A 102641-nucleotide genomic window follows, 5' to 3' on the forward strand; every position below is an offset into this window, starting at 1 on the left:
AAAATAACTGCTTTCTAATTCATAAGCTATTCTTGTTCATTTTACCAACTATCTATTACTATGATTACGGTACACAGCCCAGTTCTAAACATCGTAAACCATGGAAACTAAAGTTGAAGCCTATATTAATGCAAATTATTTGGTTTAATATACAAATTCTAAGTTTCATGGACTGTATAGATCTCGTATTATCGAAATAATTATTTCTTTAAGAAAATATATAGTTTTGTAATTACTCGATGATATCTTTATATTACGATAGGTGATATCGTTATAACATGGTGATCAGAATTATAATAGAACTAAAATCGAGAATAAATTTTGTGTATGTTTATTTTAAAACATCACATAAAAATATATCGTTAAATATTATAAAAATCATGTCAACCTATATTCGTTTGAATATCGATTGAAAATAATTCATTATAGTTATTGAAAAGCCTTCATTTGACACTTGTACAGTACTGTAAGCTCTTTTACAAGTAAAACATTGTAAGAAGTTAGTGACGAAAAATCCCCATGGAATCAGTTTGAAAATAATTGATCTGTTCTTTTAGGTTTTTTATTGACATATTTTTATTGCTGATATATCTAAGAAGATCCAAGGGGACCAAAATATGTGCTATTCTTTGAAATTAAAACTTCTCACTTCCAGAACGTAAACAAAATTAATTGCTTATAATTCTAAAAAGAACAGATAATTCACAGAGGATCAACACGTAAAATTGCAAGCAATAAATATTAAATGCAAGTATACAACTACGATCAAATACTAGTTTTAATTTTCATAGCACTAGCTTTTATGTCTTTACTAAATCAAATAATTCTTCAAACAAAAGCAATTCTCTCAAGTTTCAGACTCTCATGATATCGATAAAAATGCACTGAATCTGTCTAAGATGTCGCATAGACAATACAAACATCATTATCGAAATTTCAAAATAAAAAACTGGGGATACCTTTTTTAAAAATTTTACAAAAGGTATTTTATGTAAGCTAAAACATTTTAAAGCTATCTTAAGTCATTGTTGGCGAACGGCAGTCATAAACATATTAACCCTCACGAACGAGACATCTTTTTATACGGTGCAAAATCACTTGGTAGCTTCCTTTTCGCTTAACTTTCAAAAGCAATAAGATTAACTACTTCAACTTGCCTATGAGTTTACCAAACATGTAGCATCATTTTGAACGTGTGGGGTGGGGGGCAGACTCATAAAACGTTCTTGAAGAGAAAAAAAAAGAGGCACAGGGGCCACATAGCTCATCCGTGCAACAATAGCCATAACTGTGATTAGATGAGCATATTAGAATCAAATTCAAAATATCTTGACAATTAAGTGCAGTAGATCTTACACAAAAGTTACAAAAATTTGCCGATTTTCATCCAAACAATACCAATCCCCTTTCGTTGTTAAGATTTTTCTCTATTCCTATTTACCCCCACCCTCTTTGATCCCACCTTTCTCGAGAGAATCATGATCAAACTTCAGTCAGCACAATCTGTGTTTTTACAGAAATTTCAGCTTTTTTTTTGACAGAATGCTTTTCCAAAACATTTTAAAGGTTTTTATCCGTATCTTCCCATTTTAAAAATTCACAATCAACCTCCATTATGACCCCACCTTACACCGGGGTCATGATTTTTACAAGCTTCAACATACACTCCCTGAGGATGCTTAGACAGAAAATTGAGCTTTTCTTGCCTTATAGTTGTTGAAAAGAAGATTTTTTTTTAGATTTTTTCTATATATTCCTTTGTGAAAATTGTTCCACCATTGTGGCCTGATCATACCCCGCTGATCATGATTTAAACAATCTTCAATCTACACTACCCGAGGATGCTACAGAAATATGAGTTTCTAGGGACTTCCGTTTCCTCGGGACCATGATTTGAACAAACTTTAATCTACACCACCTGAGGATACTTCCACTTAAATTTGAATTTTTCCAGCCAAATTTTTTTTAAGAGGAAGATTTTTGAAGAATACCACACATTTTCAATAATTGCTACCTGTCTGTATACATAAACAATAGTACATGTATAACAATATTTTGACAGCGTTTATAAAACTGATATACAATTTTACCAAGCAGCTTAAAAAATTTGAACTTTACAAATATTTTATGTGTACTTTAAGAGTCGAACATCATAGAACACCATAGGGTATTATACACTTAAAAGGTGTCATAATTCTGGTTCCTAATCAAGACACATTCATATTGTGATATACTTTTTATCGAAATAAACAAAAAAATCAAGTTCAATTGTATATGTTCTTTCCCATAATAGTTACCTAGTAGTTGCGCAATTGGTTCGGGCGTTTACTACGAATCTGTAAGTCATGAGTTCAAATCCTGCTGGGGCATTTCTAATATTTGCCTTTTCAAAAATCTTATTTCGTAAAATTTGAAATTCTTAACCTGTGAAAGTAATTTGATTAAAATGTAATTTAAAACACATAGATATTGCCAGGTGTCTCATACCACCCTAATGCTACCGCCTCCTATAATTCTACTTCCGCCAAAACCACCAGGGAATCCTCCAGGGAAACCACATGCGCATGTTTAAAGCTGCTTGGTCCGATTCTTTTGTAATTACAGTATCAAATTTTTTTCCATACAAATCATTCATCTTAGAAAGTTATGGACTTTCTCCTATTTACACCAGCAGAATCAGTCTCCTTTCAAAGTTAGAAATATTCAAAGTAAATAAAAATAATTTCTCTTTGGGCAAACGAAAAAACAAACCAAAATGCATCACGGGAATGTTTAGAAAAGGAAACCGCATGGTTTCGTCCCCCGAATGATTGGGGTTATTCAACCCGCATGCTATGCATCGATTGTAAAGAAAGCAGACTTTGGAAATATTAGCGAACAAAACTTACACATGTTTATTTTTAATTGTCTGATCATTTCGACCTTTATTTAAAGCGATGTCAAAGTCGTAATACAACCATACCCGTCTCATCGTCAGGGGTGAAATTTAACATGAGGCGAAATAACGCGGTACCTTTTAATGTCGTTTGTTTTGTTAGCAAATTTTGAACGTATTTTTCTTCATTGAAATTTGGCATAATTGACGGGTAAAACTACTGCAATGTCTATTATTATACATATACTAAGCATAGCCATCGTTTAAAAGCGTGCATAAAATTTGATATAAAATCGAGCAGCTTTAATTTTTATGAGGTTTTAACACAGTAAATAATTTATATCAGCTTGCAGAACATAAATCTATCTTTAAACGAATGTTTTAACCGAATTTTTGATGTTGTTTTTTTTTTAATGATTATTCCGTATCCAGATCTTCATTTTGATTATTTCCATTAAAGAGTCATTATTTTCCATAAAAGAGTTATTATTTTAAGAGCAACATCTCAAATGTTTCTTTCTACTGTAAATATTCAGAAAGGAAAACCAAAAGTGATTAACCATGTCCTTTTCCGAGGAACCCGTGACGGTTTTAAATATATATCAAGCTATAAAAGGAATTTCATTGTTGACTGGATGCAAAAACTATTTTCAAATAAAACAGTTGGAAAATGAATAGACCATCACCTTCAAACTTTAATTAATTAGATGTACTCGTTTATTCAAATAGACAATCCTGGCGAAATGAAGGATGTCTACATATACCTTAAAAATGTAACAGACGAGAAAAGGGTGTCATATTTTATTTACACATTCTAACGGTAAATGCATTCAGAATAGAGTCAAGTACCCATCAGCTTCCAGTCTTTAACAGCTAGGATAAGGTTTAGTAGTAACCTAAAAAACGGGAAAAAAGTCAATCAATATTTGTTTATACATTTTAGCCGCAGAACTGCGAAACTACGGGAAAATAATTGAGATATCCCGATGTATTTAGCAGAGCTACAGTTTTGATTGTTTTATTTTTAGATTGCAAAAGATATCTTTAAGATTAAACAATATTCCAAAACAAACATGTACCGAGTTTAGGTTTTCCAACCAGACCACCTCCAGATCCACTTCCTATTCCACCAATTCCGCCTCCCAAACCGCCACCAAAACCGTCACCGAAACCATCGCTACTCAAAATGGAGTCGCCGCTGGAAAAGCTGGTGGATGATACTCCACCACTTGGGAAACCACCGCTTGGGAAACCACCACTGGGGAATCCACCGCTTGGAAATCCTGATGAGAAACCAGAACTTCCGCTAGAGATACTCAATGAACTTCCAGATGGAAAACCTCCGCTAGGGAACCCGGCCCCTGGGAAACCACCGCTTGGGAAACCGCCGCTTGGGAATCCGGACGAGAAACCAGTGCTACCGCCTGAGATACTCAATGAACTTCCTGTTGGAAATCCTCCTCCGATTCCACCAATACCAGGTCCATATGGAGATCCGCCACTAGGAATGTAACCGCTTCCAAGTGGGATAATACCACTACCGCCTCCTATAATTCTACTTCCGCCAATTCCACCAGGGAATCCTCCAGGGAAACCACCAGATCCGAAATTGAATCCTACAGGGATGATGTGCAGTCTGACCAGGTATTGGTAGTACTGGGTGTATTGGACAGAGTTGGGTCCGTAGGTGATGTACAGGTAGTACAGGTATTGAACGTAAATGACGTATCTGTATCCACCAGAGGGATAGGTCGGGACAGGGGGAAAGTTTGGAAAGTTAGTGTTGAAGGGCATCGAGGGGAAACCTACAACCGAGCAGCAAAGAAAAGGCTACTGAACTGAGACTTAAACTATAATCATTCAAATGTAGCCGATCACAAAGAAAAAATTACCTGTTTTGTATGTTGCCGCCACATAAGTGACCATCAACAAAAAGCAAAATTCTTTCAACATGGTGATCTGAAAAGATATTTTAAAAATGGAGTATATATAAAAGAAAATTCTTAAGTATTATTATGGCACTTATTTCGTTTTTAAAACTGTTTCAAGTACCTGTTAGTTGCTTCTTGTTGGAGGGTGGTACCGCTGTTGACTTCTGGTAGAGAAGGACCCCCTTATATACTTTACCAAGAATGGATGATATAGCACCTTTCTGTGATAAACTGAACACGGAAGTCTGGTTTCAATAAAATACATGCGTAAACGTATGTTTTGAGGAATAAACACGCAAAATTAAATTTCCTTGTCTCTTTGTTATGCAATAATCTTGCGTAATCAATATCAATTAATTTTCAAGAAATAATTTAGAACATTCATTTCTCAGGAACCCTTTGTGAAAGGAACATTTGTTTATTTGTGTGAGTTTTTTATGCCGCACAGATTTACCATCTTTTCTTCCCGTAATTTTCATTACTGGACACTGTAAGAGCGAACTAGGAATGTATATTTTTGTGAATTAATTTTCTGATAGTTAAGGATTGTTTATTTTCTCAATATTTCTTTCAATGTTCAAATATATTCATTGTTTTAAATATTAACAGGTTTTGGCGATAAGAATAATAATAATTTTTAAACCGATAAAAGATGCAAAAAAGAATACAAATGAATAGTTGACGATAAGGATATGTGAAAGAAAGAACGTTACAAAATTTGAGTGTGTCCTATTCAGTCCTTAAGGGGGCTCAATGGTCGTGGTCATTTTTAGACTGTATTGATCTCCTTTAAAATGAGAGTTCTATATAAGATTATAGAAAAATGCCCAAAAAGTAAAATATATAAACTGTATCTTTACAAAGTAATAGTTTATAGCTAAAGGCATATTATCTAAAAATTTAATGAATATATATGATGGCTAATTTTGTTCGCCATCCAGTTTCATTGAATTCAATTACGTATTAATGAATACCAGTATATGTATTATAACATGTGTATATTAATTGTATATGTCTATGAGCTGTACAGCTGTTGACTAATAAACAATACAATACAATACGAATGTTTTTGATTAAATGAGAGTGTGTTATTTGCACTTCAATCCTTAACCAATTACATATTAATTGTGAATTACCATTGATTTCAATTGAAATGGTAACAAAATGAAACAAATTATAAATATGTACATAATGTATGAAAGATGAATTGTACATGTATGTTATTTTCATTACTTGTAATTAAATATGAATTAATGTTATACAGGAGTACACTTGATAATCGAAGAATATACAAGTACATTAATAATTCTGTATTTCATTATTTTGACAGACGAAGAATATACATGTACATTATAATTCTGTATTTCATTATTTTGACATACGAAGCGTCCACGTGGCAGGATACTGCAGATGTTGCTAGTCCATAAACTTATAATCGTTAAAACTTTTCTTTTTAACATTTTATTTTCCAAAGTTTATAAAGCTAGTTTTTTTAAAATATAGATAATCGATTTCTTAACTGTAAACCTCTAGATTGTTCATAACTGGCTTTTCTTAAAAACCCTTGTAGGTATCCATTTTTTAAATAAATGAGAAATAAACATTTTTCTATATCTTCATCTCAAAATTAATAACATTGATGTGGATATCTTTATTTATTACTCATGTTTGAAATAAAAATTTGTCCCATTTTTTTAAAATCTGCATAACATATTTTGTTCGTTGTATTATAGCATTGAATCATGATTTTTTGAAGTATACAGTCTCATAACTGCAGCGGTGTGTTTTCATAACGCGCTTTTAAAGCGTTACTCAATTTGTATGCAAGCATCGCTGCAGTTATGAGACTGTATACTTCAAAAAATCATGATTTAATGCTTATATTTAGATTATTTTAACTTCATGCCTTGTCTGAAAATGTGATTTATACCTTAAAATTCCTATCTTATCCTAAGGGTAAGTTCATATTAACATAAGGAAACCCATATATATTATGAAAGGTCAGATACCAAGGGTGCATACTATGTTGTGTGTCACAACCTTATGGTAACCATGGCAACACAATATGGTCACGAACACAACATTTGATGTATTTTGAGTGTTTTTGACATGATTAAACATGCGTTAATGTTAAATACTTTATAAAAGAAACTTTATCAATTATTTATGCAATTATCCATGTTGGGTGCTAAAAAAATTTAGTTATAGTATTTTTAGCCTTTGAATCTACCCATTTAGCATCTAAATGCTTTCCTTTTTTACCGTTGGCGCCGTTAAAAATGATAACAGAAATATGTATTCTAAATGGTTATAGTAAAATATATCTAACTGACCATCTGATATCTTGCAAGTCTATTGATAATTATAAAACTTCGATTATAAGTTGATACCCCTGCTCTCTCCAAATATCATTAATTTTAAAAGGTCAAAGGTTAATTTCTATGTATTATTACATTATTACATATAGTTCTGTCCATATCAAATAACGAACAATATTTCAAGAACACACTGTTTGCCAGCCATCAAACTTTACACAAAGGGTGGTAATAGCAAGAAGATGGCAACATTTTATTGAAAACCAGTTTACATGTCATAAAACATCAAAGGTAACCCCTGAAATATCTTAGCTTGGACAAGAATAGACAATGGTTTCACGTGGGGAGTAAGCTCATACAGTCAAAGTAAGCGTATCTAACAAAGCAGGAATTAACATTGGGAAACCTATAGAAACTGTTAGTTCATTGTATACACTAGTCTAATCAATTCTATATTAGGTGTGATCACTTTATATGCAAAAATTACTTCTTAACTACATGTTAATGGAATAAATTACACACACATTAAATACCAGCACTTATTCAAATTTATGTCAATGTATGAGCCTTAACGCATATAGTGATATACCAGTGTAATTCTTTAGTAGACAGACAAATAATTATCAAGTAATAAAGGAAACCTCTGAAATACATTCATGATTATAATGCTGTATTTCATGGACAATTTGCAGACATTGATACATTCAAAAAATGTGATATGGTATAATGATAGTAAACAAAAAATAAACAAATACATCGATGTGTTTGAAATTCACAGCGACTCCAAATCTAAAGTATTCAAATGTTTATATACATGTGTACATGTAATATTTAATAAAATGTAACCCTAACATGAATGTACTAAATCTTGAAATGTTTATGATAATTCGATTTTATAAAATCCATTCAAAGACAGCAATTACCCTCAAAATACATTCTTGTTTATTTGCGAATCAACTACCGTATATCCCATATAATACATGTGCTTTATATGGTATCACTAAATTATGTTCTAACATTTCAGATTAGAAGTTATAATCAAAAATCTCTCGCTCTTTTTTTCTCTCTTTCTGTCTCTCTTTTAATTTCTAATAAGTAAATTGCTTCTAAAGGAGAGCCACAGTAACAACCGCAAACGTGAACATTGACTTTCGCTTGTGACGTTGCAGTTAACAGCGTTCAACGTTTGTGACGTCGTAATAAAACTCGTCATTTTTACCTTTGAATACCCTGTGTGCATTACAGTCATTGATATAACTGCCGTAGCTTTCAACACACTTTACAAGCAAAAAATATGTGGAACGTAAATATATGGAAATGAATGATCGTTTGTAGAGACGATAAAATTCTGCAACTTAAAAAAATTGAAGTTCACTGGTAGAAAATAGTTTTATAATATATGGTTCAACAATTTGAACAAGATATGTGCGAAATAAGAATAAAAGTTTACGTACAGTATAATCTGTATACAAAGGACTATATATGATATGGGCCTAAAAAGGCCCCCTAATATGAACATCATCATTTAACTGTAATTCTTTGTTTTCTTTGAACATATATATATATGTGATGTTTTTACGTAATGTTCATTTTGATTCAACTGCCCACAATTTAGAAATATGTCATCGTAAAGACAGCATTTTCCCGCCATTTTGCATTTTTAGCATAAAACAGCTTGTTTTCAAGCAGTTTTTCTTTCAGAAAACACAGGGCGCATGCTTGAACAAACAAAATATTTTAATCAGAGATGTATCTAGCCAAGGCTAATAAGTGACAAAAGCATTTTTCTTGTTCAAGCACGCGCTCTATATTTCCCATTCATAAAACGATAAGAAAATGTCCATTTTGACTGATTTTGATTGAATTATAGAAATAGCGTCACTTCTGACGTCACTACTGCAAGTGAGTGCAAATAAATCAAATCAATAGGTGAAAAATATATTTTACATCAACTCTTCTTCAACATTTTATTGTACCAGAAACACTTTAAAAAATGGCGAATTATGGGGGCCAATTTTAACCCATATCATATACAGTTCTTTGTGTTTCAGATATCTACTGTCATATTAAATACAATATTCTAGTCTTAAATAAATGTACTTGTTGTGTTTACATAATACAGAATTTGTGAGTTTTGCATTTCAGAAGTTTTTCAAATACTAATATTGTTTGTTTTGTATTTTTTCCCATACATTTTGATTGCCATACACTTGTCACTTATTAATATTTTTAATAAATCCTCTATTCCTCAGATTATAGTCTTTCTTCTTCAATTCGAGTTTTGCATTTTACGCATCCAGCAACAGTAATGCTTTTTCCCGTTTACGACAAAGAGCACACGACGGGTGTGACCCGTCGGCAGAGAAGCCTCACCCCTCCATGACACCTAATCCTACCTCTAATGTTTTTAGAGGTACGTGTTAGCTCTGCTGCTCCTGTTTTGTATTTTTCCTGTGGACTTTTGATTTTGAAAATTGTTTTTTTTTTCTTTTTTTCTTTTTTATTAAAATCATTATTCATCACAAAACATACATAATTTGATACTCGTATCGTATAAATATAATTATCTTCTGTGTAATAAGCATAGTTTTACATACATGAAAAAAAATCTATTATACAATGATTATAATAATAAGTATTCATCATAAACATACATTGTATTATTTTGAACATTGTTTGTTATCACTAAATGTCACCTATTGAAATATATTTTACATAGTTTACCTATTAGAACAAAAAAACTTCGTGGTTCTCGTGATGAACAATGTGTTCACACAGATTGACATTAAATGCTCTATTTGTAATCAATAAAAATGAAAATTAAACTTTTTGTCCTTTTGAAAATCGCTTAAATTCTTTAAAAAATTAATAGGAAATAATACAACATTTAAGAACAAGAATTCAATATTTGTAATTGCTTTCAGCTGTTTAATTGGTGAATATTGCCAAGGAAAGTATGACGTTACATTAAACAGGATATCTGTAGGATTATTTCAGTGAATTGACAATGCATAAGAAGCATAAACAAAATATTGCCTTTGAAATTCTACACAAAATAAGTAGTAATCAGATTTATGTTTCTAGTTTTCATATAATCCTTAGTTCCTCACTACCTTTATTATGCTCCAAAAAGATGAGTATTTTTATCTTTTGAGACGATCTATCTAAAAATATTGAAAAGTTCAATTGTATTTATTTCGCATATTTTCAGTGCAAAAAGGGGTAAACTTTTAATCCTATAGTGCATATTGCTGTATTTTGAGAGGGTCTTTTAATATGTATTAAAATACCCGGACGATATCATTCTATAAAATTACGCAGGAATGCTAAAACTTCTTCATCTAATACATGTAGTAAAATGAGAATATTGTTTAATTGTAATTTTGCCCTTTTAACAAACCTACTTGAACCCCATTAACATTAATTATTTTTACATTCCATATCAATATACAATACTATACACATTATTTAAACAATTGTTTCCGGAGGTAACTGAAAATGAAGTTTTTGATTTTGATAATTCTTACTATTGGAATTTCATCCTATAACCAACTTAATTAAATGAAAACTAAATACTTTCGCTTTCATTAGAAAGAAAACCATTTTTAAATTCTACATAGGAGGGTTTTTTGATATGTAATGTACATTTTTCATAGTATCTCCTCGCTTTGAAATACATAATATCAACATCTGGATCCATTTATGAAATGCGGTAGGCTGATTTTTGTAACTTTTGCGGCACTGACTGAAGCTTGCCGACACTAGCACCGACGACAACATATGAACTTTTTAAGTTTTGAAAAAAGGAAAAAGTATAGTGGTTGAGGCAAGATGGTAACCTTCTCCGACTTCAAAATTTTTTTTTTTATTTTTCACATATTTATTTTAGACTGACAGACAGAGCACTACTTTCTCACAGACTCTCACACACAGCAAGTTGGTATCAGCTTCTTAGTATAAAATATAGGTCATACCAACCTGTAGCACTGTTACTCTTGAAACCGGAATTTGTTCGACTTTACCATCACAGGAGAAAAATATGCAATAAAGAACCTTCTATTTGCCAATGGTTCTTTCGGCAACTACAGGCCTTCTACCGTGTTTTAGTAAGAGATTTTCGTTTCAATTTGACCTATTGATTCGAAATAGTGAGCGCATGTTTCGTCATCAGTAACAATACTTGCAAATAGTTTTTGATTGAATTTGAGACACATTTTTAACGCTTGCTTGGCGTGGTTGTATTCGTACCTGGTTTTGGTCATACATGTATGTCAATAACAGGAAACAATAGAGATTTCAAACGCTGCCAGAGAATAGATAAAGAATTCGTTCCAGGAGTATGCAAATTCTTATAAAAGCTTTGATATCTGTTTAGCAAACCGGAAGTGATTAATTGTTCTCACAAACTAGTTTCGTGACCGGAGGACTTCGTTTTCGTTAAAAATGTTCATAAAAAGATTTTTTTTTAAAATATTCTATTCATTCTACAGCATTTGTTTAAAAAAAATTGGAATGAAAGATTCTCTATTTTATTTATTTTTTAATTAACTTTGTTATAAGTATATATCTCAAGTATATATGAGTAAAGAAAACAAATATAACTTGGGCGTCATCTCTTTATTCCACAACCTTATAATAAGTAAACATTAGAAATGAGAGTCCAGTTCATATCAGTCGTCATCAGTGAGGTGGTAGTTTAGTAGTAACCTGAAAAAAGCAAGTAAGTCATTCAAAGTACGTCAAGAAAAAAAGTATTATTAAATTGGGTTTTAAACACTAGTTAGGATTAATAGACTTACCACTTTTCTTCCCACCAAAACCACCACCGAGTCCGCCTCCTCCTAATCCTCCGCCAAGTCCACCTCCTAAACCACCTCCTAATCCACCGCCGATTCCTCCTAATCCACCGCCGAGTCCGCCTCCTAAACCACCTCCTAATCCACCGCCGAGTCCGCCTCCTAAACCACCTCCTAATCCACCGCCGATTCCTCCTAATCCACCGCCGAATCCACCGCCAATTCCTCCTAATCCACCGCCGATTCCGCCTAATCCACCGCCGATTCCGCCTAATCCACCGCCAAGTCCACCTCCAATTCCGCCGAGTCCACCTCCAATTCCGCCTCCAATTCCGCCAAGTCCACCTCCAATTCCGCCTCCTAGTCCTCCAAGACCGCTACCACCGCTACTCAAAAAGGAGCCACCACTTGAGAAGCTGGTGGATCCGCCACTTGGGAATCCACCGCTTGGGAAACCGCCGCTTGGAAATCCACCGCTTGGGAATCCACCGCTTGGGAATCCAGATGAGAAACCAGTGCTTCCACTTGAGATACTAAGAGAACTTCCTGATGGAAATCCTCCTCCGATTCCACCAATACCAGGTCCATATGGAGATCCACCACTAGGAATGTAACCGCTTCCAAGTGGGATAGTTCCACTACCGCCTCCTATAATTCTACTTCCGCCAATACCACCAGGGAATCCTCCAGGGAAACCACCAGATCCGAAATTGAATCCTACAGGGATGATGTGCAGTCTGACCAGGTATTGGTAGTACTGGGTGTATTGGACAGAGTTGGGTCCGTAGGTGATGTACAGGTAGTACAGGTATTGAACGTAAATGACGTATCTGTATCCACCAGAGGGATAGGTCGGGACAGGGGGATAAGATGGGTAGCTAGGGTAGCTTGGATAGGTGGGATAACCTAAAACAAATAGAAATCAAAATATTAAAGTAAAATTAGTCATGAATGGTTATGAATAAGAACTAAACTAGAAGAGCCTATAGTTAATCTTACCTGTGCTGTAAGTTGCTGTCACATAAGTGACCATCAACAAAAAGCAAATTTCTTTCAGCATGGTGATCTACAAAACAAAGATGCAAAATTATAAGAAAATTTAACTAAACACTGTCCGAAATCTTATCAAGAATCTTTAAAATGTAGATAGCTAAACAAAGACTCAAGTTCAATTCGTCAGTTACTATTTAATGTACCTTTTTGGAGCAGTTTCTTTGGAAGGTTAGCCCAAACTGTGCTGGTCTGTTGGAAAGTTCTGCTTAAATACTTGATCCGGACAAAGCATTAACCCAGTGCGGTACACGAGAGATCGATTCAATGACAAGCGCTATGATGAACGCGGAAGAAAAAATTAAAAACATCAAAGAAAGTTGTGTTCTTACTCCTGTTTTCGTTGAATTTACAAGCATTAAATAAAATTCCGTTTTTCCTTTGTTACGCAATGATAATAAAATATTGATAATTGATGGAGTTTGGAGATTTGTAAATCATTTGAACCTGTATTTCTTGAACAAGAATAGGAATTATCGCACCTTACAGGGAGGGCTAGGAACAAGTAAAATAATGTAAGCTTCACCAATGTTGGAAATCTTGTGGTTTATTAGGAGTATTAGTTAAAATGGGCGACCTATTGCTCATTGTTTGGAAACAATGATATTACTGTTAAAACGAGTTCATTGCCCGAGCAAAGGCATTACACGTCTAGACTAACACCAGATCTGTACAGTTGTTAATTTACACCTTGGGAGGGGTGGGTTGGGGTAATCAGGCAGTGGCGGATAAAGAGGATAAGGGCTAACTATGGTAGGAAAAACTTCTACTGATTTTTTCCCCAATGGGTGGCACTAATGTTAGCTTCCCGTTGCGTGAAGCGCAGAGGACTACAATAGATTAAATTGTTAAAAGATTTAACTAAAATATAGATATATATTTGGCGCTAATATAAATCATTTCATTATCAAATTACTTTTAAAAAAAACAAAAAAATGACATGTATTTATCTTGAAAATTCAAACAAATGTTAATTATGAACGATTATCAGTCAACATTTGAAATTAAACAATTTCTTAATTTGGCATCAACTTTGTAAGGTTTTAAAAATCTGCTAAATGCTTAATGATGAATAGAATAATTTTCGGGTGTTTTTACTTATTTTTTTTCTTGGGGGGGGGGGGGTGTCTTTCATTTGTAATTCATACGAAATCTAATTATCGGTATATATTCTGAAAATCAAAATGGAAAAAAGAAATGTTACTGATGGAGACCGTTTCTTCATTATTATATATATGAAAGGTGCCATTCTTTGAGATATTGTAGTTGATGAAACATAGTAAAAAAGTCTCTTATTCTTAAATTCTTAATCTCCAGTCACTTTCAAAACACATTTGAAATATATCAGTTTAACAAAAGGTATTCGTATATTTTAGTATCGAGAAGTTTTAATACTTTTGTACGGGTTTCCAACCATTCGTTGAATCGTTTCAATATCATGATTTAGAAAATCGACATTTTCATCTGAATTGAAATTTTTAATTTTCTTTCAATTCGTGACATTTGATTGATGTTTTTCTGATTACTGAAATCTGGTTTTTCTTCAACCTAGAAAAAATTGCTGAAAGCTAGATTTTCTCTTACCTAGAAAATTGCTATCTTTCTAATATACATGTATTAAAGTATACGAAGCTTTTATAGTCAGATGTAGTTATTTGTCATAATACACATTTCAAAAACAGTTTCAGTTTTAAGTTTTGTGTGTGAAAACCTGATTTGCCTTGTAAATGCATTTTAATGTCCACAGACAAACAGGATTTGGTACACAAACTTTCAATCTGTAAATGCTGACTTTTACCTAAAACAGTACAGGTAAATAACACAATTTTAAAAAGCCATTCATAAACGGAACCAAACAGAAAATGAAAAGTATTGAACAAATCAAAGGAGATCATATCGGTGTCCTGAGGAAACCATTGAGATGGCGATAAATCATTATGAAAAATAATCGTGGACAAGACAAAAAATGATTTAGATATTCTTACACAGGCATAATTTAAAGAGTTTTCATTAAGTTTAACATTTTTAAAGTAGAAGACAACAAATCGATTGAAATTTTAAGTCTTAAAATATGGTATTTTATATTTATCTAAATCTATGTAAAACATTTGACACTTAATAAGACTATCTCCTCAATCAAAGTGAACAAATTTACATGTAGAGAAAGTAGTGTATATTTGCTTATCAATTTTCTTAAGTTTTATTTTTGGCTAACAGCTTACAACTTTAAATTCAGACTAGAAAAAGGAATGTCTTTTTTATTTATTTTTAGACAATAGGTGATATGTTTTTACATCGAATGATTGTTTGATATAACAATTTACTGTGTTGTTAAATTCATTAACACACCAAATTCAAATGTTTGAATTGATGGCTCCTTTTTTAATCCCAAATGAAAAAAAAATCTATTGTCTTTCTAAACAATTTTTTTTTAATTTAACTCCAACCCTGATTGTCGTGCCATGTGTTTGCTTACATTGGTTCAATATACCGGGTAAAACTACTATAAAAGCTGATTTTTCCATCTACATATTCGTTTTGAACATAAATATACAGTTCCTAGCATTAAATATTTGTCACATTCATTTGAGGTAAAAACGTGAAATGTTTTTTTAAAATCTAACCAAAAGCATGACCTGAGCTCTGTTTGCATAACAAAGAATTTTGAGCTCTGTGTATCGGTTTTAACTTGACAACTGAAACTCAAATTTTGGTTGACTATAAGAAATGCCTTACTTATTGGAAATATTAAAATCAGAAAAATAAGTTTTGACAAAAATCATGACCATGCTCATTGAAGTAGATTTTCAATAACTAATATATCATCGCATTAGGAAACATCCTATTTTTATTTCTCTAGACTGGGAAAGTCATGTCCAGAAATGTCATTAATAATGCGGACAAGGTTGGTGAAAGGTGATAGCATGGTTTTATACCTAACAGTTCATTGAAACCATTTAGTGTGAAGTTCTCCTATTCCTTCACACGATTCTATTTTTCTATGTGTTTAGTTTCACACACCACTACGAAAGACGAAAAGGGCCACATTAAAAAATTTATCTCAAAAATACCGAGAAAAGATCTTGTAATTGCGAGGAAAGATCTCGTTATTACGAGTTAATTATTTCGTTATTACGAGAAAAGATCTCGTAATAACGAGAAAATATCTCCTTTTTACGAAATCTATAAAAATAGTGTGTTTTATTGTTCTACTCTCTCTTCTCTCTCTCTCTCTCTCTCTCTCTCTCTCTCTCTCTCTCTCTCTCTCTTCGTACATAAGAAATTCAATATGACTCTCTCTCTCTCTCTCTCTCTCTCTCTCTCTCTCTCTCTCTCTCTCTCTCTCTCTCTCTCTCTCTCTCTCTCTCTTCGTGTAAAAAAGATGTACATAAGAAATTCAATATAAGTTGTGCATGAATATATAAAACACAATCCGGGGTAAATCCCGTAGGCCTATATCCATGAATGAAACTATTTTTTTTTATGACGAGAATTACCTATTATTTACTTCGGAATAGGATTGTAATATACGTTAAAAAGAAAAATAACATGAAGTTTCCACTTATTCATACAAGATAATTTATAAAATTCGATCATTTTATGTAGAAATTAATGAATAACGATCGTTATTATTTAAGAATTAAACAAAATTTAATTAACGTTTTCTAAAGAATAAAATAGATTGAAAAGGTGAACCAATCGACTTGAAGATCTTTCCAGAAACGTACCATTTTCTATAGATCTTATCTCGTAATAATAAGATCTTGTCTCGAAACTCCGAGATCGTTTTTGTAGAAACGAGTTAATTAGCTCGTTATAACGAAATCTTTTTCTTGAAATAACGAGTACTTTTCTCGTAATAACGAGAAAATTAACTGGTAATAACGATATCTTTTCTCGTAATTACGAAATAAAAATATTTTGTTATTGGTCCCTATTCATCTTTCGTACACCGAAGAAAAGTTAGATGGTTTGCTTTAAATAAACATTAATAACTGTCTGAAGACAACCGGGTTCTCAATATTAGTTCAGAAATATAAATGTAGTCCTTCAGAAAACAGTAAAAACAAACAATTTATCAGGGTACTACTCGACGTCCAGTGAATAGTAATCCATATTGCTATTTTCAATCTTAGTTATTCGGAAACTTCAGTTTTCAAACGTCGGTTTATCCGACTAATCGTCAACTTCTTGACTATTCAGGTTTTCCCACACAAATATGAATTGCAAACATATTTTGTTTCTGTCATTCCGCCAGGAGATACAGCAAATTTTGTAGGGTCATTCGGTACAAATGTTAGCGAGATCAAAATGTAACTATTGTTCATCATTGTTTATTGAAAGTTTGAAGGACAGCTCAAGAACAATCAAAGTACTGAAGTACTGAAAGCCGGGCTCTTTTGGTGTGTCTTTATGCATATTGTGTAGTAAAGACTGAAAATCTCTCTCTCTCTCTCTCTCTCTCTCTCTCTCTCTCTCTCTCTCTCTCTCTCATGCTTATAATGTCGGCAAAGCATCAGAGAGCGATCAATTTTTGTAAGCGGCTAAAAACAAAAATATGTCTGTCTAGTAGAAAAAAGTTCAACAATTGCTGTCTTGAATTTTGCAACAAGCGTTATATATGCAATCCCCATTTCTTCAACGCGCAGCAAAGTAGTTCATGGAAATTTATGCGCATTGTATGTGTCCACAATGCATAGTCTTTTTTTTTAAAGCACATTATTATTAAGAAAACTAAAAAAGATAGACAATTCTCTCGAAATTATAAAAAAGAAACAAAATGCAAACACTTTTGACAAAACGTGGCTCTTTGTGTAACTATTTGGTAAAGCGGAAGCTTTGACGCTGTTTAGTTTTTTGTTTACTTTTGAAGTTGTGCTATTTAGAGTAATATTGGTGATTTGCCTGCCTACAGCCAGGACTCTGCTTTCAGCAGAGCCCGGCTAAAAAATGAAATCAAAAGTATCACACCATTACAGGATAACAGCCTATTTTTACGAAAACTAATAAATCTCTGTTGCATAAATAAACATATCAGATATTATATATTTTAATTATCGTGTTAACAAATACTATTCATGACCTACAAACAATTGCTCTCCTTGAACGGTAATCAACGGTAAGATATCTCACATAACAAGAAGCAGGTAAATTTTCTTTGACTGTTTAAACTAGGTAAAATCAAAGTACTGAAGGCACTGAAAAGCGCTAATCCTGGAAGAAAAGTGTTAAAATATTTACTGAAGGTTATTAAAATTTACTTGAAGAAATATATTTGAATCTGGATTTATTTAGCATAAGTTTTAAATTGTTTGTTTTGAAGTGAGAACCTAGTAATTTGTCAGAACTTGTGTAAAAACCAACTGTATTTTATATATATATGCAATAAAATATGTTCAAACTAACTTGCCAGATATACATTTTGGAATAATTGGGTTTAGATAATAATCAATCTATGAATCCAAAACCTGTAGATAGAAAATGTTTTTTAAAAAATATTTCAAACAGAAAACGATGCCTAAAAATAAAATTGATAAACACAAGCGCCAATTTTTGCAGAAAAAGTGTATATCTAAATAATTTTTTAAACAATAACTGCATTTCTAATACAATATATATATATATATATATATATATATATATATATATATATATATATATATATATATATATATATATATATATATATATATATATATATTGTTGCTAAAGAAATCATTTAATCTCAACACAGTATACGGGTAAACGAGGGTCTCGTGTCCTATATCGGTGTTTACCGATAGTTATTCTAACATACGTATAACCGGATCACCAGCACCAAACAGATGATATCTCTGTTTGAAAGGCAAAATGCTTTTACAACAATTAAACCTTTTGCTAAGCAATATTAAGCAGTTTAGTATCTACTGACCGTAACGTTTTACAATCCGGATAAATGAAACAATATCTATAGTTATAGATTTGATAATGTTAGTGACGCCGGGCCAGTAATTTCAAAAAATTATACCGTTTAAACTACTTAAAACATAATTATAGCGTAGAAATATTCCAGTTTATCGTTCACGCCTAAATTCCAACTTAATGCATAAAATCACAATAAATTTTTAAAATCATATTTGAAAGAAATCCCGTATTCTTGAGCAACCATATCAATTTATCGGATAATTTAATGTTTAAGGAAGCTAGTTAGTCTGCGAAGTACTTATCAGATCTTCATTAAACTTGGCATAAACTCTCAGTTAGTAAAGAAAACTTCCAAATATTTTAGGCTTGAAATGGAAACATATTCCTATATCATTTTAAGAACTCCTCATCTAAAGGAGATTAGTATCGCTAGACCATCCAACATTTTAAAATTCATTATCTTTTAAATATGTTTTGAATATTTAACTTTGTTAAACTATTAGGCATTGAATGCTCATTTTTGGATATCGTAAATCTTATAACACTATTTCATTCAGACAAATTATCATACTGTGCGTAAGCTATTTTATACGTTCTTTGCCATGGATATCAATATTACATTGTAGATAGTACGCCATAAAACATGCCATTTGGTGCTCTTCTGCGGTATGCCGGAAAAACTCCTTTTTATAATTTGGAATACTATTAGGTATGATTAGATGATTTATTTCGTAAATGCACATCAAAAAAGTTAGGAAAGTCCACACGATTCATTAAATCTAACAATGATTTATCTGTTTAAAACGCGGGATGACGTTTACTTGTAAGCGTACACCTTGATCAGGTTTGTCTTGTGTAATTAAACTTTGAATGTCATTGATATCGAATGCACACATATGTAGAAATATACAATGTATGTAAATATTGTTTTTAAACTACGTTTAAGTGCAGCATCTAAAAAGGCCATATTGAAAAATACCTTGTATCTAAATATACCCTACATTGAACAGAAACTTGTAAATAAAATAGCTTAAATTACGATTTTTCAGATGCTTATTCTTTTTTTCCCCAGTTAAATATAAGGTACAGATGAAATTTTTATCTACATTCATTGTTTCACAGACATTGTACAGTACTACTAACTTACTGTAACTAGATGGCTACTAATACCTGTTACTAGATTGAAAAACGCAACCACGAAACAAATATTTGCTCTTAATGTTTTAAAACAAAAGAAGTTTTTGGGGCGTCTGCTATTTATTCCGTAACCATCACACATAATTATTTACATATCAAAATTCAAACATTCATTTGTTGTGTCCACGTTCAGTAATAAAAGTCCACTTCTTAGTAAACTCCACCTGAAAAATACAACATTAAGTGAATTAAAAGAAATATCAATCGTTCAATCAAAAAAGTTAAGAATCGACAGTATATGTCATTTCATGTACCTTTTTGTTTGTATCCGCCATGACCTCTGCTTGGGCCAAAACTTCCTGGGAATCCATTGTTTAAACCACCTAATCCACTTAGTCCAGATGTTAGGCCAGAAAGTCCGCTAGGGAATTCACTCAGACCGGATGATCCTGGGAATCCACCGGAAATTGGGGATCCTCCACTTGGGAATCCAGAGCTACCAGACTGAAAGCTAGAACCGCTGCTAGAGAAGCTTAAAGAACCACCGTTTGATGGAAATCCGCCAAGACCCCCTCCTAAACTACTTCCTCCTAATGGAAAGCCAGATCCTCCAATAGGAAGACCACTTATTCCACCACCGATTGGAAAACTGCTTCCTGGACTACCGCCTCCAATTGGGAAACTTGATCCTCCAATGGGTAAACCACTCCCAAGACTGCCGCCTCCAATTGGAAGTCCGCCTCCCAAACCACTTCCGCCTAATGGAAAGCCAGATCCTCCAATAGGAAGACCACTTATTCCACCACCGATTGGAAAACTGCTTCCTGGACTACCGCCTATTGGGAAACTTGATCCTCCAATAGGTAAACCACTACCAAGACTACCGCCTCCAATTGGGAATCCGCCTCCCAATCCACTTCCTCCCAATGGAGAGCCAGATCCTCCTAGTGGAAGTCCTCCAATACCACCGCCGATTGGGAATCCTCCAGTGGAACCTCCTAATGGAAACCCACCAGGAGAGCCCCCAAAGTTGAATCCTGAAGGAATGACGTGGATTCGGATCAGGTAGTAGTAGAGCTGACGGTACTGGACAGAGGTTGGTCCATAGGTTACGTACAGGTAGTACAAATATTGGAGATAAACTACGTATCTAGATCCTCCAGAAGAGGGATAGGGCTGGTATGGATTGGTGGGATAGGAGGGGTAACCTTTTGAAATAAAAAGAAATTGTCTAATTTTATGGTTATTGAATTAAATTGTGTTTTGTCAGCGATGGCCAGAATAAGAAAATGTTACCTGTGCTGAAGGTTGCAGCCACGTAAGTGGCGCAAAGTAGCAGACAAAGTTCCTTCAGCATGATATCTGTATAACAAAGGGAAAATATACATTTTCAATCAAAATGGAGAAATGAAATATTTCTGTTTCAGTTTGAAAATATTTAAAAAAAGCAGTGCAAGATGCAAGCTGTTTTATCTACAGTACGGTTTTTGGTTTAAAAAATCAATTTATCTCCTAATTCTAATGAAGGAGAACTTAACTTTATTTGAAAAAAAATATCTAAATAAATAGTTGAATATCTCTGCAAAGAAATCACCTTTTATTGTGTCTATCTTCTAGAAATTAAACCAAGTGCCCATGTCTTGTCTTGAAGAGCCTTATATACATTTACTTTATAAAAGAAATCAAATAGAAAATAACTGATCTATTTAGATGATTAGTGCAGATTAAAACTGAATCAGGAAGTTAATGTTAACATTTGAAATATGCATTCCTACATTTGTTGCTGGTATCATTTACATAAAAAGCCAACTTATTAAACTTTAATTATTCTGTTCCTTAAATGGTAATGCATGTTAAACAATATACGACCCTGTTCAAAAGTTCGAACGTTTTCTCAAAATAATCAGACACTCATAGAACAAAGATTTGCCAATCTTGTTGCATTGTTTTAAAGAGAACACGTTGCAGAGACCTGTATTGCATAGATGACACGTTTATCTTGGCCGTTCTTTCTAGTTTTTATTCGAAAAATAACACTTCTTTATCAATTTTAAAATACAGTCCTCATTCTTATTATGGGACAGGATGACTAGCGTACATGTTGGGCGTACACTGCAGGCCAAGGAAAATCCCAGATTAGTACCATGCCAAGAGAATTGTTAACGTAATCAGCAATTGTCAAACTTTACAGCAAATCTTATTAAAATGATATAAACTATAGAGATGAAATATTTATCCGAATTATAAACACGTGTAAAAATAATGACAAGTAATACATGTGTATAGTATGAGTATCATTCAAAAGTAAGCTGAGATTGTTATAATTATTTATGCTGATATTTGGTTTGTATACATTAGCATTGGATTTTTTAATGACATGTATTTGTAAACGTTTTCAAACTCACTGAGTCCTTACTCTGTACAATTTACAACTGTCATTAGAGTTGCGTTAACATTTGGTTATAGATAGATAACATCTGTAGGTTTTGTCAGATATTGTAAAATCATTATGTATGATTACTTGTTAAACAAGTGTAAATAGTTAATATAACTTACAAACATTTGTTTTTAGAATAAATTGTTGACAAGTCGTTGTGCAATAAAAATAAACAGCATTTTTTTTAAAACGAAGCTTGTGTTAATAATTAAGTCATTTTTTATTCCACTCTAGCGTCAAAATATTGACATATACATTTTGACGATCTAATAAGATCTTTCATTAACGCTTATAGTTGTTGCTTTAGTTAATCGAGAAAAAAATGCCAATATAAGATTGACCGTGTTACCTTTCTATTAAGCTTTTATTAAACAGCAGAAACCAAATTAACAAAGTTATTATCATCGGCTATATACATCTGCTTGTGATATGTAATGAACAAAAAAATCCTCAATTTAAAAATCTCCCAACTTCTTGAAATCTAAAACCTCGCAGACCAAACGAAAATGATGCAAACGTGTTGGACTATTTTTTTAAAACTGTCATTGTTATAGGACGTGATACCTGATTTAAAAATATAAGAAAACATATGTTTATACCAACGTTATTATTAAAGGTTACGACCGTATAGTTACTTATAGTTTATCTTTTTGAAGAAGTTTTATATACATTTTATGATAGAATATTATCAATATTAAAAATGATACAGTTACTTTATTTAATCAAATATGATATACTCTATTTTCACTGAAATTCCAAATGTTCCATGTAACTTCTCGATCATTTGCGACTTAATAATTTAATCCATTAAAGTGTATGTAAGAAGAATAACTTATGCATACAATAAATAGACATAAAAATACTGTCCTTTTGCAATCATAACTCTGTAGTTTTACATTAGGTTTTCTATAATAAGTATTTAAACATGTCTCCCATTGTTGATCACCAAACTTCTTGATACGTTCTGTTTTCTATTCTTAATAAAGAAGTCTAAGGGTTATCCATTCCATTAGAAAGCAAATGTGTAACATATATACATATATTTACATTTTCCAGACTGAGTGTCTTTGCCTGTGATAACACTACGTATCGATTTTATACTATATAACCCATAATACAAATGACGCCAAATTGAGGCGCCAGCGGGGTTTGCTTATTTATATTTAAATATTTAATCGTACGATGGCTTATAATTATATAAATATAAGTAATAAGGAATCATTTTTTGAATATTATGAGGTGATAATTTCGGTCGAAGTGTTTGATGGAAATCCGCCAAGACCCCCTCCTAAACCATCCTTTAGTTTATAAAGGATAAAAATGAAAAAAGGTTTGCTGTAAAGTTGGACAATTGCTGATTACGTTAACAATTCTCTTGGCATGGTACTAATCTGGGATTTTCCTTGGCCTGCAGTGTACGCCCAACATGTACGCTAGTCATCCTGTCCCATAATAAGAATGAGGATTGTATTTTTATTTTTCATTACTTCTTTTATTACTTTTTGAAAGGAAAACAAATTGTAAAAAAAACGTGCTTCCTGTTCTGTTTATCTAAACTAAAAAGGGTGACAGTAGCCTCTCTGATTATTTCTAGCAAATATATGCTTCTGAGAGCTTAACATTCAGAAAGAGAAATATTTACTTCACTGCATTGTTTTTCTCCCTATTAAAGTATGTTTGTCATCGTAAATTTTGTTTGCTTTAAACTTATTATGAAATTGTCGAGAGTCAACTTCATCCATATTATATAACAGGGATATTTTTTTTTAAAGAAACCACACACACAAATTAGGTTATTTGAGTGGACAATGTCATCGGTTATGGTGACTTACCTCGCATAGAATTATTTGATATTCGGAATGCTTCGATGCTTTCAATATATAAATTTGTTGCCGATCGTGATTTTCTTTATACCTATTTTAACTATTTATTTTGTATATACCTTTTTAACTTTTGAGTGACCGGTAAACCAATTTTGGTGTAGGACTTCTTGCAACTGACTACTGATTTCCGTTTACAATATATTTATGTGTGCTTAGATATACATTGAATATAACACACAAAGAATGCTTTTTTGTTATTCTGTAACAACTGCACACATGTATATGCATAATAAATATAAGAAGATTCGTGTTTGACAATCAAAGTTCCATTCCACAGCTTAGAAAATGTCACTTGAAAAAAAGAATTAAATTCGGCTTAAACCATGTATGTGTATATATATATATATATATATATATATATATATATATATATATATATATATATATATATATATATATATATATATATATATATATATATATATATATATATATATGTGTGTGTGTGTGTGTGTGTGTGTATCTGTCTCTAATGAAATATCAAAATCAGTTCGGTTTACAAAAAAGAGAATGGATGTATTTACTTTATGCCGTTGGGTTGCTCTCTACCTGTTCCATAGCCTCCTGGAAGCCACATAACTCACACAAACTAGAGGTTATGCCAGAAAGTCCGCTGAGGAATTCGCCCATACCTGATTATTGGAATCAAGACAACAAGTCACGAGTTCATAACCGATTGGTAATTTCTCCTTTTACCACTGTTTACAAAAGGAATAATAAAATTGCAATAATGTAGCAATAAATAACTTAGGGTCTACATAATCGTTATATTCATCAAGTTTACAAAAAGTAATAGAGTCCCGGGGAATGGAATTCACTTCGATGTAAACATCAATTTATTATAAGCGTGTTTGCTATAACCGGGTTTTACTATATACATTACAAAATCGTTTCGTACTTTTATCTCAGAGAAAATGTAAATGTATCATTTTTTTTGGGGGGGGGGGGGGTGATTTCATACAAAAAGGCGATGGGTTTACCATTGGTTAATGGTTATCAAAAGTGATAGACATATTGCCAATTTAGAGGAACCTTTACAGCTGCAAACATGTTCATTGTAGAATAATTCTTGATTCATCAAAAGTGACTTTGGCACTTAAATTTGATTATTTTAGTCTGTGGCATGTGGGCACGACTTCATTATATTTTTCTTTTAAAAGTATCAAATACAGTTATGTAAGTAACTTTCCTTGCATTTTACAAATTTTTTTTCTGCAAACAGTTATATGTGAACATTGTTGATTTAATTTAATTTTCTGATTTTGTTTAAGAAATTTCAATTCAAATGAAATAAACATGACTGGATACAGTTTAATATGTTTACAAAGTAACCTTTAAGTATTTGATTTTTCTAAAATAAACCCTACTGTGTATACTTTGTCTTGGAGTGCTTCCTATATATTAATCTAGTTAGATGATCCGTACGGATCAAAAATCGACGAGGAATTGATTTGTAGCATCGATGGTGTATGCCTCCTTTTATTGCCTTTATTTTGACATACAAAGCCATCTTGTGAACTTATTTTGATGTAATTGTTTAATTTCTTAAGTTGTAATCCACGTCAAATCACATGCGTCACAATTGTCAAAATCTTGCATTAAACGTTTAGGCCTGAATTTCATAGATGTCACGTAAATCGTAAATCTGGGCCAACCTTTTCATTTTCCTTTTAAGAAATAACATTTCTTTATATATGATTGGTATGCAGTCCTTATATTTATTTGCCTACCAAATCGTAATTTCTGTTAAGCCTTTCATCAAAACAATGAAATGAAATGAAATCTACCAATCTACGTTTGTTGTAGGGTGGTTTTTAAAAAAAAACCTCTATGACTTAAAACATTAAGACATTAACTTGTTACGTCAAAAGAATTGGATATCATAATGAGAATGTAGAGGTATCGGTGTAGCTTTTTATTTAATAATTCATAAATACATGTATAAAAAGTACATGCAGAAAAAACATGTATAACCAGTTATTACTGTTTGTGGTTTCAGCAATGTAGTGTGTGACGGGAAAACGATTTAGACTGGATGTCAAGTGTTCTAAGATTATAGCTGTCCAAATTATAAACATTGTTTAGAGATGATATGTGGTGATCACGAACAGTGTTCAAAATCAAATGTCCAAAGGAAATATACAAAACAGGAGCTGGGCAAACACGGGCCTATAAAAATTAGAGGTAGGACCAGGTGCCATGTAAGAGTGAGCATCCTCTGCTAACCGGTCACATCCACCGTGAGCTCTTTGTCGTAATATATTTATAATGAATAGCTGTCCAAATTCAAATGCACTAGACACTTGTAAACATTTCCGAGATTTTTAAGACACATTTTCAACCATATGAAATGTATCTAATAAGTAAAAATTAGTAAGTTCGAATGTTGTCTGGTAGGCAAGTCATTCATGAGGACGACGAGGAGAAGATATGAGCAGCTACATGTATATATTAAAATAAAAAAAAATGTGGGTCACATTCTTATATATATTAAAATTATTTACGGTAGGGCAACATATCCTATCATATCACTCTAGTTTTCGCCGTGCGCTACGAAACCTAATCTTTCACATTAAAGATACTCAATAAACTCTTGTTCAAAATGGCATTGAACTAAACATTTATGATATACACAAAAAATAATTTATTGAAACAAGGTAACGATTTAAAGCTAGTATAATTTAATAGCAGATTTAAGCTTCTAAAAAAACCTGTCAAGAACTTAGATGAAGCCATCGTTATTAAGTGGTTAATGTAAAAAATAATTATCATTTTGAGTAATGGTGTATGACATCTTTATACTTTGTCCTTCGATATCAATAAAATGATATTTTTTTCTGACACAATCTTGTTTTAAAAAACAGTACAACTGAAAAGTGTGTGTTTGACTTCAGATTTACCCAATGTATCGTTAGAAATAAAAAATAACGTTCATTATGACAGTTGAAGTACATAAAAGTCCCTTTTAAGTGCCTATTTATTGTAATTATGAGCCTCCGGAGTTTAAGGGGTTAATCTTATACCGTTTTTTGTACCACGAGGATTTTGATTCTGATTATTTTTAATAATGAACAATTGTTACCTAGGAGAAGTAGAGAAGACATAATTTAATCAACAAACATGTCCAGGAGAATCTTTGCGGGACCTGCATGTGCTTTGTTTATAATTAATATGCATGCATAATAATATAGAAGACGGAACCCTGTAACATGTAATGTTGTACATATTTATGGGTTATAAGTAATAATCAATTTTTATTGAAATAATTAGATTGATTGCATGGAGAAATTTTCTGAAAGTTTATACATTTATGAGTTGTACAAAAATAGCGAACCCGATCGGAAATTTTTTTCAAGTCGGTTTTCTAATAAGATGTTCATACGTAATAGAGTCACAGGGAATGAAATTAATTTCGATGAAAGCGTCAATATATTATAAGCGTGTTTGCTATAACCGGGTTTTACTGTATACATTACAAAATCGTTTCGTACTTTTATCTCAGAGAAAATGTAAATGTATCATTTTTTTTTGGAGGGGGGGGGGGGGGGGTGATTTCATACAAAAAAGGCGATGGGTTTTACCATTGGTTAATGGTTATCAAAAGTGATAGACATATTGCCAATTTAAAGGAACCTTTACAGCTGCAAACATGTTAATTGTAGAATAATTCTCGATTCATCAAAAGTGACTTTGGTCCTTGAATTTGATTATTTTAGTCTGAGATTTAGTTTATAAAGGATAAAAATGAAAAAAACCTTAAATGATGTCACTTTTTGCTCTCTTTCTAAGATTATGTCATGTCTAACTTATATATTTTTTTCAATACAGATATAGAAAGAGGCAATATGTACTTCAACAAGAGGTTTGGTGTTTAGTTAATGTGAATTACGAGACGGTCCATCAAAAACAATCGTAAAATGGGATTCATCAAAATCATTAAAAGACGTGTAGCACTATAAAGAATTTTTTATAATCATACATGCTTTGATGACAATACATAAATTCTTTTTAATGAATCGCATTGATGAATTAATTATGCCCACGGCTACAAAAACATTTGAAATATCAGTACATGTTAACCACGCTATATAACTCTCAGTAGAAACTTTAAAAAACATAATGATTCAATTCGTTTCTTTCTCCCTAACACAAAAAAATGTAATGAAAAAAAAAACTAGATGTGATGATCATTTAGGGCTTATAGAAAAAAACTACTGCGAAATATTGTTAATTTTGAACCTATAAGATCTAGAGCATTGGCGAATTGGAAAAAAACAAATTTTATTGTTTTTTAATACTGAATTCTGATTTTCAAAAAATTAGGTTTAGTGGTATTACACAATTATTATTTTTCAATATGAAATAATTATATTTTATAATAACTCAAACAAGGGTTGGTTATTGGTTTCTACTGTTTATTAATAACCATAACACATACATATTTACACATCAAATGTTGGCAAATTCAGTTTCTGAATCCATGTCAGATAATCAAAGTTCAAATCCACAGCTTAGTAAATGCCTCCTGAATAACAAAATAGTATTTCCATTAAAACCATGTTGATATTTTTATCAAATGAAGTGAACAATTCAATTAAGAGTGAATTTTTAAAGAGACATATACCTTTGGGTTTGTATCCGCCATGACCTCTGCTTGGACCAAAACTTCCTGGGAATCCATTGTTTAAACCACTTAAACCACTAAGTCCAGATGTTAGGCCAGAAAGTCCGCTAGGAAATCCACTCAGACCAGATGATCCTGGGAATCCACCGGAAATTGGGGATCCTCCACTTGGGAATCCAGAGCTACCAGACTGGAAGCTAGAACCGCTGCTAGAGAAGCTTAGCGAACCACCATTTGATGGAAATCCGCCAAGACTTGGGCTTCCTCCTCCAATTGGGAAATTTGATCCTCCAATTTGGAAACTAGATCCTCCAACTGGTAAACCCCTTCCTAGACTTCCGCCTCCGATAGGGATACTTCCTCCTAAACTGCTTCCTGGAAAGCCAGATCCTCCAAGAGGAAATCCACTTATTCCACCACCGATTGGAAAACTGCTTCCTGGACTACCGCCTCCAATTGGGAAACTTGATCCTCCAATAGGTAAACCACTACCAAGACTACCGCCTCCAATTGGGAATCCGCCTCCCAATCCACTTCCTCCCAATGGAGAGCCAGATCCTCCTAGTGGAAGTCCTCCAATACCACCGCCGATTGGGAATCCTCCAGTGGAACCTCCTAATGGAAACCCACCAGGAGAGCCCCCAAAGTTGAATCCTGAAGGAATGACGTGGATTCGGATCAGGTAGTAGTAGAGCTGACGGTACTGGACAGAGGTTGGTCCATAGGTTACGTACAGGTAGTACAGATATTGGAGGTAAACTACGTATCTAGATCCTCCAGAAGAGGGATAGGGCTGGTATGGATTGGTGGGATAGGAGGGGTAACCTAAAAATGAATCGAAAGAATGTTATTGAAGGAATATATGTATTGCATTAAATTCTCATATTGGCCAGCGATCGTCTAATCATCTACTCACGAAACATTTTAACTATGGTATCTTATATTTCTTTCAATGAATAACAGCTATTGTCTCACTCTTTTATTTTATTTTGTGGATTCATTAATTTACTAAGTGCACTGATACATACCACGAAAGATACTATAAGGAGAATATGGGATTAACAAGAATAGAAAAAAGGAATATGATAGGAAGAAAATTTTAGTTTCATAGTCATTCAGTTATAAATTGTAAAGTTAACCCTGATGTTTAGAGAAAGTTTACCTGTGCTGAAGGTTGCAGCAACATATGTGGCGCAAAGTAGCAGACAAAGTTCCTTCAGCATGATATCTGGAATACAAAGTGAAGCAATAAAATATATCAACATTTGATTTTTAAATGAGTTTTCTTTTTTTTAATTCATAAATGCAGAGTAATTCTTTTCATTTGAAATCAGATATACTTCTATGTGCTTTAAGCTTCTAGATATAAAACCAAGTGCTTTTTCCTTATCTTCAAAGATCTTTTATACTCTTATTTTATAAAAGAAACAGAAAATAGCGAGATATTGATCTAATTAGAATGATCGGTGCAGATCAAATCGACCAGGAAGAGAATGTTAATATCCCGATCAGCATGTTTAACCTGTGTTGTCTGTATCACTGACATTCCATGCTATCTAAATAACTTTTACTTTTCTGTTCCGTAAATGGTAATGCATGTTAAACAATGCACAGGACCATGTTAAAGAGTTCGAACACTTTCTTCTACGTAATAAAAATATACAAGATAAAGTGTGCTTTATACTGAGTAATATGTTTTATTACAGGACACATTGCATGACGATCTAAACTTGATTTCGTCAACGTCAATTGGAGTTTTCAATTTTACTTAAATATATTTGATTGCGTTCCTTGCTTAGAACTAGCATTGTGTGGAGACGCTTTTATCTATTTAACGTTATTTGATGTCCAGTCAGTTACTGCGATTTTATCAGCTGTGCAACTGCACATTCTGGAAATATTAATTAACTTTTTACTTACCTTTTACTTCCTTCTTTTTGGTTTGTTTGTTGGGTTTTTTTGTTATTCTGATACTTTGCACTACTTCTTTTATATTTTGGACCTGTTTATTTTCTTTTTCTGGAGATAAGAAAGGACTTTTAATAAATAGTGCATTTTTCCTCTTTTGAAATGGAATCATGCTCGAAACTGTGTATTTTTCTGATTTATTGGAGCTAATATACAATGGAGCCTTAAACTGTTCAATTTTTATTTTCTTTGTGAGAGGTAATACAGCTTTAAACTGTGGAGTAATTTTTATCTTTGTTAAAGTACAACTTTGAATTGTTCTTCTTCCTTTTTTCTTTGTGAGGGTAAATATTATAATATTTCTTTGGTTTTAATTTTTCTTAATTTTTCTTAATTACAGATGCACCGCAATTGCAAGTGTATTTTCTGGTAAATACTTGTACTATTATGCCAAAATATATTACCAGTCCCAATGATAGAAGTGAGTATCATTATTTAACATATTCTAATTTATCAATATAGCGAATATTTAGAGTTATAGTAAATTGTAATTTTTAAATATGCGTTTGATATCACCATTGAGATTTAATTGTCTGATATTATTTCTTGATGACGTAATCTTATTTCCGTAACATTGTCGTAATGCTACAAACACAGCAAAAATTGTATTTATATAGTCAAATCACATCGAGAAAAATGTATTTTAATTCAAGATATATCTCTTCTCAAGATCAAATAATTACATTGTGAACATGTCCAGAAAAATGATTATTTTTTATTACTGTGATTTATTTAAATATATTTACGTTAACTGGGTATGAATTCTCATGAAAATCGATTGTAAAACATGGCTCTATAGAAACTCTGTCTGAAATCTGCAATAATTTAATTAAATCAATTTACAATGCTACAAATACCGGTATTGGCGGAATTTCTTAGATTTTAGTGAATATATATATCGATCAAATAATTTTTTCACTAGTCTAAGAAACCACCTTCATCAGTCCAAATAATTAAAATATAATATGTAAAATTAAATATAACTGTGACACGTTTTAATACTTGAAACAATAAACAAATTCTCCAGACACCAGAAGATGCACGCCATGTAGACAGACGGCATGTCTACACAGAGGCGTCATGTGTGGGATCCTCACTTTCCTTGCCCTATTCTGTGCTAACACATGTCCTGTTTCGATGCTGACACCTGTCCTTTTATTTATTGCTAAATCTGTCTAAAGCGGTTACATTTCTGCATGGGTTTACATCTTTCATACTACACGGTGACTCAAAATAAGTTTAAAATGGCTGGTATGCTTGTGTATTTATTCTGTAAATAAACATTATTTACAATCTTTTTGAAAGGTGACCCAGTTTTAGACAATATGACGAGTTACACGAAAAAGAGAGTTGTGACAAATATGACAAATCATTGAGTACTGTTAATTGAGCACCAGTCTGTTTAACGTCACGACAAAGGCCATGTTTTAGTTGTGGTGTTTTTAGAAGATCTACGCATCATGTGCATTAGCCCACCACCAACAAGCAATGAAATAAGCTAGATACATCACGTGGCGATAAATATAATTCAAAAGGGGCTATACTTATAAGTGATTGCAGCATTTGTAATAAGCTATTTCTAGGTACATGTAGTTCAAAGTACTGACAAGGTTTTGTCCTTGTTTCAAACATTGCAAACATGTCGTTAAATAGAGCATAAATTCGCTTTACAATTTGTCAGCGAGTTGCTGACGTGTATCGACAAAAGTTACTTTTATAAAAAGGGATTAACTTTTTAGTTACTTGTTGTGCTATCCATATTGCGGCTATTTATAATGTTATGCATCGAAAATTATATAAAATACTTTTTAATTATAAGTAACTTTTATCGTTTTGAAATGATTTTCGATAAAAAATAAAATCGCAGATAGTAATTAAAGTAAAGATGTAGTTGTACATTTTTGAAATTTATCAAATATTTAAATTATTTTCTTGATTTTGTTAAAAGATTACTTAATTCAGGTAAAATAAGCCCGACTGAAAATTGTTCATTACGTTGACAAAGAAGTAATCATTAATATACGTGTTTCCACCTCGAATTTGTTGCTCACTCATTGATCCACATGCCAACCATGTCATTGTTAAATATGTTTATACTGAATAAAAGTGCTATGGATTATCTATTGACAACTCGATATGCATTTAAACTAATTAATGCATTCAACTTTAAAAACTTTCAATAATTTATATAATATATATTTAATATGATGAATATAATTTATTTGGGTTTATTCTCACTTAAATTCAAACATTTTTACTTTATTCATTGTACATGTATTTTATTATGCCCTTTCCCTAGACGATAACATCATTACAATATTGAATTATTTAAGAAAATGTTTATGCTCCGTCTACACTTTTCCAAACTTATCATCGCCACGTTTACGCACATCAAACCAGATGAATGTTAAATCTTTTTCTAATGATATTTCTATATTTTTTCAGGATAACGCTTTTTTGTCAACCTTTGACTATTTCTATCATAGCGTCTCTCATCACCTCCATTACCTGTTGCAATCAAAATGCATATGGGCAGCTAGATATTGAAACTTAAAAAAAAATATAGATCATTTTTATATACATTTATTGAAAGCAATTGGTATTATTATAACAAGCCAGTTTTCGTCGTGATTTATCGAACAAAATTTTTAACATTAAAGATAATCAGAAAGCAAGCTCTTGGTTTTATAAAGATACTTATCAAACATTTTCACAAAGCACACAAAACAAATTCAAATTCATTAAAACAATCTCAAATATTTAAGCTTGTGCAATTTATAGAAAAATGTACCTTAAAAACGAGACATTTATCTAGAACTAATATGAATGCCCTCGTGTATAAAGGGTTTATGTAATGGTGTATGACATCTTTATGCTTTGTCCTTCGATATCAATAAAATGATATTTTTTCCGGACACAATCTTGTTTTAAAAAAGCAGTAGAGCTGAAAAAATGTGTGATTGACTTCAGATTTACTCAATGTATCGTTAGAAATAAGAAATAGCGTCCATTGTGACAGTTGGAGTTCATAAAAGTCCCTTTCAAGTGCCTATTTATTGTAATTATGAGCCTCCGGAGTTTAAGGGTCGTACAAAAGGGATTAATCTTATATCGTTTTTTTGTACCACGAGGATTTTGATTCTGATTATTTTAAAAATATGAACAATTGTTACCTAGAAGAAGTAGGGAGTACATAATTTAATCAACAAACATGTCCAGGAGAATCTTTGCGGGACCTGCATGTGCTTTGTTTATAATTAATATGCATGCATAATAATATAGAAGACGGAACCCTGTAACATGTAATGTTGTACATATTTATGGGTTATAAGTAATAATTAATTTTTATTGAAAAAATTAAACTGATTGCATGATTGCATGGAGTAATTTTCTGAAAGTTTATACATTTATGAGTTGTACAAAAATAGCAAAAACATTTTTCAGGTCGGTTTTCTAATAAGATGTTCCGTTCTGTCTATTTTAACAGCGTAGCACTAGTATCTATTTTTCTTTTCAAAAAAGTCACGAGTTCATAACCGATTGGTAATTACTCTTTTTACCACTGTTTACAAAAGGAATAATAAAATTGCAATAATGTAGCAATAAATAACTTAGGGTCTACATAATTGTTATTTTCATCAAGTTAACAAAAAGTAATAGAGTCCCGGGGAATGGAATTCACTTCTAAGTAAACATCAATTTATTAAAAGCGTGTTTGCTATAACCGGGTTTTACTGTATACATTACAATCAAAAGTGATAGACATGTTGCCAATTTAGAGGAACCTTTACAGCTGCAAACATGTTAATTGTTGAATAATTCTCGATTCATCAAAAGTGACTTTGGCACTTGAATTTGATTATTTTAGTCTGAGATTTAGTTTATAAAGGATAAAAATGAAAAAACCTTAAACGATGTCACTTTTTGCTCCCTTTCTAAGATTATGTCATGTCTAACTTATATAATTTTTTCAATACGGATATAGAAAGAGGCAATATGTACTTCAACAAGAGGTTTGGTGTTTGGTAAAATTACGAGACGGTCCATAAAAAACAATCGTAAAATGGGATTCATCAAAATCATTAAAAGACGTGTAGCACTATAAAGAATGTTTATCAAATCATACGTGCGTTGATGACAATACATAAATTCTTTTTAATTAATCGCATTGATGAATTAATTATGTCCACGGCTACAACAACATTTGAAATATCAGTACATTTTAACAACGCTATATAACTCTCAGTAGAAACTTTAAAAACATAATGATTCATTGCTTTTCTTTCTCCCTAACACAAAAAAATGTAATGAAAAAAAACTAGATGTGATGATCATTTAGGGCTTATAGAAAAGAACTACTGCGAAAAATTGTAAATTTTAAACCTATAAGATCTAGAGCATTGGCGAATTGGAAAAAAAGCAAATCTTTTTGTTATTTTAATACTGCATTCTGATTTTCAAAAAAAAGGTTTAGTGGTATTAGGCAATTATTTTTTTCAATTATGAAATAATTATATTTTATAATAACTCAAACAATGGATGGTTATTGGTTTCTACTGTTTATTAATAACCATAACACATACATATTTACACATCAAATGTTGGCAAATTCAGTTTCTGACTCCATGTTCGATAATCAAAGTTCAAATCCACAGCTTAGTAAAGGCCTCCTGAATAACAAAATAGTATTTCAATTAAAACCATGTTGATATTTTTATCAATATTTAGAGGAAAAGTAAAAAATTGAACAATACAATTAAGAGTGAATTTTTAAAGAGTGAATATTCTTTAATTTATTATTATTATTATTGACATTATTCAAATTAATATAAGGTACCTTTGGGTTTGTATCCGCCATGACCTCTGCTTGGAACAAAACTTCCTGGGAATCCATTGTTTAAACCACTTAAACCACTTAGTCCAGATGTTAGGCCAGAAAGTCCGCTAGGAAATCCAGTCAGACCAGATGATCCTGGGAATCCACCGGAAATTGGGGATCCTCCCCTGGGGAATCCAGAGCTACCAGACTGGAAGCTAGAACCGCTGCTAGAGAAGCTTAGCGAACCACCATTTGATGGAAATCCGCCAAGACTTGGACTTCCTCCTCCAATTGGGAAATTTGATCCTCCAATTGGGAAACTAGATCCTCCAACTGGTAAACCACTTCCTAGACTTCCGCCTCCGATAGGGATACTTCCCCCTAAACCGCTTCCTGGAAAGCCAGATCCTCCAACAGGAAATCCACTTATTCCACCACCGATTGGAAAACTGCTTCCTGGACTACCGCTTCCAATTGGGAAACTTGATCCTCCAATAGGTAAACCACTCCCTAGACTACCGCCTCCAATTGGAAGTCCGCCTCCCAAACCACTTCCGCCTAATGGAAAGCCAGATCCTCCAATAGGAAGACCACTTATTCCACCACCGATTGGAAAACTGCTTCCTGGACTACCGCCTCCAATTGGGAAACTTGATCCTCCAATGGGTAAACCACTCCCTAGACTACCGCCTCCAATTGGGAATCCGCCTCCCAAACCACTTCCGCCTAATGGAGAGCCAGATCCTCCTAGTGGAAGTCCTCCAATACCACCGCCGATTGGGAATCCTCCGGTGGAACCTCCTAATGGAAACCCACCAGGAGAGCCCCCAAAGTTGAATCCTGAAGGAATGACGTGGATTCGGATCAGGTAGTAGTAGAGCTGACGGTACTGGACAGAGGTTGGTCCATAGGTTACGTACAGGTAGTACAGATATTGGAGGTAAACTACGTATCTAGATCCTCCAGAAGAGGGATAGGGCAGGTATGGATTGGTGGGATAGGAGGGGTAACCTAAAAATGAATCGAAAGAATGTTATTGAAGAAATATATGTATTGCATTAAATTCTCATATTGGCCAGTGATCGTCTAATCATCTACTCACGAAACATTTTAACTATGGTATTTTATATTTCTTTCAATGAATAACAGCTATTGTCTCACTCTTTTATTTTATTTTGTGGATTCATTGATTTACTAAGTGCACTGATACATACCACGAAAGATAATATAAGGAGAATATATATTAACACGAATAGAAAAAAGGAATATGATAGGAAGAAAATTTTAGTTTCATAGTCATTCAGTTATAAATTGTAAAGTTAACCCTGATGTTAAGAGAAAGTTTACCTGTGTTGAAGGTTGCAGCAACATATGTGGCGCAAAGTAGCAGACAAAGTTCCTTCAGCATGATATCTGGAATACAAAGTGAAGCAAATATATTTTTTAATAAGTTTTCTTTTTTTTAATTTATAAATGCAGAGTAATTCTTTTCATTTCAAATCAGATATACTTCTATGTGCTTTAAGCTTCTAGATATAAAACCAAGTGCTTTTTCCTTATCTTCAAAGATCTTTTATACTCTTATTTTATAAAAGAAACAGAAAATAGCGAGATATTGATCTAATTAGAATGATCGGTGCAAATCAAATCGACCAGGAAGAGAAAGTAAATATCCCGATCAGCATGTTTAACCTGTGTTGTCTGTATCACAGACATTCCATGCTATCTAAATAACTTTTACTTTTCTGTTCCGTAAATGGTAATGCATGTTAAACAATGCACAGGGCCATGTTAAAGAGTTCGAACACTTTCTTCTACGTAATAAAAATATACAAGATAAAATGTGCTTCATACTGAGTAATATGTTTTATTACAGGACACATTGCATGACGATCTAAACTTGATTTCGTCAACGTCAATGGGAGTTTTCAATTTTACTTAAATTATATTTGATTGCGTTCCTTGCTTAGAACTAGCATTGTGTGAAGACGCTTTTATCTATTTAACGTTATTTGATGTCCAGTCAGTTACTGCGATTTTATCAGCTGTGCAACTGCACATTCTGGAAATATTAATTAACTTTTTACTTACCTTTTACTTACTTTTTTTTGGTATGTTTTTTTATTCTGATACTTTGCAGTACTTCTTTCATACTTCGGACCAGTTTATTTTCTTTTTCTGGAGATAAGAAAGGGCTTTTAATAAGTTGTGCATTTTTCCTCTTTTGAAATGGAATAATGCTCAAAAATGTGTATTTTTCTAATTTATTGGAGTTAATACACAATGGAGCCTTAAACTGTTCAATTTTTATTTTCTTTGTGAGAGGTAATACAGCTTTAAACTGTGGAGTAATTTTTATCTCTGTTAAAGTACAGCTTTGACTTGTTCTTCTTCCTTTTTTCTTTGTGAGGGTAAATATTATAATATTTCCTGGGTTTAAATTTTTCTTAATTACAGATGCACCGCAATTGCAAGTGTTTTATAAGTATTTTCTGGTAAATAATTGTACTATTATGCCAAAATATATAACCCGTCCCAATGATAGAAGTGAGTATCATAATTTATTTTCATTTATCAAAATAGCAAATAGTTAGAGTTATAGTAAATTGTAATTTTTAAATATGCGTTTGATATCACCAATGAGATTTCATTGTCTGATATTATTTCTTGATGACGTAATCTAATTTCCGTTACATTGTCGTAATGCTACAAACACAACAAAAATTGTATTTATATAGACAAATCACGTCGAGAAAAATGTATTTTTATTCAAGATATATCTCTTCTCAAAATCAAATAATATCATTGTGAACATGTCAAGAAAAATGATTATTTTTTATTTCTGTGATTTATTTGAATATATTTACGTTAACCGGGTATGAATTCTTATGAAAATCGATTGTAAATCATGGCTCTATAGTAACTCTATCTGAAATCTACAATAATTTAACTAAATCAATTTACAATGCTATAAATACCGGTATTGGCGAAATTTCTCATATTTTAGTGAATATTTATATCTATCTAATAATTTATTTCACTAGTCTAAGAAACCACCTTCACCAGTCCAAATAAATAATATAATATGTAAAATTATATGCAACTGTGACACGTTTTAATACTATAAACAAATTGCCTTGACAAATTGGCTAGAGGAGAAGGACGCCATGTAGATGGACGGCATGTGTACACAGAACCGTGTTTAACGCGTCATGTTTGGGATCCTCACTTTCCTTGCCCTATTCTGTGCTAACACATGTCCTGTTTCGATGTTGACACCTGTCCTCTTGTTTATTGCTAAACCTGTCTAAAGCAGTTACATTTCTGCATGTGTTAACATCTCTTTTATACTACACGGTGACTAAGTTTATAATGGTTGGTATGCTCGTGTATTTATTCTGTAAATAAACATTATTTACATGATTTTTGAAAGGTGACCCAATTTTAGACAATATGATGAGTTAAAAGAAGAAGAGAGTTGTGACAAATATAACAAATCATTGAGTACTGTTCATTACTCCACCACCAACAAGCAATAAGCTAGATACATGTACATCACGTGGCGATAAATATATTCAAAGGGGGCATAATTTGTTGCCCAATACTTATAAGTGATTGCAGCATTTGTAAGGTTTTTCTAGGTAGTTCAAAGTACTGACAAGGTTTTGTCGTAGTTTCAAACATTGCAAACATATCGTTAAATGGAGCATTTATTTGCTTGACATTATGTCAGCGAGTTGCTGACGTGTGTCGACAAAAGTTACCTTTATAAAAAGGGTTTAACTTTTTATTTACTTGTTGTGCTATTCAAATTTCGGCTATTTATAATTTTATGCATGGAAAATTATATAAAACACTTTTTAATTATAAGTAACTTTTATCATTTTGAAATAATTTTCGATAAAAAATAAAATCGCAAATAGTATTTAAAGTAAAGATGTAGTTGTACATTTTTGAAAATTATTCAATATTTAAATGATTTTCTTGATTTTGTTAAAAGGTTATTTAATTCAGGTAAAATAAGCTCGACTGAAAAATGTTCATTACGTTGACAAAGAAGTAATCATTAAGTGTTTCCACGTCGAATTTTTAGCTCACTCATTAATCATGACAACCATTGTTTCGTTGATACTGAATACCGAATTAGAAAAACGTCTTTTTATCCATTTGAAGATTTGTTTTCTAAAATACTAAATATATTTAATAAGTTAAAGTTTCAGTTAAAAAGTGATATGGATTAACTATTGACAACTCGATATGCATTTAAACTGATTAATGCATTCTACTTTAAAAACTTTTAATAATCAACAAATTTATTCGGGTTTATTCTCACTTAAATTCAAACAATTTTGTTTTATTCATTTACATGTATTTTGTTTTACCCTTTCCCTAGTCGATAACATCATTTAACGTAGCTCGCGGGTTTGCTGACGTCATAATAGGAATCGACGTAAAGAGTTGACCGTCATAGTAAACTCATAATTCTTTTTTAAAATGACAAATGAGATATTTAGAAGCATAAAAGAAAAATATTTTAAAAAGCTTATATGCGGTTTATGACTGTTTATACAAAGATTTATAATATCAAGTGCTGAAAATTTAAAGATGTCACATACATTGTCACATTTTGTTCTATAAAGATAAAGAATGAGTGTGCGTTAGAACTCTTCCATTTAAAGTCATGTTTTAAAATAGAATGTATACATGCATTAACTTCACTTTTTTATTTTTTTTACAATTATAACTTCCGTAATCTGTACTACCGATTAAATTCTTAAATTTCTTTTGGTTTGAGATAACTGTTTTATTCGATTACTTACTTATAATGTCAGTAGTTGCCTGGCATTTTATTTTTGCATTGGTTGACTCAGAGTTTCATAAAAACAAAAATAGCAATTTTCTGTATCTTTACAGCCTTACATTAATTGCATTTGATAACATTCACAATAATGTCTAATAAGCATTTACATGTTCTTGTCAATAAATGCATTTCAATTTTGGTGTTCTAAGAAGTAAGGAAATGATGACGTCAGGCTAACGTCGTAATGAAAATATAAGGTTTTGAGAAATCTTTTAAATCTTTAAAGTTTTTTTTGCCAAAAATTGGCCGAGAACACATACTGATATTTTTTTATGAATTGATTCATAATCATCTCCTCTGTTTTTGTGTTGAGTATGATTAATTTCGTCTGAATCGTTTAAAAGTTTGGAGCATAGTTTTGTAATGCGTTTCTCGGTTAAAATGTGCATTTTACTACATATTTCATTGAAATGGCGTTGCTTAATTTTATTAATGACACTGTATTTGAAACACGATAACATTATTACCGCGCAGACGAATCTTAAATGAATTTTAGAAATAAAACTATAAAACCTATGGATCACGTGGACAAATTTTCAAGGTAGGTTTTCTCACAAGCAGGTAAACCCGCGAGCTACCTTAAATATCAAATAATTCAAGAAAATGTTTATGCTCCGTCTACACTTTCCCAAACTAATCTTCGCCACGTTTGACGCTCATCAAACCAGATGAATGTTAAATCTTTTTCTAATGATATTTCTATATTTTTTCAGGATAATTTTTTTTTTTGCTAACCTTTGACTATTTCTATCATAGCGTCTCTCATCATGCAGATCACCTCCATTACCTGTTGCGATCATTTACGATAACGGTTAGGAAAATGTATATGGGCAGCTATATATTGAAATTTAAAAAAAAAAAGATCATTTTTATATACATTTATTTAAAGCAATTCGTATTATTATAACAAGCCATTCGTTAATCGAACAAAATTATTAACATTAAAGAGATAAAGCTCTTTGATTTATAAAGTTCCAAACATTTTCACAAAGCACACAAAAAAAAAATTCAAATTCATTAAAACAATTTTGAGCTTGTGCAATTTATAGTGAAATTTACCTTAAAAACGAAGCATTTATCTAGAACTAATATTAATGCCCTCGTGTATAAAGTGATTTATACTAAAATAATCATCATCTTAATGCCTAGAATGTATCGAACGTCTTCATTTTTGTGACATTTTGTCTTTCAAAATAAATATTAAAATGACATATTTTTCTAAAAACAATCTTGTTTTCAACAGCTATAATGTCAAGGGTTCATAACCGATGCTACTTTTATCACTGTTTTCTGTGATTTTAGTTAATGAAAATGATGAGTTTTAACACCGGTCATCATCTTCGATTCACATATAATCCCATATGACTCCATATGATTGCAAAACATATAAATTGTAGAAAAAAACTTTATAATTCGTATAAATCATATGATAGATAAACTATAAAGGATTAGAAAAAGCATGAATTATACTTGTTAATTTCTATATACGATTGTATCTCGTGTAGCTTATAGGTTCAAAATTCATATGAAAAAGTAAATAGAAATAAAAATCCACCGGCAAAACCTGCTTCAATATACTAGTATTCGAAAATTAGCAAGACTAACAAGCGAACCAGACAAACAATGTCTTATTAGTTCGGATCCCCTAAGGAACTTATGTTGCAATATCATTGTAAAGACTTTTTATTAAATTATAAAAAGGGATATATATATATATATATATATATATATATATATATATATATATATATATATATATATATATATATATATATATATATATACTACTATATTAGAATAATAGACTCGAATTTTTGGGCTTCAATACCGAGAAATTGGAAAAGTACTGCCTTTTGATTTATATATTTGAATTGAAGATTACCATGGGAGGCAACTATGGTGAAGGCATGTCCCGAGACAGAGTTAGATTATTCTAACTAAGCAGAGTGTGGTGGAATTAAAAGCATTATTGTAGGCTCAAAGCTTGGTTATGTAAATGTCAACAATACGGTGTATTGATGTGTCTATTTCGTAAATGTCCGACATCATGCGGGTCAAAGTCTAATATATATATATATATATATATATATATATATATATATATATATATATATATATATATATATATATATATATATATATATAGTTTTTGTTTTATTTGCGCTGTTAATTTTTTTAAAGACAACAAATAAAAATATACTAGTGCATTTTAATCAGGGTATGACTTTCAGTAGAAGCATAAAAGAAACATAATGATTTAATGTTAGTTGTTTTGTCCCTAAAATAAAAAAAAATGTTTAAAAAAAATGACATGTAACAGAGATGTTCATGTAGGGTTGATAGAAAAAAGTATGCGAAATTATGTTTTTAACCCAACAGATAAAGTACAATATATAAAAACTTGTAATTCGAGGCATATTCTAACAATCCCTCCATGGAGACAGTACAGAACAAAAGTATAACTGGTTGGATTTTTATGTTTAAAAAGGATTTTATATTTTTATGCAGTTTTGCTATTTTTAAAATTTTGGTCTAATAAAATAATAACATTTACCAATTGTGTTTACTGACTTTACGATTTCCCGACCTGTGCTATGTTAAAATTTTCTATAATACTCGGGAATTATTAGTTCCTATTATCAAATAAAGTTTGAGTTTGTCTTGTTACTTTTGTATTGCATTCTGATTTTCAAAATAGTCTTTCAATAGCTTCAGTGGTATCAGGGGGAAATTATTTTGCTATAAATGTAGACGATGGTTATTGCTACAATAACAATTTTTAATTTGCTAGATATTATTCCATTATATCTAGCAGAGCGCTTTGACTTTAGTCTAATGTTTTGTTTTAACTTAAATTCACATTTAATTGTCATTACACTGCTCTATTCAATCATAATTAATTTTATTAATTTATTTTTGGGAGTTGATTTTAATCAACTCTCCTATGCAGTTACTCAGACAAACCGAAAGTGAAACAGTGTTTGGACCTCATCACAAATCATCGCTGCTGACAAGACTTAGTTCTTGAACATAATTGATAAATTCGATGTAATGTATGCTAAAGCATTGTTTTTCAAGGAAACTTATTTAATAATACCTTGAAAATAGTCAGATTTTAAATGGTACGAACAATTTAGATATTTTTTGTAGTCGTATGTATTCCTACGCCAGAGTTCAATATAGTCTCGTTCAACTCGACGCTCGGCTGTCTCCGTAAATCTCCGACAAGCAGAGAGTTTCCCTTGCTTGTCGGAGATTTACGGTGTCAGCCGAGCGTTTTGTTGAACGAGACTATAGAGTTCAATATTGCTTGGATCCATACAATTTTCGAGAAATATTCTATTACTGATACATAGTTTGATTGAATTAATTTTATCTTTAAATATTATTTAAGATGATTCATATGGGGGTTTCTCGACATTCTTGTCGAAAAAGTCCAAAAATTCATATTATAAAAATGTGCGTAATTCAAATACAAATTAGAAACTACATGTACTTGTCATGCAAAATAACATATCAAATAAACATCGACAAAATCAACTCCCGTCAGTTCTTCAGTACTTTGATTTATATTTATAAATAAAACAAACAATGGTTGATTATTAGTGTCTGCTGTTTATTCCGTAACCATTACACTCAATTTTCAGAAAATCTAAATTTTAAATCCATCTTCGATAGTCAGAGTTCAATTCCACAACTTAGTAGATGCCACCTAAATAATAGAATAGTATTTTGAATAATATCATGTGGATATCAATATCTCGATGAAAAGTGAAATAAAATAAGTGAATATTCTTTAATTTATTATTATTATTGACATTATTCAAATTAATATAATGTACCTTTGGGTTTGTATCCGCCATGACCTCTGCTTGGACCAAAACTTCCTGGGAATCCGTTGGTTAAACCACTTAAACCACTCAATCCAGAAGTTAGGCCAGAAAGTCCGCTAGGGAATCCACTAAGACCAGATGATCCTGGGAATCCACCGGAACTTGGGGATCCTCCCCTTGGGAATCCAGAGCTACCAGACTGGAGGCTAGATCCACTGCTAGAAAAGCTTAGTGAACCACTGTTTGATGGAAATCCGCCAAGACTTGGATTTCCCCCTCCAATTGGGAAGTTAGATCCTCCAGTTGGAAAGCCACTTCCTGGCCCACCAACACCGATTGGGAAACTTGATCCTCCAATCGGAATAATAGATCCTCCAACTGGTAAACCCCTTCCTAGACTTCCACCACCGATAGGAAAACCTCCTCCTAAACCACTTCCTCCTAATGGAAAGCCAGATCCTCCAATAGGAAGACCACTTATTCCACCACCGATTGGAAAACTGCTTCCTGGACTACCGCCTCCAATTGGGAAACTTGATCCTCCAATAGGTAAACCAATACCAAGACTACCGCCTCCAGTTGGGAATCCGCCTCCCAATCCACTTCCTCCCAATGGGGAGCCAGATCCTCCTAGTGGAAGTCCTCCAATACCACCGCCGATTGGGAATCCTCCAGTGGAACCTCCTAATGGAAACCCACCAGGAGAGCCCCAAAAGTTGAATCCTGAAGGAATGACGTGGATTCGGATCAGGTAGTAGTAGAGCTGACGGTACTGGACAGAGGTTGGTCCATAGGTTACGTACAGGTAGTACAGATATTGGAGATAAACTACGTATCTTGATCCTCCAGAAGAGGGATAGGGCTGGTATGGATTGGTGGGATAGGAGGGGTAACCTTTTTTAATAAAAAGAAATTGTTTGATTTTATTGTTATTGAATTAAATTGTGTAAAGGAGGGGTAACCTATAATGAATCAAATGAACGAATGTAATTAAGGGAGTGCATTATTGCTTTCATTACTTTTTCCAAAGTTTGTTTTAAGGTTTTCCTATCCTCAGCCTCAAAGTATTTGTCTCATTCTAAAAATGATATTTATCCTTCAAACTTTATAAATGAAATGAAATAAAAAGAAACTTTTTGATGGTATCCATGCATTATAATATGCCTATTCACTGGCTATGAGGACAGTAGCAAGTTTATTGTCCCCCATGACAGCATCTATTTCACGAGGAGAAGCTTCGAGGGGAACAATAGGTATTTTATTACACCAAAATTACTTTATTTGTATGCGATGCAGAATTTCTTGACGATAAACAAATTAGAGTTATCTGACTTTGAATTAAATGTAACAGTTGTATTACGTCAGAGGTGTTCCGAGTTTAAAAAGGAGGGAAATCAAATGCTGTCGGTGAATAGGGTCGATGACTATTTACAATGGGCAGATGGCACGAAGACTATTTCACGGTTAGATAGAATAGCACGTTTATCCGTTGTTATTTTACATAGAAAATATTCATAGAGGTATAATAAACAAAATTATTGCATTTTGGCCACGATGAATATAACAGAATAAATAATGTATACAAGTTGAGATCAAATTAGAAAAAAAAGTTGCACCGTTGGCTCGAACCCCTCTACCTTTAGGTAGTATTGCTCTGTGGGGCCACTAAGCCAAGCAGTTCGTTGAATGGCTTAGCGTAATATTAACTTCAAGAATAATTAAATTTGTCTTAATAATCCGGATGGATCGGAGATCGTTTAAAGTTTCCAAGTGTGTATGAGCCCTGATATTTGAGCTATGGAATTCTATAGTTCGTTCAGGAAATAGCAGTTAGAATTGTCTCACTTTTCAGTTTACTTTATCGATCTATCAATTTACCAAGTGCGTTTGGCTAAACCTCGTAAGATACTATCAGGGTAATAGGGGGTTAAAAAAATTGAAAAAGAATTATTATAAGAAGAAAATCTTAGTTTCATAGTCGTTCGGGTTTGTTTTGTACAGACAGTCCTTATATTTAGAAATGTTACCTGTGCTGAAGGTTGCAGCCACATATGTGGCGCAAAGAAGCAGACAAAGTTCCTTCAGCATGATATCTGTATAACAAAGGGAAACAATCAATCATATTAACATTTAAGTTAAAATCAATCTTCTTTTTAACGATTAGTGCAAATAATTCATTATTTCATTTTTTTTCAAATCAAATATACCTCAATGTGTTTTCAGCTTCTAGACATAAAACAAAGTGCCTTTTACGTATCTTGGGAGACCTTTTATACTCTTCTTTTATGAAAGAAATCGAATATAGCCATATATTTATGTAATTAGAATGATTGGTGCAGATCAAATTAACCAATAAGAGAATGTTAACATCTTGATTATGCATGTCCTACCTGTGTTGTCTATATTACTGACATTCCACACCATCTTTGTTAACTTTGATTGTTCTGTTTCTATAATTGTAATGCTTGTAAAATTACCCATGCCCATGTTGAAGAGTTCGAACACTTTTTTTTCTACGTAATCAAAATTATCTATAAGAGAGAGTTCGCTTTAAACCTGGTACAGTGTTTAATAATAGAACACGTTGCATGAGCATTTATATTTGGTTTGTCAACGTCAAGGGGAGGTATCACTTCAGTTCTATTTGATTGTAGTCCTCACTTGCAATTGGTACTGATATTGTTTGGAAACGCATTTATAATACGTCCAGGTAAAAACTTGCTATGCATTTGACGTTCAAACTTATTGCAATTTTTTTCCAGTTGTGTAACAAAAAGTTTCGGAATGTGCATTTACTTTTTTCTAACTTTTGAATATTCACTATATTTTGATACACTGCTTTCATTTTTTTAGAGAGAGAGAGAGAAGAGGGAAAGAGAGAGAGAGAAAGAGAGATGAGGAGAGAGAGAAAGAGAGAATGTGTTTATGTATGGATTATGCATTTTCCCGTTTTTCCTTTTTCTAGAATGAATATTGTTCGTAATTGTGTAAAATACTGGTTAGAACTGTTTTCTTCTTTGTATGTGATCGTTAGCATTATGATAGCTTAGAACACTTTAGAACACTTATAACAACTAGCTTGTTGATAAGTTAATATGTTTTGTTTGGTGAATATTTGTAGGTTCCTATATACCAAATATATTACCAGTCAACACAGGCACGTGGCAACGTTTTTGAATGTGGAGACCAGACTTGTGTAAAAAAAAATCTGGACAAGGGGAGTGAGGGGATTAGCGATGTGTTTCTCTTATTTCTATTTCAATGTTTCAATTTCCTTACTTTCAAAATGGGGCGGGGCGGGAAAAAATCCAAGTTAATTGAAAATATTATATGTAAATTTAAGAAAAATGTCCTGATATTACGTGCCTGCAACAAGGTATATACTAGTTTAGAGAAGACATAATATATCTATATTGATCATAAGAGCAACTAGTTTGAGTTCTTTTCAAAAGTAATTTGTTTATCAATATATGTTGGGTATCACCAATGTGATTTCATCGTTTGAATTTTTTTGGTAAAGACGTCTAAATTATTTTGTTCGATATTGTGTCTTTTCCACTGTAAAAACTCTCAGAAAAATGCACATTTGTACCATTGTGATTTATTATAACGTATCGCGGCATTTCTGATACACTATACTGCTATTTGTTTAATGTAATTTAATGATCTATATAATATATTATAATAATTAGGCTCTTGAAACATAAAGAAGTTATTTATTGAATATATAATTTTTTTATTTTTTTACCTAACCCTTTTGAAATGTTTTAGATGCCAGTATTTTTTAAAGATTTTTCAAATTTTAGTAAATAGATATAATTATCAGGACTTTATTTCACGGATTTATTATTACGAGAAATTATCATCACTGAGTCCAAATAATTAACACATTTTGTATAACGAATTGCCCAGACACGAGGAGAAGGACGCCATGTAGATGGACGTACACAGAACTGGGTTTAACACGTCATGTGTGGGATCCTCACTGCCCTTGTCATATTCTGTGTTAACACCTGTCTTGTATCGATGCTTACAATTGTTCTTTGTTTATTACGTGACACTTGACCTGTGTGCAGTGTTTACACTTGTACCTGTGTTAATTAACATCAATGTACGTATACAGACGTATACCAATTTTTAAAATGTCATGCATGTTTATAAGTTTAAATAAAGCTGTATTAAAATGTTTATAATCAAAGATAAGTTACGTGAATTGAAACCAGACCAAAATTTTGTTAACACCATAAGTTATATAAAAGGAATAACTTTTTGAAAAAAATTAAATTTGCCCATTCAAAAAAGTGTTCCTTTTCTTAATGTTTCACATTCATCCAACAAACGACATAGCTCATTGGATATATCAAGGGGGTGTGGTCACGACTTTGAATGACACTTATCTAAAATTGTTGATCATTTTTGAGATACAATTGATTGAATATTTTAGGGGCTAGCCCTCTAGATCCTTAATGGGGACATAGTTACATTGGTGTTTTGATTAGTGGAATCGTTTAGAATTATCAATAAAGACATTTTCTCTTCTACAGTTCTAATAATCAATCAAAAATTGAGTGTTAGTAGTCAAATTACAAATGTAAGCAAGATACAGAGCACACAAATCTTTGTTTTGTAAACAAAGCTCAGTTTATGTTTATGTTCATATTTTGAATGTTGAAAAACTAATTCCAGGTTAAGACCTACAACGAATGTGACAAACACTAGAAATTGTCCAAAACGAAATAGCAGATAGAAACAAATAAGTTTTTAAAAAAACAACTTTTACCGGTATATTGTTCTTATGCAAACAAAAACATGGGACAAGTTGTATTTACATAGCAAATATTTGTAAGATCTGGATCATTGCCCATTACTCAAAAGTTGACACTGAAATTTTGGTTGAACATTAGAAATGCATTAATAAAGCAGTGTAATGAAAAAAGTACAACATTTGATTTGGCAGAAATCCTGGTCATGCTCCTTTAAAGATATACCAGTATTCTCAATCCTTCACAAATATTCTGTTGAAAAATATCAAAATTCTGATTTGGAAACTGGTATCTTTACGTAGAGTACTGCATGGAATTAATCATAAAGTCGGAAATCATCCTTTCCGAACGCCAACAATCAATGTTCAGCTGAACACTTCATGATTCGGACTTTACACCATTTAGTTTCTACAAAATGGAATTATGGATAAAGAATCTGAAAATTTACGTAGTAAGCACAGCAAAGTAATATGACCAAAGTTTTGACAAAACTCTGGACAATTGAACTTGATTTGCAGGTCGTATTTTACATTTTATTTATAATATCCACAACTGCACGTTTGTTTATATATAGACTTTTGTACATAATTATTTTTATTTCATGTTTGTTGAATAATATAAATGTTTTGATATTGTTATATACTACACCTTTCATGTACTCTGAAAAGAGATATATTGAATAAAAATGTATTTTCTAATCCATCCATTTGTCTTCAACAGAAATATACTCGTAACAATTTAATATAGTTTTGTTGATTTCTTTGATTTAAAGAATCAGTTTCCCCATTGTTTTTTTATTCACCTGTATTAAGTAATTATTATATATATCATTATATAATTGATATTATAAATACATATTTTGAAGAAAGGAAAATTTACTAATCAAATAATTATGATATAATATCAGAATCTAAATGTAAATTTTGTTTGTCAAGAAAGGGTAGGGGAGGGTAACTTTGTTGAATGAAAGCGTTGGAAAACGTGTGCTCCAGTCTTAAAAGTACTCAGTAGTTCTCTTGAGTTCTCTAACAAACATTAAATATCAATGCTATCACTAACGCTGGGTTTATTTCTATGGACATTCTCTTTTCAATACTTTAATGAATTAAAATTGCCTATAGTTAAAGTGTTAGCAAGCGCAGCAATATCAATATTACACATCTATATTACTATATTGAAATAATAGACTCGAATTTTTGGGCTTTAATACCGAGAAGTCGGAAGAGTACTGTCTTTTGTTTTATATATTTTAAACATCATTGGTACTTGAAGATTACCAATTTGTTTTTATTTTTTCTCAATCAAGCTTCGCTAATTATATAACAATCAACGAAAAATCCTTTAAAAAATCCGGAAATCATCTGGTTATTTTGGATTTTACATTCATGTGCATGCGCATTGCATTCACACTAAATCACGGGAGGATCTTTAGTTCATGTTTCCACAATTTCACATTTGCATAGATAAACTCAGAAACGATAATACAAATACGTGTAAATTTTCATTGAAAATTTGCTATATGTTCTGTTCGTCAAAGGAAATACGGGAGATAACTCTAACTCAGTGCATTTAATATAAAAAAAATCCCAAGAGTTCCGAATGTCTACATGTTGCGTAAATTTGAACCAAGGAAAAAACGTTGGTGAAAAAGTGTTATATTCTTCATTAATATGAATTAAATTTTTAGGTGAAAGGTATTTATTTAACAGCCTCAAAATGGTTTGTTTTGAATAATTTGACTGTTGTTTTCAATGCAGCTTCATTAATTTTCTCCAAAATCGTTTCGGAGCGATTCTGCGACTTTCTGCTACATTACCGGTATATGGGAGGCATTTAAACTGTGGCAAGGGCCTTTCCCGAGACACAGTAACTTTATTCTAACTAAGCAGAGTGTAGTGAAATTAATAGCTTGTTGTAGGCTTAAAGCTTGGTTATATTTAACTGTCAACAATACGGTGTGTCAGGGACTTATATACTGTCTCTGGGTGTGTCGATGTATCTATTTCGTAAATGTCCGATATCATATGCAATGTCAACCCGTGCACGCACGGGTCAAAGTCAAGTTATGTTTATTATTCCGGTCTTTAAGAGGCATGGTCACGATTTTGGTCAAAAATCAATTTTCCTATTATAATGTTTACATTGCTTTAGTAAGGCATTTTTGACCAACAACCAAAATCTGAGTGTCATTTGTTGAGTATTAAGCGAGTTACAGAGCTTACAATTCTTTGTTATGTAAACAAAACCTTTGTTTAGATTTTGAAAGTAAAATTTTCAGTTTTAGACCTTAAGTGATTGTGTTAAACGTTAGAATCTGTTTATCTTTGCTTAAGATAAATAAGAAGATTGAAAAAAAATCAGCAGGAAAAAGATCTTTTTTACTGGTAAATTGAACCTATGTCAGCAAAAACAGGGCTCGAACTTTGTTAACATGACAAAGAGTTATGAGAAATGTGTCTTGCTTATAACTCTACGTCTGACTCTCAAATTTCATTTGATTATTAGAAATGCAATCTTAAAGCATTGTAAATAATAAAATTAGAATTTGACCAAATGGTGACCTTGCCCCTTTAAATATTGAATTTACAAAACCTAACAATTTGGTTGCTGTTTGTTTTTTTTTTTTACATTTTATAATGATTTTTTTTATTTCTAAATTATAAAGCAATCAAGTTTTTATTCTGTTGATCCTTCACGTAGTTGCATACTGTGCTAAAATACCTGTAAAATCTCGTGGGACTTTTTCTTTTATAAAACAACAAATATGTTTGAAACTTGCAGAATTTTATGACTACATATACACAAACCAAACTAAGATGAAATAATGATGGGCGTCGTTAACTAGCGGGCGTCGAATTCAGTAACAGAGCTCAGTAGTACTTTTTTCCTGCAAAATAATAAAAAAATGTTTAAAAGCGTTACTCTATTATTCTTCATTTACCTATTTATTTTTAATGCAGTACGTATGGTTTGATTTTGGATTTTAAAAAAAATTTAAGTTTGGCAAATCTAAATGAACAGATGTAACAGAAAAAATCCATAAAATAAAGATATGATGTATTAATGGTTACTCCTCAAAATTATTGTTTGCAAACAAAACAAACTTTCGGTTAAAAGAGCATTTGTTCTCAACTTATTTCTACTACATAGAGTTCAGTATATCTTCTTCTTACAAACGCTTTGAATTGCTCTCAAGCAAAACATAATCAGATAAAGGACACCTGAATAATGTTTAAATTCTTTGTTCTTATTGAGGATTAACCAAAAATAAATTTTCTTTTTATTAGCTTAACGCCATACCCTATCTGAAAACTTTAACGTCAAAAATTAACATACCTTTTCCAAAACCACCTCCTAGTCCGCCTCCTAATCCACCTCCTAATCCACCTCCTAATCCGCCTCCTAATCCACCGCCGATTCCTCCTAATCCACCTCCGATTCCTCCTAATCCGGTTCCTAGTCCACTACCTAGTCCACCAGTGCTGATGATGCCACTACCAAGACCTCCACTGCCGATACCACCTATTCCACTACCAATACCACCAATACCACCCAATCCACCGAAGTCGTAACCAACGTCAGCAATTCCACTTCCAATCTTGCTAATTCCACTCCCAATTCCACTTCCAATGCCACCAATACCACTGCCTATTCCACCGATGCCACCGATGCCGCTGCCTATTCCGCCGATACCGCTGCCTATTCCGCTGCCTATTCCACCGATGCCGCCGCCTATTCCACCGATGCCACCGATGCCGCTGCCTATTCCACCGATGCCACCGATGCCGCTGCCTATACCACCGATGCCGCTGCCTATTCCGCCTCCGTATGGTATACCTCCGGTCATTGGAAAACCTCCTCCAAAGTATGGGCCTAAAGTACTCATCAGGTAATAGAAATAACTTGAGGAAATTCCACCTGGGTAGTAACCTCCTAAGCCACCGCCGATTCCCCCTAATCCACTTCCAATTCCTCCTAAACCGCCTCCGATTCCTCCGATTCCTCCAATTCCCCCTAATCCACCTCCAATTCCTCCTAATCCGCCTCCGATTCCACCCAAACCGCCTCCGATTCCTCCAATTCCTCCTAGACCTCCTAATCCTCCGATTCCCCCTAATCCGCCTCCGATTCCCCCTAATCCGCTTCCAATACGACCTAATCCGCCTCCGTGGATGAGTCCGCCAGAACCTATTCCTCCAAGTCCACTACCTAATCCACCGTCAAATCCAAGACCTCCGGATGCGATATCAAGGCCACCGGTGAGGGCGCCACCTGTCAGTCCTCCCCCAATTCCACCCCCACCCAAGCTGGTTCCACCGAAGCCACCTTTGACTATAATAAAGTCAATCTCTTTCCAATAATGTACAATGATAATTACCGATGAAATATTTTTTTTTACTTTAAAATTATTGAGATTTAGAGTTTTTAGATTTGGAGTCTTTCTTTTCAGAGCAATTAGACGTGATCTTTTTTTCGTAATATTTCCCAAAACATTTTTATTCCGTAAATATTCCTGAAATAATTAAGTAGTTAAAAAAAACCAACTTACATTTGGCCTGTGCGTATGACACAAAAACTAGTAAAACTGCAAGCTTCAACATTGTTCTACAAATAAAAGATTTAAATTTAATTTACTGTTAAGATATGATAACATTACATTAAGAAAAACCAGGCACTACAGCAATTACCTATCCTAACTGTGAGGGTGACGTGTGTCCTGAGAGAGTCGACGCCTTTATATACATTTACTCCCGGACCCTCCCCTTAAGACAGACTCCCTTGGCCAGGGACTCTTTTCCGGGGTCAATAACGTCGATGAATAATCATAAACATTAAAGTATAACATATTTACACAAAAACGAGTGTTGACAAGTTGTGTTTCAATTAAACCTATCAATAAAAATCTTGTCACATTTCTAACCGATCATTGTCCGTTCCTTCTAAACATTGAATTTCTCCTGATGTCCTTAGAACTCCGTCCGTTTCCTGATTACCGGCGACGATATAACACGGCGTTTCTTTTGTTTTTGTTTGTCAAATTTATAACCAAAATAAACATAACACCTAAAAAACATGCCCAGGAATGCTAAACACGATTGTGATTTCGGAAGAACATTTTTTATACAGCCAGGAAAACGTACTGGCCAATTGGTGAGTAGAATTTGTTCCATCATTTCCCGTTTAAACTGTTTAAAATCAATCAGCGTACTAAAATATCTGTACAGACTTCCCCTTTGGCCGGACCGGTCCATTCGATGTCCGCATATTACATTGGTTTTACATAACAAAACGTTTTGGACTTCAAATATCATTTTGTATTTTTTCTACTTTATCAATATTATTTCAGCAAATGTTTAGACACCAACCCCCCCCCCCCCCCAAAAAAAAACCCAGCACACTGTATATTCCTATTTAAATACGAGAAATTAATATTCGCATAAAATCGCGAGAAACACATCTCGCGAATTTTGGAGTTCTACAAGAATTTTCGCTAGATCGTGTTGTTTTTAAAGTATTTAATAAGGTCCTCTTTACATCTATATACATCCCGTGCTGCAAAAAAGATCACTGAGCACATACGTACAGTTTCAAGAACTTTTGAAGGTTTTCAAGAAACGCCATTTTTTAAACCAAAAAACATATTACTTTCAAATATTACTCTGTAATTGGTGTTGACATTGTTCAATGTTTTAGACACCTAGCTTATATCAATAGGAAACCATAACAACTTCCAAAGATTTATTCTGTATATGTCCACTATGAACCTAGCAAACCTCCCCTACCCCAGTCTTAGTCGGGGGAGGGAGTTCGCAGATTTAGTAATATCCTATTTTATTTGTCGGGGAGCACATTTGAAATAAAATGGCGTTCTATAATCGTATAGTTTGAATTACTTATATCAGGTGTCGCACTTTTGTCGTTACATACAGTTCGGAAATTGATATTTTAGATGATTGTTTAGTAATTTCCCGAAATGAAGTATTGCGAAAACAAAAATATTGGTCTTGGGGTCGCGGTTTAAATAATGATAAAATATGAAATGATGCTTCCATTATAATTTTACAAATCATTTTGTTGTAGGTCTATGAATTAAAAGATTTCGTGCTTTTAAAGAAATATTGTTGAGCTTTGAAAACCGTGCTTTGCGTCCATCATTGAATAATTTAGAATCTTTGAAATAAAAAAAACTATGGTGTGAACATTAGCAATAGGTATAGTTTTATAGACACACGCTCTATCGTTAAAGTGTTTGCTATCGCTCTTTTATGAAAATAGATAAGTCAATTTTAACGATGTAGATTCATTTTAAAATAACGATGCTTCAAACCAAGTTCGATTGACTTTAATTTCAAGGTTTTAGCAAGAAGTGAAAAAAAAAACTGACAAATGTAGAACAAAAAAGCTGTTTGAACCTTCGGTTCGGGTTAGCTAGAGTAAAAAAAAAAACACCACTTCAAGAAAAATAACAAAAACTTTGTTTTTCATTAAAAATAATCACCTAAATAAAATGTGTTTATTAAATAAATCAAATTTACTAGAGGTGTTTTTACATGTATTTAGGGATCTCAATTATAGAACCTAAAAATTATCAATTTGCAATATATTTTCTTCAACACTCATATCAAAGTAATTACTTACCCAAGCATAAATTCAAAATAATTGCCAGATATTATTTTGTGATCTTTTAAAAATGTTTGACTTCGTGGAAATAAACAAGACTTATTATTAAACACTGCACAGATGCATTCCTGTGGGCCAATGAATTCTGCATATAGATTGTTTTAGAAAATAACCCTTTAAAGGTACTAGTACGAGGGTTAATCCAAAAGTAATGCCACAAATGTCACGTGGATATAGAGCATGAAATGAAGACAGTATCTGCAAACCTATTTTGGAGTTCTACAAGAATTTTCGCTAGATCGTGTTGTTTTTAAAGTATTTAATAAGGTCCTCTTTACATCTATATACATCCCGTGCTGCAAAAAAGATCACTGAGCACATACGTACAGTTTCAAGAACTTTTGAAGGTTTTCAAGAAACGCCATTTTTTAAACCAAAAAACATATTACTTTCAAATATTACTCTGTAATTGGTGTTGACATTGTTCAATGTTTTAGACACCTAGCTTATATCAATAGGAAACCATAACAACTTCCAAAGATTTATTCTGTATATGTCCACTATGAACCTAGCAAACCTCCCCTACCCCAGTCTTAGTCGGGGGAGGGAGTTCGCAGATTTAGTAATATCCTATTTTATTTGTCGGGGAGCACATTTGAAATAAAATGGCGTTCTATAATCGTGTATTTGAATTACTTATATCAGGTGTCGCACTTTTGTCGTTACATACAGTTCGGAAATTGATATTTTAGATGATTGTTTAGTAATTTCCCGAAATGAAGTATTGCGAAAACAAAAATATTGGTCTTGGGGTCGCGGTTTAAATAATGATAAAATATGAAATGATGCTTCCATTATAATTTTACAAATCATTTTGTTGTAGGTCTATGAATTAAAAGATTTCGTGCTTTTAAAGAAATATTGTTGAGCTTTGAAAACCGTGCTTTGCGTCCATCATTGAATAATTTAGAATCTTTGAAATAAAAAAAACTATGGTGTGAACATTAGCAATAGGTGCAAAAGCTTTGGTATAGTTTTATAGACATACGCTATATCGTCAAAGTGTTTGCTATCGCTCTTTTATGAAAATAGATAAGTCAATTTTAACGATGTAGATTCATTTTAAAATAACGATGCTTCAAACCAAGTTCGATTGAGACTTTGATTTCAAGGTTTTAGCAAGAAGTGAAAAAAAAGTGACAAATGTAGAACAAAAAAGCTGTTTGAACCTTCGGTACGGGTTAGCTAGGGTAAAAAAAAACCACCACTTCAAGAAAATTGACAGAAACTTTGTTTTTCATTAAAAAATAATCACCTAAATAAGATGTGTTTATTAAATAAATCAAATACCTTTCATTTACTAGAGGTGTTTTTTTACATGTATTTAGGGATCTCAATTATAGAACCTAAAAATTATCAATTTGCATTACATTTTCTTCAACACTCATATCAAAGTAATTACTTACCCAAGCATAAATTCAAAATAATTGCCAGATATCATTTTGTGATCTTAAAATGTTTGACTTCGTGGAAATAAACAAGACTTATTATTAAACACTGCACAGGGTCAATCCAAAAGTAATGCCACAAATGTCACGTGTTTATAGAGCATGAAATGAGGACAGTAGCGGCTCACATGCATCGTTTATTCTAAAATTAAAGCTTGGCGTTCATATTAATTTTGTTCTTTACAAAGAATTGGTCGTAGTGCTTTCTGCATGCTTTATTATTAATTTACAAAAACATATGTAAATCATAACTCTTCTTGTGGATAAAAATGCAATCTATTTTATCATATTTCGTTTGCGATCATTAGAATCAAGGGTTCTACACAGGATCAGTATAGTTGCCTTATAATATTGTTGATGAAGTATGGCGCGAGCTTTAACATTTATTGTGACCGTCTGTCTTTCGCCTATTTATGTTATCATAAACAATAATATGCTTTAACAAACCAATGGAACCACTTTTAAAGACCAATGTTCATCCTTTTTTACTTCTAGATTAATACATTTTCTGCTGTTCGAGTTCAATGCAAAAATGCATTGCATCTTTTTTCGCATTTACGTTCGAACTTGTAGTTTGGTGGGTTTTTTTCTCAAATTTTAGATGAATTTACTCTGAACTATTAATGGTGAATCTGATTTTAATTCATGATGCAGCAGTATCACCAACGAATAACCTGTTGAGCATTTTCAAAGTATGTCATTTAAATTCGAATTCAAATCAGGGGTTTGCATATTTGGTACGTCATTTTCTAATTACATGTACGAAGTTCATTAAGATCGCTTTTCATGGTGTGTCATTTTCCCACAAACATGCATACTCATGTACGGCGTCGCTTTAAAGGGGCATGGTAACGATTTTGGTCAGAAATTATTTTTCCAATTTTATTATTTACAATGCTTCAGAAAGGCATGTTTAACAGGCAACCGAAATTTGAGTGTCATTTGTTGAGTTATAATCGAGTTACAGAGCTTGAAATTCTTCGCTATGTAAACAAAGCGTTTGTTTACATTTTGAACGTTGAAGTAAAAATTTCAGGTTTAAACCTAAAATGAATGTGCTAAACGGTAGGAACTGTTTATGTATGCTTAAAATAAATAAAAAGATAAGACAAATAAGCCGGAAAAAGATTTTAACTGGTATATTGAACCTATGTAAACAAAAACAGGGCACGAGCCTTGTTTACATGACAAAGAATTGTGAGCCATGTATCTTGCTTATAACTCTACGAATGACTCTCAAAATTTATTTGATCATTAGAAATGCATTTCTAAAGCATTGTAAAAAATAAAAACCTAAAAATAGAATTTGACCAAAATTGTGACCATGCCCCTTTAATGACCAAAGTTTAATTTTTGGGCAAATTGAAAAAAAAAATTTTGACCAATATTTAATGCTCTGTTTCAAAATATTCATGCAGCACATTTTCTAAAATTGTTTGATATTTCTAAATACACTAGAGTTTAAACGAAGTGTTCTCAGTACTATGAAACAGGATTTTGCACTGCAATCAAAATGAATGTATCCCGAAAGATAGCTTTTAAAAATTTTGGCACGTGTCCTGAGTACCAAAATGTCAATATGTTTCACACAACAAATCTCCGTATGAATTTTTTTTTATTTCTGTGTAAAATCTGATGACGGGTCGACGGAAAATTTTTATATTTTTCCATTTCATCGGTTTTTATTAAACGTAATTGACAGGTCTATTCATTTTTTGTTAAAAATCGTCATAAATGGACGGGATAAATAGCTATTGGCAGAAATAAACAATCTTTAACTCCTCTAACATGAGTGTGCCTTGAATTAAAAATAAATTTGAAAAGACAAGCAGTCAACAATTGTGAAATAGAAAAAAATTAATTGAACCGTCAGTCCAGTTCAGTTATAGAATAATTATTGTCGAGTGTAATTTTGTTATCTCACAACGGAAGAAACCAAACACGGCACGCAAGCAAAATTTTGTATCAGACGTTGTATTCTGCAAATAGGTTTGAAAGAAAAACCCGAGGGTTGATCCAAAAGTAATGTCACAGATGCGATAAAATTAAAAAACCTGATATAACATTGGAATCATCTTTAAGGCACAGTCCATTCTATTTCACTTATCAATTTCAGTGCCTTTTCTGGTGTTCGGTAGTAGTCAAAGTAAATATGAACAACCTTTCTGTAAATGCAAAGCGTATCAATGCGACAATATAAGTATTGTCAATAATGTTCTCAACATTTTTACAACAGTTAAAAATCATGCCAAATCTGATTATAGATTTTAACTACAGGTGAATTGTATTCCTTTCAAATTTTCAGCTGTGAAATTTACCCTGAAAAAAAAAGACTAGATTTTATCAGAGACATAATGACGATGGGGCATCAAATATTCATGAATAACCTTTTGGGCATTCAATTCATTTCAATAATTTCTATATGATACCTATGAGAAGCGCAATGCATAGTGAAATGTAACTTTCAAATCAACCCTTGTATAAGACGTATTTCTATGAACAATACCCTTGTATAAGACGTATTCGTTGTATGATGTTGACATTCGTGCAGCTACTCGTACAATACTTTTAGGACACCCACCTTATATCTATTCTACGTTTTTGTTATCGATCTCATCTGGAAAAAAATTGGTTCATAGTGTCAGCAATCTAAATTCCCTTTTACATATAAGAATGCTTAAGTTTGAACCGAATTAGTTTGAAATTAATTCCAATCGGCATGCTTCTAGGCGGACTACGGAAGCTCATAGAGACCAGCTTACTAGTAAAAAAAGATAATTTCTTTTGTGTTTAAACGCAATAACTACATGTATTTCGTTTAATCGCAATCTTTTGTGTTAAATCGCAATAAGTTTTGCGTTTAAGCGCAAAAGATTGCGATCAAATGCAATAGTTATTGCGTTTAAACGAAGTTAAAAAGAAATTATATTGTCTGCTAAGGTGGCGTCAATAAGCTTCCGTACAGCTGGTATTGACCCGAATGTTTACGCAAAACGTCTAACATGCACTGAATTCTGCAAATAGTTAAGGAAACCCCTATGTTATATTAAGAAAGTTTATATTTAAACAAGTTGATTTTCCATCTGCATTGTTCGGTTTTAATTTGCATTGCCAAAAATAACGGGAGAAATTAACGAAGTGCGGGACATCGTAAGATTCAGGCAGAATGTTTGTGCAGAATCAATTATAAATTCACTTTTCAATCTATGATTAACGTGTTTCAAAATGACACCTTCATTGTACACTATACAAAGTAAAATAAAAAAAATTAGTATTTTTATCATGTATTGTTCGCAAAACGTCAATATTTTTTACATTTACTTTTCTTCGCTTCCTTTTGTCCCTGCTTTGACAAATTAGAATCAATAAGATATTTAAACTTTTTAAATAGATTTGTATAGACTGTTTCGGTCTAGGTTAGCTAAAAACTACAACACTTTTAACTTTTCTTTTGATATAATCAAATTCAGTACAATGATGTAAGTTTAATATTAACTATATTTTTCATATATCAAAACGTATGCATATAAACCCACATCCAATACAGTAGTTATAAAAAAAAATTAAAGGATCAATCGATTTTTAAAGTTTATAAGGTCTATTATACTGCCATTAAGTTATATACAAGAATTTCAATAAGAAACTCACACTTTTATCATTCACATGAAGGTAATTTTAAGTAAAACTTTCGTTATCTCAAAATAATGACGAAATGGGAATACACACTGCTAATTACATAATACACCACACAAGCCAGAAAAATGTAAAAATAGATCAGGAAAACCTAGAACATATTTAGAAAACTTTATTTTTAAACAAGCCGCTTTCCAGAAAAGTTTTGCAGTTTTCTTTTTCATTGCCAAAATGTCGAGAGAAGAGAAGTGTGGACTTCATAAGACTAAGGCGGAAAACTTGTGTCTGTACCACAGGGAACCTATCTGTGTCGGATGTAAATACGACGATCGCCATAAATTCTGTCCTCAAGATTACGTGGCAGTAGCGGCGGATATCCCTCCATCGGATCAGGATAGAGAGGAACTTTACGATGTTTGTAGACAACTCTACGACGATGTCCTTGACCTTGAAGATGGAGACTTCTCTCAGCAGGATGAGCTGAAAAACAAACTAAATTTCCTTTTCGGTAATTTCAAGTCCAAGATTAATGACCTACAAACTGATACTGAAAAATGCGTCGATGAGACAAGATTAAAATGTAAAAAGCAGTATGATAATGTTAAACAAAATTGCTCTAATGTGCGGATTGATATAGGAAAAGAAATGAAAGAACTTTTCGAAAATGCACGAGATTTGTCCGAAATTGGCGGTAAAATGGCGGTGCTCGTCAATATAGTTGACGATAAAGCAAAGGAAATGAAAGCATGTGACCCGAAATATCAGTTAGGTTTGCAACTAGCTCGGGTCTTTGATCATGCCAAGGTCGTTACGTTATGGAAAGAAATTCTCAGCAGTGAATTCATCGACAGTTTGTTCCCGCCAGTGTCAAATCCCAAGTTTGAACTCGTGAAGGAACTGGACACCAGCCAGGGTTCCCCTGAAGTAAAGATTACCGGATGTACCGTTCTTCACACTGGAGAGATTGTTCTTGCTGATAACAAAAATGCCATAGTTTTGATTTATACGGCCCATGGCAATTTTGTTTCAAAAATTAAGATGCCTTTTCAACCGCATGACATCACAGAGAGAGAGGGTGAATTATGTGTCACTTTTCCAAGCCGTTCCCAAATCGGTTTTATCAGCAAAAGTAAAATAACAGACGTCATATGTACTAGGGGTAGTTGCTATGGGATCGAATATGGAGGAGGAAAACTGGTGGTATCATGCCATTTATACGGCTACAAGTGGCTGGGCTCTCTCTGCTGGCAATTTTGTATATATGGAACCAACAACAAACTTTTACAAGTTGTTGAAAAAGACAGGCTTGGAGAATGGTTGTATATGAGCAACGGCTATTTTGATTTCTGCCCCTTCAGAGATCAAATCGTGTTCCTTTCAACCGATGGAAAAGCTTACCAGCTTTACCTGACAGGGCCGTCAAGATTAAAGACGTTAGGAGAGCTGGGGAGCAGGAACGGGGAGAAACTGACAGCACTGCGGTCCTCGGGGAGTACGGTGATCACGTGCCACACAGAGAGCACGGGACCCATTCCTTTCTTGGCGTCCGAGACTTCGGTTCTTCGTCTACAGGGTCCCATACCGTCCTCCGGTTGCGAGATCAATTTTGAAAACAAGTGTGCCGGTGCTATCCACTTCGATGTCCGTTCTAGAATCCTTGTTGTTTGCGAGAATAGAGGAAGCAAATATGTCTATGTACTGAAATTTTAACAATCATGTGAGGTAACACCGTGTATACGAATGCATATATATTCTACCTAATGATATCTTATAACTACGATTCCGTTGGTACCAGAACTAAATATAAAAATACTCAATAATGATAAACTTTTTAAAGAAGAATTAGGTTGATGCCTTTGTGATCATCGGTTGGTCGTTCATGAAAAAAAAACATTATGGCTTAAAAAGGTAAAGCATGAAACTGACAGGAATACGCTACATGAAAACACGTGATATGCAATTATAAAATGAGAACACGAATTTCCTAATGTGTGTCATGATATCATTGTTTGACTTGTAATTTAACATTGGCTTATTTAATAAATAGTTTAATTGCTCGTTTTTTATAATTTATCATAGAGGTTTACAAAGTGTCGGAATTCTAATAGGTAAAAACAAGGATACAATTATTACAGTGGTCACCTGATCAACTGTTCTTAACGTTAATAATACAGACAAACTTGCTTTAATGTATCTATACATTAGAGTAATGTGTTATATTCCATACACATTGCAATTATAACGCTTTAATATTTACTGCCCTTAGATGAGGTGTATGGGCTTTCTTAAATCTGTATCATTATTTATTAAGTTCATAGATTGCCTTTTTTATCACAGAAACCTTTTACATCTTTAGACCAGGTTCTGACAAGTTAATTTGTTAATCTGTCTTCTACTTTTAAATAGTGGACCACCATCCTGGTTCCTTTCTCGTCTCTGGAGTCATAGTCTTGAAATATATGAAATTTTATATCTAAGCTTTCTAAAACTAGTCAAACTTATTTAATCGATATTAGAATAAAACTAATTTTTCGTCAAAGCTCGCTCAACTTCTTATGCATTTACGTAAATGGACTTCTTCGTACATCACTTTGAACCCTTTTTCTTCTGCAATTCCCTTAAGTAAAATACTAGGCTATGAAGTTATTATAACTTAACCTCAGTTCAAAATACATGTAAAATACAATTGTCAAGTCCTGAGAAGATAAATTGGTTTCCATCGATATATTTTTAATTGCTTTTTTTTAATATTTGAAAAAGTGTTTGTTTAGAAGGCGAAGGTAGAAAGCATCCTACTCACTGCCTGAGCTCGTAAAACATATAAGGCATTTTGCAAACTTGTCAATTCAACCTCAAGAAAATTAAGTCAAAAATTCATAGATAGACAAGGGGAAAGATTCACCTAAAAAGAGTCACTAAAAAGTAAAAATTAATTCGCATAGAAAACAGAAAGAGCATAGAGGATGAATTTGGCTCAATAAATACGTAGAAGTTCTAATAGGTGCTGGAATAATGTTGTTTGAGGTACCTATCTGTGGATTTGACATGCGCATGCTATTTGATACAGGGCCTACTTTAGACTTTTTGCTCAAGATTGGTTGTCTTGTGGATCCATTACGGATACCACTCAAATACCGCCACGGTGAGACATTGCCACAAACTTTATTGCATGTGTACGCAGAAAGATTTCCAGAAGATGCAGGCATAATTGAAAGTAAGGCCAAATTCTCAAATCCAAGAACAGGATACTAGTAATTGGCAGAATTTTGTATCTAATAATGAGTCTGTTCTTGTAATGCCAATTTAACAGGTACACGTTATACAGCTGCAGTGGACCTGTTGTGAAGCTGGGTGTAGAAGATGAAGCAAGAATGCAAAGAACACTGGTCTCTAAATACATTGCAGTCGGCATATCTTGCACACAGTAAGAGCTCTGCAAGGTTTGCTGAACAAGTAGAGAAAATATCGACGATTTCGAGTATGAATTGGACAAAAGAGTTTAAATCCATACTTTTACAAAATTCTGGGTTATTCTAAAAAGATGACAAGGACTTAACTCTTATTATTCGCATAACAGACGAGGGCTTCTGTTTCTGCGATGATAATAAGAAAGTGAATGATGCCAAGGATGCATACTCATTACCAAGGATTAGCGAACTTTGATAGGATCCTTGGTTCTCAGTATTTAATCTTTAGATTGCTACTCAACAAGGACACGCATTTTCTTAGTATCGCTATGTAGAAGCTATAATGTAAGCACAAAATCAGAGTAAAGTACAAGATAGGTGAAATTACAACCAATAGAACAATAAGGGTTATAGTGAATGTGAAGTGGACTGATTTCCATTTACAGATCTCTAAAAGAAAGAAAATATGTGTCTTCTATGAAATATAAAGCCCACATGTGGAACACACTTTAATTCCTGAGGAAGAAAATGTAAATAAGGCGTATTTTTAGTAAATAACGATAATAAGATCTGATTATTAACTTCTTTTCTTAGAGATAGGTCTTTCACTCAAATTACGCTTTATAAGTTAATCGTATAACAAAGATACAAGAAATCAAAATAATATATAGATTTCACATCGCAATAAGAACCAAGCTAGGAAAATTGTCCACATCGTCATACGTGTTCCATTATTACTCTTCATTTAGAAAGCCTTTTGCAATTATTCTATTATAATAGAATTATATATAATATAATACAATATAATTATATATAAATATAATAGACCTATTTTTGTATTCTTGTGAAATAGAATTTATTCAAAAACTTGCACGTGAAAAAAATATATCACTCGTTGTGGCCTTTAACTCAACATTCAGGTATATTGACGACGTTTTACAATTAACAATTATTATTTCCATACTTACGCTGACTCGGTATATCCCAGTGAACTTGAAATAAAGGACATTGATTGTAAGCTAACAACAAAATTTTATGATAAATGCGATGACTTCAATTTTTCTATAGTCAACTTTCCTTATGTAGCAATATACCTTCATCACCTGCTTATGGTGTTTTTGTCTCTCAGTTAATTCGATACATAAGGGGCATGCTCTTCGTATGAACAGTTTCTAAGGCGAGGCAAGCTACTGACAAACAAGTTGATAGAACAGGAGTATCAACAATCTCGTTTGAAGTCATCTTTTCGTAAGTTCTATGGTCGATACAACACCTTGTCAGCAAATACAATCTTCAAATGGGTCACATGCTGACTGACGTTCTTCACACTAATTGTTAGACCATAATTCATCACCTAATTGTCTACGGACTTTTCCGGTTTTTTATGGATTTTTGATATGGTTGACAGTTTGTTATTGTCATTTTTCATAATAAAAAAATTTACATTAAAAGTTAGATTTCTTAAGGATTCTTTGTAAAAATCGCGACCCAGACCAAATACTAGGACTTTAGGATGGGTTCAAACTTCCAACATAAAAGTATAAAGGATATATATAAAAAAATATTCTTCTAAAAACAACATGCTACAATTTAGGAGATCACTACGCAAGCAACTTTTTCATTATTTACAGTTTAATTTACAATTTTGTTAAAAAAAAACAAAAACAAAAACCAAAAAAAAACTTTATATGTTGATTCCTACTATAAGATTGTCTGTTGATCGGCTTTTGAATGTATTGTTTAATGTATTGTCAAATCTTGGAATATATAAAGAATTTCTTTATAGAAAGATACAAAAACAGGTGACCGATGTAGCCAATAGGTCTTCTTCTAGGTTATCTTTTCGCACGTTCAGCTGCAACACTGGTTCCAGCTGCCTTAAATTTAAACCTTTGTCAGTTGCAGCTGCCTTACAGAGGTTCGTTCCTGTTTTTGGGTAGTCATTTTGGGTCACCTCTAGTCTGGAAATTCTGTGTCATATATTAATTCTACTTGTTAGTACATATTTAACAATGCCAAATAAACTATATTTAATAAAATAATGAAGGGAACATTTCATATCTACAGAACTTAATAAGGGACTATATTTTGAGGCGGGGGTCTTTATGAAGAAAATGAACATTTTTCATTTCTTAAATGTTTTAGAGTACCGTAACTTTAGGTTCCTTATTTTTAGTGCAGATAATTTGTGCATTGGGAAGTCTTCGAGTTATTTTGAAACTCATATATTTAAACAATTTTTCAATGTTTCTATTGAACAATTTTTCAATGTTTCTATTGATTATATTGTCATATTAAGATGATATTTCATAAAATCCAGAAAAAATGAACTCTAATTTTTGCTTATAAATAGTTTATTTCATGCCATATCTCAAAGTTTACATCATAGACTCACTCTTTTGGTTTTATTTTCAAAATTTTTAAGATTTTTCTGACAAGTCTATTATAATTTGAGAAAAAGTTTTGAGATAATAATTTCATGGTGAATCGTTAATGGCTTAAAATAGCGTTTTGTCAGTGCAAAAAGGTCCAAATATCAATTAAGTGAAGAAATTTACAAACTTTTTCTTTATGTTAATTTTAATTTTATTTATTTCAAATAGTATAAATTTGTATTTGATGCCATGGTTCATTCTGATAAAAAAAATTACAGAGGAATTTGCTCTTTCAGGGCAGAAAGGTAATATCAAATACACCGTAGCACAGAAACAAGCATATAGACCCCAACATTTTGTTTCGAATTTTGGTTAAGGTGGTATGGGACATTTCCATGTTGTGACGTATTGTTTATCGAAATAAACAATAAAATAAGTGCAGTTATATAAGTAGTTTCTTTCCCAATATTGTCATCTAACAGCGTAGCGCAGGAGTTAGAGGGTTTACTACGAATCTGTAAGTCATGAGTTCGAATCCCACTGAAGGTTTTAAAATTTTTACCTTTCAAAATATTTTTAAAAGCTATTTTTTTGGTTAGATATTGTAAAATTTGAAAATTCTAAACCGGTGAAAGTATTTCAATTATAATGTACTTTAAACCACCTTTAGCTAAGTCTGTAGATTTTTAAATAATACTTTAGAAAAAAAAACTTTAAGACTTTTGATTGCAGGATCCAAAATCCTTCAGTTTAAACCCTTGTCATTTGCTTTGCCGAATTCTTATATATTTTTCTTCAAACGATTTAAAAATCATTCATTAAAAAGTCTAATTTTGCTTTTAAAAACTTTATTTTTTGCTTTTGTAAGAATCAAACGTTTTTATCATACAAAAATAATATACACATTTAATACAAACATTACAATTTGTAGAAAGCTCTTACAAATTCAATATAATAAGGCTTTTCTAGAAAAAAAAAATCAGCATCATTTTATGTGCTTATAGAAATAAAGGCAATGCTTATCAATTTTCAAAACAACCATCAATTCCACTAGGCCTTGCATGTGTTATCGTGCAAGTTTTTGTCCAAAAATTGCACAAGTCCAAATACCATTGCTAAGATGAACATCCAGTAGTTTCACTTGTAAACAAGAAGGAAAACTCTTTTTTTAACCCCAAAAAGAATCAGTGAAAAATCAAATACACATATAAATTGATATTTCAACATAATTTGCTGCCTGGCAATCTTACAACTACTAATCAAATTCAGACGTACTAAAAATAAGTTTGAAAAAAAGTTTGAATCAAAGAGAACAGATTTAAACAATACATTGGTGACATTAATATTGTATTAAAGTAAATACAATTATATAAAATATATCTACCATCTGCATGTATAAAACCATAAGAAAATTTTTCCAACTTCAAACAGAAATCTCTTTTAACATGACAATATTATCATAATTGATATCACATAAGCTTCTAATAACTTTGTTTTAGATTTTGTACATTTAACCCAAATATCAAATTTAATGAAATTTTACTAAACATGTGATAAGCATTCTGGTCCCACCAAAACGGATATCTGGAGGGAGGTCAAAGAATCGCCAACTTTTACCAATATGAACGTAATGCATAAAAATATTTGTTACATTATTACAGAACCATTAACGTGTCACATGAGGGAAACGAAATTATCATTTAATATTAAGCAAAAACATGATGCCACTGCTAACCGCTTACAATTTCATTGTTGGGTATTTCAAAGCACTATACACAGCCACTTCTTTATTCAAAGTACTACAGATTCTTTATGTAAGTTTATATCAAAGCCCCACCACATTAGAATAAGCCATTTCATATAGTAAGACAACAAAGTTCACTCCCCCCTATCACTTGCATAGAGAGTAGAGGATCTTAACAAAAGAAGCTTCATTTTATGGAAGGTACCATTACAATACACCTACACTGTATGATCACACCACGCCCATCACTTGCAGAGGGAGTAGAGGATCTTAACCTCCTTCTCGTACGTGTCATCATCCGGACACGGTGTCTCTAGAATCATGGGAATGTTGTTCAGTCTGGAGTCGTTCATTATACGCCGGAATCCATCAGTTCCAATGTGACCTTTACCAATATTCTCATGTCTGTCCAAGTTGTTCCCAACTTTTCCTTCAAACCAAACATAATACCGGTACTAATTTATGCAACACTGCTTTTGACATTAGTTATGGACGCGAAATTCATTTGTCATCATCTGCAAGTACTTTCAATTCATATTAATCCCATTAATATCCCTCAGAGAAAACCAAACGAAACTAATATCTATTATACAGGAATACTCAATATCATACATCAACATTTCCTAGTTCCATTGTCCATTGAATTCATATTCCTGATTTTTTAGATTTCATTAGAATAATATCATGACCTCTTTTGTATCAGTGACAACATATATTTGACTCCCCTTCTAGATTTGTACCTCCTTTTACAGTGTTTATTTTTCCTCCCTTTCAGTCAATTTATTTTCCTCTCCCCTGCAACACTTCAGTTATAAAACTGTTTTCTTTTTATTATGCATACCTAACAATATACCTTTAACCTTTCGACTGAATTATTAATCTTTTTTGTATATATACCTGTTTACAACAGCAATTAAATTTTACGTGATACTTGACTCTGGGAAACAGAGTTAGTTTCTACAATGAAAGACGACTCTGGTGTTAAATCTCTCAATCTCTTAGTCTTCACCGCACTTTGCTACATATTTTGGGTCCTCAAGGGTGGAAACTACATGTTTTTATCACCTGCCCTGCACCTCATTAAAGATACCATATCCAGCACTGACACAGCCAATGTATTTTGTCTGTGATGCTCCTTACCTTCATACCCCAATGAAAAACAAAGAAAGTCTTTAATTGTTTTAATACATTGTGTTACCTTTACTGTCATTCAGATGGATTGCCTTCAAGTACCGAAATCCAACAACCCGTTCAAACTCCTCCATCATACTACTGAAGCCTTTCTCTGTTGAAATATCATAACCTGTGCAAAGAGAAGATAAAGGTTGACAATGTTAATGAAATACAATTATTTATCACATGTTTATCCCATTATACGGTGGATATCACTCATGGGATAAATTTTTGATATTCCACTGTGTGTTCTTACGCCACGTGACGTCATAGTTAATCATTACGTAGGTTTAGACGGTTGATTGACGTAGAATGAAAAAGTAAATAATTAACTCAGTTGAGGGGTGTTGAGATATAGATTTGAAACATTTAATGTTGTTTCAGTTATTTGTCATGAATTCATAAAAAAATGTTCGAAAATGAATGTCTGTTTGTTAAACTTCAAGGAACTTTTTTTCCATGCGTAACGTTGTTGACGTGTTGTAAATAATGTGTTGTGCGGCTCACAATCACAATTTTTACAGAAAAAGTTGGGATTAACAAAATACTTGGTAAAACATGTGATAAAAAGAATCTCTCATGATTTGCGATGGTATATGATTTTTATCCAACTCGTTGTGTGTTTTCTATCCCCTCGCCAAGGCTCGGGAATAGAAAACACACAACTCGTTGGATAAAAATCATATACCATCGCAAATCATGAGAGATCCTATATATATCTCCACAATATCAAAGTAATGACACTTATCTCCCTACATTAGCAAGGTTTTTGCCTTTTCATGGACTTTTACCTGCAGCAAACATGTGGCATGTATCCAAACAGACTCCAATGCGAGTTTTGTCCTGAACTCTGTTTATGATTTCTCGGAGTTCCTCAAACTTTCCACCTACAGTGTTTCCTTGACAACACATGTTTTCAATTACTACAAAAGATAAGAATAAAATGTCATGTTTTGCTTGTAAATTTTAGAAACCAATAAGAAGATAATATGACCTTGGTTCAGTGGTATAATTTAATCTATTGTTACTTTTATGGTAACCTTTCTCTGGCCTCATTAGTTTACCAAGAATCTTTATGCTTGAGATGCTTTGATTTTTCATGGATTTAATAGGTACTCATCACCAATAATTTTACATCATCAACAAATAATCAAAATTGATCTTTTTATAATCATTAAAGTCAACCTACGAAATTATGACCGTTTTAGTCAGTACCTCACCAGATCAGTACTTACCATCAGTCATCCCTTCTGTTTTAACCAAAGCCTGTTTGATACTGTCTCCGTACTTACCAACTGTCACCCCTTCTGTTTTTTCCAAAGCCTGTTTGATACTGTCTCGGTACTTACCAACTGCAACCCCTTCCATTTTAACCAAAGTCTGGATGATACTGTCTCAGTACTTACCAACTGCAACCCCTTCTGTCTTATCCAAAGTCTGGATGATACTGTCTCCGTACTTACCAACTGCAACCCCTTCCATTTTAACCAAAGTCTGGATGATACTGTCTCCGTACTTACCAACTGTCACCCCTTCTGTCTTATCCAAAGCCTGGTTGATACTGTCTTGGTACTTACCAACTGCAACCCCTTCTGTCTTATCCAAAGCCTGGATGATACTGTCTCCGTACTTACCAACTGTCACCCCTTCTGTTTCATCCAAAGCCTGGATGATACTGTCTCCGTACTTACCAACTGTCACCCCTTCTGTCTTATCCAAAGCCTGGTTGATACTGTCTTGGTACTTACCAACTGTCACCCCTTCTGTCTTATCCAAAGCCTGGATGATACTGTCTCCGTACTTACCAACTGTCACCCCTTCTGTTTCATCCAAAGCCTGGATGATACTGTCTCCGTACTTACCAACTGTCACCCCTTCTGTCTTATCCAAAGCCTGGTTGATACTGTCTCCGTACTTACCAACTGTCACCCCTTCTGTCTTATCCAAAGCCTGGTTGATACTATCCCCTATTCTGTCTAAACACTCTTCAACTGATATCTTCCCACAAGTAGAACCTGCAATATACAAAAGCACAAAAAACAATAAGCATTGAAAACTTTCTGTTTAAAACACTTCCAGAAATGCTCATATTACACATTTCCCTCACATGATACATGTAAGTAGGCTGGTTGGTCAACAGTGCAACCAACAAATCTCTTTTAAAATTTTAGATGTAATCATTTAAGGCTATAAGATATTATAAAGAAATTTCCCATTTATTTTAGCTACAAAATTGGATTTTTCTCTATATCTTTAAAGAGAGGCTTTCTTGTCAAGGAGATAAATATAGTCTACAAATTCCCATGACCACTGAGCCCCCTTAACCCTGGTTACCTGGGTGGAAGTTGAACCTTGTAAGTCCCAGTTTCTGACAGCGCTGGAGTTCCTCCACCAGCAGGTTACGACTCTTCTGGAGATTCTCCTCTTCCGGAGAGCCACAGTTCATTAAGTAAGACCCATGGGGGAGTATCATGTCAGGATGGTAGCCATATTCCTACAGAAAAAATAATAAACAATCACATGTAATTATTTCATCATAAAGTAATGAAAAAAACAATTGAATTTAAATGGTATGTACCCGGTAATCCAATTTCTTTTTTCTCATTTTGTAATCTTTTTTTAGCAGTTTATTGATTTCTGGTTTTTTTTTACTTAACATAAAGTTTGTGCTTCGTTGCTGCCTAGAGTATTTCTCACTTGCCTAAAAATATTCAAGTTTTACATGCGAGAAAATGTGAGCTAGAAGTTTTTGACTTACCAAACACTACTCACAAAAGTTCTGTGCATATTTGTCAGCTTAAAAACTTTTACTTACCATTAATGTATAAAACCCTATTTCAGTGTGTTTTTGTCTGCCAGATGCTTACTGACTTACCATTTCATATCACTCAACTTTTGAAGGTCAATGCTAGCTAGATGTTTATGGAATTACCATACATGTATTATCAAACCCTTTCTCTTTGTCAGTCGGATGTTTACTGACATAACCATACATGTTTCACCCGAATTCTGTTTGTTTGTATTTACTGTTTATTGATAATTTCAGATTTATCTGTGTGAAAATCACCTAGACTTTTACTGACTTACCACACAAGTATCACGAAACTTCTGTGCATCTTTGTCAGCCAGGGGTTTAGTAGCCCATTGCCTCTGGGATCTAAGAAACAATCCAAATGCTCTGGACCCCATATCCTCAGCCTCCAATACAGCTTTGTAAAGTCCACCTAAAGCAAAACTATTATCATAATTCTGTAAATCTTTCCTATCAAATCAAATACTTGGGCAGTTTTAATCACATCACAATTCTCTGTACAAAACACCTTCATATCTCACCTGCAATTGACACATGTCCTCCAACAAACTTCTTCTTGGCACTTTTTGCCCACTTGAACTTGGCAGCATTTTCCTCCCATTTGGATGTTGCATGTGATTTATCACTTGTGTGCTTTCCTTTCCCTTTCTTATCAGTTGGTTTTTCATCTCCTGGCACAGTGTGTTCCTGTCTTCCTCTCTTCCTCTTGGTGGCTTCTTCCCCATCGCTCTTAAGATCCCGAGTTTCCTCAAATTTCTTGGGACTGGATTTAGTTTTCTCCTCACCTTTTTTGGGTCTCCCTCTTTTCTTAGCATGGGCAGTTTCTGGGCTGTCCTCCTTGTTTTGTTTTTGAGTTTCTGTGTGAATTTTCTTCTTTGTTCCCTTGCCTCCCTCAGCCTCAGATTTAACTTCAACTTGTTTTCCTCTTTTATGTTTGACAGGAGAGGTACAATTATCATTTTCATTAGACTGACTTTCAGAGTCCAGATTGCTATGATCTGCCATCACTGCTTTTGGTTGCTCGTTTTGTCTCTTGGTGGCTCTGGCAGACTTGGTCCGATTATCCTCAGCATCCACTTTATCATCCCTCTTTCCTCCTTTCTTATTCTTTGATGTCTGTGCTTCAGAAACTGTAGTGTCTTCAGACACCTTTTCTTGTGATTTACTCTGGACTTCACTTTTCTGTGTTGGCTTCTTCTGGACATCTTTGTCCAGACCAGTGTTAATATTTTTGTCCCCGTGTCCATTCACTTCTGTATTTTTCTGGCCTTTTGGAGGTCTTCCTCTTTTACTTGTAGGGACTGTTTTTGAGCCTTCAGAGATGTTTATATCTGCAGTCTCTGTTTCCTCTGATTTAATGTTGGCAGTTGCTGTCTCCTGTGATTTAGATCCAACAGAGTTTACATTTTTATCCAGAACAGTGTTAATATCTTTATCTAGATTGGTGTTTGCATCTTTAGCTAGACCACTGTGAACATCTTTATCGAGACTGGTATTGATTTCTAAATTTTTCTGGTCTTTTTTGGGTCTCCCTCTTTTTTTAGCATGGGCAGTTTCTGAGCTATCCTGGGCAGTTTCAGAGCTATCCTTCTTGTTGCTTTGTTTTTGAGTTTCTGTGTGAATTTTCTCCTTCATTTCCTGGTCTCCTGCAGCCTCAGATTTAACTTCAACTAGTTTTCCTCTTTTACGTTTGACAGGAGAGGTATAATCATCATTTTCATTGGACTGATTTTCAGAGTCCAAATTGCTATGATCTGCCATCACAGCTTTTGGTTGCTCGTTTCTCCTCTTCGTGGCTTTATTAGACTTGCCCTCATTGTCCTCAGCACCTACTGGTTTGTGATCAGTCTTTTCTCCTTCTTCAGCCACTGTTGGTTCCTCAGAGACCCTTGTCTCTTCAGTTACTGTCTCCTGTGATTTATTGTGTACTTTACCATCTCCTTTTCTGGACTTCTTTTTAACATTTTTGTCCAACTGAGCATGTTCATTTTTATCCATACTAGTGTCTCTATCTTCATCTGGATTAGTGTTTACATCTTTATCAGGATTAGTGTTTACATCTTTATCAGGATTAGTGTTTACATCTTTATCAGGATTAGTGTTTACATCTTGGTCCAGAACATTATTTCCATCATTATCCTGACCAGTGTTCACATCTTTATCTGGACCAGTGTGCATCCCTCTACCTGGGTCAGTGTTTGCTACTCCATCCAGACCAGTGTTTACTTTGTCCCCCTGTCCATTGACTTCAGGATTTTCTTTGCCTTTTTTAGGTCTTCCTCTTTTCTTAACAGGGACAATGCCTGAGCTATCCTCATGGCTATTTTTTCTTTGTGTTTCTGGTTGAATTTTCTCCTTTGCATTTATTTCTCCCTTAGCTTCAGATTCGTCAACATGCCTATCTTTTCCCCTCTGTTCATTGATTTCAGTATCTTCCTCTTGCTTGATTTTGATCATTTCTTCTTCTGCCTTGCCATTCTCTGCTCTAGGTGCCTCATTACTTTCACTAACACCATTCACTTTTGCTGTTTTTCTGGCACCACTTTTGTTGGATATTACAGTTCCTTTCTCTTGTTCTCCATTATTCTCTGTCTTACTTGATTTTTTAGTTTGAGGCTTTGAAGCTTGGTTTTCCTGGTCAAGTTTCTCTGCTGCTGTTGTGTTTTTTTGTACCCTTGAGCCCTTTCTATTGCTCTGCTTTAATGTGTCTTCCATCACTGTGAAGAAAAAAAAAGTTTTCATGTATCATTTCATTTGTTATCAACAATTTTTCTCATTGTTGTAAAGAACTGAGGATTTTCCGGGAGACATTTGTTTATTAATTTCACATGTAATAAACTGCTCTCTTGAGAGCGCTTCAGTACCATGTGTACACTGCGTTTATAAAATTTATTTCACAATTATTTATGTTCGGTTCATTGTAACAAATTAGAACATAAACCATTGAAATCAGACCAATGTCAAACAAGATATCTGTGAGCCAATGCTCACTAGTGATACCCCCGCTCTGATGTGAATATGCAAAATAAGCAAAGTCGACATTTAATAGAAAGCTGGCATCCAATTGGTACAGAAATATATCCCACAATATGGCTGACTAAACAAATAGTGTGTTAAAATTTCAAGCATCTGCGATAAATAGCTGCTGAGAAATCTTTGAGGAAAACTTGTTTGAAAATTTTGGCTAAAAATAAACAGTCATTATTTAACAGGAAGTTGACGTCCGATTGATACAAAAATATATCCCACAATATGGCATGTCAAAACAAATAGTGTGTTAAAATTTCAAGCATCTGCGATAAATAGTTGCTGAGAAATCTTTGACGGAAATGTTTGAAAATTTTGGTTAAAAGTAAACAAAGTAGTCATTAAACAGGAAGTTGACGTCCGATTGGTACAAAAATACATCCCACGATATAGCATGCCTATACAAATACTGTGTAAAAATTTCAAGCATCTGCGATAAACAGTTGCTGAGAATTTGTTGACAAAAATTTGTTTGAAAAATTTTGCTAAAAATAAACAATGTCGTCATTTAACAGGAAGTTGACGTCTGATTGGTACAAATATACATTCCACGATATGGCATGCCTTAACGAACACTGTGTAAAAATTTCAAGCAACTGCGATAAATAGTTGCTGAGATAAATGCGACAAATTTTTGTTACGGACGGACAGACAGACAGACAGACACACAAGGGTAAAACAGTATACCCCCTCTCCTTCGGAGCGGTGGTATAAATATCAATTAAGTTTCTATGGTGCACCCCAATTGAATCTGCCACTGACTACAGTGAGGTCGCCTTTAACAAATCACTAAGTAAATTCGCGTTGATAGTGCGTTACCAAGCCCGAGTTAAATTCATAATACAACATTGTTTTATTGTACCATGCTTGACTTATAACATTACATATGTCTTTCCTAACAACCACTGATTAAATAAAAATTATCACTGTACTTTGATGTACGATGTTTTCTTCTTTAGCGGAACATTTTCTCCATTACCGAATCATGTGGTATACAGCTGATTAATTTTTGTTAGGGACAGTGTTGAAAGTTGTTTTTTTTTAAGTTTTAATATGCTTAAAGTATATAAATAAGGAAAATGGAAAGGCAAATACTTTTTGAGTGAAGTGTTCATTCTATTGAACCCGTCAATTTATGGAAAAAAATAACAATGAATTCAACGGTAAAATCAAAGGCCTGAAGGGCCACAATGGCGTCGAGTTAAAGTTAATTTGAAGAGTAAAAACCTAAATAACTTTTTAAACAAGTGAAAAGCTGTCAATGTGACAGCTAACCGGGTTTTCTTTTTATATGCGAACTGTATCCTTAATCCATGTCAACCCATATCCAGTGAAATAAAGTACCCCATATGCAATATTTTGCTAAAAAAGACTTAGTTCAAAAGCTGGTATTTTTTTCATAAATAATCAGAAATAAAAATCCTAGAAATATGCACACCTCTGATACATGTACAATAATCTGCAAAAGAACAACTTTTTATCTATAAAACTGTAAGAATAGTTATCCGTTCAATGAGGTTACCCTATATGCAATATTTTGCTAAAAATTGACTAACTTCAAAAGCTGGTATTTTTTTCACAAATTATCAGTAACCAAAATCCTAGCAATATGCACACCTCTGATATATGTATAATTGATCTGCAAAAGAACAACTTCTTATCTTGAAAACTGTAAGAGGAGTTATCCGTACAATGAGGGTACGCTATATGCAATATTTTGCCAAAAAATGACTAAATTCAAAAGCTGGTATTTTTTCCATAAAATATCAGTAACCAAAATCCTAGCAATAAGCACACCTCTGATATATGTATAACTGATCTGCAAAAGAAAAATATCCTATCTTGAGAACTGTAGGAGGAGTTATCTGTACAATGAGGGTACCCTATATGCAATATTTTGCCAAAAAATGACCAAGTTCAAAAGCTGGTATTTTTTTCATAAATTATCGAAAATCAAAATCCTAGAAATATGCATACCTTTGATATATGTATAATTGATCTGCAAAAGAACAACTTCCTATTTTGAAAACTGTAGGAGGACTTATCCGTACAATGAGGGTACCCTATATGCAATATTTTGCCAAAAAATGACCAAGTTCAAAAGCTGGTATTTTTTTCATAAATTATCCAAAATAAAAAAAAAAATAGAAAAAAAATACATGTCAACTTTTTAAAAAAATAGAAACTGTTATTTATCACATAACTAATTAAATTACAATTCATTACAAATTTGCTCACCTAATTTTTAAAACTTTTGAATTTTAATTGAAAATTTAAGTTTATAAAAATATCCTAGGAATTAAAATTTTTAAAGATTTTTTTTCTCTATTTATATGGAAATAAATATTAAAATTATGATTGTGTTTAATTCTATATATTGTATACTGCTGATAACCACTCTGTCTCTTATTATCAATTTCATCTAAAATTCACAAGGGTCCAAATGACACGGGTCGAAAAGATCAGGGGTAGATAAAAGAAAGCACCCATTCACGTCTATTTTTCTTCAAACACATACGAAAACTTTGCACTTATTTGAGTTGTTTGGCTCCTAAAAATGTAACTTCCGGACGTACGATCCCTAGATGGCTTTCGAGCTTCGCTCGACGCCATAAAAATGACTGCATGATTTGTAAACTTTGATCCACCAATGTATTAAAAATCAATTAATTTATAGTCATTATAAGTCATCAATATTGTTAAATTTTTTGAGATATATGAACATTTTTTCATGAAATTAAATAGAAATATACATTTAAAGGATCGAGAGAAAAACGCATTATACGAGGGTTTTCCCAAAAGAGCATAGACAAGTGACGTTATTCAGTTCATAGAAGATACAGAAAGATGAGTTGTGTCACAACAGGTTTAAGTTATGTTACGAAATTTATTTCTCACATCCCAATACACATTCCCTGTTGCAACAAAAGGTCCATATCCACCATATCAAGAAGTGAATTTCCGTTTAATACATCGTATGATGATCATTCGCTGTGTACTAAGATATTTTATTATTCATGTATTCTTTGTTTACAATTACCAATCAATGTCGAAATTATCGGCGAGAAATTATCCCGAGTTTCCTCGACGATTCATTTGGTCTAATTTATATTTCCATGCATCATTTAAACCCTTTCGTTTCATGAATTCCTCAATCACAACTCCCTCTATTGCCTTTCGATAATACATATCGTCAAAACGCCGTTATTCACGTGTTTCAGTTCTCCCATCTTGTTTACTGCTTTCCCCATAACGGCGGGTTTGTATAGCATGCGGTATGACGTCATAATGGCCGAGCCCGATGCCTTAAATAACGAGCTCAGCTGTTTGCACGGCAGTTGGTTTGATCTGCCACGGCAGATCAGACGGTCAAGTCCACTTCTGGACAACAGCCATACATTGGAAATGACCGAGGAAATATCCCGTTGGGTAAATGCTAAGCTGATGCAATAACCTTCTTTTATTAATCAATTTATTATATTTAAGTATATAGGCTACAGGGGAAAGATTGTATAGGAACGGGACTCCCGCACGGTTAAGCGGGATATTTAGAGCTATATTTATTTAGGGTTTTGACTATTTGTCATATTTGTATTTTAATCCCATCAAGTTGGGAATTAATTTATGTTATATTTACACTCCCAGAGTCTTGGGACTATCCTCGTTTAATAAACTGAAATATCTATATTTTATTTGAATCCTGACTTTGAGTTTTCTTTGGTACCAATATACAGATTTGGGAGACCCACAAGTTGCGTTACACAACATCCCGGGTTATATATAAAACCCAAGTTCATTAAAATATAATTTATAAGCGGGACAGTTTTAAAAACGCAACAGTTATTTGCATTGAAATTACGTGTGGATATTAATTAAATACTGTATCAGATTGGGTTTTTCAAAACATGTACATATATTACATCATAGATTTTTCATACGGCGCAATGACACTTAAAAAAAAATTAGAATTAGCATATAAAAAATAATATTGCGAGGAAAATAACTTATCGAATAAAAAAAATTAAAACAAAAAATTAGAAAAGAAGGAATTTAAATTTCTGCATTTTTTTAAAATTATTTTTTATTAAAAAAAAAGTTAGCCATGGCAAATTTTTGAAAGAATTTTTAGCAATACGTTAGAAAGGTTGAAGTTTGAATACACAACGATAACTAATTATATATAAAAATAAAGATCTAGAAACTTATCAAAAGGCGATTTTTAAGTAAATAAAATAAAATACACTGTGACAAAATTTCCTAGAAATGCATTTAGTGATTGCATAGTAATAAGCAACAAAAAAAAAAAAAAAAAAAATCAGGACCAGTATTGACATCCAGCAAAAAATCAAAGGCCGGAACGGCCACAAAGGCGTCGAACAGACATTTTCTTTTATATAGAATGATATCAATAACTTGAATTTCTGTTAATTTAATAGTGACTTCGTATTTCAAATAATTTTAGACATAGAATAGAGATGTATATGAATTATGTTTTGTGCTGCTTTAAAAACAGAAATAAGTTTATTTTCTTATAAAATAGGTATTGGTGCTTTTACAATTCAATAACTCATTATGGTTACAAAATTCGAAGAAATTTCAAAGTTCAAAAATAAATTATTTTTTTTAAAACAATTTTCACAAGTTCATGATTTGAATACATTAACAGTATGTTCCTATTATAATAACAAAACATACTTTTATTTATTAAGGTCTTCCGTTTCCAACGGAAGACCTTTCTATTATTGTGCTGGTTAAGTTCTTTTTTTTTTTTTTTTCTTCCTAGACGCGAACTTTGAGGCTTCATATCGTGCTCATTTCTGAACGGTTTTTGCTCAAATTTTCAGGGCTAATGGACTTTACAAAACACTATCTTCATCAATTCATAAAAGTTAGAATTCCCTTTCCGGTAACGAGTTATTCCCCTTTTAAATTTTTTTAGGGCCTTTGGTTTCCAGACAAAGGCTCCGAGACTATGATAGCAGGGAATGGGAATCCAACGAATTTGAATAGCAGAGACATTGTAGTGGTGCACATTAGTTTTTGTTTTTAGATTACGTTTTTTATTTAGGAAAAGGTAGGGGGTCAAAAAACAGGATTCCAAAAAGTGCAAAAATTTAGACATATTTTCCTTTATATCTTTTTAACGAAAAATATTTTGTTAAGACATGTTGAATAAAAGTTGTGCAGAATATCAAGGGCTTTCATTTAACACCAATAAAAAAGGGCTGGCCCCTTAAATTAAGATCCAATAGCCTCTAAAAGTTTTTGCTTAATAACTAAAAAACGGTTAGGATTTTGATATGGCTGTCGCTGGAAAAGTTGCTTGTTGGGATCTCATAAAGGTCGTAACAATGTTATTGTGTAAGTGATTTGTGTAGTATGAGTGTAAAAAGCTTTACATGTTGACATGTACCTGTTTTCATTTGACAAGTTAACGAAAGTGTTTGTGCGTACAACTGGCATAAAGTTGCCGCAGAAAGTATGCTGGTTTAAACAGGAGGCATTAATTCACAAGAATTTTTGTTGTTGTTGGAGCTAGTATAAGCTTTTCCTTTCGGAGTTAAAGTCATTGTTGTTAAGTTCTTATTGTGCACAATCATTAAAAACGGCAATTGGAAAACAAAACATTCTTTTTCTTTTCTAGTAAACCACAAAATTTGGAATTAAAAAACTCTGTGCATTACATTTTAGTTATTAACTCCATGCATTTAAAATCTACCTTGAATCAGAGCTGCATGTGTGTGTGTGTACCATTACGTAAGCTCTCCCTTGCCCGCGGCCGAGAAAATCGGTTACCATGCTCTCGGCTGGACTACCTAGCGGTCAGCGGTTATCTAATACACGAGAGTTGCGTCTCTCATATATGAGTTTATTTAGCCGCGAACTCAAGAATTGTTTTAGTTTTGATTACACAAAATCTTTTGTGGATTAAACGAGTGGATGTCAAGTAAGAAATAGTTCATTTAATTAATAAAAGCAATGTCATTCTCTAAAGCAATAATAGACATAGATCAATTGTGGGGTTTAAGTTTAAAATATATAACTTCTATTTGATAGAGTAAGGTCATTATACTGCAAACTTTTCAAATCTTCCTTGGTTCTGAGCTGTGCGTTTCTGTGCGTTGTACCTTTACGTAATCTATTCTTCGTCCACGGCCGAGGAGATCAGCCACGGCTGCATTACCTAGCGGTAAGCGGTTATTTAATACACAAGATTTGCACACCGCGACTTACACTTGCATGCATATGAACGTGTTTGAGTTAATATAGCCGTATATACAAGAACTGTTTTAATTTTATGGTATAAAAGGTTGTCCTACTTGTATAAATATTTAATTAAATATTTGAGTGTAAATGAATATTAATGAACGATATTACTCCAAATCGGAAAAATCGTTAGACATAAACTAATGGTTCGTTTGTTCAGGTAATTAAAGTACTTTAAAAACTGTACAATTAATGTTTTAAATCAACACCCCCCCCCCCCCTTCAAATATTAAACCTTTAAATGATGATCATCCGAGGAGATCCGGCGCGAGTGGATAAGTGATCCGCCGTCGGTTCTTATTCTTCTACATGTACCTTATGACGCGTTTATGTTTCATATTTTGCACGGACACAACTATATTTTATTATGTTTTCAACTATTATATTGGTTTAAGACGAAAATATAAATTGATTTTACTTGTACAGTTGATTTAGCATTGATTTATACGATAGCGTACAAGGTAGTATCACCGGGGAAATTAAGGTGTTTCCATATATCCGGCGACAATAAAACTAAAATGCTTTAGATGGTAAAAAAGCACTTTATTTGAACTTTAGGTCGGTATGGGTGATTTCTGGGAATCCAAAAACTACACCCGAACAATCCGAAACCTAATCCCTCTCTCTCGACAATGGTGTATAACACAATATAAATAAGAATTGAAAACAATAGAAATTAGCACTTAAGCACGAGTGACAAATGTCATAGAGTAAAACTTCAATATGAGTGAGTCAATTAAATCAAAGGTGAGGTGTAAGAGTTGATAAAATAATTAAGCAATTATAACTGAAGTGAATTATTGTCTTGTACAAAGAGAAAGGCATATTTATGAATAGATAACAGTTACTCAAATTTCACTCCATGATAGTAGTTTAAACATGAAATCAAATTATAATCAAAGTTCCATGTTTGCGGTAGGGGCTAGCACGATAAAGGAATGCCCTGAATTGAGGCATTCGATTATTATTTTAAAAAATATTCACATGAGTTTAAACAACTTTAGATTAGATTCTATCGGTCACATATTAATCACTTCTGTAGTTTCATTGTGGAAGCGAACTCATTGCTGCCCCCCCCCCCCTTTCCTCCCGCCCCGCTGACAGGTGCTCGCGCTGGATTTTTTTTTAATTGGAGAAAAGATAATAAGATCTGTCGAAAATCATTTTTGGTGGATTCTTCTTATGTGTAACATTTTGTTTCACTTTCCCACCCCTTTGTTTATTCGGCCAGTCTGTGTTAATTCAATTGCCGCATGCGACCGAGAATCTTGTGTCGCTTCAGCGCACACAGCTCAGAACATTTATAGCCCCAGGTCATCAATTGTTATGTAATTGAGTAACAGTTGGAAGGGTGATTTTACTACATAAAATAATAAAATCATAATATAATCTATTTGAATTGAGTACCATGCGTATAGATTCCCATAATAATATTTTTTTTTTTATTTCCTCTCTATGTTTACATTTAATTTTGTTCAAATAATTAATAAATTTTCTATCATTTAAATTGTGTGCTTCATCAAATACTGATTCCGATTACCTTGAAGTCATTAATTTTCCATTGGCTTTTGACAAAAGAGAGACGCCTGACCATCCAATGAAAACAAATACACAGAGTTTGATTGACAGGTTCAGCCAGGTGCAGGTCTCACCCGATGTCCGAGGTTATGTGTGCTGTTTGTACACAGCCGAATGGTCTCAGTAAGAGTTATCAGTAGGAGTTATCGATGTAAATAAATAATAAAAATACATGCCTATCAAAACATGATCGTGCAAGTTAAAGTTGATTAAGGTTTGTTCCAATAGAAATCATGTTTCACTAACTGTATTTAATATTTTTTATGTATAGGGAATTTTAATATTGTGTCAGTACTGAAACATTGCATAAAAACGTTAAATATACATTTACTCTGTAACTAGTCGTCTTTTAATACATATACCTTTCTTTTGTTTGTTAAAAATTCGTTCAATTTTGTTAAAGTAATGTAAAACACGGGCGCCATTTTGAAACAATTAACTTGTCAGAGAGTTCCGAATGAAATCTGATGAACATTTCACACGGTTCTCGCACGCTTTGCCCGAAACGCTAAACGGTTTACATGAAACTCTAAAAGGTTTACACGAAACGTTTCTCGCACTTAGGCCGCACGCTTTTTTGGTGTAGTAGTACGTTTTAGGTTCTGTAAATTTTGTCAGCACGCAATTCTAAACTTGCACATAGTCTTCAAAAAATTTAGAAATATTTTAATATAGAAGTTATCTTTGAGAAAAGTTTACGTGTTTTGTAGGCGGGTTTAGTTTAAAAAAGAAATACACTTCCTGACATGAATCACGAGTACATACTGTTTATAACAATGCTAGCTACCCTTTGAAAATTTAACTCGCCATTAAACATCTCATTTTTTAAAGAATGTTTGAAACGATTACATAAACTCTGCTCGACAAATAGTTTTCCTAAAATATGTTCTTCCTTTCTTTTTCAAAACACGTTTTATATACAGGCTTTCAATCACAACACGTTTTTATAACAAAAGCAGAACTGAAAGTATAGTCATTATAATCGTTTGACACCATATAACATATATTTTCAACTCGCAGCAACAACGGAAGACCTACTCGGGGCTTTGCCACGAGCTCTGCTCTAGTTTCAATTCCCATTTGAAACAAGATTCCCTATGGTACGGTTGTTTACAAACAAATCCACAACACGTGCTATCTAAAATGCTCGACCAGACCAACTACATTATCGTGTTTATTTTTAGCAACAAAATCACTAGATACGTTTATCGCTTACATTTATTTTGGAGACCGTGCCCGATAACAAATAAATTTACATCGCAAATTTTATTTCTATCGGGCACGCTCTCCAATTAAAATGTAAGCGATAAACTAAAATAATATTTAGTGAATTTTTACACCTGATTGTATTCATCCGCCATTTCTTGATTAAGCAAATTTATACTTATGCAATGAGTTGTCAATAACCAGGTAGGCAAAGTTGTTTTTTTTGTACACAATTTAGTTTCATAAATGGAATACGTTTAATACTTTAAGGAACTTATTTCTTATGCGCATTTAAAAGGCGGTGCAGTGCATGAATTTGGACGATTGCCAATCCAGACGATCGCTAGAAGGCTCTCGAGCATTAGCTCGACGCCTTAAAAAAACCTCCACCTATAGAAATGGAAACCAAAATATGGTTGAAATCATAATCGAATGAAAAAATGTTCTAGAAAATGGGAATGAGATTTGTTTTTAACATCTATTATTGTTGTATGTGTGGTATTTTTATTGATGCAGGTGTGCAAATAATCGAAGGGGTATCAATAAATTTTGACATGATCCCTCCACGATCCCCGCATCTCGGTGATTCGTTATTGGAACCCTGACTACCCACAACATTACAGCTAATATAATTATTCTCTGATTAAGAAATTGTTTGATGCTTTCAGTGCTTGTAGACCAGTGATTGGGAAGGCCAAAAATGTCAATGGGACTATGGCCCCACAGTTATTAATTTTAATGGGCCATTTTCATAATGAAAGGGCCATCTATTTATTCATTGGGGCCATTTTGTAAAATTGAAATTATCGAGGACCAACCTAGAGCAAAACAACTTCTATAAAATCTAAAAACTTAACCAATTGGTTAAATTTCATTTATTTGATGTGTTTATACATTTTACTGATGCAATTTTTGTAATGGTGTTTGCTTAATGATAAATAAAATCAGTCTCTTACTTCTGTGTTTTTTGGAGGTATTAGTCAAACCCTATGACCCAATTATTACCGTTATGTATAGAATCTTTCAAACTTTGAAGATAACTGTAGGGAAACAGTTTTTCTCGTAATTTAAACATTAATTTTGCGAGTTATTAACTAATTACAAGTTACAACTAATTGTAGTATCGACACTTAAATAAATAAACATCGGTTCAATGCACAGTGTGGTTGCATCACCCGTGTTTATAACCCCTACAGTAACGATAAGCATGGTAAGACGGTCGTGAGTTTTAATAATCACAACAGGGATTAATTGAGGCTGTGAACACGTCTTTTCAATTAGATAATCATCATTTTACTGCATTTGGGGTTAGTTTACATAATTGAGAACTCAGAATACTGGGCGACTTCAACTTCTATTTCGGAGGAAATTCTGGAATGATCTACCACGCATAAATGAGTGGAAACGTTTTTATTGGTTGTTTATTTCTGTTTTACCAAACACGACCAATGAAATTTGATGTTTTAAAACGAATTATTAAAAGACGATTAGGTAAGTCGTGCAGAGTAAATTTCCAGCGGACATCGCTAAAACTTTTATAACCGATCAGAAATTTGAATGCGCACTTCGGCGCTTAGAGTAATTGATTTAATGCGCCATTTTTCTCTTTAATGCGACTATGGCGCGTGGCGCGGGTCCTTCCCAATCACTGGTAGACAAATAATTTTATTAAACATCTGTACCAAATATGCTTACACACAAAGTACCGTTCACATCAGAGCTCAACTGAAAAGTGAAAGTAGTCAGCTGCACGCACGTTTTTTGTCTGCGTCTTTAAAAAGCTTGTTCATATTTGTTTAGAAATAACAAAATACAAGAGGCCCATGGGCCACATCGCTCACCTGAGGAACAAGAGGTATGATAAAATCAGCTCAATGGAGTCATAATACAAACTATCTGGACAATGTACAATAATTCATGTAAATCCTGTATAAATAAAATCCATTTTCCCCTGGATATTCTTATGTTTATAATCATTAGTTCCTTTTCTAACAGGATGATTTTATAGTCATATCATATGTTGAGTATTGCAGATCTAAAAAAAGATCCCTAACAATTGTTTATATATGGGATATAAACGTACATCAAACTCTGAACCTTCTCGTGAGGCCAAAGAATTGTCCTGGGGCCAAAGTCTTAACAATTATAAAGAATCATCTGGCTGATTAGTTTTTGAGAAGATTTTTAAAGATTTACCCTATATATTCCTTTGTTAAACTTTGACCCCCCCCCATTGTGGCCCCACCCTACCCCTGGGGATCATTATTTTCACAACTTTGAATCTACACTACCTGAGGATGCTTTCACACAAGTTTCAGCTTTCCTGGCTGATTAGTTTCTGAGAAGAAGATTTTTAAAGAATAACTCTGTTTATTCCTATGTAAAACATCGACCTCCCATTGTGGCCCAAACCTACCCCCAGGGGTCATGATTTTCACAAATTTGAATCTACACTACCTGAGGATGCTTCCACACAAGTTCCAGCTTTGCCGGCGAATTAGTTTCTGAGAAGAAGATTTTTAAAGATTTACTGTATATATTCCTATGTTAAACTTCGATCCCCCATTGTGGCCCCACCCTACCCCCGGGGGTCATGATTTTCACAACTTTAAAATTTACACTACCTGAGGATGCATCCACACAAGTGTCAGCTTTCCTGTCTGATTATTTTCTGAGAAGAAGATTTTTAAAGATTTACTGTATATATTCCTATGTAAAATGTTGATCCCCTATTGTGGCCCCTCCCTACCCTCGGGGGTCATGATTTTCACAAATTTGAGTCTTCACTACCTAAGGATGCATCCAAACAAGTGTCAGCTTTCCTGGCCGATTAGTTTCTGAGAAGAAGATTTTTAAAGATTTACTTTTTATATTCATATGTTAAACTTTGACCCTCCATTGTGGCCCCACCCTACCCCCAGGGGTCATGATTTTCACATCTTTGAATCTACACTACCTGAAGATGCTTCCACACAAGTTTCAGCTTTCCTGACCGATTAGTTTCTGAGAAGAAGATTTCTTAAGAGTTACTCTATATATTCATGTTAAACTTCGACCCCCCATTGTGGTCCCATCCTCAGGTGAGCTAAAAAGGTTAAGTTTACAATTCAATAAGTGGGTTTCTGGAAGAACAGATTTTGAAAATTTTCGTAATAAATATTGACAACTTTTTATACTTTTTTAATCTTTAGCTTTTAAGATCTGTGTACAAACATAGAATTGTGAGCAATTCTCTGTATCTTGCTTATAATTCGAAGCTTAACACTCAAATATGGTTAGTAAATAGAAATTGTAAACAACATGCACTACATGTATAACAAATAAAGAAAACAATTTATTTTTTCGAAATGAATCATATATATATACATGGATATACCTACATATTTCCGTAAGCGATATTAAAATCTATTTAAACTGAATAAACTAGAGAAAATGCCGAGCATCTCAACAAAACCTATTGCATTAATCTACCATTACGCAAAAGATAATGCCGAATTACCGATAGAATGAATTGTATTTCAGTACCCCTACATCAGACTTTGCTTAATATGCGCAGGTAAACAGTTAACGTAACTGTTTGATTTACCGAAGTCTCTTATTGATTTGATACGAAAAATCACGAAATACAGACGATAGTTTCCAGGTTACAAAGCATAAATAATGAAAACGAAACGAAAATCAGAACAAGCTAACACCAACGTCATGTGTGAAAACTGTCAACGCATTGAAATATTTAGCCTCAATTTACTTCACAAAATCGGCACCAATATATTTTTCATGTTTCAAAACTTCCCTTCATACGCGAACTGTTGCACAACAAGCAAATTCATCATAGTCAGATCGACCCTTTTTCGTATAATGGCATGGCTGCTTTAAACAAAGAACCTCGTTTTAGAAGTATGGAATACGAGTCTTGGTAAAATGGGTATGCAAACCCGGGCCGTGGCAAAATAAATGCCAGGGCAGATCGGCAATTGTCAATTCCAAATACGCATTATTTTGTAGCAATATCTACAGCGAATACAAATATACTAGTCCATCAAATATCCTGAAATTTTAATGAGATTGGCAGATTAATAACTGCCAATCTTTTGTTTTGCCCAGGCCAAGTCTTGCCTACCCATTTTACCGGATGCCTAGCCCGATTGAAATACGCCTTTCCTTTATTATTATTTTCGTAATAACTTCGATTTGAAACAAAATTACCACTTAATTTTTGCAATTTATATTTTCCTTCCCATAAGGATAATTTATGCTAAACTACGTTGAATTTGCCTCGGTAGTTCTTGAGAAGAAGATTTTTAAAAATGCACCCCCCTTTTTCTACAGTTTCAAGGTTTTCTCCGCTTTGAATACAGATCGGACTTTAATTTTTGCAATTTATATTCGCCCTCCCATAAGGATGCTTTGTGCCAAATTTGGTTGAAATTGGATAAGCAGTTTTAGAGAAGAAGTTCAAAATGTAAAAAGTTTACAGACGGACAGACGGACAGACGGACGGACGGACAGACGGACGACGGACAAAATGTGATCAGAATAGCTCACTTGAGCTTTCAGCTCAGGTGAGCTAAAAACAAGATAAAATTTAATAATTTCATAATAAATAATTAAAACAAGAATTACGCTACATGACAGGATATGTCAGTTAAGTATTGAACCTTTATCAGAAAAATACAGAATAGTTTATCTGTAAGCGATTCGTTAATGGGAACGATTCGTTATTGACAACCTCACTGTATCAGGAGTATGATTTAACTTTGAAAATTTTTTTTCCTTTCAAGGGGGGGGGGGGGGGGGGGGTGGCTGGGTTCGCAACCGATTATTTGAAAGTTTTCTTACTTCTATAGAGAGCAACTGGGCCCGGTTATTTTTATGGCCTATCATCTAATTCTAATACGTATACTGTAGAAGTCATCTTCCCAAGTCAACGGTTTCTGATCTGCTGTGCTCTACGTAGAGTGAAGCGCGGGATCAGAAACCCTCGACTTGGGAAGATGTGTAGAAGTCTGTTAAGTATAACTTGTAAGTTGTAACTGACAATCACGTTTAGTTTAAAATAAAAGCAGATTACAAGCTGACCCCATGGTTCACATATAAATTTAAAGAACAGGTTTTTGATATTTTTTTGAAATAAATCAATGTATAAGGGCCTACCTCAATCTGTCTGTATGTTGTACCTTCAATACAGCTCTTGACCCTCAGACTTTTTTCCCGCCACTAATGCAAGTGTTACACAATACTTGAATTCCGATCCCGATAATAATTCAATTATACGTGTAGCACACTAGAAAAATTTCACCGTTTTTCAAAGAATCTATTTGATTATATTTAATTTTAAAAATCATTTTGATGGACTATGAAACTGAGATTTTACTGCAAATAAAAGTACATCTACCAAATAAGGAAAAAAGGCAAAACTTTCAATAAATACAATACCATTATATTTTAAAATTGTATATACCTGGATGAATTAAAAAGCCTATGCAAAGTATGGTAAATGCATGTATAAAACGATTTCCCCCTTTTTACAGCTGATTGCAGCATCGATGAATATTGCAGACATGGTTTATTCTGTCATTAATTACCTATAATAATATTGGCAAAATGAATTGCTTTGATTACAAAATAGGTCATTAATTATTGTTTTCCTCACGACCAAAATCATGCTATCAAACTTGTGTGCGGGATGCGTGATTTAAAAGTCAAAATAGAAACCAAGTGTCCACTGAACAACTTCAAAAGTTATTTTTTGTATTTTTTAGATTATTATCATTAATAATGACAGAGACATAATAATGTTATTTATGTCTCTGATAATGATAAAAAATGAATTGTTTGAACAGAGAAACTACCTACAAAGTTACAAATATAAAATTAAATCGAATTTACTTTCAAAAACAAATTTCTTATTGAAAGGGGTGTTTGAAGCTAAATTATGTCTTGCATTAAATTGAAACAAGCGTTGTATCTATATCAAAACTGCATTTAAATCTAGATGCCGTAATGTGAGTAACGAAATATTCCCAGACTGTTGATTTTGTATTGAGAAAATTAAATCAAGAATGCATTGCAATGATGCTTGACTTCAAAGCTTCTGGTGTAAAGATCTAGCTCCATTGGAGAATACCAGAGCTCTATCAAGGGACCTCTAGAGTAGCCGTACAGGAACAAGCTCCATTGGAGAGTACCAGAGCTCTATCAGGGGACATCTAGAGTAGCCATACAGGAACAAGCTCCATTGGAGAGTACCAGAGCTCTATCAGGGGACCTCTAGAGTAGCCATACAGAAACTAGCTCCATTGGAGAGTACCAGAGCTCTATCAAGAGACCTCTAGAGTAGCCATACAGGAACAAGCTCCATTGGAGAGTACCAGAGCTCTATCAGGGGACCTCTAGAGTAGCCATACAGGAACAAGTTCCATTGGAGAGTACCAGAGCTCTATCAGGGGACCTCTAGAGTAGCCATACAGGAACTAGCTCCATTGGAGAGTACCAGAGCTCTATCAAGGGACCTCTAGAGTAGCCATACAGGAACAAGCTCCATTGGAGAGTACCAGAGCTCTATCAAGGGACCTCTAGAGTAGCCATAGAGGAACAAGCTCCATTGGAGAGTACCAGAGCTCTATCAAGGGACCTCTAGAGTAGTAGTACAGGAACTAGCTCCATTGGAGAGTACCAGAGCTCTATCAAGGGACCTCTAGAGTAGCCATAGAGGAACAAGCTCCATTGGAGAGTACCAGAGCTCTATCAAGAGACCTCTAGAGTAGCCATACAGGAACAAGCTCCATTGGAGGGTACCAGAGCTCTATCAAGGGACCTCTAGAGTAGCCATACAGGAACTAGCTCCATTGGAGAGTACCAGAGCTCTATCAGGGGACCTCTAGAGTAGCCATACAGGAACTAGCTCCATTGGAGAGTACCAGAGCTCTATCAAGGGACCTCTAGAGTAGTAGTACAGGAACGAGCTCCATTGGAGAGTACCAGAGCTCTATCAAGGAACCTCTAGAGTAGTAGTACAGGAACTAGGGTGCCAAATTCAGTGCAGAAAACGTAAATTCTCTGCTATAATGTCTTCATCTCTTGACCAGATAAAGCTATGCTCATTAATAAAAATAATGACATAAAATAAAAGGATTGGGTTTAGGCTTTACAGCTTGGTTTATTGATAGCAAAAGTTAATGAACAATCTGAGACTGGATGTACAAATCCTCTTGCTTTTCTCTAGAATGCAGGCTTTATTTTTTGAATGTTGTTATGGTACCTAGAATTATCATGCACATAAACTGATTCGTACAAGTACTAACATTATTAATACAGCTATTAGGATGTTCTCTACTGTTACAATTATGTGAAAATAATGGACAATGGTTTCCGTGAAACCTCTGATGAACATTCATAAGAAATAGATGAATATGCATCACCTGACAACTGCTGTTTCCAAATATTCACAAGTTTATGGAATGTTAAATTTTGCAATTGTCTGGAATGAACAGGATAAAAGGGTCTGGGCTACATGACAAAAATAAATACTGATAGTTTGGCAACATTGAACTGACATTCACAACAGAAATCAAGAAAAACACTGCCCGTCAAGCACCAGGCTGACTCCGATTATCAAGTGTGACAATACAATACATGCCTTTCTATAATCATGGATTATTCACAACGATAAATTCTTACAACCAAAGAAAATTACACGGTTTAAGATATAACATTCAATGTTATATAGATTCCCAATATATACAAATTACAAAGAAAAATACAGATAACAATGCTTAAACTTTCAATATACTTGTACAGAGCATATATAGATAACAACAGTCTCAATATAATTATTTGATTTGAAAAGGGCTCTAATGCTTGTAACATTAAGGTATATAAGAATATAATTTAAGTCAGGTTGAAACCATAAAACTAAATGACAATTTCGAAGCATGAACTGTTGTGATGGACAACTGAATCATTTTTTTTCCGGAAGTGAATACATGATGTGATTGGATGATTTTGAGACAATTCATACAGATTCACAGATTGACTGAAACATCAAGTTTCTTCAACATATTGATCCATGCTATTAAACTGGTTTCTTTTTCTGCTTTAACCTTGAGCAAAGAATAAATTATCAGAAGAAGGTTGGTATGGCCATACCCACTAGCAGATAAAGAGATTTTTATTACAATGATTTACACAATAAAATCAAACTGAGTAATACATGTATACTGTAATTATGAAAAAAGGGGGAGTAACTGCTGTCAACATGTACAGAGATATTGTATACTCACACTGGAATGTTAAATAGTGTAAAGGAGAATAAATAAAAACAAAAGTCAATGAACATATGAAAGAAAAAACTAGGTAAAAAGAAAATTTGATGAGGTATGAAAAATGACAACCTTATTCTTAACTTTGCTGATTTAATGCAAATTTTAAATTCACAACCTGTTCAGCAAGAAAAAAAATTAAAATAAATGTAGCCAATATGGCAAGGGAAACCCCTAAATTATATATGTAGCTAAACATTCATATATTCAAGGTGTCAGTACCCTTCTTTTTTAAGGATCAAACACTTAATGTAACATGTAAAATCACAGACTACATCCTGGCATCACAACCTCTACTTCTGGACAGAATGAACAAAATGAATTAAAAACAGACAAAGACACCAGGAGAACTTCCTTTCATAAAGAAAGTAACAGACACAAAACAGGTCAGAGGGAAATTACACAGATATATTGTGTCTTAAATACTCACATCTTCAATTATCAAATTGAATTTGTAATCTCACAACCCGAAAAAAAAGATATTCATTGACATTATATATTGAAAAAAATTCTATTACATGAACAAGTAAATCAAGTTCACTATGATGAATTCATGTATAATTCAAAAATATAGTAACTACTTGGATAATCTACAGTTTCCCAGTGTTATCAGTATGATAATTTTAAGTTCACAAAAAATATCATGATACATCCAATAAATATCATGTGAAGATAAAGAAATGAACACAAAGACACCAGTACAGACTACACTTTTACCACACAGCTTTCTTAGAAAAGGTACTGTCAATGAAAGCCCAATGCTCACTACTCCACATTCTCTTTGGTTAGGAGGAAAGCTCATTCTTATCTATAACTATCTTTTTTAACTCTGGCTACAAAACCCATGTGACCTGTTGGCAATGAGTAACCATGCTAGGGTCTCCCTTCAACTCACTTGAGCATACGACAAGACTGGAGGAATGTTAGATACAAAAGTTGGAGAAAGTCCATTTTTGCTTTACTTTCACTTTCAGTCAGGTCTTAATGTTATTTAGATGTGACTAGTTAAATGTCTGTCCTTCAACAAGGCCCTCCACCTAGCTTACAAAATGTGTATGAAATACTTGACAGCACCACAGAGTGGTGCTAAGGCAGCAGGTGCCCCGACCAGCACCAGAGACTTATATGGCACCGCCAATACAAAGGGACTAACAACAACAGATCACAACATTGAGACAAGGCAGGGACACTCCAGAGGTTCTGGCAACTCACAGGTTTAAGTATTGTCAGCAAGTAAAACCACAGTACAAACAACTGCTATGTATGGTCTCCAGTTTGGTCCTTTCACTAACATTTGCAACAAACAGAAAAGTTCTATAAAATTGAATCCTATTATAACTTATAGTAATGCACATGTGATTTAAAGGTCCATTAATTCCTGTTAGATAGATAAACATTAAAATTTGTAAAAATATCCTTAAAAAATCCTGCAAAATTTGGGGCAAGTGCTGGACATTTGCAGACTTTTTTCACATTGTGCTTCACAGTGCTTCCAACAAGTTCTCAGAATTTCGTTTTCACATCCACAGTTTCCTTTTCTTGCACCGCATCATATGGCTCCCCATATGAATTACTCCCCGTCTCACTTCGTCTAGCATCACAAGGATCTCCGTAAGATGAGTTATAAATGACACTCCCCCGCTCGCTGACTTTCACTGTGGACGAGGAGGTTCCCTTGCTGGAGGTGGACTTAACTGATCCAGGTACAAGGTAATCGTCCTCCGACACAAGCACATGCTCAGGGCTGCCCACTGAGCGATACCCAGTGTCCTCACTGCCACAGAAATTGTCATTAGACCTGGGAGTGCCTTCACTTGTCCCCTGCTCTCCCTGTGAGGGGCGGGTCGAGGCTTCATCCGACTGCTCTCCATTCACTCCGTTCACCCGCCTATTGTCACTTTCAGACTCAGAGTCCTCAGAGTCATCCTGATACACATATAACTCGGCAGCCTTTGAACTTCCATCTTTTTTCTGATAATCATCAATATAAATGTAACCTTTCTGAGGGATGGGCTTTGGTATGTTGAGTCCCTCTGAAACACGCCCTCTCTCATTCTCCATCCTCTGAATCAACACCTGGATCTCATCACTGGTAGCATAAGCCAGGTCATTCTTCTTGGCTCTGTTGTTTGGAGCCTGGAACACGGAGGCATCCCAAGGGGCATGGTATGGATTAACGTCCAGTTTGGTCTCTGAAAATTTCCTGACTGGTGGGGTGGCTGGAATACTTGGAGGAGCAGGGGGTGGTATCTTAGGGCGGTCACTAGGAAAAAATGACCCCATCGCTTTCCCTGGAGTGAAAGGAGATTTGTTGTCCATACTGCCATTAGGTTGAGCCACGCTCTCATAATAGTTCCCGTATTTGTCATCTCCATACTGCTCCTCTGTGTAGCGTTCCTCTGTGGCTGATGAAGGGAATGAGGAAGGGATGACAGAGCTGGGGGTGGACAGAGGGACAGGGTGGGGCAGCATGGGGGGCTTCTTCCGCAGCTTCCTTCTCCTGCAATCACAAACATTTATGTAACGCTTAAATTTAACACCTGTATTAAATGTTGTACCACTTTACATATACTTTTATAGGCATCCTTACCTGTGCTTGATACAAATGATGATGATCACAATGATGAGGATGACTACCAGGAGACCAGCCACAGTGCCCACAATCAGCCCGAGGTCTGGAAGAATAGGAATCAATGTTAGTATTGGTACAAAGTAAATCATCCAATCACAGAGTCAGTACAATACTGTGTCAACATGAAGGTCTCAAATGATGCAGACAATATCAATTCATATCCATAAAGCAAATAACATGGTATACTTAAGTTTTGTTGGCAGATAAAAAATATGTTCAGAGGGCACACATATTTTAATACTGGTATATCTTTCCTAGTTTGAAAAACTGAAGTTCAATTTTGTGTATACTTTTAACAGGTCATAAGGTCATATTTATGACATCATAATGAAGACACAAATTGCATAAAGTTTGACTGATGCATAAATAGGTTCAATGAAATTATGATTACATGCATAATTTTGATCTGACTATCTCAAACTTAAACATAAGAAATGAATGACACTGTCCAAAGGTTCACAAGGACATGATCTTGGTTGGTATGTGATAAACTCTAATGAAAAGCTCTTTGGACTTCACAGGATTTGTTAAGTTCATATTCAAGTAAATTTTTATCAATGTCATTTATTTCTTAATTAAACACATGATATACATAGCTCAATGCATTAATGAACTAAAAAAGATAGTTTTCAGAAATAATTTGGCTTTTTTACAAGTAGTAGAAACAGTGATGGCTTTTTTCTCTGTATAATTATATGCTAATCATACTGAATGACAACAATTGTTCACTGAAGAATCATTAAATTCTGCCTCATAAATTGTAATGTAAATGTCACTATACGATACATTCTAGCCATTACACAGCTAGGTGACAGCTTCGCATCATTATGAATTCAGTGTGCTAAATTCACACTGCAACTAAAGCAGTGTAATTGTAGGCCACCGCTGCATGATGAGGAAATTTGACAATAGCAACAGCCCACAACAAATTTCAAATAAACAGGAAGTAATGGACACTTACTCATGCGGTACATCAATCAACACCACCACAACAAAAGCTAAAAAGTCAGGCGGACATTATAATGCAAGAAAATGATACCTATACGTTAATTATAATTTCAGAATCCCAGCTTTTTAAAGAAAACTAAGATATACAAGACTAAAGTACCATTAGACTTACTGTCCACCAACATGGGGAGTTTTGTCCTGAGGAATCTGACACTGGACACTACCTTGGTCACACTTCACTGACCCCTGACATAATATTGACTGTTACTGTCAGTCATGTCAAATCACGACCACCGAAAGGTTATTGAGGTCACTGAGGGCACCTGCCTCAGAAATTCTAGTGAAACATCCATCATCCCAAACATATACACCAGCTCTTAAAATAGGGACCACAAATACCATTAGAAGTTATATGAGGAATTTTAAAGAGGCAGGGAAGTAAATTCATCCCAAAACAGCTTCCATATGATAAACAATGTGACTAGAGGTATAGATATGAAACTTTCTCTGTCAAATTATCATGATCAAAGATGAATAAATTTATGAGTTAAGAAAATAATATGATAAAGTAATTCAAGTTAACAGATAATTATGATCTACATGTATAATAATGTGTGTAATGTTGGTGCTCTTCAGATGATTAAGAATTGAAGGAACTTGCTTTTACATATTAGATGATATTGCTATGCCTATTTAACTTTTTGTATGGACAGCTTGGATCATATTCCTCATATTGACATATATGGTCTCACATTTGCTTGTTAGGTAATCCAAACAACTGAGTCATGAAATGACCTGATACCTCATTTCTGTATTAATCTCATCTTTCGTGTGCAAGCCTAAAACTCTGAAAGCTTACTAAATCCAAAATGAACTTACTACCATATTAAGATTCAACTGACAACTTCTGATTAAAAGCTCTGTATTAATGATACATCCTTAAATACATGACAAGTAAGAGGTTAATACAGAATCCCATAGACCATGTAGTCAGTGACATTTTGGGCAATTTCTCCAGTTATGTAAGGGAGTACATGCCAGCTCCAATTAGTGATTAGTACCGGTTTATTACCATATATGGTTCCTTTAAATACTAACATTGCCGTATGATACATTGTTGAATTCTATAAACTTAATCATTTTGATATAGTCTTTGAAACAATTTGGCAAAGCTAATATTTTAACATTTTATTCCTCTTGACTATAGATATTGGAGAATTATAGATAGCAGTTCCACATCAAGATAGCAATACCAATGTTACAGAAGTTAGATAATTAAACTAAAGTTACAGAACAGAGATAATTATATGCTATAAGACCAAGAAAATTTTGCAAATGTTAAAACAACTAATTTGTCCTATATCACAGAACTGATGCATTCTATATTTAATAATTCATTTTTTTATTTATTTTTTTTTTAATATAGAATTGAGTTGGATAATTTTGAATTTAATATGAAACAGATATGATATGATTTCCAATTATACAGATTAAAACAGAACTAAGATTATGTTTCATGATACATATAATGGTAGAGAACTGAGATCATTTCAGTGTACATAAGGCGATGCAAACACCATGCTTAGTATGTGGAAGGTGCGGATGGTGATAGTAGGAATCTGGTGATAACAATCATACAAGGAAATAATACAGCCAGGTCTCTAATGTATCTGTTTATGGCTTAACTTTCTTACACAACACCAAGGTATTCACTCCTTTGCACTTACTTCCCTAATCTATTGTTTATGGTGCACATTATTTTCTTTTATCAATAATCTTTAGAGAATACGGAAATTTAATTAGACAGAGATAAAAACTTTGCAGTCTCAAAAAAGGCATCATTTCTAAACCAGTTGAATTAAAAGGAAATGGTTTAAAATTCTTTTAAGCAGACCATAAACAGACACACCACCTCATATCTCCAATCTTGACACAATGCACTTACCAGGCCATTCAAAACCTTTAACAATCAAAACATCAGTTAGATGACAACTAACGTTATTGGTTTAGATTACTGTGATGCACCAGTTTGACATATAGAAGTCATTATTGTACAATGCGTGCAGTCCTCAGTTATCATTACAACTTACAATCACAGACCTTTTCAATTCTTATAAACATGCATGTCACAGAGCTCCGAGAATCTTACCTTTTTTACTGAGGACGGTGTCGTCTGTCTCGCGAGGCTCATTATCTTTATCAGGTGACGGTTTCTCCCCTCCATCACCAGACGGACCAAATATGTCTCCTGCAATGTACAGATTTCAAGGATAAAATACTTGGGACTACTGATCTGAGAAATTAAGGTCGTTAATGAAATGTTAATGTCCCCTAACCTGATGATTTGGTTGAGGTTTTGTGCTCGTATGCTGGGGAGGTGAGAGGCAATGGAGGCCCACAAAACAACTGATTTTCTGGTTGACTGCTTCCACATGTCACAATCACATCTATATTAGGTATTGTGGCTGCAATTATGACAGATTTCAGAATTTAAGGCAAATTGCATACAGCAAATAAACAATCATAATCTTACAGATAATTCAGTATGGATAATTGGGACACCCATCAAGGATAAACATCCTCTGGCTCCTGTACGTTGAACATGTTGGAATGGTTTGATCCACTTACCTGTCACCTCCAGCCACACCTGAGTGGGGTACACCCCAGGCTGGTTGTACAAGGACATTCTGGCGTAAGGCGAGGAGCTGTAGAACACATCTCGGAAACCTTTCTGGAAATAATTGGACTGGCACCGTAACGACTGTGACGTCGCTGTGTCTTGGAGCGATACACGACTGTGGGGCTTACAGGAAGTGATGTCATTGTAAGAATGGAGTCTCAGATCAACGGCACGAAACTTGAGTCTGGCTGGAGAGTCACAGTCTGATGTGGTGATGGCACAGGAACAGACCCGGGGGTCCCCTACGGCACCTCCGTAGCGAGAGCCATTGTACAAAAGGGACACCGATTTGCCTTGCCTTGAAGCCTCTGAACATATATCTATAAAGGTTTCCTCTAAAATCAAAGAATATAGAACATAAGAATATTTAAAATTTCTGAAACTTTCACTCCTATTTCAGTTATTTGCATGTTATTCAGATATTTCATCTTTATTTTGCATCCTGTTTTGAGCAGTATATACTAAAATCTAATATTTCACATATGCATATTCAAATACCGGTAGATCTATAATTTTTTATAGGATGCAAGTATTAAGTTTTCTTTTATCTTTTAAATATCTTTTCCATGTGATTATTTTTTAATCAATGCTTATTTTCTAAATATGGGTTATCAAATAATGAATTTTCTATTTCATTGAACTAGTTTAAGATATTTCACAGTTTTCAAAGACATAAATACACCAACTACCACTTATAGTACACTACATACAATTGGTGTTGGGGTTTAAAGTGGGATATTATAATTAAAATAAAATACAAATTTTCAGTAATTTATTTTTGTCTGAGTTACCTTTGATACAGCTGTAGGTAGCTGACACATAGTTGGTCTTGTCTCGGTGACTGCAGCGGTTTCCAAGGTCTACTGACTCTGCCCTGAACCACCCACAGTTCTGGTACCCAGAGCAATTGTTAAACACATCGAAAGCCTTGCTGTAGGAGAACGGTTGACTACAGTCGCCTCCGTTGTAGCGACAACATTCCTCGCTACTCTGACACATCACATCTGGGTTCTGTTTGATGGCTGGACACTGTGCCGAGGTCTCTTTTGCGTGGTAGGTTAGATCCCGGGGAGCCACTCTCTTTCCTCGGGGACAGTCCATTCTGTAGCCAAAATCACAGCGCCCCACACAAGCTGTAGCCGTGTGACCATCCTCCTCAGTTTGAGCTGATATCACTGTTAACAATTACAGCATGAATTGTAATGGTGCCCCATAATTATCATGTTACCAGATTTATCATACAATATTTAGTCACTACTCACAAATACATTCACGGCATAGCGTTTAACTGATTACCATTATATGATTCCTTTTCTAACTCTTAATTTAAACAATGAATTCTAAAATTTAAGTCTTGTTCCAGTTCCATGGCCTGAATTTTCTTAACTTTTTATCATCAATGAATTATTTTTTACACCAACCAATCATGACATAGCATAGTTATATATAGCATATAAGCATAACATATAGCATAGAAGTCTGTTTTTACCAGCTTTCTTTCATATTATATATGCTACAGCCCTATCTCTAAATATATAAAATACCGTAGTAATTCTGTGCTTTACTTTTCTTTACATCTAATAAAATATCACAATGATCCATCTGTTTGTACTACAATGTGATGATAAGATATCCAGATGACCAGATCTTTTTTTTTCTTAATTTGGTTTTTAATTCAGAAAAGTTTCAACGCATGTATATTCTACATTTTACTAGACATCAAAATAAACATTATAAATTTGGAATTTCTACACATTACTGAATTGAGTTGACATTTTCCAAACCAAGCATTTTGACATCTATACTCTATTTACACATGCAATGACATGTGCCATGTCACAATAGGCATTAGTCATAACATATTCATGCATGTGTAGTATTTAAACCCTAAGGTATTTTGTTATTTTTCACAGTTTCAAATGATAACAAAGGTTTTCATCTTTATAGACCTTTTCACAAAACACAGTATGAATGAATTTAGTTGTGGTTTTAGAGTTAATTTATAAATATATATATGAAAGCCATTCAAACTCAGTTAAATGTTTTGCTATTTCCAGCATTTGTTACCGGTACATGAATTCTTTTTAACAAGATGTACCCTTACCCTTACGCAATTGTGTAGGCAACTGATTGTGTAACAAATTTGTGATTGAATTTCTACTAAAATTGTTCTCTTTTAGTTTAAGGTGGGTTTTTTTTGTCTGCATTATAAATTTAAAGTAAATCACAATTTCATAATGTTCAATAGCAACCTTTTTTAAATGGGATTGCATTAATTGTTTAATCAACTTAATGAATCTGAAGCAGGTACTGTCATTCAAGCAGTATTTACACTGAATAATAATTTAAAGTAGAAAATTATTTTTTAGTTTAAATCCAACATGATAATGATAAATACAGAATTTTAATATTTCTCAATACTTAAAGTCTTATCATTGGGGAGGCGCAGCTTCCATGGTATTTACTCTTTGCCTGTTATTACTGTGAGCTTTAAATAGACTAAAGCGCAGAGTAAGTACAAGCTAAAGCTAAAGAATTTCTAATGCTAAAACTTTAATCCTCCATTTAAAAATTGAGGGCGTTCATTCCTAACCTATCAAAAAATGTGTAATATTTGTATAATAAATCGTGTCTATATGAAAATCATTTTGCATGTTTCACGTAATAGACGGAGCTAGCCCTAATGGGTAGAACAGTAAACATATTACTTGGGATCACACAGTTTCTGTCAGAGATTCATGCATACACATGAACAGTTATTAAAGTTCAAGTAAAAATTCTACATTCAAAATCAGTTCATATTTTTGCATGGATATGATCAATTTATTGTGCAAGTTGATCTAACTAGAGTAATGTCAAAACTTCTGTTTTTAAAGTACTTGGACACCACAACTTGCTTTTCTCTGTCACACCTGTTTTCCTATTCGAATTTTATGATCTGCATTTGTAGTCTTAATTCTTTATAAATCATATACAAACTATGAAGGTACAAACCTGACAAAATGACCACAAGTATAAGCCAGACTTGGTGGTACGCCGGCCTCATCATTCCAGAGTTTTTACATCGCGACCCTTCCCACTATCTGTGACCTCCCAACAGGAGAAAGCGAAGTGACCGTGGTCGATTCAAGTGAAAATCAATGCCCCTGCTTTCTTGAAAACTCTGTTTCACGACAAACAGAGGCACAAAATTACAATTTCAAAGTATAGACGAACTCAGTAAATCCTTCATACAAAGCTGTTTTTGTTTTTGGTTTCGTTCGCATCGGCCATTTTCACCTGGGTACCGGAACAGGAAGTGAGTTGTTTAGGTGTGATGTGAAATCGTTACCAAAGGACTATGTGGCCCAGGGTGGAAATGAAGATCTATTCATATTTGTATTCAGTTTCATTTTTTTAATAAATGGAAATTAGAATAAGATCCCTTTAAAGATTTTTTTTTAATTTAAGCAAAAAGTTAGACTTCTGACTCATTTATTATTTCGATTGTAACTTGATTTCTATAAACAATCA

At 33.4% G+C, this 102641-nt stretch overlaps 9 protein-coding genes across 11 annotated transcripts; all 9 read right to left on the minus strand.

Moving 5' to 3' along the window:
• Positions 1 to 3660: 3660 nt before the first annotated feature.
• On the minus strand, positions 3661 to 5012 carry LOC105346183 (uncharacterized). Its single transcript, XM_011454674.4, has 4 exons — positions 4928 to 5012; positions 4768 to 4834; positions 3955 to 4680; positions 3661 to 3771 (listed from the first exon to the last, which is right to left on the minus strand). Exons 2-4 carry the CDS (start codon positions 4826 to 4828, stop codon positions 3761 to 3763), a joined length of 798 nt encoding a protein of 265 aa, XP_011452976.3. The 5' UTR covers positions 4829 to 4834; positions 4928 to 5012; the 3' UTR covers positions 3661 to 3760.
• Positions 5013 to 11723: 6711 nt separating this feature from the next.
• On the minus strand, positions 11724 to 13203 carry LOC105346182 (uncharacterized). 2 transcript variants are annotated; one of them, XM_066066457.1, is made up of 5 exons: positions 13114 to 13203; positions 12917 to 12983; positions 12167 to 12823; positions 11921 to 12112; positions 11724 to 11828 (listed from the first exon to the last, which is right to left on the minus strand). In XM_066066457.1, the coding sequence occupies exons 2-5, from the start codon at positions 12975 to 12977 to the stop codon at positions 11818 to 11820; spliced, it is 921 nt and encodes a 306-aa protein (XP_065922529.1). In that variant the 5' UTR covers positions 12978 to 12983; positions 13114 to 13203; the 3' UTR covers positions 11724 to 11817. The 2 variants fall into 2 exon arrangements, with proteins under 2 accessions (XP_065922529.1, XP_065922530.1); XM_066066458.1 differs by having other exon boundaries at positions 11921 to 12016; positions 12122 to 12823.
• Positions 13204 to 20124: 6921 nt separating this feature from the next.
• Positions 20125 to 21644, minus strand: LOC105346197 (uncharacterized PE-PGRS family protein PE_PGRS10-like). Its single transcript, XM_011454693.4, has 4 exons — positions 21603 to 21644; positions 21305 to 21370; positions 20323 to 21216; positions 20125 to 20232 (listed from the first exon to the last, which is right to left on the minus strand). The coding sequence occupies exons 2-4, from the start codon at positions 21363 to 21365 to the stop codon at positions 20219 to 20221; spliced, it is 969 nt and encodes a 322-aa protein (XP_011452995.3). The 5' UTR covers positions 21366 to 21370; positions 21603 to 21644; the 3' UTR covers positions 20125 to 20218.
• Positions 21645 to 28723: 7079 nt separating this feature from the next.
• Positions 28724 to 30332, minus strand: LOC105346184 (prisilkin-39-like). Its single transcript, XM_034455389.2, has 4 exons — positions 30293 to 30332; positions 30115 to 30180; positions 28953 to 29777; positions 28724 to 28853 (listed from the first exon to the last, which is right to left on the minus strand). The coding sequence occupies exons 2-4, from the start codon at positions 30173 to 30175 to the stop codon at positions 28840 to 28842; spliced, it is 900 nt and encodes a 299-aa protein (XP_034311280.2). The 5' UTR covers positions 30176 to 30180; positions 30293 to 30332; the 3' UTR covers positions 28724 to 28839.
• A 5128-nt stretch (positions 30333 to 35460) lies between these two features.
• LOC136270071 (uncharacterized PE-PGRS family protein PE_PGRS10-like) lies at positions 35461 to 37289 on the minus strand. Its single transcript, XM_066066459.1, has 4 exons — positions 37250 to 37289; positions 37087 to 37152; positions 35758 to 36750; positions 35461 to 35590 (listed from the first exon to the last, which is right to left on the minus strand). The coding sequence occupies exons 2-4, from the start codon at positions 37145 to 37147 to the stop codon at positions 35577 to 35579; spliced, it is 1068 nt and encodes a 355-aa protein (XP_065922531.1). The 5' UTR covers positions 37148 to 37152; positions 37250 to 37289; the 3' UTR covers positions 35461 to 35576.
• A 6906-nt stretch (positions 37290 to 44195) lies between these two features.
• On the minus strand, positions 44196 to 46698 carry LOC117684197 (PE-PGRS family protein PE_PGRS47-like). The gene is made up of 4 exons (XM_034455390.2): positions 46641 to 46698; positions 46461 to 46526; positions 44443 to 45327; positions 44196 to 44312 (listed from the first exon to the last, which is right to left on the minus strand). Exons 2-4 carry the CDS (start codon positions 46519 to 46521, stop codon positions 44299 to 44301), a joined length of 960 nt encoding a protein of 319 aa, XP_034311281.2. The 5' UTR covers positions 46522 to 46526; positions 46641 to 46698; the 3' UTR covers positions 44196 to 44298.
• A 5265-nt stretch (positions 46699 to 51963) lies between these two features.
• Positions 51964 to 53980, minus strand: LOC105346185 (uncharacterized). The gene is made up of 4 exons (XM_011454677.4): positions 53885 to 53980; positions 53746 to 53801; positions 52533 to 53528; positions 51964 to 52083 (listed from the first exon to the last, which is right to left on the minus strand). The coding sequence occupies exons 2-4, from the start codon at positions 53795 to 53797 to the stop codon at positions 52067 to 52069; spliced, it is 1065 nt and encodes a 354-aa protein (XP_011452979.3). The 5' UTR covers positions 53798 to 53801; positions 53885 to 53980; the 3' UTR covers positions 51964 to 52066.
• Positions 53981 to 67832: 13852 nt separating this feature from the next.
• LOC105318577 (uncharacterized) lies at positions 67833 to 89834 on the minus strand. The gene is made up of 8 exons (XM_034455392.2): positions 89702 to 89834; positions 72991 to 75186; positions 72745 to 72881; positions 71992 to 72151; positions 71577 to 71672; positions 70449 to 70580; positions 69683 to 69787; positions 67833 to 68914 (listed from the first exon to the last, which is right to left on the minus strand). The coding sequence occupies exons 2-8, from the start codon at positions 75182 to 75184 to the stop codon at positions 68730 to 68732; spliced, it is 3009 nt and encodes a 1002-aa protein (XP_034311283.2). The 5' UTR covers positions 75185 to 75186; positions 89702 to 89834; the 3' UTR covers positions 67833 to 68729.
• A 1847-nt stretch (positions 89835 to 91681) lies between these two features.
• Positions 91682 to 102435, minus strand: LOC105337483 (uncharacterized). 2 transcript variants are annotated; one of them, XM_011442213.4, is made up of 8 exons: positions 102123 to 102435; positions 99920 to 100303; positions 99077 to 99463; positions 98785 to 98913; positions 98598 to 98696; positions 98394 to 98408; positions 95459 to 95543; positions 91682 to 95368 (listed from the first exon to the last, which is right to left on the minus strand). In XM_011442213.4, the coding sequence occupies exons 1-8, from the start codon at positions 102175 to 102177 to the stop codon at positions 94372 to 94374; spliced, it is 2151 nt and encodes a 716-aa protein (XP_011440515.3). In that variant the 5' UTR covers positions 102178 to 102435; the 3' UTR covers positions 91682 to 94371. The 2 variants fall into 2 exon arrangements, with proteins under 2 accessions (XP_011440515.3, XP_011440521.3); XM_011442219.4 differs by lacking the exon at positions 98394 to 98408.
• Positions 102436 to 102641: the final 206 nt, after the last annotated feature.

The sequence above is a fragment of the Magallana gigas genome, chromosome 7 (assembly GCF_963853765.1).
Source record: "Magallana gigas chromosome 7, xbMagGiga1.1, whole genome shotgun sequence".
NCBI classification, from domain to species: domain Eukaryota; kingdom Metazoa; phylum Mollusca; class Bivalvia; order Ostreida; family Ostreidae; genus Magallana; species Magallana gigas.

Excerpts from the sequence above, each read along its gene's own strand:
- LOC136270071 (XM_066066459.1), bottom strand. The coding sequence starts at position 37,147 with ATGCTGAAGGAACTTTGTCTGCTACTTTGCGCCACATATGTTGCTGCA. Across the intron at positions 36,751-37,086 it reads TGCTGCAACCTTCAACACAG|GTTACCCCTCCTATCCCACC; the intron begins GTAAACTTTCTC and ends ATTCATTTTTAG.
- LOC105337483 (XM_011442213.4), bottom strand. The coding sequence starts at position 102,177 with ATGATGAGGCCGGCGTACCACCAAGTCTGGCTTATACTTGTGGTCATT. Across the intron at positions 100,304-102,122 it reads ACTTGTGGTCATTTTGTCAG|TGATATCAGCTCAAACTGAG; the intron begins GTTTGTACCTTC and ends AATTGTTAACAG. Across the intron at positions 99,464-99,919 it reads TACCTACAGCTGTATCAAAG|AGGAAACCTTTATAGATATA; the intron begins GTAACTCAGACA and ends CTTTGATTTTAG.
- LOC105318577 (XM_034455392.2), bottom strand. The coding sequence starts at position 75,184 with ATGGAAGACACATTAAAGCAGAGCAATAGAAAGGGCTCAAGGGTACAA. Across the intron at positions 70,581-71,576 it reads GACAGAAGGGGTGACAGTTG|TAATTGAAAACATGTGTTGT; the intron begins GTAAGTACGGAG and ends TATCTTTTGTAG. Across the intron at positions 69,788-70,448 it reads ATGCCACATGTTTGCTGCAG|GTTATGATATTTCAACAGAG; the intron begins GTAAAAGTCCAT and ends CTCTTTGCACAG.
- LOC105346182 (XM_066066457.1), bottom strand. The coding sequence starts at position 12,977 with ATGCTGAAAGAAATTTGCTTTTTGTTGATGGTCACTTATGTGACAGCA. Across the intron at positions 12,824-12,916 it reads GACAGCAACTTACAGCACAG|GTTATCCCACCTATCCAAGC; the intron begins GTAAGATTAACT and ends TATTTGTTTTAG. Across the intron at positions 12,113-12,166 it reads CGGAATCGGCGGTGGATTAG|GAGGAATCGGCGGTGGATTA; the intron begins GCGGAATCGGCG and ends GCGGTGGATTAG.
- LOC105346185 (XM_011454677.4), bottom strand. The coding sequence starts at position 53,797 with ATGTTGAAGCTTGCAGTTTTACTAGTTTTTGTGTCATACGCACAGGCC. Across the intron at positions 53,529-53,745 it reads GTCATACGCACAGGCCAAAT|TCAAAGGTGGCTTCGGTGGA; the intron begins GTAAGTTGGTTT and ends ACTTTATTATAG.
- LOC105346183 (XM_011454674.4), bottom strand. The coding sequence starts at position 4,828 with ATGTTGAAAGAATTTTGCTTTTTGTTGATGGTCACTTATGTGGCGGCA. Across the intron at positions 4,681-4,767 it reads GGCGGCAACATACAAAACAG|GTTTCCCCTCGATGCCCTTC; the intron begins GTAATTTTTTCT and ends GCTCGGTTGTAG.
- LOC105346184 (XM_034455389.2), bottom strand. The coding sequence starts at position 30,175 with ATGCTGAAGGAACTTTGTCTGCTACTTTGCGCCACATATGTTGCTGCA. Across the intron at positions 29,778-30,114 it reads TGCTGCAACCTTCAGCACAG|GTTACCCCTCCTATCCCACC; the intron begins GTAAACTTTCTC and ends ATTCATTTTTAG.
- LOC105346197 (XM_011454693.4), bottom strand. The coding sequence starts at position 21,365 with ATGCTGAAGGAACTTTGTCTGCTACTTTGCGCCACTTACGTGGCTGCA. Across the intron at positions 21,217-21,304 it reads GGCTGCAACCTTCAGCACAG|GTTACCCCTCCTATCCCACC; the intron begins GTAACATTTTCT and ends TTATTTCAAAAG.
- LOC117684197 (XM_034455390.2), bottom strand. The coding sequence starts at position 46,521 with ATGCTGAAGGAACTTTGTCTGCTTCTTTGCGCCACATATGTGGCTGCA. Across the intron at positions 45,328-46,460 it reads GGCTGCAACCTTCAGCACAG|GTTACCCCTCCTATCCCACC; the intron begins GTAACATTTCTA and ends TTATTAAAAAAG.